The sequence below is a fragment of the Rattus rattus genome, chromosome 6 (genome assembly GCF_011064425.1).
Source record: "Rattus rattus isolate New Zealand chromosome 6, Rrattus_CSIRO_v1, whole genome shotgun sequence".
NCBI lineage: Eukaryota > Metazoa > Chordata > Mammalia > Rodentia > Muridae > Rattus > Rattus rattus.
Genome location: NC_046159.1, coordinates 86,170,841 through 86,315,019, shown reverse-complemented (window position 1 = coordinate 86,315,019; position 144,179 = coordinate 86,170,841). Strand labels below are relative to the sequence as shown.

Sequence of the window (144,179 nt, the reverse complement as noted above, 5' to 3'; positions counted from 1 at the left end):
CTCACCTTATCTCTTTTATTCATTAGCTGGCTAGCGGAAGAGGACCCAGAAGCCCTAGGTGACAACAGAGCCACAAGATGGAAAGAGCCTAGGTAATTGAGTGACTGCCTGGAGCAATTTGTCACAGTGTACCATGCTTCGTCTGGGCTCAATGGGAGGGGAATAGAACCTTTGCTGTATTAGAGGTTAGCCCTTTCGTGTTACAGGGTTGTGACATCAGCTGATCCAGACTGAAAGCTGAAGAGTCATTGTGCAGAGAGTAGAGCCAAGGGTGCCTACCACCTTCCCAAACGTTTTCCTCTGGCCTTCTAGAAGTGCAAATCAGACTAAATTCATACCCTGTGCACTGAACTATGACCCAGTTGGTTTCCTTTGAGTTCAAATTTCCTCTTAGTCTTCTAAATGGAATTGAGTACCATTTGCCTTAATATAAATGTGTCTACATAAAGTCACAACCCTCAAGTAAAACTGACGTTTAATCTAAGCCTTCGTATCCCCAAGTGAAATCTGTCTCTAAGCCAGGTGTGGCAGTGCATATGGTAAACCCTGCACTCTGAAGCCTGACAAAGAAGGATTATTGGAAGTCTGAAATGGGTTTGTTCTACCTAGCAAGAATCAGGTCTTTGGCACCTGTAATAAATGCTTGGGACGCTTGCCAGCTCTTAGGTTTGTGCAGATTTTACTTCACTTGCAATCTGTGGCTTCTGTTGCCTTTTCTCACTGTGAGGTACTTAAGAGGAGGTGGCAGGTGGCGTTAACGCTCTCTCCCCACTGACAGGGTAAGATAAATGTTCCTTTTCTTTCATCCCAGATGTTTATACCGAACGCAGTATATGGCTTTTCTATTGTACAAAAGCATAAGAAAAGTAAAATCTCTGTCTATGGTACAGCTCCCCAATCACGGTTAACATATAACTGTGTTTCCATCCAGTATGGCCCAGACATCATCACTCTATACCAGACAGCTCAAGGTTTCAGGACCCAAGCCCTTGTGCTTTGGGGGACCCCTATGAAGCCTTCATGTTCTCGACACCATCTTTATAGCAGCAAGGTGAAGTAGGGGTACACTGTGTGATGTGTCCAAGAGGGAAAGTCGAGCTGCCCATTAATACAAGCCCAGCAGCTTGCTTATCAAGCATCCTACCATTCACCCTAATGCCCACACATGCAGTCAGATGGTCTGGAGCTGATCGTAAGAGTGTTGGGGTGCTTAGCTGATATGTATCTGTAGAAACAAGATTGTAAAAATGTATCCTAGAGCTACTCAGCACAAACCATGCTGACCAACCATATGAGAACTGGCTCACGGGAGTTCCACAGACTGCTCCTAAACCCTCTAATCCAGTTGTCTTTGAGAGCCAACCCTTTGTTTGAGAGTCCTTCCCCCTTTCTTGGGTCCCTCTAAATTCTTAGAGTTTGAAAAGTCAGGCAGGAAAGGCATGAGCACTGCCACCATGAACTTAGCTGAAATCAATGAACCAGGAGCTGGTCTGAACCCAAGTTCAAATCCCAGGTCTGCCTTTTGTTAGCTGTGTGTGTTTAAGTGGGCTGACTACTTATTTCCTTCAAGTCTCAGTTTTCTTATTTATAAAGGGTAATAGCAATGAAATTCCTAAGAGTTTGTGGAGAATTGAGGAGACAGGCAGTCATTTCTCAGACTCGAGACTGCTTACATATTACTGCTGCCCACCAGCAATTCAAAATTTTATTATTGGACCACTGGTAAATATGTAAGATAATGCACATTAATTAGCTTGATCTAGCCTTTTCACAATGTACAAATATTCCAAAGTATCGTTGCATTCTCATAGGCTTATATACATTTTCCAATAAAAGGAGATTAGAGAACTGGGGAGTGTAGCTCAATGGTTGGGAGGACTCACTGTTCTTGGAGAGGCCTGGGTTTCTATTCCCAGCACCCATACAGCAGCTCATGATTATCTATAGCTCCCATTCCAGAGAATCTGACATCCTCGTCTGACCTCCATGGGCAACAACAAAAACATATGTGGTACATACATGCAGGCAAAACATCCATACACAAAATAAAATTAAAATAAAATAAAGAATGTATCCTAAAGAGTGACAAATTTACTTTGTAGGGAGGGAGCGTATTGGAGATTAAGTCCAGGGCTTTACGATGCTACCTACATAAGTTTTCTGCCATGGAGCCATGGCCCAGCCTCCCCTGGCCTTTATTTTCTTTTTTGTTTTTAAGATTTATTTAGTGTTACATGCGTTGGTGTTCTGCCTCATGTTTATGAGATTCTCTGAAACTGGAGTTTCAGACAGTTTTTAACTGCCATATAGATGCTGGAAATTTAACTCAGTTCCTCTGGAAAAGCAGCCAGTGCTCTTAACCACTGAGCCATCTCTCCTGCCCCTTCTTGGCCTTTTCAGGAAGCAGGTCAACAGAGACAGAGATTCCCCTCCCCCCTCATAAACAGGACACAGAGTTTCAGGTTCTCAGAGTCCTTCTGCCATAGAAGGCAGAGCTTAATATGCAAACATGCATACGTCAGACTCTGAAAACCAACTGGCTTGTTCATAGATTTTACAAAAGATGAGGTGGGAAGGTATGGCTGGAAGTTGTACATAGTTACCCACCAAAATGGAAGGACAGAGGTCAGGGGGAGTGGCACACTTCTGCATGACACTGCCCACTAACAGAGTCAGATTGATCCTATCAAATGATGAGCCCATAGCCTGGGCACTGCTGAGAGTCTAATAGACAAAAACAAAGCTTCCAATAGGCTCATGAGAGCTACTTCAGAGACTGACCCAGGACAGGACACTAGGCAGGGCTCCTCATGGTCAAGCAGCCTGTTCCACAGTGCCCATGACCGCAGCAGTCTTATATATGGAGAAACTGAGCTGAACACAAGCATATAAACAATGGAGCAGACATGCATTCATTTCTCCCTGGTCTTGGCTGTGGATGTGATGTGACCATCTGTCTCAAGCTCCTGCCACTGTGACATTATCTCAGTGACATACTGGAACTGAAACTGTGAGCTAAAGTAACCCCTCTCTCCCTGAAGTTGCTTTTTGTCTGCATATTTATTTTATCACAGCAACAGAAATGACACTAAATCTGCTCCCTATCTAATATCCAGTGACTAAAATGCCATTCCATCAGAGGAACCATACTTCTCTTCCATGAAACAATAAACGTCTGACAAAATTAGGGCCTTGCCCTGAAGGCTTATGTGGAGACAGTTTCCTAGTCACCAAGCGACACCTCTGAGTTACTTTCCTGTATTCACTAATGATGGCTTAGCTTGAGTACAGACACAGGAAGGCGAGGTTGGTGTGGAGGAGGGAGGGAGAGAAGACCCATCTCAGTCAGGGAGAAGCTTGGGAAGGAACACAGGATGGTGTGGTTGTCCCAGGGCTCCACCTGCCAGAATGTGGACCCCACCCCATCTCACCCCACCCTGTCTGAGTGGAGCAGGGAGAAGTGAACAGTTTTGTTTTCCTATTTTGCAGATGAGTAAACTGAGGTTCAGAAAAGCATATTCTGGAATTTTTAAAGAGGATGTCGTTACTTTAAAGCTGTAGTTATTGCTGTTGTTATAACAAGTCACCACAAGCTGGATAGAGTTATAGAGAAGATAAACCTAATTCTCACAATTCTGGAAGCTGGAAATAGAGTTTCAGTGTCTTCGAAAATGACTCCTTGAATGTCATTTCACACATGGCAGAAGGGCAAAAAGGGTCGGCTAGTGGACCCCCAATCTCTGTAAAGGTCACCAATGCCACTTATGTGTATGCATGCATTTATGTATATGTATATATTATATGTTTGAATGTATTTTTATGTATATGTATATATTATATGTGTGTATGTATTTATTTATATGTATATATTATTATATGTATGTATGTATATTTATATATTATTATATGTATACATGTGTGTATTTATATTTTGGCCACATGGGAATCAGACCCAGGACCCCATTCCATTGTTCAACCATTGAGCTGAGGCAGGTAAATATAAGGGTAGCTTAGCAACAACCTGAGGCTCTACATGGTTTGTGCTAGCCACACACCCAACAATACATCTGCCAGCCTGAGGTTCTCTACCTGCACAGAGCTGCAGGTTCACCTGCTAAGACAGTGCAACAGATTGCTCTTCTGTAACAACTTCTTGTTAACTCTCCTTTTGTGACCAAACACATCCTAAAACTAAGAGAAATCAATGGATCCACCCTGAACTGGTTTCTGTGCAGCAAGGCAAAAGCTTCTTTGACTAAACTTCCGGGGGAAATTCCCTGTTTACCATCTCACGCATGTGCATGGTCGGCTGTGCATATGATTAAATCAGACGCATCAAGAAAAAGGCACGTACAGTAAATAAAGGCTTACATAACCCAAGCTTGCTAATCCAAACAGAAAACCACCCACATCCCCCTCCCAGAAACCAAGTGCTCTCTTAATCCCATAAGACCTGAGGCCCCAAAGCAGTAGCCCACTGCTCTGAACACTGCCCCTCAGTAGCTTGCTGCTCCCTGCAGGGCATCTGCTCTGTTCTTGCAGTTTGTCTTTGAAGAGAACTTCTTGCTACTTTGTTATTTCTGTGCACCCCTTCAACTTTTAAAACAAGATTACCAAGAACCAGGAAATACCCAGTCCAGACAGCAATCCTGACACGGAGCTACAGCCTCCAATCATTCCCAAGTACTCCGTCCACGTGACTTCCAGTGACGATCCTCAACTCTCGCACTATTACTTCAGTGATTATTCAACCAAAGACTTTTGTGGAAATACCGCCATTCAAAGCCATAGCCGCTATGAGGTTAAACTCTGTACCAGGTCTGTCTGAGTTTGTAGCCATACTTGTTTCCTTTGTGTCTGCTCTCCTTAAGGGCAGAGAGGGATACTGGGATTCTCTGTGGCACACTTCTGTCATGGTGCCCATGGAAACAGAAATCAGAGAGGGATCTTCAAGCTGTGCCAGGCAGAATTCCAGAGTCGTGGAGTCTGGAGAGAGAATGCCGTCCTCCATTCACATAACCCACAGTTCCTCAATAAGCCAAGCATTTCCCCAGCCTCCCGGGTTTCTTCACAAGAACAACACCAACAAAGAGGCAGACCTCAAAGCAACTCCCCTCCTGCACCACAGCGGCTTTATCTACACCAAGAACTCAGCTTTCATCCGTTCCCGGGGCTGAGTTGTGTCCTTACGGAGATAGGCGAAAGTCTTAACTTCACTTAGCAGTCATTTGGAAAATGAAGTCATTTGGAGCTAGGATGAGCCTCTGATACAGCACTAGTATTCCTATTTAAAAACAAAAACAAAAACCAACCAAACAAAACCATGACAGGACAGAAAAGGATGAAGGCTACGAATCCCAGACACACTTGGACCTGCTGGGCACATCAGATGCGAGGGAACACAGTGCAAAGCTCAGAGTTTTCACCAAGAACTAGACTTGCTTCCTCCAATTTCCAGCCTCTAAAACTGTGAGGGAATAGGGTTTTGCTGCTCTAAGCCACTCTGCTCTTGTTTACTTCTTAGGACAGACTTTGACAACTACACTCACTTTGGCCAGAGCTGGACCCTAGACAAGAACTGTTTGCGACTATGGCTAGAAGTAGTGACTGGGCTGACCAAGAATTGGTTCTGGTTCTGGTACTGCCTGTTCCCTGCAGATATGATGGATGGGTTGTGGTTCTCTTCCCACAGGGCCAGGCTTGCAGAACTTCTTGACATCTGTGTTTCAGGGTGTCGCCAATGCCTGAGACTCCTGTCCTCTTCTATCCACGAGTTACAGTTTCTCTCAGTGTTCAACAGCTACCAGGTAGAGTAAACCATTAGAAAATTTACATGGCAAGAGAAAGAAGTATCCATGAGGAGTGGGAAACTGTTGCTAGGCAAGGGGAAGGTCAAAATGACCCAGGAAAATTCGGTGAGCACATGGGAAGACAACATCATGAATAACTAGCTGTCTTTGCTCAAGCTTGGCTCAGTTAAAAACAAAACTGGTTTTGCTTTTAAGGGAGAAAAAAAGAGACCTCTGATCTTCAAAGTGTCTGTAAAAACAAAGAGTTGGTGCCGTGTGCATGGTTCAGGTTGTGTTTTAATTTGCAGCAGGATTCTCTGGGCGTGCAAAGCCTGTGTTTACTGCAGACCTGGCAGGCACCTGGTGGGGGTGACTGAGTCAGCGGTTCTTCTGGACCCGCCTTCCCTGTCACTGTTGCTCCACTGACACCAATCTCGAATGAACTTTAGACAAAGAGCGTCTCCACACTACACCCACTTAGCGTGCTGGCGCGCAGCGTCTCTGTTGTCACGTTGTGGGCGCGTGGCGTCTCCGCTGTCACTTACTGTCTGTCCTCGAGTCTTTGGAGTGAACTGACTCTGACTTTTATCAGCCCTTCTGTCTTCTTGTCTGTCATCTTTGTGCCCTTCACACTGACTCTTTGTGTTTGCTGCTTTGCCCCTCCCCCACCTCCTGTCACTTCCTAGCCTCTGTTATTTACATTACATTAAATATGCTAATGAAGCAGATGAAGCACTTCCTTATTCAGCTTCGACTTCGCAGTTCCTGAAGCTGAGATCTGGCTTTGTTTTCTACAGGTTCTTCTTACACCCAGTTTTGCTGCTGTGGCAGAAAGCAGGAGCCCTCCAGATGGAAGTCCCCTCCCTCCCCACCCCCACCCCACCCCCTCTCCTCCTCTTTAATCTCTTAACCTCCTTTCCCTTTCTTAAGTATTTGCATAGTGAAGATAAAAACACTAAGTGACATTTACTATTTCAAATCATCTTTAAATGTATCATTCCCGGCCATTAGGCCTATTTACATTGTTACTATCAACTTTATCTGTCTCCAGGAATCTTTCATCATCCCAAGTGGAAACTCTTGGTTGGCTCCAACCCCAGTCCCTGACACCACGTTCTGTAGAGTACTGTTATTGGAAGGAACCTGAATTCAATGAAAATGCATCACACGGGCGGCGGCGGGGCTTGGTGGTGCACTCCTTTAATTCCAGCATTTGGGATGTAATGCACGCATATCTCTGAGGGTTCAAGGCCAGCCTGGTTCTGAGTTTCAGAACAGTCAGGGGTCGCATAGTCAGACTGTCTCAAAAACAAACAAACAAACAAACATAAGCTCCAAAGCAGCCACCAAAATGCTTTAAAAAAAAAAAACATAACTGATGTGCTAAGAAAAGAAAATGGAGTCACATATAATGTTCAGTTAAAAACCATGAGGTTAGAGAGATGGCTCAGTGGTTAGGAGCTTGTGCTTCTCTTCGAGAGGACCACCTGAGTTCTGTTCCCAGCATCTACATCTGGTGTTTCACAACTACCTGTAATTCCAGTTCCAGAGGCCTATTATGGCCTCCTGGATACCCAGGCACATCTGCCATACGCTCACACAGACACATCATAAATAAATCTAAAAAATCCACATTGGAAACTGGTGACAAAGCTCAGTGGGGAAAAGCGCTTTCCTCAGGGTCTGAAGTTTAAACTAGAGTTTAATCCCTGGGAACCATGTGGTGGAAGGAGAGAAAGGAATCCTGAAAGTTCTTCTCTGAGACACACACACACACACACACACACACAAATGCCACACACACGTACCCAGAGAGAGACAGAGACAGAAAGAGAGACAGAGATACAGAGACAGAGAAAGACTTTCTATAAATAATAAATAAATAAATGTAATTTTAAAACTTTTTAAACTGCAAGGCAGAAAAAGAGTGGAAGACACAAACAGAAGCAAAGAGAGCGATTGCCAGAAGACAGGAAACATACAGTGGATATCAGCCCAGCTGTGTCAATAATAATGTTATCTTTAAGTTACCATGCAAAGTAAGTGTTTAGTTTTGGACCCTGAAACAAGGGACCAAGATGCATATTTTACGTATGAAAACAGACGTGGCCTCCAGATTCTCCCAGCATCCCTCAGTCCCTACCTGGCTTACCCTGTATCCAATCTTAAACTTCCCAGCCCAGGGACTGGGTTGCCCTTCTCTCAGAGGCTTCTCCTTATATGATCCAGACATTTTGGTTGTTCTCTCTTCTCCCTCTCCTCCCCTTCCTCCTCCTCCTCCCTCTCCCTCTCCTCCTCCCTCTCCCTCTCCTCCTCCCTCTCCCTCTCCTCCTCCCTCTCCCTCTTCTCCTTCTCCTTCTCCCTATCCTCCTCCTCCCTCTCCCTCTCCTCCTCCCTCCCCTCTTCTCCTCCTCCTCCCTCTCCCTCTCCTCCTTCTCCTTCTCCTCCTCCTTCTCCTTTCTTCTCTCCCTCTCTTCCTCTCTCCTCTCCTCTCTCTGCTCACACTCTTTCTCTTTCTCTTCCTCCTCCCCACCCCTCTCCCTATGGTGACTCCCCTAGCCTCCATCCTTGGGGCCAGTGAACTTGCCCGAGAGCAGCTTCCCAATAACCTTGCCTTTAACATAATCTAATCTGGCTTGAATCGGCTCGTTTCAACAGCTGCGGAGAAATTACCTAACAGAATTGCTTATGGCATTTTCACACATCTGTGTAACTACACTTTATCCCCCACCCAACCCCTGCTCCCTACCAAGCCTTACTGGGCCCCTCCCTTCTGCTTCTCTGTCACAGATGATGATCATTTTAAATGGCAATGACCTGAATAAGCAAGTTAGACAGTGCTGCCAGAGACCCAACTATATGTTACACATAAGAGTGGAGAAAGATAAATCGTATTAACAATAATCAAACTTAGAGAATTCCCAGCAAGCTGCTCCTGATGATAGTGTGGTTAGTACACGTCTGTACTTAGAAGGCCTGGAGAGGACAACTGCAAATTAGAAGCTAGCCTGGGCTACACAACAAGTTCCAGGTGAGCCTGCATCAAAACAGTCCTTATCCAAGTAAAATGGCAGATTAGAAGCTGCATCTGAGCAAGCAGATTACAGAAATAAGCAAAAGGATTAGTTTGAAAATAATAATATAAAACTTCTTCCTCTAAGAGAAAGACAGGAATAAGCAGAGGTGGGAATTTCTCTTCAGAAGAGGTGGGCTACTGGAGTCCCCAGTGGAGATGCAGCTCCAGGTGACCAACATCAACTGTAGGCACCAGCACAATGCTTCCACCCACAGGCAGTGCTTTGAAGAGAGATCTGGGTTGTGGAAAAGCAACCAGGAACTGGACAGGCGTGCACAGATTGCAAACCGGAGCAGGTTGGTGCCAGAGTGAAGTAGCAGAAATGTGGCCAGAAAACCGGAAGCTGAGACCTGGAGATATTTACCAGAAAGACCCCCAGCACCACCAGCACCGTTGCCCATACTATTGCCAGGGGATGCTGTGGAACCCTGTGCAGGGGCCCGCGGGCCGCAGGGATGCTCAGGTGGGCAAGCCTTGCCGTCTCCCCAGAGTCTCCGTCACAGTGAGGTTTGAGTGTACAAAGACTGACCGTTTGTCAGATAGCGGAGACGAGATTGTAACTTGCAGGCAGGCGGTCCCAGATGAGGGAGTTTAGGCAGAAGTGGACATCAGCCAAAGGAATCCTCCTCTGGTAGGACATACTGACTGACCTAACTTGTGGGACTTGCTAAGCCTAGCACCCCTCTCTGTCCACAGACACCCCAGGAGACCCATGCAAACATCCTGGGGAGGAAGACGAGCGCTGAGGCTCAGTGCGTTCCAACCCTACGGCGTGTTTGAGTTTATCCTCTAGGCCCAGGAAGCAACCTTCAGCTGTGAGGTTGTTGAATCTTAGCTTGCCCTGGCCTCGCCGTCTCCTCCCTCTCTGGGTTGCAGTTTTGCTTCTCCACCCTCGATCCTCTGACATTCCTTCCCGTTTGTACTTTACCCTGAGTCCCTGTCTGTCCTCACTTCACTGTTTTGATACTGACACCTTTATCTCTAAAGAAACTGTGACGACTTTCTCCTCATCACGTACCCAGGTGCCAGGAACCTTATCAGGGACACAAGTGAAGTCATCAACACCAGTGCCACTGGCGAATGGCTGTCACCCACTCCACCCAACACACACACACACACACACACACACACACACACACACACACACACACAGTGGCATTATCCCAAGTGAAGGCAACTCTCCAGTGCCACTGGCGAATGGCTGTCACCCACCCCACCCAACACACACACACACACACACACACACACACACAGTGGCATTATCCCAAGTGAAGGCAACTCTCCAAAAGGACTCATAGATGAAACAGATAGAAAGAATAAAAACTAGGAAATATAAAATGGCAGGACACAGCCATTCCATAGATGCACCAAACACAAGGAAACCCAAAATCACGTGGTACGACCTCCGTGACACCTGCACAGGCTCAACACCCAACTATGGAAACCAAAGATGTCAAGAACCTGAACTGCCAGGAAGATTCAGAATCACGTCTCTCAGAAGAACTACTGGCCACATAGGTGATTCGGATAAGACGGGTGGAGTAAAGGGACAATTCAGGACCTAGAGAAGAGTGTTATGCTGTGGGTGAAACCATCTGTAGCATGAAGGATAAGTTCAAAATGGGGAAAAAAATTGAGCAAGGAAATGGAAATGCTGAGGAGACTGAACAGAAGCTCTGGAAAGGAAAGACGCAGTCAGTCAAACAAGAAACAGGGCAGAGTTAACACACGGGCACAAGAGTGAATGTCAAGAGGGAGGCCAGGGAGACACATCCACAAAGGAAAATGCATTGACCAAAATTCAGAAACTTCGAGATTCACTCAACTGACCAGGGCCATGAATTTATGGGTTAGAAGAAAGAGCTGAGCAAAGTCTAAAAGAGCTGGCACTCTATTCAGTGAAAGTTATAGTGGAAAATTTTTCCTACACACACACACACACACACACACACACACACACACACACACACACACACACACACACACACAATTTAAAGGATAGGATATAGTTGTGGGGCTCCCTGCAGGCATCATGGCAGTCAGGGAAATGAACTTGCAAAGAGGTGAGAATAAAAGCTCAATTCAGCCTGACCTAGTCAACCAGGTTGGATGTGATGCCAGGAGATTTATTGCCAGCATATTAAAACATAGTACAATATAGGGGGAAAAAAACCTTTCCTGGTGTAATACAATCCCCGGTGTACAAGGTGGCATAATTACATTGAAACTCAAAGTACATGTCATTTTTCCAAGAAGATAGGTTCTAGAAATAGGATACATGTACTATCTGAAGTGCTTAGGGAAGGATCTGTCATGGTCTCTGTCATAGAGATATAAGTAGAGGTCATTTGGGCTCTTAGCTATCTACAGTCCTGGTGGTGAGAACTTGGGGGAGCCTCTGGCTATATAGATAAAGTACAGGTCATTTAGATTGCTACCACCTCCGGATTGGTTGCAGGAACTTGATATGGCCCAGCCCAACAGATAATGCAGATCACCAGGCTGATAATCACCTCCAATTCCCAGACTTCTGGATGGAAAAACAGGTTATATGTCTCTTCCTTTGAAAGGACAAGCCTGAATGCTTAACATTCCTGGTTTCGTTGGTGACCTGTGGGCACAGGATCTTTGTGCTCCATATATGTGTGTGTATATATATATATATATATATATATATATATATATATATATGCGCTCCATGTATATATATGGTGTGAAACTGGGCTGTAACTCAGTGGTAGGGCACTTGCCTCTTAGCACTAGATGTGCAAGGCCCTTAGTCCAGTCCTTAATACCAAACAAACAAAACAGAAGAGGGTTTTTTAAATTTGATTTCAGGTACAAAAGACCTCATAGCAATAAATAGATAAATAAATACTTTTAAAAATGGACATAATTGAAACCCAGTGTGGTGGCCAGGAGAACAGGAATTTGAGAGTAGTCTGGGCAGTTCAAGGCCAGCCTGAGCTACACAGAAAGACCCAGTCTTAGAAAACCAAAAGCCGGGGATATAGCTCGGTGGCAGAGGACTGGCCTGGCATGTACTGAGGCTGTACTTTCGCCACCCAGCTCAACAAGTAAAGCAAAAAGGAAGCCTTAGATAATCTTCGCTGACACCCTCCCACACAGAGCAGCAGCAGCACTTGTCATCTGCCCTTTACTCAGTTCCTTCTGAGGTGACCAGAGCCCTTCCATGACACTGTCGACCATATCAGGAGGAATGCAGAAAGCACAGGGAAGACCCACGCAGCAGGCACACGCAGGTTCTGACATCACCTCTGCCGGACGCTTGCGTTGGGCAAACGGTTCTATGAGACTGAGCACCACCTTCCCCAGCACTGAAATACAGAAGATACCAACCTCCTTCCAGCGTTGCTGTGTAGTTTGGTGAGGCAGGGGGATCTACTTTGAGAAGTGCTGGGTGGTATAGGATTTACGTTATTGACCATGCCTGTGGAATTCGCTCCTTGTGGGCTTTCTTCTCACAGTCTGCTAAGGTCTGCTTTCTGTTACATGATCCATAACCTAAAGCAGCAAAGGAAATACTTTAACTCGTTTCCATTAAGTGTGGACTCCTCTCTTTCCACACACACACCTTACATCTATAGATGAAGAGTGGCTCATGCTGACAGGAACCTGGGTTTCCTTAGACACATGACGAAGAGATTGGGCTGTGGGTAAAGAAGAGGATGCTGGGCAGGGCGGCCACAGAGATGCACACATAGACAGAGAGCTAAAGTCCTGAGACTTTGGAATTGGAGTGCCAGAAAGATCAAAAGCAGCTCACAACCGAAAATGAGGAGATGCCTTCAGATGGCTGTCAGTCGAGCAGAGCTGACCAGTTGTTCCAAACCCACTCTTCCTTTCGTCCATGGTTGTATTATGTTTATCTGGATGCATGGCTGGAGAGATGGCTCAGTGGTGAAAAGCACAGACTGCTCTTCCAGAGGACCTAGGTTCAATTCCCAGCACCCGCGTGGTAGCTCACACCTGTCTGTAACTCACTTCCAAGGACCCAACACCTTCTTCACAAAGACATACACTTGACGATACGAACTTCATTCAGCACAAGGCACTCCATTTTGATGCTTTTCTTTGTGTGCTGGGACTGAATGTAGGAACTTAGTCTAGACCAATGGCCTCAATGTTCCTTGAGAGGGTAAGAGGGCAGGAAGCTGCAGAAAGAGGCCTCCCACGTCTAACATAGTCCCTCACATGTGGGCAGGAAGCCGCAAAAGGAAGAACAAAATATTTTCATTTGCCTGTATAAGATCTGGAAGCAGACTGCCCTGGCCGCATTTGCTTAACTCGATCAGAAGTTAAGTGTTACAAGAAAAGATTCTAGGAAACAGAATACTGCTTGATCCTCCCCTTGCTGGGCCAGGAGCTGAAATCCTATGACTAAACCGGCTTGAAGCACTCACTGTTCGTGGTTATGGGCCTTCTCAAGGCCTGTCTCCAGCAGGAGCTGGGACACTTTGACCAGCTGCTGGAGGTGCCAACGTGACCAGCAGCTTGTAAATGCCTCTTGTCTAGCTGTCTCGTTTCACCTCACCCTGAGTTTTTGCTACCTTATATTTAGAATTGCTTACAAAATAAATTTTGGCATTCTTATCAACTAAGCGTGAAATAAACTCTTCCTTTCCTCTCTCCTCTAAGGAGGGAAAGAAGAAATCCTGAAGAGCCTGAAGGGTGGGGTGGGGTGAGGCAGGGCAGGGCGAAGATCATTCTTGTCTCCAAGGAGATCTCAATCAGAAGCATTTGGTTCACTTGGCTATAGCAGGCGCTGAAGGAAGACAAGGAGAGGATGTCTGGATAACGCAAATGTTTAAACTCTGCAGTGTTTACTTGGGTGGATCCCATCTTCTTGTCTTTACATCTTTAGTGACCACAGCCAAGTCCTGAGGCTGAACTCTAGGTGGGCTGCTCAGAGTGAAGGGTATTGTTGTAAGAGCAGCTACCTGAACAGAATCAGTCTTTCCCCTTCTTTCCTTCATGTGGCCAGACACTGTAGCAACACGAGCCTAGCATTGGGAGTTTCTAAGATCCTTTCCTGTTACTTTCAAGATTGTGACAGTGGCTGGTCTGGGTGATGCCATCATCCCAGCCATTGGTTGTCATTGTCTCATGTGGGAGTTGGGTGGGACCCCACAGGTTTCCCCATGAATTGTCCCGATCAACTGACGCACCAGGCCTCAAGTCCGCTGAATCTCAGGGCTGTCCAGGACTCTACAGCTAAATGACATTCCCGTGAGTTTCCCAGGCAGCCAGAGGAACTTGACTTCTAACTGGCCTTGGGGTAGACAGCAGCAGCAAGTGATGGAGGATGGGCGCTCTCTTATCCAACCGCCTGATCTGGGATTCACTGACCCGGAGGCTGCACTCCAAACCAGAAAATGCAGGAATCTTTTTTGGGGAAGGGCTCAGCCTCCTTGGAGGCAAACAGGCCAGAGGGTCAGATTACAGCACATCCCCAGCCATAACTGCTCCTTTCCTCGGGGAAATATAGTGTAACACTCAATTACAATTCAGACTTTCTTTATGTCGAGCCCATGCATGTCCCATCAAAGGATGGAAGACCCAGGCTCTGCATTCGGAGGTTCAGGACAGAGGTAGGATGTGTATGGAACAGGACTCATCTCCTGATAATTTATAAGATGGAAACTGGCAACTTACTGCTAAATTCCAAACCCAGGACCAGCAGTAGAGATGCCTATTTAACATATCAAAGCAGACCTGGCCACCAGGTCCTCTCAGCACCCCTCAGTCCCTACCTGTTTCAGGGTATGGCTAGCAGACAATACCCTCTACCCAGAAGTGTCCAGCTCAGGGGCTGGGCTGCCCTTCCCGAAGAGACTCTTCCCTATACAATCCAGACAGTTTGGTTACCTATCCTTTGTACCTTCGGCCTCCTGGCTGCTGTATTTAGTTCCCTTCTTTCTCTTTCCCTTCCTTCTCCCCACATGACTCAGGGTCAGGACCACTCTGGGCTCTCCCAGATGTCCCTGCCTCTGGCTGTGCTCTCCTCTTCCACCATACCCAGGAGCAGTTATCCTTCCTTTCCCTTTTTATTTTATTTTATTCTTTTTTTCATTCACCTGGGATTTTGAAACTTAAAACCTACCACCCTGATTGGTTGTTACCATTGTGGGGCACTTTACAGTATAACTGTGTTGTAAAAAAGAAAACCGAAACCAACCGGTCTAAAGCTGGAGGTGAGATTGCTGGCGGACAGAAGGTTTAGCTAGCACACGTAAGACCCTGAGTTTGATCCTCAGAACTGCAAGAATATATATAATGTATATGTGCTCTGCTCTATACACATTTTATGTACATATGTGCATACGCATACACACATACACACATACACACACACCACACCACACAGCACACATACAGTTTTAAAAGACAAATAAGCAATCTCAGTGATTGAAATACTCACTATTTCTTATGGTTTGTAAAACAAAAGCTGTATTTACTTCTTATAGGGGAGACGTCAAACTGGCCCTTAAAGGGAGGGCATTATATTTTTCTGCTGTAAATTTTCATCATCTGTATCTTACATGTGCATATACACATTTGCCTATGTGTATCTCTATTAGACACACGCCAACTCCGACATAACTAAAAATGTGTGTGCCTGTGTGAAAATATATCATACAAATCATAAAGCAGTCACGCAAGGCTTTGAATGAGCCACCCAGCGTACAACTGAGTTTCCGAGACTTTGTTTTATTTTCAACTGAATTAATATCATCCTTTGTAACAGAAAGTTTTTAGGGCTTCCTGGTATCGCACCAGAGAAAGGTGTGTGTGGGTTAGGGGAGGTGGTGGTATGTGTGGCGTGTGTGTATGTGTGTGTGGTGTGTGTGGAGGTGTTTGTGTGTGTGTGTGTTTGTGTGTATGCTGTGTGTTGTGTGTGTGTTGTGTGTGTATATGTGTGTGTGTATGTATGTATGTATGTGTGTGTATGCTGTGTGTTGTGTTGTGTGTGTATATGTGTGTGTATGTATGTATGTATGTGTGTGTATGCTGTGTGGTGTGTGTGTGTGTGTATATGTGTGTGTGTATGGTGTGTGTGTGATGGTGTGTGTGTGTGTGTGTGTGTGTGTGTGTGTGTGTGTGGTGTTTGTGTGTGTGTGTATGTGTGTGTGTATGTATATGTGTGTGTGATGTGTGTGTGTGGTTTTTTTTGGTTTGTTTTTTGTATGTTTTGTGTGTTTTGAGTATATGTGTGTGTGGAGGTGTTTGTGTGTGTGTGTGTATGCTGTGTGTTGTGTTGTGTGTGTATATGTGTGTGTGTGTATGTATGTTTGTGTGGTAGGGGTGTTTATGTGTGTGTGTGTGGTGGGGGTGTTTGTGTGTGTGTAGGCTGTGGTGTGTGTGTGTGTGTATGTATATGTGTGTGTGATGGGTGTGTGTGTGTATGTATATGTGTGTGTGATGGTGTGTGTGTGTGTGTGTGTGTGTGTGTGTGTGTGTGTGTGTGTGTGGTGTGTAAGATTTTGGCAGAGTAGATTTTAGAGAGTAGAGGTCTCTTGAAGGTGACTTGTCTCTCCCAGGGAAGAAAGGAACAGAAACAGGAAAGGCCACCCACTGCCCCTCCTTATACTGAGCTGGAAGCCTCTCTCTTGAAGTAAGAATCTATCTACATCTCTTCTCCTGGCTACTGGTGCTACACAGTTCCTCTTCTCAGCAGCTTGGCAGTGAGCTTCCTGAGATTAGTAAGACTCCTTCATGTCTGACACCACAGATCCTGTCCTCCAGTCAGAGGAGCTCAGTAGGTGTCATGTGAGGCTGTGAACGATGCGCCCTCTTCCTTTTCCTGGAACGGTGTTTACAGAGTTTTCCGCCACTGCTAACAGAAAGCCCTAATGGTGTCCTGCATAGGGAGTGTCTTTATTGCCACTGCAGTAGGAAGCTATGTAGTTGGAGTGACATTTGTTACAGACAACAGGACTGGCTTTAGAAACTTGGGTGTTGGGGAGATGGCTCCATGGGTCAAGGCTGATAACATAAGCAGGAGGACCTGAGTTTGGGTCCCCAGTATCCATGTAAAAACGAGATGCAGAGATGCTTTGCAAACCATCACTGAAAGGGGTGGCAGGTCCCAGGGGCTTGCAGGCTAACCTGACTAGCCAAATTGGCAGACTCTAGGTTCAAGGAGAGACACACTCTTGAATAATGTAGAAAGAAGAGAGGAAAGACATCTGACGTCCTGTGGGACATACACACACACACACACACACACACACACACGCACACACACTGGGGGGCGTGGTATGAATTACACCTATAACTCCCTAGTGATAAAGGACTCTAGAGGCAGGCAGCCAGCCCAGGGTGGGAAGGGAATCGCCCTGGGGCTTGGGTTTCTTCTACATTTTCTACTCTGCCCTAAGTGGTTTCTGTTACCAAAGCCACTTATGACCCCCAATGGCTCCTGGAGCTCTCGGATCATATCTGATCCCATCATCAGGAAGGAAGAAGGGGTGAAGGAAGGCCAGAGTTGCACACACCACCTCTACTGACCCCATTGGCAACTTGCTGTGAAAGCCAGGCAAACGTAGGTTTTACTCTTGGTACCTCGTTCCAGCTAATGAGTAGGGGTTCTGTTTCTGTAGGAGGAAGATGGGAGAGAGGGAGGGACATTCAGCAGCTTCCACTGAGATCAAACAGGTCCCGTGCTATGGCTCTGCAAGGAACTATGGCCATCCTTGTAGCCACTAGGAAGGTGCTGATGGTGACAGCCCTGCCCAACAGAAGAGACACTTTAGTTGATCTTTGATCATTTCCAGCACAGTCCCCACTGCTGCCACCAGAATAGGTTTGGTCACTACACCGTCTGTGGGAGCTGGGCCACAAACCACAGGTCAGCAGCTCTCTTGTGACAGTGACTTTTCATGTCCTCCAGCTCCTGCTGAGCACAGCGTGCCGCTCATCAGAGCTGAGGATCCATAGGCAGTCTGACAAAGGAAAGAACCAATTCAGACTACACTCCCCTCACCCTAGGAGACCACTGGTTGCTACTGTTTGGGGAGCAGGGGTGGTCTTTTTTGTTTTTAAACATCACCATTGGATGGGCATGTCATGAGATCTGAGACTGGCAACTTTAGAACAAGGCTTTAGGGAGCGTCCCCTCTTCATGAAGTGACAAGGACCACGAGCGATGAGATCTATCAACAGCTGTCATTTAACACGGTTGTAGGTGCCAGCCATTGTGTGATTCCCAGCAACTGAGACAGCTGGCAATGGGCCTGAATTCCAGGCCTTCCCCTAGAGCACGTCCCTCCTATGCTCCAGCAGTGCTGGACTGTTGACAGCAGAAGACAGTGAACACGGTGTTGTGTAATGCCCGCAGCTGTATCAGGAAAAGTGTTGCAACATCTGCCTAGGTCTTCAGACTGAACGTATGCTCGCTACCATGCTCTGGGAATATTGCACAAAATCCTTTTAGAGACCTATATGGTAAAACAAACAAACAAAACACTGAGGACTTCAGTCCAAGACCACCAGCAACATACCAGCCACACGATCATATGACCTCAGAACCAGACCCTGCAACCCAAGCTAGACTTCAAATGACCATATCCCCAGCTGACAACTGTGAGCTAAGACAGGAGCCAGACCTAGCTAAGTCTCCCCTAAGTTCCTGATTCCCACACTCTGTGAGATAGTTCATGCCCATTGTTTTTAAGCCACTTTATTTGGGAATAACTATAATGCTGATAGAATTATCCCATTTTATTGACAAGACAACTGAGGCTTAGAAAAGTTAATATTTCCAGTAACAGAATAGCTGGAAGAAGTCAAACTGGGACACTGATTTTGTTTGTTTGCTTGTTTGTTTTCTGGTGTTTTGAAACAGGGTTTCTCTGTGTGGCCCTGGCTATCCTGAAACTTGCTCTGTAGACCAGGCTGGCCTTAGAGATCCTCCTGCCTCAGCATTCCAAGTGCTGGGATTACAGGATTGTGTCACCATCCCCTGGCTTGGGATGCTGTCTTAGGGTTTATTTTTAAAGACTTAGAATTATTTATTTATTATATATAAGTACACTGTAACTGTCTTCAGACACACCAGAAGAAGGCATCAGATCCCATTACAGATGGTTGTGAGCCACCATGTGGTTGCTGGGATTTGAATTCAGGACCTTTGGAAGAGCAGTCAGTGCTCTTAACCACTGAGCCATCTCTCCAGATCATGTCTTAGGGTTTCTTTTTTTTTTTTTTGGTTCTTTTTTTCGGAGCTGGGGACCGAACCCAGGGCCTTGCGCTTCCTAGGCAAGCGCTCTACCACTGAGCTAAATCCCCAACCCAATGTCTTAGGGTTTCTATTGCTGCAACAAAGCACCATGACCAGAAAGCAAGTTGGGGAGGAAAGGGTTTACTTGGCTTACACTTCCCACATCCCTCTGTTCATCACTGAATGAAGTCAGGACAGGAACTCAAACAGGGTAGGAACCAGGAAGCAGGAACTGATGGCAGAGGCCATGGAGGAGTGTTGCTTACTGGTTGACTCCCATGACTTGCTCAGTCTGTTTTCTTAAAGAGCCCAGGACACCAGCCTGCCTTGAAACTCTTCAAAACAAAGTCATCGTCAATCCTGTAAGGCACACAAAGCGTGTAGACGGTGTAGCAGCACCTGCTGAGGGGGGTTGTGCGAGCCGGCCCTGGACTCAGATGGGCGTGCCTGTCATCTGCAGAGAATTCTTAAACTTTTGATTCTAAGACAGAAAGTGGATCTGCTTTCCAAACTACGTCTCTGACAAAATAGTCCACCCCTAAAGGTAGTTGCTTCTTAAAATTCTCAATGATGGCTGTTTCGTGGAGTATCTCCTCCATTATACTGACAAATACCAGGAATGGGTTACGTCTTGTTGAGTCATTGGCCCCCAAACATCCCAGGCTGTTTCCAAGGCTGCTGGCTGCTCTCCTCTGAAATGATGACAAGACTGTCTGCTGAGGTAACACTCAATATATCTCACCAAGCACATGGAAACCGAGCAGGTGCTCGCCTGGGGCTTCATCTCTATTGGCCGACATTCACATCACTAGCATGCTCTCTGCATGCTACAGAGGAGAAAGATATTCATCTATCTGGCTACAGACTCTACAGCCTACAATGGTGACCTGCCTGCCAGATATGCAAAAGTGGCACACGCCTTACAGGAGTAACCAACTGCCTGCTGACTGGATCTATGGCTTACTTCATGAGATGGAATCTCTATACCTGACAACTCTTAGGCTGTCAAGAATCTGAAACTGGATAGGCCATGAGCCTGGGGCAGAGGAGGGGTGGGGATGGGGAGGGGTGGGGATGGTGGTAGGGAGACACACAAGTACTGTTCTGTTAAAGGAACATAGCAATAAAATGTCCCTAATGACATTCTGCTACACCCATAGCAGTAGCTGGAGCTAACGCAGAGACTCACCACTGGACAATGTGCATAGAGTGAGAGACTTCGAAACACTCAGTCCTAAACGAGATGTCTTCATTAAACTGTCTCCTCAGGACTGTGTGGAAGAGGAGGCCAAGCAATGGAAGGGGCCAGAGGTGATGGGTCATTCCTAGAAACAGTGTCTTCCAGACACAACAGGGCTTACACAGACATGTGAACTCATAAGACTGTGGCAGCCTGCACAGGGCCTACGCAAGTTGAAGCCAGACGGAGTCCTAGATTCAAGAGCAGGAAGAGGACATGGGCTCTTACCCCCAACCAAGAATTTATCTGCAATTAACGGCAGCCTACAAAAGAAAAATTAATTTGCTTCAGTGCAGCGTCACTGGGTATATTAATCATACTTCAGAGAAGGCCCGTGCCCAGGAGTAGTTGACAAAGCCAGAGTAACTCAATACATTTCTGTGTGCCTTTTGCCTCAGATTGCTTAGTTTGAGCGTTTTTTGTTTGTTTATCTTGTTTTTTTGTTTGTGTATTTTGTTTTCTGTATATGTGTGTTTTGTGGAGTTTTGGTAAGTGTCTTGTGTGTGTGTGTGTGTGTGAGGGTGTGTGTGTGTGTGTGTGTGTGTGTGTGTGAGGGTGTGTGTGTGTGTGTGTGTGTGTGTGTGTGTGTGTGGGTGTGTGTGTGTGTGTGTGTGTGTGTGTGTGTGTGTGTGTGTGTGTGTGTGTGTGAGTGTGTGTGTGTGTGTGTGTGTGAGTGTGTGTGTGTGTGTGAGTGTGTGTGTTTGTGTGTGTGTGTGTGTGTGTGTGTGTGTGTGTGTGTGTGTGTGTGTGTGTGTGTGTGTGTATGTGTATGTGAGTGTGTGTGTATGTGTGTGTGTGTGTGTGTGTGTGTGTGTGTGTGTGTGTGTGTGTGTGTGTGTGTGTGTGTGTGTGTGTGTGTGTGTGTGTGTGTGTGTGTGTGTGTGTGTGTGTGTGTGTGTGTGTGTGTGTGTGTGTGTGTGTGTGAGTGTGTGTGTGTGTGTGTGTGTGTGTGTGTGTGTGTGTGTGTTTCAGATTGTTTTCTTGAGGGAGAACTTGCAGTCACAGTGAAGTGAGATGTTCCGCTTGATCGCACCCTCCCAGCCATGACAGAAAGTGATGGAGCCAAGTGCCCATAGAACAAAACCTAAGAACATGAACCAAAAGAAAGCCTCCCTCCTTCCCCCGGCTGTGAGCAGAATACCCCAGGCATTTTGTCACAGCAGCGAAAAGCTGGCTGACTCGTTATCACAGCACCCTGGAGACTCTGAGTTGCTTTATTAAACACCTCGTTTGATTTTCGAGACAGAGTGTCACCCCACAGTCTAAGCTGGTCTTGCGCTCACAACATTACTCCAGCCTCCCAAGTGCTAGGATTACAGACAAGGGCCGTCACGGCTGGCTGGCTCGGCGCTAAACATATTCTGCCAGGTTAAGAGCACGGGTGAGACTCAGAGCGGGTGTCAGGTGGGTGTCTTCGGCAAGTGCCTGAGGGTTTTTAGTTCACACTTCTCCACCCACGGAATGAGAAAACCTGAAGGCAGCTCAGAGGGGAGGTAAGGGAAGAGCCACCTCAGGGAAGCTGGCCTTCAGAGCATTACCAATGCTCTCCTTCCCCACCCATTTTGGTTGTGTGTGTGTTTGTGGCCATGGCAGTGCGTGGGTTATTGGCTGTGGGGATACAGGCCTTCGTGAAACAGCAACAGGAAGCAGCTCACGACCTGTGGTGGCTTGAATCAGAGTGGCCCTCACTGAATCACACATTTGAACGCTTACTCATCGGGAGTGGCGCTATTAGGAGGTGTAGCCTTGTTAGAATAGTTGTGGCCTTGTTGGAGGAAGTGGGCTTTGGGGTTTCAAATGCTCAAGGAAGTCCTAGTCTCTCTCTCTCTCTCTCTCTCTCTCTCTCTCTCTCTCTCTCTCTCTCTCTCTCTCTCTCTTCCTGCTACCTGTGGATTCAGATGTGGAACTCTCAGCCACCTCTCCAGCACCATGCCGGCCTGCGTACTGCCAGGCTTCCCTCCAAGTTGATAATAAATAAAATCTGCGAATGTAAGCCAGCCCTGATTAAATAAGAGTTGCTGTGGTTATGGTATCCCTGCTCAGCAATAGTACGTTGAACAAAAACAGGGCACAAAAATTACTGAGCCAGAGGCAGAGCTGCGGGGCTCTAGAGCTGACTTTTTGTAGCCTGAGCTGGCTTAGTTTGTTATAGAGACATTCAAAAGCAGTGACGGTATGACCTCCTGCTCCAGGGGGTGGTGGGCACTGCTGGGAAAGTGTTCTCTGCTCTCCAGGCTCCTAGAGGGGACCAGATAGAGGCATATGAGATAGCAGGTGGCTACAGTGTTCTGGGTCCCGTTGGAGAGTCTGTAGCCTATGCCCACGGAGCTTATGCACCACTCCACCTTGAGGCTCTGGGAGACAGGGACACCCTGCTCCTTGTTTCTCCTGAGGAGAGTTTCACTTCTTGACAATATGAACTCTGCTGGCATTTCCCCCACTCCTGGTATGAATTGTCCTTGAAACTAAAGAACAGAAGCATTGCTGTCTCTGCCCAGCCAAGATCTCAGGAAGCAGGAAGCAAACCTTTGATGTTCCCACCACCCTTGGCCTTGAGGGGAAGGAAGCTGGCCAAGTCCATACCACCCATGGAGTGAGAGGTTCCTCTCAGCAGCTCCACTCCACCCATGTCACCACCAAGTAAAACCAAGTATCACCTTTATCACTAATAAATGATATTTTTGGCACCATCTGCCTGATCTTCTAACTTACTTCTCCTTATGTTTGAAGTTTGTTTAGGACAGAAGAAATGTATCTTTTTAGTCGCCCAGGGAGCTGAAGTCTTAGACATCTATCATTCATTAAATGGACTACAGTTCCTTGGGTAAGAGCTGGGGATGCCAACACCCTTCTCCTCCTGTGACATACTCAATCTTCAACACTGATTCAAGTGAATGAATTTGTAATTCTTCTGAGGGGTGGGGGTTGGGTGGGCTGTCAGAAACCAGGAAATACGATAAACGATTTTATCCAGGCTTGGAAAACTGAGACAGAATCTGACTCAGCTTTCTTACCTGCAAAACATGAAGTTACCATTGCTTCCCTCAGAGGGCCCTTGGGAGCATCATATCACACATGCAAATGCAGACACACCTTAATAATTATAAACTGCTCTACAAATTATTATACGATGATGTTTCCATCACAGATATCCATCATTAGCAAATGAATGCATCTCTATGTGGATGAATTATTTTAATCTTTTTTTCAATATAAAGCTGAACTCCCCATCATTATCGTCCACTGTCCCCAATTCAGTCACCATGTCACTTGTCTCTCCTTAACACATGCACAACACAGAAACCCACTTGCATTTGGGGTCTTCTTAAAAATTACATTTTTTTTTTTTTCAGAGAGAGTGATAGGAAAACAGACCTCATTGCTTATGTGAGTTTTCTTGTTAGGGTTTTTCAGGCTGCCAACGTCTATATGCAAGCATCCTATTTAGGAAGCAAATAGATTCTGAGGCCTTGTAAATGTCGTTCTTCTCCCCTTTTGTATGGAGAGGGAGCCAATAGAAAACATAGCGGCAATCCGATTTCTCTTGTAACAAGGCAGTGAAGCACTTTTGATTGGTATGTGTGTTTAAATAATCATGAAGGTGCTGACTCCTTCCTCCGCTTGGTCCAATTAAGTGCTGTTTTCACTGCAAAGAATACTTAAATCATACCTCAATCTTCCCCGTGTCAAAAGCCTGTCTGGAGGATGGGTTCTCTTTATCCAAGAAGAAACGGCACACTTGTTTTTCTGCCTATAGATGACACTGCTTCAGAGAAAGGCTTCTGACTTTGAGTAGCAATCTTTTTTTATCCCTAGCATGTGGGTGAATGCGTTTCTTCTAGAGACTGGAGAGACCCGTGCCAGGTGAGGCAAGGATCAGTATGGGCAGATGCTGTCAGCAAACAGAGAGTCTGAGGGGAAGGAAAGCAGGCATTAAGGCTACGAAGCTATCGGCAGCTTGGGGACGATAGGAGGGCCCTGGAAATAAGTCACCGGCAGACAGTTTCATGATTTCAAAACGGCAATTGCCCTGTGTGGAAGTCATCCATGGCCACAGCCATATGCTTGTGTTTCCTCTGTGTCAGGTGAAAAGGGCTTTGGAGTAGAGCCACAGTCCAGACGCCCAGGTGTCATGGGCAAGGACATTCAGCCAGCATTAAGTGCCTACACCGAGGAGAGCTCCAGACCCAGAAAAAGGATAACCAGTGAGCATGCCAGTATTTTCTGGGTGCTCCATTTGCAGGAGTCCCTGGGGGCAAAGCTACAGGCAATAAAGCTGCCTGCTTTCTGGAGCCTGTGCCCATCGGAGCAGGCAAGCGCTTTAAGTGGTTGGTATACAGCATGATCTGTTATAAAGTGACGACGAAGAGAAAACTTGGAGAACATTGGAGGGCATGCTGTGTGCTAAAACTTCCTGGGGAGATAGAGCAAATGCATCGACTTACCACAGACAGGGAACCCAAGATACTGCTCAGTTTAACTCAGTGAAACAAGAGTTTTATTGGGGTTACTTACTGGTATATGAGGGAGGGTTACTTGCTGGTATATGGGGGAGGATTACAGGAGCAGAATGATTCAAAAACAGCTACGTCACCAAGGCCTACACCAGCCCAGGTGACAACTCACAAACCTGGCAACCACAGTGCACAGCTTGCTGGCAGCTCAACAGGTTGGGGAATGTCTTTGTCAGGTGCTTTGGTTGTCTAAGTCTTTTCCAGAAGCTTGGCTGGTTTCTGCTTCTTCCAGTCAATTGGTCTGGTCTGAGAGTCTTCTTTGACTCTCTGCTCTTCTGAGAGAGACTCCTAGCTTTTATTGCTTACCCTTTGCAAGGAGGGGCATAAAGAATCTGGTCTGTTTCAGGAACTTCCTGAAGCTATTTTGAGTTGTTTACCTTCCTGCTTAAGGAGTTTCCCTACAGAATGGAGTGTTTCAGGTGTCAGCACATCCAGGCCATGCCATTTAGCTATGCCACCATGCAATGCCAGGGCCTGAACCTAGGGCTTTCTGCATGCCAGCAAGCTCTCTGTTACTACAATGCATACCCGGACTCCAATATGAACCTTTAGATAGGGAGTTAGACAGACAGTATTGCTGATGCCAAGAAGTGCATGCTGACAGGTGCCTGATATAACTGTCTCCTGAGAGGCTGTGCCAGAACATGACAAATATAGAGGTGAATGCTAGCAGCAAACCATTGAACTGAGAATGGGGTCCCCATTGGAGGAATTAGAGAAAGTATTGGAGAAGCTGAAGGGGTATGCAACCCCATAAGAGCATCAATACCAACCAACCAGATCTCCCAGGGACTAAGCCACCGTCCAAAGAGTACACATGGACAGACCCATGGCTCCAGCTGCATATGTAGCAGAGGATGGCCTTGTTGGGCACCAAAGGGAGGAGAAGCCCTTGGTCCTGCCAAGGTTAGAGCCCCTGTGTAGGGGAATTTCATGGTGGGAGGTGGGAGGTGGGGAAGGGTGGGTGGAAAATTACATTTGAAATGTAATTAAAAATATACAATTAAAAAAACTAAGGTGGTAGTAGCAGTTTTGCTGAGAAGATAGCATCAAATACTAAAGAGGAAGGAAGGAAGGAAGTGATGGTGCCAACATACAAAGAACAGTGCAGGTAGAGGAAACAAGTACGCCCAAAGAACAGACAGGAAGCTAGGCATGGTGACACACATTAGTAATCCCAGCACTTCGGGGGCTAAAGCAGGATCTTGAGGTAGGACCTGTCTTGGAAAACAAAGGGAAAGAAAGTTAACAAGGGAAGAAGGAAAGAAGGGAGGGAGGGAAGGAAGCAGGTGGAGGGGGGAGGAAGGTGTCGTGGTCATGTTGGTGAGTGAAGCAGACAGGAGCCATGGATAGCAGCAGGTAAAGATTGGCTTTTAGCTAGCTACGGTAGTGAACACTGGGGGCAGGAGCTATACATCGATGTTCTGATGTCTTGGGCTAAGGAATGCTTCTGGTTGCTGTTTTGCAAATGGACATGAACAGCCCAATAAGATGGCTCAGCAGGCTAAGGGGCTTGTGGCACAGGCCCAGTGACCTGAGTTTGAAGCCTATTATGTGTATAAAGGCAGAAGGAGAGAACAGACTACACAAAGTTGTCCTCTGGCCTACACACCACTCACACACAATTATATATGTGTATAGGTATATGGATATACACACACACATACACACACATGTATATATACATGCATACACATATACACACATGTATATACTTGCATATGTATATATACATGCATATGCCTATGCACATATACACATACACATATATACACGTATTATACACAATGTGTATATATGATATATATGTACATACATATACAGATACACATATATATGATAGTTAAAATCACACTAAAGGTCAGGGGGAGAGATGGAGGAATGGGAGACCAGGACAGAACAGGGAAGGGATCTGAGTGGAAGGTGGTGCAGCTTGGGGGTGTGGCAGTGTGAGAACAGGTCGGGCTCTGCGTGTATTTTGGTTACTGAGTCACACTGCACATTGACATGGTTGTTAAACCACCCAAAGCCTGGTGGGTACAGCTGTTTTCTCCACATAGGAATGGACCCTAGGAATCCGGGAATGGCCATGTAAGACTGAGCAGAGCTGAGCGCTTACAAAGATTCACCTTTAGGCCCAGGGCAACATAGCAGAGGGCAACACATTTCTTAGCTTTCGGGTTTTGTTCTGTTTCATTCAACATTATACCTACATGCCATTCTTTCTCAGAATTTTGTTAGAAGATTTCAATTAACATAATGAGAACCGATGAGAGACGCAGAATACTAGAGTAAAAATAAAAGGGAAACCACGTAAACAGTTAAATGTGTAGAAATGCACACAAAACAGATTATCGCAGTATTTCAGTAGCACCCCTAATGAAAAGAAAACTGTATCTGGAGGTAAATTTGAACAGGAATTCTAAGAAAACATAGTCAAGATTTTGAAATCCCTCGTAAGTTATCAGTTAGTAATGCAATCAATCACGGCCTTTTAAGTTTTAGGTAGAGCATGGATACTACTTACTGGGACCTAATCATAGGGCACTGTTATATCGGAAGTAATGTCTCCTCATGGGCCCCATCCTAGTCTTACGGCCTCTTCCCTCTTTCACGTTCACACAGACTCACACATATAAAAACGTGGAAGCCAGGATTTGCATTGAAGAGAGAACTGTCTGTATTTTTTGGCCTGGCCTTGGTTGCCTAACCTAATAAAGTATTTTCCAGTTCCATCCACTTTTCTATAAATTGTATGATTTCATTTCTCTTTACAGATGAATAGAACTATTGTATACATGTCTTCATTATCCAGTCATCCAGTGATGGACAACTTGACTGTTTCCTTTTCCTGGCTACTGGAAAGACAGCAGCAAAAGCCATGACGAGGAAGTGCCTCTGTAGCAGCATATACAATCCGTCATGTACAATCCGTCATGTACAATCCGTCATTACAATCCATCATGTACAATCCGTCATTACAATCCGTCATTACAATCCGTCATGTACAATCCATCATGTACAATCCGTCATGTACAATCCGTCATGTACAATCCGTCATTACAATCCGTCATGTACAATCCATCATGTACAATCCGTCATTACAATCCGTCATTACAATTGGTCACGTACAATCGGTCACATACAATCCGTCGGGTATATGCCTGGGAGTGGCATCCGATGCCCAGGGACTTTCTGAGGAAACCAAACACTGATATCCGTACTGGCAACATCAGTGTGAACTCCCACACTGATGAGTGAATGAGTGTTCCTTTTTCCCACACCCTCTCCAGCAGAGTGGCGTGTCTTTAAGACTGCATGACAAGTAGAGCCCACAAACAGAAGGACAGTGCCGTAGGGACCGTAGCTGAAGACCTATGCTCTTTTCATAATCCGTGCAGTGACTCTGCTTTCTTGTCAGCTTGTCTGTATCTGGAATGACTAATAGACAAGTGCTAGGCAGTCTGTCTGGTAAGGAATTCTCTTGGTCAAATTATCTGAAGTGTCAAGAGCCACCCTAATGTGGGCTGCACCTTCTGGTGGCAGCTGGTGACAGCCTTCTCTCTCTGACAGGTTCATCAACAGTGTTCTGGCCACTACTGCATTCCTTTGCCGCTGTGACAACCTAGCTTTGAGCTTCTAATGTGGATCAAAGACCTGCTTTCCAGGGACCTGCTAGACCTTCAGCTCCAGATTGGGTCTGCTGAGACATCGAGTCCTGGAGACTGGACAACTGTGGGATTCTGGGCCTCTCCACGGTGAGACAGTCATTGTTGGGCTACTTAGACTATCTCATGTAAGCTGAGTCAATACATAGTCTTTCAATCAATATTCATTCTATCCATTCTGCTCCTCCAAGGAAGCCTGACTAGTACTAATTGCATCTCTAGCAGCTAATTCAAGAAGCAAAGTGGCCGAGTGAATTGGATTCTCATTCTTCTCTCATGAGAGAAAGATGAGGTATCCAGGACGAAGAAAGCCGCCATCTTTGGCTTGGTGGCTCTGACCCTCTGTGTATAACACAGGAGGCGTTGTGCTGCTCACATCGATTGGCTCCTCCCTTGGTATCTTATCACGGCGTGTGGGCCGGAGGTAAGCATCAGCCATATTTACCAACTGCCTCCTGCGTGCCAGCTCTCTCGTTTTACGTCATTCACCCTGTGTCTGTACAGCCTTTTAATGAAGCCCAAAGTGGTTCTTTACAAAGGTGACACTGTTGTCAGTGCTCGGGATTGAATGATGCTCTCTGCCCAGTGGCAGCCTAGGTCTCACAGCAAGGGCATGTTTCTCTCAGCCAGACTGACTGTTCAAAACAGACTCTGTTACTGGATTGCGTTCTTTTCCGTTGGTTGGAGGGCTTTGGGTTTTTTGTTTGATTTTAACATTGGTCTCACTATGTGGTCCAGGCAGACACTAAGCTTTCAATCATCTTGTCTTCTCCTGTAGAATGTTGCATTTGCAGGAGTTGGTGTGCCACCATGCCTGAGTCTGACACTGAATTATGTCACACGGAATATGGGTTTACTTAGATTTATATCCTTACGATTGCCCCGTTTAAACTGTGCAGCTGACATTGGACTTCCTGTTCAGAGAGAAGATGAACAAAGCTTCCTGTGAGAAGATACTATCGACAATTGTCTAAATGTATCCCTTTCAAAATATACAGACAGCGGAGGCATGCTAATTAAATGGCATCCCTATTTATGGATATTAAAACAAAAAAAAAGAGAAAAATACACAGAATCATAATTGTTTGCAAGAACTAAAGTCAGGTGTGGAATTTCTGAGAGCCCAAAGTCAGCCTAAAACACAGGGTAAGTCTCACATGGACCAATCCCCCAAAGAAATGATAATTAATATTATTATATTACTTTTACAGAATTATTAAAAACAAGAACGTTTGATAAGGAGCCACTGCTAGATATCATTCTCTGTCGTCCACAGTGAACAGAACCTTGGGAATGAACTTGCTTACTAACAGCTAAAGAAAAGCCATTTATTATTATTATATAGGGCTTGGTGCACACCCCACAATGAGAACAGAAGGAGGTGCAGGGGTTGGGAGCTCTGTGTCCGAGATTAATAATGAAGACCCGAAGCCAAGGCTTCTTTATCTTTCTGCCATCCAAGAAGTCAGATGATACAAACCGAAGACCCACTGCTGCAGGGACCTGGGCATCTAGTCAAATTCCTCACACTTAAAGACTTCTACAGGTGCCTACAAGTAGAGCAGAGCATCATTAACAGTGTCAGGGTTGGGCCTTTCTCATGACGTGTGTCTCAGGCCGGTCTAGTTCCTCAATCTCTGCTCCATCCTTACCCTGCACTTCTTGTAGGCAGGACAATTGTGTGGGTCTTAGGTTTTGTGGCTGGGTTGCTGTCCCAGTCCCCTCCATTGAACTTTTCTGTTATAGGCAATGGCCATTTCATGTTCCATATCCCCCATTGCTAGGAGTCTTAGCTATGGTCAACCCTCATAGATTCCTCATCCCAGAGATGCCACCCTTTCAGGAGTCCAGTCCTCTCCCCTCCCTGTCCTCCTCCCGCTTGAACCCTCTTGCTTTCCTCTCTACCCTATCCCCTACTCAGAGCCCTCCCTCCATGCACCACACCCTCCCCATGTCTGTTTTATTTCCCCTTCTCAGTGGAATTCAACCACTCCCCCCTGGGCCCTCAGCGCTATTTGTCTTCTTCCTCTGTGAACTGTAGAATCTTACACTTTATGGCCAACGTCCACGTCCAAGTGTCCTTTGAGAGGTTTCACCCAACAACGGATGGAAACAGATACAGAAACCCACAGCCAAACATTTGGCAGAGCCTGGGGAAGATGAGGAGGAAGGAGTGAAGGAGTCAGAGAGGTCAAGGACACCACGAAAAAACCTACAGAATCAAATAACCTGGGCCCATAGGGGCTCGCAGAGACTGAATCACCAAACAGAGCATGCATGGGATGGACCTAGGCCGTCTGCATGTGTGTAACGGTGTAGAGCTCAGTCTTCAACAGCAGGAGAAGGGGCTGTCTCTGATTCTGTTGCCTGCCTTTGGATGCCTTTCCCCTAACTGGGCCTTGGCTAGCCACTATAGGAGAAGATGTGCCTAGTCCTACTACAACTGGATATGCCAAGGCAGGTTGATATCCCCGGGAGACTTCCCCTTTTCTGAACAGGAAGTAAGTACAGGAGGATGGAGGTGGGAAGTTGGGGTGAGAGGGAGGAATTGGGAAGGGAGCTTCTATCAGATAAATTAATTAATAAAAAATGAAAAAAAATTAAACAGGATCACATAAAGCCATTTTCACCCAACTGTGTTACACACAGTATAACAGTATATACTTTGATCATTCACTCATACTATACTACTCTCTTTCACTATGGTGTGTGTGTGCGTGTGTGTGTGTGTGTGTGTACATTGTGTATGTGTACGCATGCACATGCTTTAATGTGTTTATAGGTCAGAGGTCAATATCAAGCATTTTCTTCATCTTATTTTTGAGACAGATTCTCCTTGAGCTTGAAGCACATCGCTGTGGCTAGACTGGCTAGTCAGTAGCTCCTGGGGATCTTCCTGTCTTCCTTTCTTGCAGTGCTGGGGTTTTACACACACACACACACACACACACACACATCTGTCACTTATACACATCTAGATGTGTATAAGAGACAGCTCTCAGCTAAATCCCCAGCTCACATGACATTTTTACTCCGGTGCTGGCTATCGAACTTGCCATCTTGCACAGCAACCACATTACCCCCTGAGCCTCCTTCCCAGCCTCCACATGGGTTCTTTGTCTCTCCTGCATTACCACTACTCCCGCCACACATAGATTAATGATAATGCTTTAATAAGGAAAGAACCTAAGAGTTTCCTTAGGGGACCTGTGCTAATGAAGGTCCTCAAAGCTTTGCGAATCCTCTAGGGACACAGTGGACAACTGCGGTTGTGGAAGGCTGAGTCTGAAACAATGATGCTATGGGAGAAAAATGGCCTGAAGCATCTGAGGTAGCTGAAGGTCCAACGTGGGAGTGGGTCTGGAAGAGGCTGGGTGATGGCTTGAGTTCATCCCAAAGAAGATTACAATAATTTTTTTTTCCCTTGAGCTCAAAATTTCTCCCTCATGGCTTTCAGTACATGGGTCTTTAGAAGTGGCTCTGAATGTAAGAAGATTGCTTCCCAGTGAGCCCCCCCTCCACATTGCCATGGAAACAGCGCTGTGCTCATGTGTCAGGTGTGAGCATGCACATGCTAGCACAGCATGCTAATATATTCTCAAGGAAGCGTCTCTATGCCTTCTCCTTCTGGTGGCTCTTTATACTTCCAAAAATTATACATTTGAATTTTTAAAAACTGCTCATTCCCATCCTACGACTGTTATCAATAATCTCTCTTTTATTTTGACCTTAGAAGTTTCTGACTGGGAATTTTTCTTCAGCGTAGTCCTCCTAGATGTGAATTCGTCTGTTGTTGCTCCCTTCTGTGATTCCAATTTTTCTTCTGTCCTTTAAGTGAGCAGGCTGGAGATCTCATTACCTACTGCTCAGTTTTAAAAGGAACAGGGGCTAGAGGTGTTAGCTCGGTGGTAGGGTATACACTGGCGTGCGTGAGGCCTCGGATTCTACACAGCACTGCCAAAGTAAACAAACAAACAAACAGATCCTATCTTAGATTCTATTTGATTTCTTTGGTAGGCACAAGGATGTAGCTTGTATACTTCATGCCCTTAAATATTCTTAATCTCAAATACTGTTTTAAACTGGAAAAGATGGCAATTTCTTGGGAGAGTGTTGATGAACACAAGGTTCTATGTAAACTGGAGGAGAAGCTAAAGGAAACTCATTTCAACAAGCAATTCTTGGACACCTACTATCTGGCTGCACATTACCTTGAGAGCTGATTCTGTACCTGGAGAAGGTTGTGATTGCTGACAAAGTGCTTCAGAGCCTGAGTCAGGAAGCGGGCTTAGGAGTTCATGCCCACCAGTTGTAAGCCTTTCCTTCCCTTGAATTGGAGTATAGATGCTAGCCTTTAAAACATGAACAACTTGGACTGGATGTTCTCCTTGGGTCCTTTCAGTTCCACGATGGCTGCAGTCCTGTTTCACCACCAGGTTCAGCAGAAGTAGATGGTGGGATTGGGTAACCTTAGTTAAGTACCGCCATCCAGGAAGTGACTCAGCCACATCACCGGTGTGTGGTTTGTCACCCTGGCAGAATCCTCACCTCTGTGTCATCAGTCTGTATCAAATACCTTGACACCCCAGGTCCACACCGTGCCCAGAGCTGCCTTCTTTACATTTGTCCTTTGTCACTCTTAGGCTGAGACCAGTCAACTTGACATGTTCACAGACGCCAAGTTTCCCAGGGGCTGTGTCTGCCATGCTCAAGACAACACACTGCTTAGCTGGACTGGCCTTGATGTTTCTGACGTTCTTGACTCAGTGTCCCCTACTAGTAGCTGTGTACTACCACACTCAGCTTTCAAGGCAACGTTCTCGAATTGTGAAGTTACATATTTGGAGTTACCAACCGGCCTACCTGTTTCCTACCACTCTACCTTTCCTTTGCTTTCCTTCTGCCTCAAGGGCAATTCCTAGACCTCACCAGCTCAGGGCTGGCTCCGCCTTGGCTGATGGCTTGTGCTGCTGCTACTGCAGACCTCGTGGACAGATATTGTCCTTATCGGAGTCCTTCCCCTGAGCCCTCTGCTACTTGCTGTCTTTCGCATCTTACCGGAAAGCACAACCTCTTGTGGTTGTCTGCTGTCCATCTCCATCTCCCCCAGGAGATCACAAATTCCATGGAGACATCATGCCCCAGTGCTCAGCATGTGTTTGTGTGTGTGTGTGTGTGTGTGTGTGTGTGTGAATTACTATTAAACTAATAGACGAAAGCACTGTTCTAGACTAAACACCAGAGTGAGAACTGCACCCCACCCCTTGACTCTCTGATGGTACAGAGACTTTCAATTTATTGTGTCATGTTTTATGTTTTGAGACTGCTCCTCCCATGTAGCTCACGCTGGCCTTATATTCAAGGCAGTCCTCCTGTCTCAAGTGCTGGGATTGCAGGTGTGCATCACTTTGTCCAAGCAAACCTTGTCTTTCCCAGGTACTTACAATACTCCCGTGACTTTATATTTTACTTTTAAAGCTGGCATATGAATAGACGGGTTTCATTTGTTGATTTTCACACATGCATATTATTGTACTTTGTTCTCACTCATTCCCTCCCTCGTTTCCGTCTTGCATTCCCCTCCCCACTTCCCTGTCGCTGGTCCCTTCCCTCCCCCCACATTGTTCTCCCTCCTGCTCTTATGTTACATGTGTTCCATTACCCTCTCTTTCCTCCTCCAGGCCCTATGATCATTCTCTCACCCCACAGTCTTCTCTTTTCAACACACACAGACACACACATAGAGATAAACACACAGAGAGAGACACAATAGACACAGACTCACGTAGACACAGACACACACACAACACACACAGAGACAAACTCACACAGACACAACTTACAGAGTCACATAGATGGACACACACACACACACACACACAGTACACATTATGAAGAAAATGCGGTATTTGTCTTTCCGAATCTTCCTTATTTCACCCAGTGTTGTGATCTTCAGATCCATCAAAGTGGCAATGATTCCCTTTCCTTTGTGGGCGGAGACTTCCATTGTGTATACATACCACACTTTCTTTATCCATTGTTCTGTAGATGGGCATGTAGTTTGTCTCTGTTTCCTGGCTTTTGGGAACAGTGCTGCAATAAACATGGATGCACAAAGTATGTCTGTGGCGTGCTGACTCAGAGTGCTCTGGGTGCACACCGAGGAAGGGTATAGCCGAGTCACATAGCAGTCCCATTTTAGTTATATGTCACGTTTGAGGGACAGATGTCAGCAGCAGAAAACATTGGCATTTTAAATGTCTAATTTGACCTACAATTGGTGCCAGCAGTAGGTCCTTGACTCACTGTGACTCTTTCTTTACATGAACTCCAGTCATTTTACTGTGCACATTGGTGACAGTAGACCTTAGACAATGAAGCCCAACTGCACAAATTTCAGGTTGAGATAGTAAAATTTATGCTTACTCCCATCTTGTAATGGGAGAATTTTCTGTTTCATCTTTGGCGGAGTAAAAACCAAATTCAGTTTTGTTTTTTGTTTTTGCCAGTGTCATGCTCCATTTCCCATTCCATGACACAAATACTACAGGATTTGTGGTTTATTATGAAAAACAGTCTATTTATCTCGCTGCTCCAGACATGGGGAAGTCCAAGAACATGGTGACAGTCTCTGGTCAGTATGTGATGAGGGCCTTGTGATGCATTATAACAAGGTGTCACATGGTGAGTCGGATCTAGCCACCAGCAAGCTCTCCCATAACAACGTCACTCCTGAGATTACCCTGTAAGGATCTTTGAATGAATCCATCACTTGTGAAGGCAGAGACCTCCTGATCCCGTTGATCCTAAAGACCCCACCTTCTAACTATCACCAAGAGAGTTTAAAACCATATCCAAACCACAGCTGTGGGACAAGTCACTCTGCCGCTGTGGGCCTCAGTTTCTCTCTCTGCAGACAGATTTATTATCTTTGTTTATTTCTTAGTAGACACTATAATTTAACTTGTTGACATCAGTAACACCCAAGTCTCTCACATAGACAAAAAAAAAAAGAATATAAGAGTATGTGTCAGACAATTAATTAATGGAACCGTAATTTCTTGGGTCTTATGATATTTATTATTTTTAGCTAACATTTCTTATATTTTCTAATTTCATATTTATAGCTTTTACAAAAACCATTCCAATGTGAGCTTTTAAAAAAATAATTGACTTAAAGGTGACATATTTTTGGAAACATGATAGAGGTATTAAACAGTCTTGCTGTCTGGATTGATGCTGGGAGGTTTTGAGTGCCCCCACCTGCTCTGTTTGTCTTTCCGGGTGGGTACACAGGAGCTGAGCAGGTTACCCTCAAGTGTTTGAATATTAGACCCAACCTTAAAATACACTTTCTCTCCTGAATTCACCACTATGCCAAAGTACTACTATGCCTTAGCTTTATCTATTGCGAAATGGAAACTGAACCAGGCTCTGTATGTCTTGAGGAATTTGGCAAAAGATGTTGAAACTTGTGACTGTCATTATGCCAGTTCATACCTACCTGACCTCTGCTCACCATAGGTTTGCAACACTTCTCTGGGGCCCCAGGAAGGTGTCTAGAACAAGGCACTAACTAACTCGTGTTCTGTGCCTAGTTACTTCTGAAGCAAATACTATGTTGCTGTAATTTCCAACCCCAATAAGCCATATGAAAAACACACAATCCAGTTATTAAAATTATAAGTTGCATGCCTAGACTGGACAGATCTAACACTATACTAACTCATTCCCTGGCTCTAAGACCCATGGCCACTACTTGCGGTTTCTCCTGGCCATGGTTCTGGTCCATTGTGGTCTCATCCTCCTCTTTCTCCATCCTCTCTCCTTCCCCTTTGATCCTCTTCTGCCTCCATACCTTCCCCCAATCTCAAACCTCCAGTCCCATCCCCCCCTCCATTGCCTAATCACAGGCTCTAACCTTTATTGACCAGTTAAAATGGGGAGAAGGTTCCCATGAGATCACCTGAGTGCATGATTGACCACTCTTGAGGAAGCAGAATTAACATCAGGGTACAGACAGCACCAGATTAACCCACAACGCTACCCTATTTGGAGGCCAATGAAGACACTCAAGATAAATATGTCAAGGATGTTTCTGTGTAAATGTACCTATTGCTGTTGGCTGTCTTTTCTCATATTATTTTTGGTGTTAAATTTTTGACATCTGTACAATGTAGTCATGTATAAAATTCTAAATTCTGCTTGGTAACAGTGAGCCACAGGACAGCCTGAAGTTTCCAGGTCTTCTGTGACCGCTTTTGTCAGTCAATGATTAACTGACTTTGGTTAGCAGAGATAACACAAAGCTTTGGAAATTTACCTGGCTTTTGGCAGTAGGATTGATTGAGGGCATACACCCTGTATGCATTCGTAAATATATGCGGTTTCCATATCCACGGCTGCACTAAGTCCTCTTAAGAGCTATATGATATTGGAAAGCCTACGGCTACTTAAAATAACAGAAGGCAGACACTCAAAGAGCAGAAGTCAGCAGATCAGATCCCTAGGGGTCAAATCCATGTCTGGATTTGAACTAAGCCCAAAGCTCATGGTCTTCTAACAGTATTAAACCAGTCCTCAAAACAAATTGCAAAGCATGAATTTCAATGTAGGGTACACTTTCTGCTGTCAGTAAGAAGCCATTTTGGAGTAGCATTTTATTATTTGTTTTTTAAGATAGGACCTTGCTGTGTAGTCTGGGTTTGCTTTGAATTTGTGATCTTCCTGTCTCAGCCTCCTGAATGCTAGGGTTATAGGTACGTGTCCATGCCAAGTGGGAGCTGGCTTCTCCTGATATAGCAAAGAGACTCCAGAAGACTTCAGAGCATGGGATTTGCTGTAGGGGAGTCCCAAGCTGAGTGGGCTTGGACCCAAGGCCATCTGCTGAGTTTGTAGAGTCGAAGGGATACTACTAACTAAGCAACAAGTCACATCATGCCCCCAAGATCCTTTGTGTCATCTATTATGGAGTCTTTTGCCATCTACAGGAATCACCAATATTGATTAGATGAGAAAGACAGAAACAAATGAATTGTTTGTCCTTCAGGTTCTTTACCTAGCAAGTGACCTGGTGTGCAGTGATATGTAGGCCAGTGTTTCCTCCGAGATGTCATAGCTGCTCTTTCTGAGACTAATTTCTACTGTGAAGGTAACCAAAAAAAAGTCAATACCAGAATGTTCAAGACTTACATATTAAGACATCAAATCAGGGGCTAGAGAGAGATGGCCTAGGGCTATCACTTATTGCTCTTGCAGAGAACCTGGGGTTCAGTTCCCAGAACCCACATGATGACTCATAGCCATTCATAACTACAGTTTCAAGGAATCTGATGGCTTCATTGGCACGAGCATATAATACATGTGGTCTACATTCATACCTGCAGGCAGAACCCTCATACACACACACACACACACACACACACACACACACACACACGCACACGCACACACACACACACACACTAAATAAAGAAGTCTTAAAAAAGAAATCAGTTCAATAGAAGACCATGACTTTGTGCAGTATAATGAAAAACTTTTAGGTTTCTTGTTTGCAGACTTCAGTCAAAACAACCAAACAAACACTGTAGTAGTCTGGGTCAGAGGTTCCAAAGTCAATGTTATAACAAATGACCAGAGATAGTTGTGCAGGCAAAGGATCCATGGCATGTACACTGGGAAAGAGTGCTCTCATACTTGTTACACGCAACTCCTAGCCAGGTAAACCCTTTCCCTTTATTATATTTTTTTTCCAGATGACAGAGGTAAGAGAGCTTTTTGACTCTGTATGCTAAGAAGGAACTGCACAGCCTCCAAACAACCATTCCTTTTCACAGATGTTTTAATACAAAATGGTCCAGAGAGAAAAATCTTCAGGCATGGAGGGTTCTGGACAGAGCCAAGGAAAGGGTGATAATCAAAGAATCCTAAGGACCTCTTTCCCTCTGGTCCTGATGCTCTTTCAAATGCCCTCTAATTACAAGGAATATGCTGTATTTTGTCAACGTGCAAGTCCTGAATCTCAATGCAGCTGTTTCCAGATGGTTCTGGTTTTATCAACTCTACAAGGCAGGAGATCTTTCAAATGCTACCTGGAAATGGCTCCATTCTGGCTGTCAGCCACACTCTAAGGGAAAACACCGTGCATGGGCAGAGTTGTCTATGGCCGCCTATGGACAGGGAGAGACTCTGGCTGATTAGTCATTGCTAAATACCCTGAACATCATCATTCCTGGCATAGCCAGAGCCACCTGGGTGAATTGGCCATTGAAAAATGTGGAGTTCAAAAGGTCCAAGTGTGCCTTGGGGATGGAGAGCTGAAGCCGAGGTGAGGTAGAAGCAGGAAGAACAGGCTCACAGCTAAACATATTTTTTTGTGATGTCGTCAGTGGGTTAGGGGAAATCCAACTAAGTCTCTGTAGGAGAATCATATCTGAAGGATGGTTTGTGGCCCCTGAACCCTGAGCTGGAATAGTCGTGTGTTCTCAGCAATGACCATCCAGTGGTCGATTACTAATGTCTGCCAACTGCTTAGGAATGGGTGTGTGTGGCACACCTGTTTCAGTCCCACGCTTGTTGACATGAGACTATATTTTAAACTCCGAGCACTTACTTCTTTTTTCCTTTTAAAAATACAGCCAGCCTTCACCTTCTTCCTCATGAACACACACAGCTGTCTGCATGCTCCTCAGGCAAAAGACTTACAATAGTTCAGGCAAAATCTTTCTAGGGCATCTAGGATAATGAGCAGTAAAATCCACTTAACATATGCCTCTAAAAAACTATAAATGGAAATCCCCACAAATTAGCTTTCTCTTTTTCCTTTGCAACAGATGTTCAACACATCAGGCTCTCCCAGGCCTCAGAACCAACTGCTACTCTCGGATCCCCCAGAGTGGATCATGGCCGAGGCAGAATCCATGACATCTGCTACTCAGTTTCTCACAGAAGGCACAGTTGGTGGATATGGCGTTTGACTGCATAACCACCAGCACTTTTTGTCACAACCAAGTCCCTAGAAACACTTGCACCTTGATGGTGTTGATGCACGGGAAGCTATGCTGTACTGGGTGAAACATGGCACCAAGAGGCCATTCACCTGCTCCTTTACTGTTCCACTGCCTGGCTCTTTGTCATTTCTATAAAATAAATATTTTCCTTAAATATTAAAAGGTCTTGTGATCGGGGTTGGGGATTTAGCTCAGTGGTAGAGCGCTTGCCTAGGGAAGTTCCATGACTTCCCTGGGTTTCCCCTTCTCAAAAAAAAAAAAAAAAAAAAAAAACAAAAGGTCTTGTGATCAGAGACCTTCCATCTTTGCGTGTTCGGGCTTCTTTGATGAAGTTCCCTAGATGGAGTGACTTCAACAACAGGGATTTTCTTCTCATAGTTCTGGAAGCTCGAAGTACCTGCTGGCGTGTTCCAGAGAAGGCCATCTCCCTGGTCTGAAATCAGTCACCTTGCTGTGTCCTCATGGTGGAGGAATTACTGCTCCTTCCTCACCTTAACAAAGACACTAGTCCCATCAAAAGCCCTGCCCCATGACCTCATCTAAATTGACCTACTGCCCAGAGGCCCACCTCCAAATAGCCTCACACTGAGGTCATAGCATCAGAATAAACATTCCATAGCATCCTATCTATAAGGTGTGCTCTTTGAGACATCGTCTTGCCATGTATCTCAAACTGGTCTCTAACTCGAAGTCCTCCTGTCTGGACCACCCAAGATCTGGGTCTGAGCCATCATGCTTGCAGTCCAACTCTCTTCAGTTTGACGTGCCATTTCATCTATGTTCGTGCTTGGAGGAGGCTGCTTGTGGTATTGGAAGAGCCTTAAAAAACCTTAAGATTTAAAATGGACATAGTGCACATACTGGCAATCTTAGCAGTTTGGGGCAGAGGCAGGAGGACCTTAAGTGTGATGTCAGTCTGGGTTGTTGACACCATGGGGAAGCTTGGGACACATATGGATTTCAATTCAAGATTCTCCTATTTAGGAGCAGCATGGCCTTGGGCTAGTCCTTTGATCTCTCTAAGCCTCAGATTTGTCACTTCTAAAGAATGAGTACTAATCATCCCTTCTTTATGACACTCACCGAGCAAGAGATCCCATGAGAATGCATGCAAAGTAATTCGGGAATCTGTCTCATTGCTTATTAATAGCACATGACAAGGGCATGGCACTAAGAAAGAGTCCTTCCTTCCCTCATTTGCTGACTTTGTTAACAATTATAGAAATGGCTACCCAGCAGCCAACACTTGACTATATTACACCGTGAAGGAGGTGCTATCGGCAGCGGGAGCAGTAGCATCAACCCTAAGTTATAACTGAGGAAGCAGAGTCACACAACGATTATGTGACTTGCCCAGAATCACAAAGCAGGTCACCATCAGGGGCAGGAGTTGAACATCTGCAGTACGGTAAGTACATACCTGCAGAGTCGATATGTTGAACCATTGGGTTATATGGTTAAGACCTTGGATGGTAGGAATGGGTGGTCCCACTAACTGACTAGGATTCTCCCCACATCTGAGCTCCATGATTTAATGTCCTTGATTTAAAGTCTACAGTTGTGCTGCATATTAAAAGCATGGTGCTACAGGATAGGTGGTGTATACAGGAACTCTAGAAATCAGTGGAGGAACCTTTGAGGCCTGGATTATACAAAGAGACTGGCCTCCCTCATCCCACAAGAACCAGAGGCCAATAGTTACTCTCTACTTGTACTCAATACTGTCAAAAGTGAACCTAATGCTATCTCAGGTCTCTTCTTCCTCCATCATTCAGTCATCTAGTTCAGTTCAGACACTGAAGACCGGACTAGACTTGTCAACTGCATGGCCAAGTGTTGCAAAGGGCCTCCTTGTCAAGACTGGGAGATGCTGGTTCCTAGTGTATCTAATAGTTACCTGGCTACTAAGCCAACTAAGCAGAGACTTCAGTGGCCAAACATGAACAAGAATGAATGTTTTGGAGCATATTTTTTAAAGGGCAATAATTAAGCGACAAATAACAATACTGACAAACCTAGGGACGGATGAGCATTTAACTTCCGTAGTTATTACTTTGTAGTCAGCTTGTTGTATCCATGGATTTTGCATACGTGGGCCAACCAAACGTAGATAAAAGATATTTAAAATGTTTGAAAATTACATAGAAATGTTTAAATTATATTTGCATTGAGGGAAGGAAGGGAGAGAGAAAGTCTGTGCACATTACAGTAAACCAGTGAAGGTCAGAGGTCAACTAGCAGGAGTTGGCTCTCTCTTTCACCATGTGGGTCCCAGAAATGACACTCAGCCCTTCAGATTTGGTGAGGAGCTCCTTTGCACACTGAGCTATCTGGCCAGTCCCCAGATGTGTTTGGGTTTGTTTGTTTGTTTGTTTCTTTAAATTGTATCTGTGTTGAACGTGCACAAATTTATTTTCTTTTCACTGTTCCCTAAACAAGACGGTTTAACAATGATCTACACAGCATTTGCATTGTCCCAAGAATCTTAAATAATCTAGGTGATTTAAAGCGTCAGAGGAGATTAGAGTTGTAGCTCAGTGGTGGAGGCCTTTCTTTCCTTATGTGAGGTCTTGGGTTCAATGTCTAGCGGTACAAAGAATAAATACACAGAAAGAAAATGTGAACAGGCAGCGTGAGCTGTATCCAAATAGCATGCAATGTGTTACTTCAGTTACATATAAAGTAATAACAAACTTTGGAGACACACATTGGTTGAAGGAATCAGGTTTTAGTCAAAGATAGCCCTGAAGAATATAGAAGGGCTACTTGGGTGGGATGTTCATGGCACAAAATGATAGGAGATAGAGTAGGAGAAAAGCTTAGAGATGGACAGGCCTTCACCATGGGGACTATTTCTTCTTCTGTGGGAACGTCACCACTGAAGTGGACTCTGACCTCCTGCAGCTGGTTAATTTAAACCCAATGTATGACCTCTCCACACTAACGTGGCTTAGGAAGGACTGATAAGCAAGGGCAGAGGAGGCAACGGGCAGTTCAAAAGTGCCCAACAGCAACTTTATAAAAGGCAACTACACTTGGGTTTTGGAATCTGAAGGCGATCCCAGTACCAACTCCCCAAGGGACAACGTGATATAATTTTAGATGTCCATGCTTCAGCCAAAAATCATAAAGCATTTAAAGAAAAAACAAAAGGCTGGGAAAGTGGTTTAGCTTGCAAAGTACTTGCCTTACAAGCAAAAGGACCTTAGTTTGTTTGAATCCCCATATCCACAGGAAAACCAACAGAATCAAACCTTATTACAACAGTGTGTATGTAAGGCCAGAGCTGGGAAGGTAGAGAATGGCATCATCAGCCAGCCTAGCCAACCAAGGAGCTGCAGATTGAGTGAGAGTCTCTGTCTCAAAACATAAGGTGAAGAGAAACTGAACAACTAAGGAAGGCACATGATGTAGACGTTTAACCTCCATAAATGCATACACACAGGAAGGAAGAGAAGGGGGTGAGAGAGGGAGGGAGGAAGGGAGGGAGGGAAAGAACTATGACAGAGGAGATGACAGTCAACAAGAAAGAACTGTTGAAGAAATCAAGAACATAGGTGTTCTTCATGTACACCAATAATATGTGACTACGGAGATGGCTTAGTCAGGCTGATATACATCTTAAAACATATCAGCTGGGGGGTTGGGGATTTAGCTCAGTGGTAGAGTGCTTGCCTAGAAAGCGCAAAGCCCTGGATTCGATCCCCAGCTCTGAAAAAAAGAAAAAAGAAAACATATCAGCTGGGACTGGCAGTGCAGGACCATAGCCCCAGCCACTCAAGAAACTGAGGAAGGAGGATCACAAGGTCAAGGATGGCTTGATCTGCTTCAGAGAAAGTTCAAGATAAGCCTAGGCAGTTTAAGTGAAACTCAAAATGGGGCTGGTGCTATAGCTCAGTGGTACAGCATTTGCCTAGCCAGGCTTGCACAGTTTCAGGGTTAGGTTATACCTCAAAGAGGTTGTAGGGCCTCAGGTCCTGGCTTTTTTGCAGTCTGCACAAAGGTGCCCTTTCAGTTTCTCAGGAATAAATAGTAGCCTTTCAAAGCACTTTAAGACTTTGTAGTGTTTTAAGTGTTCGGTCAGCCTGCTGTTTGGTGACTGCTATGTCGTATTTCAAGGCATCCTTAAGTTAAACACTGCTTCCAAATATTTCCAACGAATCCCCCCAGAGAAAAGGAGTTCTTACTGGGTGACCTCAAAACCAAGTGAAATAAAACTGTCTCTCAATTGGAGTGTTCAAAGAGCTTCCAGAAAGGTTGACTGGAGTGAGACTTTGAAAGTCTTCTCATCACTGAGCTGAACGTTATGGCCTTCTACAGCTACCAGAGATCTGGGGAAGCTGGATTATGGGAACAAGACCAATACGGTTACTGCTCTTAGTGGTGAGTGAGCGATGCCATCAGTGGAGACAGACACATTCATGCCTTTCCGCAGTGTCAGAACTCATTGACTGGCACTAGACTCATAAGCTACATCGGCTTTACTTCATGGAATACTTCGGGCTTCACGTTCAGTCTTGACTTTGACAGTTCCAACTTCTTTATCAATTCTAGTTTTACTGATACCTATAATACTCAAATTACACATACCTTCACACAATTATATATAGGTTACAGGAAGGATATTGGCGTTAAAGAGTCAATGCAAAAGGGCAATATAGAGAGACTCAACACAACTTGGAGAGGCAATTTTATTTGGATCACAGGATAAAATCTATCACTGAGGAGAAGCCAAGGCAAGAGCTTAGTACAGGTTTTTGAAGTATGATTCCTTATGATTCTTTGCCTTTCCTTGGTGTCTGTTATAATGTCTCCCCTTTTCATCTTTTTTGGATCTTCTCTCTGTGTCTTTTCATTAATTTGAATAAGAGTTTGTCTATCTTGTTGTTATTCTCAAAGAACCAACTCTTTGTTTCGTTGATTCTTTTGTTCTATTCCACTGATTTCAGCCCTGAGTTTGATTACTTCTTTTTGGGTGTTATTTCTTCTTGTTGTTCGAGAGCTATCAGATATACCTTTAAATTGCTATTAAGAGATATCTCTTAAGTGCAATTATTCATGGATTCTGAGTATGTATGAGGCACACACACACACAGAGTACTGTGAACTTGCCTCTTAGAACTGCCTTTATTGTGTCTCCCAGGCTTGCATATGTTGTGTTTTCATTTTCATTCAATCTAAAAACATTAAATTAAATTTCCTTCTTGATTTATGTCTTAACCCATTTTTCATTCTGTAATGAGTTGTTCAGTTTCCAGAAGTTTATAAGGTTTCTTTTGTTTCTGTTTTTGCTTATATCTAGCTTTAATCTATGGTGGTCTGATAGATGCAGGGTGCTACTTCAGTTTTCTTCTATCTGTTGAGATATGCTTTGTGTCCAAGTATGTGGTCAATTTTGGAAAAAGTTTCCTGAGCTGCCGAGAAGAAAGCACATTCTTTGGTGTTTAGATGAAATATTCAGATAACTCCTAAGTCTACTTGATTCATGGTGTCATTTAACTTTAGCATTTTTCTGTTTAGTTTTGTCTGTATGACTTGTCTATTGGTGAGAATGACTTATGGATTCTATTCCAACATGTCTGATTATTCCAAAATAGCCTTATGATATGAAGAGTTTAAGAATCTAGTACTTATTCAGCCCACAAGGCTAGACTTCCAGCTGGTCTTAAGTGTATGTCAGAAGTTCACTGGCTCTAATACCAGTGAACAAATGCAGTTAAGAATGAGAGCAAGAAGGCAAAGAAAATGCACTTCATTCTTCTATGTCCTTTATATAGGTTCCCACAAGATGGAGTGATCCAGATTTAAAAAATCAAATTACATATAAAAGTAGACTCATTAGATAACACCTAACTTCTCAATAGAGACCCTGAAAACCAGAATGGCCTGGATGGATGGTCTACAAAATCTAAGAGATCACAGACGCCAGCCCAGACTATTATACCCAGCAAAACTATCCATTGCAATTGCCAGAGAAAGAAAAGCATCCCGTGATAAAACTAAATTTAAAGTGGATCTTCTTGCCTCAGAAGATCCACATTTAGCATCCTAATCCATCCCACCAGCAAAACTATCCATTGTCCCAAATGCCACCGCCATGCCATCCCTGAGGAAGAGAGAAAGAAAAGCATCGGTAAGCACCGCCAAGCACCCAGGAGGTCGGAATGCTGGAGGCACCACCACAGGAAAACTTGACAAATATCATCCAGGTTAAAGTTGGCATGAGGCATTACCACTTCAGATTTTGCCCAACTGTCAACCTGGATAAATTATGGATCGAGCACACGGGTCAATGCAGCAAAAAACATCCGATCAATCCATCCCAAATTCTTCAGCAGAAGAGCTGAAGAGAAGATAAAGGTGTTGGAGGTGCCTGTGTTCTGGTGGCTTAAAGCCACTAAAGAGGTTAATTAAATGCAAACATTTTCCATGTGGTCTGAAAAAAAAAAAAAAAAGAAAAAGAAAAATTTCTCATATGTGTACCTAGTCTCTTAGGTTTTAGTTAATTTCAGATGAAGTCAAGTTGACCACCAAAAATAACAACCACACCCACTATCATGGTGTAAGGATGAGTATTCAATTGTTTGCAATAGTGATGTTTCTTTTAAGAACTTTGTTGTCCTGTGCTTGGTGTATAAAAGTTTAGACTTGCAATATCCTCTTGGTGGATTTTTCCTTTGATTAGTATGTAATCTCCTTCCATACCTTTTTTGGTCATTTTTACTTTGAAGTCTATTGCCACTTGGATCCATTTGCTTGAAATGTTTTTTTCTATCCTTGCACCCTGAGGTGTTTTCTATCCTTGAGGATGACCTGTGTTTCTTGGATGCAGCAGTGTTGTGGTTTGCCCTGGAGTTATCTGTATTTTGATGCTAATTCCACTGCCCCAAGGACTGCTGCCTAATCACATGCTCAGGACTCAGGTGACTTCACCAGAGCCTTCTCCCCATTGAATTTGTAAAATACAGGTGAGGGGCAGGTACGGGATAGAAGGAGGCCTGTCATTTGATGAAAGGAAGGATGGGCTGGAATGAAGTTTGAAGGAAGAGGAGGAGACTGGAACGGAAAGGAGGAAGAGACAGGAGGGAGAGGAAGAGAAGCTGTGGCAGGACAATATGGCAGGTGATGTAAGATCCCACACTCCCTTTACAGGTTGTTATGAATGTTTTTAAGGGGTGGATGTGTATTGGGCTTTGTATGTTTAGGTGGGCAGTTATATCTTATTTAATTGGGCCAAAGATTATTGTGTTGTGTGTTCTTTCATGTAACGATTTAAGTGTAGGAAAGTGTGCGGCAGCTAGAGAGTATGGGCCACCACGGAATTGGCATGTGTGCTTCTGGAATGGAAACCTGCCTTGGGAACTAGATAGGTAGAGAGATTGCTGCCAGGCTCAGAGAGAGGCCTTTGGCAGTGTGATAGGGGATGGAACAGAGCGAGTGAGACGCTTTGCTGACTGAGATTAAGATATCCAGCAGGTATCTTGAGGCACCTAGGGGGATAAAAGACAATCTACCTTTTTTATTTTTTATATTTTTACAACACAGCAGAAAGATTGATTTTCTAATAAGTCTAAATTTCTTTATTGAGAGTTATCAACAAACAGGAGTTGTGTTTAATGATTCTTGTTATTTTGCTGTTATGGTGTGTACATTGCCCCACTTTTGACTTAATGGTCTGGGATTATTTGTTCCTTACATTTTTGGGGACGTGGTTGGCCTCTTTTGACTGAAGTATTCCTACAAGTACCCTCTGAAAAGCTGTATTGGTAGATAGCTATTTTTTGAATTTGGTTTTTATCATGGGATGGTTTTCTTTCTCTGGAAACCATGATTGACAGTTTTGCTAGGTATAGTAGTATGGGCTAGTATCTATGATCTCTTAGAATTTGTATAACACCCATCCAGCCCATTCTGGCTTTCAAGGTCTCCATTGAGAAGTCAGGTGTTATTCTAATGAGACTACTTTTATATATTACTTGCTCTTTTTCTCCTTACAGCAATTAATATTCTTTCTGTGCTCTGTATATTTAGTGTCTTGATTATTATGTGTAATGGGAAATTCTTTCCTGGATCTCTCTATTCGGCGTTCTGCATGCTTCTTGTACCTTAGTAGGCACCTCCTTTAGGTTGGGAAAATTTTCTTCTATGATTTTGTTAAAACATATTTCTTGTGCTGCTGACCTGGGTTTCTTCTCCTTCCTCAATCCCTATTTATAGATTTGGTCTTTTCAAGGTATCCATATTTCCTGGCTATTTTGTGCCTGTATTTTTTTAGATTTAACAATTTTTAGTTGAGGTGTCTGTCTCTTCTGCTTTGTGTTCAACACCTGGGATTCTTTCTTTCATGTTTTGTAATTTGTTGGTGAGGCTTACCTCTGAGGATTTTTGCTTGACATCCTAAATTTTTCACTTCCAGTTTAATTTCACTTTGGGGTTTCTTTAGTGATTTTATTTTTTGTTAAATTTCCCTTTATGTCTTGAATTGTTTTCATTATTTTAGTCAACTGTTTATGTTTTCAGTTTTCATTAAGAGATTTATTTATATTCTCTTTCAGGTCCTTGAATATATTCAAAATTTGTATTTTGAAGTCCTTGTCTTGCATTACTAGGGTTACTGGGCTCTGGTGGAGGAAAATTTTCTTGGCTGCTCAGTTTGTGTTTTTGCTTTGGGGTCTTGGTATCTGGATGATTGAGGTATTTGTATGTGTTGGTATCTCGTCTTGCCTTTGCTGGGTTGGTCCTAGTTTCTGGTTGCTTTTGCTCTCTTAGGCTCTTAGGCAGCAAATACGACAACTGTGAGTTCCTGGTAGAGAGTACTTCTACATGTCAGTGGGTGGCAGAGAGGAATAAAGATGGGCTAGGGGAAAAAAGAGTGTTAAGGGCTATGAGAAAGAGCTAGGGAGATACAGTCTACATCAAGAGGCAGGGTCCCTTGGTAGTAGAGATATAGTTGCAGGAGGGGGTTTCTGAAAATAGGCTGCAGTAGGATAAAAAAATATTTCTGGAAAGACAAGAATGGCAGGGCTATAGTATTCCTGTGTCTGTACCAAGGTGGAGTCTCAAGTGAATGGAGTTGGAGTGGGAGAAAAGGTACCTGCAACAGGTGAGACTGGGGAGGTTTTAATGGCGAACAGGAAGGCTAAGGAAGATCACCTACCTGACTCCCAGCCTAATGTGGTCACTGGGATTCCCTGATTAAAAAGGTGTTTCTGAGTATTGCCACAAGCTAATACAAAGGAATGGAGATGAGCTACAAGGGAAGACTGAGAGGGTCTATAGGAAAGGCACAAGCTGGGTCTGTACCAAGAGGCAGAATCTCCAGAGTATGAAATCTTTTTTTCCCCATGACAGGTTCTTACTATGTAGTCCTGGCTTTCTTGGAATTTACTCTGTAGACCAGACTAACCTCAAACTCATGGAGAGCCACCTACCTCTGCCTCCTGAGTGTTGGGATTAAACGTGTGTGCCACTATGCCTGACTGTATAAAAGTCTTTTAGTTGATGTTTTAGAATTTATAACAGCTATCGTCATAAGACATACAACTTCCAACACTCGTGTGCAAAAAGCATTATATATTTATAGTGGTTTGAATGAGAATGATCTCCATAGGTTCATATGTTTGAATACTGGGTTTCGAGCTGCTAGAACTGTTTAGGAAGGATGATCCTGTTGCAGGAAGTATGTCACTATAGACCAGCTTGCTTTGATATTTAAAGACTCATGCCATTTCAACAAGTCCTTTCTACTTCCTGTCTGTGGATCAAACTGTGTGCTCTCAGCTTCTGCTCAGCATCCTGCCTGCCTGCCTGCCATGGTGGCGGGCTCCTATCCCTCTGGAACTGGAAGCCCCAAATAAGCTCTTCCTTCTAGAAGATGCTTTTATGGTGCTTTATTGCAGCAGCAGACAAGTGACTACTACAATACTCAAGTGTCTTAACTGGACCACTGTCAGGTTATATGGGAAAGCAAGTCAAGGTATCCAGACTTAGGGCTTGAAAACGCTCTGTATAATCTCTTCACACTGGCTCAGCAATCAAGACTCTGAGAAGTGCTCCAAGTTCAGCTCTCGAAGCTGTAAGAGTGAGACCAGGTGACCTGGGGTAGGTTCTGCTGCCTTTCCTTTCATTTTCTAACTGCATGTTCACAGAAGACCAAAGCAAACAGGATGAGCAAAGTGACACGGGGAGCCTTGCATTCCCGTTAGGCTTTGGAAACTCCCTTCCCTGCCTGTCACTGGGACCTCTGAAAAGATGATCCTAATTGCCTTGTTCCCATGCTCTAGGCTGCTTTACCTCTCCAATTTGGGGAGAGAAGAGTCTTTTCTTTCCAAGTGACAGATGGTCTCCCCAGCCTGGTTTTGCTGCTTGCCCACATCCATCACTCTGTACCCTTTGGCTACTTTTGACAGCTTGAATGAATGAACTGATCTTCATCCCTGAAATGTCCTATGCTATTGCCTTCTGGGATATACTCACTCTTACTTATCTTCCTACAATGCTGACTGCACCCAGACCTTCCCTGACCCCTCCCACGAGCTACTTGCCACTTTGAGACGTCCTCCTTGGCTTCCGGGTGTTCTGTCTTTTCCAGTGGTGATTTCTGCACCATCCCTAGCAGCTTGCTGGCCTCAGCTGTGTCTCTGATCCCCACTTGTCAGCTGCACGCCCCTCGTTCTGACCTCCCAATTCTGAGTTTCACACTTTGGGTAAGAACTGCCTACTCATGACAGCATGGGTATTTAGCATCATCTATAACCAAACACGCCCCACAAGAGTCACTTCTCTTCTTTCTTTCCAAGTCTTCATATTACCCTCAGCCTGGAGATCATTGTTAGTTATCTGTGGTGGTTTGAATGATAATGGCCCCACAGGTTCATATGGTTGAATGCTTGGTCTCAACTTGGTGGAACTGTTTTGGAAGTATTAACAGATGTGGAGGAGTGCATTCTCTCTCTCTCTCTCTCTCTCTCTCTCTCTCTCTCTCTCTCTCTCTCTCTCTCTCTCTGCCTTGTGCTTATGGATCAGATGTGAGCTCTCAGCTACTGATCCAGAGCTATGTTTGCCTACCTGCTGCCAGGTCATGGATTCACCTCTGAAACTGTAAGACCCCTGCTCCATATACTCATTTTTCTTAGTGAAAATTTGTTCGCTCACATTTGTCATAGTGTTTCTTTACAGAAATAGAAAAGAAACTGTCTTGGTTAGGGTTTTACTGCTGTGAACAGACACCATGACCAAGGCAACTCTTATAAGGGCAACATTTAATTGGGGCTGGCTTACAAGTTCAGAGGGTCAGTCCATTATCATTAAGGTGGGAGAGCATGACAGGGTCTGGGCAGGCATGGTGCAGGAGGAGAACAGAGTTCAACATCTTCATCTGAAGGCTGCTAGCAGAATCTGACTTCCAGGCAGCAAGGATGAGGGTCTTAAAGCCCAAACCCACAGTAACACACCTATTCCAAAAAGGCTACACCTATTCCAACAGTGTCATTCCCTGAGCCGAGCATAGACAAACCATCACAGTAACTGAGAAACTCTTTCTCTTCAGTCTGCCTCCATGTCCAATCTATCCTACCTCCACCCTAACTCTTTTTGTACCTACTTCCTCTCCATTACTTGCCTTCTTAGCTACCTCTGGGACTCTGGGCATCCCCACCTCCTTTCTAACAGAAATGTTGCCAGAATCCCCTTCATAATAGATAGATCTGTTCAGGGTCTGCACTTAGGAGTTTCCAAAACTTAAGGTCCCTTCTGGCCTTAGAATGTTGTGTTTCCTTCTAAATGATTTATTCTGGCATGCATAACAATTCATTCTCCAAAGTGGCCCATGTAAGGATAAATTATGTGGTAGCCCTGGTTGCTTTCATTAACTCGACACAAACCTAGACATATCTGCGGAAGAGACACTTCAAATAAGAAAATCCCCCCATTAAGTTGCTTGTAGCCAAGTCTATGAGGGTATTTTCTTAATTAGCAAATGATGTGGGAGGGTCCAGCCCACTGTGGGCAGTGCTACCCTGGGGAAGGTGGTCCTACATGACAAAAAGAAACCAGGCAGAGCAGGCCATGAGGAGCAAGTCCTAAGCAGCATTCTTCTATAGGTTCTGCTTTAGTTCTGGCTTCCGGGTTCCTGCCCTGACTTCCCTCAGAGATGGAGTGTGATCTGAGAGTTGAGAGGTAAAATAAAATTTTCTTACCCAAATTACTTTTGGTCATGGTCTTTATCACAACCATAGAAATCTAGGACAGTAGTCATCTTCTCATGGCTGTCAGGGTAAAAGCCAGATTTACTTGTCGTATGGCCTCTGCCATCTGCTATCCCATCCTCCTGGTAATCCATGTTGTCCTCTCATCCTGAAGGCTTTCTGCCATTTTCCACATCTCAAATCCATATTCTTCCTTGCTAAGCCAAATGGTCTCTTTTCTATGGAACCACATATCCTATCTGCTGCCCTCCCCTTCTGGGAAGATGAGCCCCTCCCCCGCTCCCCCCCCCACTTGTAGCAATTTCTCTAGATCTCTCTCACATCTCCCAGTGTGACTGTGGCACAACACCTGGCACACTGTGTGTCCTAAAAATGTCTTTTAAAGGGGGGCTTTGACAAAGGAAGTCGAGAGTATTTTCAGCTGGCTCTGATTAGAATGAAAAACTTTTACCTTTCATGTGGGATCTGCTCTAGAAAAATCTAACATGTCAGAGCCAAATCTTTCTTCTTCATCTATGGACTAATGAAGAGAAAAATGGCTACTGCCCAGACCTGCCCTTGTGAACTCAACGGAGTAATAAAAACAAGCCGTGCTGTTGAAATGGAGTGCTGAATCAAGAGTGGTGTACACGTTCTCTGCTCAGTCATCCATCTTCACAGCCCAGGGCCTATGTGGAGCGAAGGAAACCGAAGATTCTGGGATCTGACAGATGGCTAAATACAGCTGTTGCTTGCTCCCTGCCTTCCCTTGCTCCTCTCGGATGTGTCAGTGGCATGCTGGGAAAGCCTGGGTGACGGCAAACATCGCCATATCATAAGTACTGAGTGCAGCGCTGTCCACCCTGGGAATCCCAAGGCAGCCTGACACCCATTCTGCTTGAGGAGGCAAGGCAGGTCGTTTGGAGGATACTGTCTGGGTGGCAGGGTAAAGGATGAAGAGGCGCTCTTCAACCTGTCCAGGGTGATGCTGAGCTGTTAGTGCGAAGGAAGAGTTCTATGTTCATTAAGTTTGATAGAGTCATGGTTGTGCAAACCTGTAGTCACTGCATGCAGGAGGTTGAGAGAAGAGGATCATAAACTAGAGACTGGCTTGGGCTACAAAGTGAGACCCATAGTAAAAACTCAAAGAGCTTCGAGCCGTACAGCATTATAGAGTTCACCTCTTGAGTATGGAGGGCTGGGGTAGCTCATTGGTGAAATGTTTGCCGAACATGGTCAAAACCCTGTGCTCAATCCCAGCAAACCCTCCCACCCACAGCTGTCATGAATCTGATGATTTTCGAATGCTTGCAGGATCTAACGTACACTAGGAGAAATATGCTAGGTCTCAGAATACATATTGTTTATAAAACAATATCCTCAACAAATGGAAAGCACTTTAAAACTGTCTAGTATTTCAAAAACTATTCTTTTTATTAATATACTCATATGCATACGTATACATATACATATATAGAGAGACTTATATAGTGTGTATACTGATCACACATGACTTGATGGTTTTCCTGACTTATTAATGGGATAGAACCTTGAGTTTGAAAGAATTTGACCTCTGTCCTTTGATATCTTTTTTTTCCTTAAGGAAACAGTGACCCAGAATAATGAGATGACTTTGCCTAGAAAAGCAAGGAGACATTTAAGTTCTAGCTTAAGGGAGGGGCACTTGAGAGAGTGAATCCTTATGTCAGGACTGGTGGTTTATGTGTATAACCACAATAGTTGTCAAGCTGAGGCAGGCGAATTGCCACAAGAATGAGGCCAGCTTAGGTTTCATAGCAAGACCCTGTTTCAAAACACAGACTCCATTGATCATTGGATATCTTAGGACTTGCCTTCTGCAGAAATCCCTTTGTTTAGGAAGATGGTGAATCAGTAAGAGAGGAACCTAGGTCCTTTCTAGCTCCACCAAGGTACCCCAAATGTTTGGCTAATTCCGAGTAGGAATTCTCAGCGAAGCTTGGCTTGGGCATGGATAATGGCACCCTTGGGGAGGAAAGCGCCTGTTAGAACTGCATAGGGTCTTGGCCTGATACATGTATCTCCGAGCTGTTCTGTCAAGCAGCTCTCCTTTTGGGACCCACAGTTGCAGTTGACAAGTTGCATGGGGCACTGGCTGATGGGCAGCAGCAATGTAACACAGCAAATGAGCAAAGGCAGGGAGTGTCTGGATTTCATAAATCAGTATAAATTAAAGACAGTTTAGAAATCAATATCAGACTGTCAATTTTTCCTCATCCCATCCATGTAAGGAAATATTTGAAAAAGGAGGAGGAGGAAGAGGTAGTGGTGGTGGTGGTGGCGGGGATCATGAAAACAGAAAAGATGTCGTCATCTTGGATGATCGATAATTTCAAACATTGACTACATCTCGCACTTTATATATCACAGCTACCATACTGTCCTCATTTCCCCATGAACACTTCACTACAGATGTGCTGGTGTGCAAATCAGGCCCTGGAATTACTGCTCAGATAGATATAAACTTCTTCCCGAGGCTATTCACCCTCAAATGAGGAAATCTGAATGTTTTCTGCTTCACTCAACATGAAGGATAATTGTTTTAGGTCATTAAAAAAAACTCATTAAGTGGTTTGGAAAATTATACACAAGCCATTAGCCAGATTACAGTGAATATGAAAAGCAAGGCGGCTCCCATTATCTGGTTTATCAAGCTAGTGCCCTTGTCTGCTAATCACTACCACTCTAGAGTTGGTCACTGAGGGCAGAGAAGACTCGCTTCCATTTTCTCTTCTGCAGGTAGTCACTGAAGGCATTGACCTGGCTTCCCCAAATCCTTTAACCCTCAAAAGCATTCATGTGTCAAGTTACATGCATTGTATGCATGGTAGGCCCTTGTGCTTTTATTTAGTTAGTTTTGAGATAGGGTGTGTGTGTGTATGTATGTGTGTGTCTGTGTTTGTGTGTGTCTGTGTCTGTATGTGTCTGTGTCTGTATGTCTGTGTGTCTGTGTCTGTGCATGTCTGTGTGTCTGTGTGTGTGTGTGTCTGTGTATGTGTGTGTCTGTGTGTGTGTCTGTGTGTATGTCTGTGTGTGCGTGTGCGTGTGCGTGTGTGTGGTGTGTGTGTGTGTGTGTGTGTATGTCTGTGTGTGTGTGTGTCTGTGTGTGTGTGTCTGTGTGTGTGTGTGTGTGTGTGTGTGTGTGTGTGTGTGTGTGTGTGTGTGTGTGTGCCTGTTGTCAGTGCTGATCTTGATTTCCTGCGATCAAGCCCTCCTTTTCTCTTAGCCCTGCTGGTAGCTGGGATCCCAGGAGGATTCTACCACATCCAGCTTATATTTTGTTTTGCAAGGTCTCTATCTAAGTTTCTCTGTGAACTCCAAAAGACACTCCTGCCACTGAAATGCAGGAGCTATTATCAGAAGGAAATACACTGGCATTTAATACGGTCTAAAGTGGAATCCTAATTGTAGCTGTCATCCTCATAGCCACTATTGGTCCTACCAATCGTTATTTGGGGGTCTTGGGCTTGAAGAAACAGGAAGCTCCATTTGTTACGATATATTTGAGAAGCCAGATTTGTTGAAAGACTATCTTTTACCAAAAAGATTCCAGATGTTATCTAAAGCCTCCTTGGAATCTCAGTGCATCACCGTCACAGTTTATTGCCAACCATAAGAAATTGAAATCATCATTTTGAAACCTTCCCAGCTGCCGTTTACACAGATCAAGTCTGATGTTGCATCCTAAAAGGTTTTCAGGCTTGTCCCTTTTGCTAGCTTTACAGAAGTAAGCAATTTCTGGAAATGTTTGTACCTCTCTCCTCCTGTATTCCTCACGGTCAAACCTGATTCAGGCTGGCTGAGGAGCTGCCATACCCAGCAAGTGTGAGGGTCTGAGTGCCATGGAAATGCTAGGAGGGCCCAGGGGCCTATCTTTAATTCCTGTCTTGAAGACTGAGACAGGGCCTTCTAAGAACACCATAGGGAGGTGTGGGATGATGTCACAGGCGAGGCAGGTACAAGATAGGAGGCCTGTCATTGGACGAGAAGGAAGGATGGGCGGGAGAAAAGTTTGAAGGAAGAGGAGGAGACTGGAATGGAAAGGAGGAGAGACAGGAGGGAGAGGGAGAGAATCAGTGGCAGGACAATATGGCGGGTGATTCCGCTCTGTGTATATTTCCAGGTTGTTATTAATGTTCTTAAAGGATGTATGGTACTGGGTTTCGTATGATTAGGTGGGCAATTATATTTTATCAATTGGGCCAAAGGTTATTGTGTTGTATGTTCTTTCATGTAGCGATTTAAGTGTAAGAAAGTGTGGTGGCTGGTCTGGGATGCCACAGAATTGGGATGTGTGTTTCTGGCATGGAAACCTGCCTTGGGAACTAGATAGGTAGAGAGATTGCTGCCAGGCTCAGAGAGAGGCCTTCGGCAGTGTGATATGGGATGGAGCAGAGCGGATGAGAGGCTTTGTTGACTGAGACTTAAAATATCTTGGGGCACTGTGGTGCAGGACCTAGTGGGGATAAAAGACAATCATACTTTTATATTTTTTTATATTTTTACAACAGGAAGGTGCCAAGTGAGACTAGCTACATTAGTGACTTCCCCCACCTCAATGAATAAGGTGGGAGAATGATCGAAAATGATCCTGACATTATTTGGGGCCTCCATATATACACACACTCACATGTACCAACCTAAGTGTTCCCACACTTATGCAAACACACGCACACTCACACGCACATGCACAGAAGTGCCTCACTGCTTTACGGCATCCTTTCGGTTTTGGTTTACCCTGTAAGTCTGCATTTTTTTTAAGTGTCACATTTTATTTTCCCTTCTGTTTGATTTACTCAAGGCTTCTGATGCTTATGTGCTATAACATGTTCTAAATTCGTGGAGGAAAACGACACTTCCTTGTAAAATCTGATTGAATTATTTCATGAGCTGGAGGACTGTCTGTTTTGAGGGGGCAGCCGTAGGAAGCTTTAACATGAGCCTTCTAAAGAACTGAGGGTCTGTTCACTTGCACTTCGTCAACCCATTCTGCTTCTGAGGGTGCTATGAGGATGTGAGCATCCCATCAATCCTGGGGAGTCTCCCAATTCTGTTACCACCATTGTAGAGCCATATCCTGTTTCAAAATCTTTGATGAAAATACATAATATTTTTCACTCTAAGCATTTTAAGCGTGTAGTTCAGGGGCATTAAGTATATTTACCTGACATGTAATACTGCATCTTTTTGTTTTTTTAATTCTTGGGTCACTGTAACAGTCTTTAAAATGCAGCTTGGGAACTGGTGGTACAGCTCAGTGGCACGGCACCTGCTTGGCATGGACAAAATGCCTGGTTTGACCCCCCCAACATCCAAACCAAAATAGACCAGAACAAGAATCCCCTTTGCCTTCTGACCTAGTGCCAGTAAGGAGAGAAACAGAAGTCTTTGCTGCCTTCTGACTGTTGGCCAGAGGAAAAGCAAAGGTACACTCTTTGTCAGCTCTGGCCTTCAGACTTCTTAAAGTCAGACCCAGCAAAGGTCTCGGGCAAGGAAGCACTAGTACAGGCTAGATAGGATCTGTCTTTGTATTTATTTCAGCTCAGAACAGCACAGCCCAAACAACTGTTTTAGAATGTATAGAAATCATACATGTTCTTAAAAGTCTCATTGCCATTAGAGGCCTAGCCCCCCAAAGCACACACTCACAAAAGTTTATTTAGAAGTAAAATCTTTAGCTTTAAAATATTCAGGAGAAATGATTTCTACGTAGGTTCCAGTGGATGGGCCTACCCCCATGCAATACTGACAGCACTAAGTGTGTTCAGTGGGTTAAACTCACACACACACACACACACACACACACACACACACACACACACACACAAGAACTTGGGAGGGAAGTGTCAGGTATGGAAAGAGTTGGAGAGGAGAGAGTTGGGGATGGATTTGATCAAAAAACACATTCATGTATAAGATTCTCAAATTCTTAAGTTTTAAATTTAAAGTAATGAGGAGCCACACCTTTCACAGGGCCAACCCTGGCATGGACGGACACTAAGACCGGAAAGTGTGCCGTGCCTCAGCCGAAGCAGGGGGTCGGTCGGCCAGTCCACAGCCACAGCATCCCTGGTCCCATGGGAGGCGCCAGGAAGGGAGTCGGAGGATACCAGGGAGGATGCGGACAGTTTCTCCTCAAGCCCTTGGCAGTGCTACTCTGTAGCACTAGATGTCAGTGTGGACTTTTCCAGCCGCCTCGTTTTCACCTTCCAATGTAGCAGACAGCAGCTTAGGGCCTTTCTTTAACACGGGGCTGTCTTCAGAACCGGCATTTCAGCAAGCATTTTGTCTATTTTAATATTTCCGTCTTCCAGCATCTTCAAAAACCTCAAACAGCTCTAAGTTAAAGGCTGCTCTTTTAAATACAACTTGCTAAGCTCCGTGTTCGTGTTCGTCAGGAAGGCTGCCTGCAAGGACGCCCAAGGCAAGCAATGGAAAGTTCCGCTCGGGGGTCTTAAAAGTAGCGCTGTCAGTCAGAAACCTGCAGGCCCAGCCTCAGGAAGCCACAGTGTCCTCCCCTGCCAACATTGTTCTCAAAGAGGGGGCAGGAAGCTGTGGTAAAGTATTTATGATTACATGAGGTACGGTGGCCTTGTTTAATAGTTTTGGGTTTTTGGCTGTCTTTTTTTTTTTTTTTTTTTTTTTTTGAGATAGTAATCAGGAGATTTCTGCATCCTTGAGGAAAAGTCACTGTGCTGTTATCACTGACACAGGAGTTATCTGGGACTGGGTAGCTTAGACCAGCACAAATTCATAGCTTCTGAAGGTCACTGAGCTCAAATCAAGGTTCAGACAAAGAGCTATTTCCTGCTAGAGCCTCCTGAAGATCCTCTCCAGGCTTTTTTGGCTTGCCCCTCACCCCTACTCCTCTGCCTCCAAAACCAACACTGATCAATCCAGTCTCCCCTCACCCCTGAGGAGGGAGTAGAACCTCTAGGGTACATTCTCAATTACCCCCCACCCAATTTTTTTTTTAATGTTTTTATTTTGAAGCACTAGTTCACGACTGGCCCAGACAGGCCCTGAATTTGTAATCTTCTTGCTTCAGCCTCTGTGGCAGCTCAGGTTACAGATCTGGGCTACCAAGCTTGGCTCTAGCTAGCCTTTCTTAGTGTCACTTTAGCCTGTCTCTCCTGTTTGCCTCTTTTGCTTATGAAGAACTGAGCCACCTGCCAAGGCCATCTTGCCACTAACCCTGGGTTACCCCACTAACCCTGCTGCCCCTGGTGACCCCTACTTTCAGGATGACTGGGTGAGTACAAGCATGAACAGCACTGAGAAGAATTAACCCCAGCGCTGGGGGAGACAGGCTCAAAGACAACCAAAAGGCTGGATGTGACACAGTAGGAGAGTGTCGGTTTAGGATGCCCTGGTTTCAGCCCTCAACACGACAAACAAAACCAAACACCCAGTTTGATCCTTTGCCTTGCGGCAAACGAAAGGTTGATTTCCTTTTGGCTGCACAGAGCTGAGTTTAGTTCCTCTTCCCAAGCAGCCTGTCCCTTCATGTTTACACCCGGTACCGAAAGCGCTGTCCAGAGAGTTTGTGTACCGTCTTTGCTTCTCCCTTCTTTCAGACGGCCTGTCACTAGCCTTCAGGGCTCTCTACTCCTCTTGTCCCCATGCCTACATCTGATCCTAAGGGGTGTTCCTCTCTCCCGTTAATCCATTCTCCAAAATGCTGCTGGAGATAAGCTATCCTTTCAAAAATCCAAATACGACCGACATCGCTAGGGCTGCCGAGGAGAGCAGTTCTCCTTCGTGTTCTGGATCTTCGCCCAGCAGGCCAAGGCAGCTGGACTCTGTCCCAGCCCACTCTTCAGCTGGTTCTCAGACGTCCTCGTCTCCTCCTCTTCATTCCAGCTAGTGAAATGCTCGCAGTTACTCAGATGCTCAAAGCTCTCCTTCGCCTTCAGGCTCCTACGGTTTAGGAGACCTGCAGATGCCTAAGGCCACTGTCTCAAGATTTGGGGGGCACTTGTGGAACTGCATCTTTGTTCTTCACTCAACTTCCATCCTGTGGCTCCAGGGTGCAGTTACGCTGTACTTGAGCCATCCAGGCACGGTGGCTACAGGCCGTACAGTTTTGTGGGTCCTTGATGGACTTTGTGCATCTAGTGCAAACTAAGACATTACACACGGGACGCTAATGTTTGCTTATGAATGAAGATATCTTCCACAGGGGTCCAGATGTCTCTTAATGTTTCTGTGTATCAGGGATGACCCTGCCCCAGGCTATGTTCCAAAACCCGTTGGTTCAGATCTGGATCTCTAGAGTTCAGCCAAAGACCAGCTAGCCCCTGGGAAACAGAGGGTGTGGTAGCCTGACCAGTAGCTCTTACCACCCAGTTTGCTTTCTCATTCTTGGCAAGAGTTAGTCCTGCATTGCTGACCTTACTCTTTTGCCCACCTGCCCTAATGTGGGGCAAAGATCATTCAGGAACCACTGCAAGGGAGTTGGCCACTTGAAGCATAGACTACTTTGACAGAAAAAGATAGAGGGTAACAAACTTGGCATGGTAATAACAGTTAGCTAAACCAGGGCCAACCCAAGGCCTGCATTAATTACTACTCCCTGCCATTATGAGCCACAACAGGCCCTGCCTGAAGACTGCCTCAGAGCTCTGGGGAAGCGCACACTGAGGGGAGTTAGAGTGATTGGAGACTAGAGCCCCTGTGCTTGGGAGGTTTACACAACCTAGGCCTAAAATATAGAGCTTGGCTCTATTGAGGCTTTGGGCTACCCTTGAGGAGGAGGTGGTACTGGGAAATGTTTTATACTACGTTTTAATCATTCATGTATTACCATAGGGATCCGTGAAAGTAGGAGGCTGGGCGGTTGGAGGAGAACACATGCATTATGTAGCAGAGAGCTATTTTTTCCTCTAAGTTCCTTTTCACTTCTATAGGCTGGGAAATCCCCTTGGTACTGGGCCCATGATACTCTCTCCACCATGTTTTATACGTTTGCAACAGTATGGCCCCAGTAAAGTCTTTTATAACACTGTGGAATGTAGGAATGAGAGCAAAGTGTCATAGGTTATGTTTGTTTGGTGTTAAGGCGTTTGTGCGTGTCTGGGGAGTGAGTGTATGTGTGTTCATGGATATTTTCAGGTGTCTACGCATGCATGCGGAGACCAGAGAGCAATTTTGGTTGTTATTCACTAGAAACTCTCCACATTATTATTATTACCACTATTATTATTGTTATTATTACAGTTATCTTCTTTTTTTTTTTTTTTTTCTGAGACAGGGTCTCTCTGTGTAGCCCTGTCTGTCCTGGAACTCACTCTGAAGTACCAGCTGCTTGGCTGGCCTAGAACTCAGAGATCTGCCTGCCTCTGCCTCCCATGTGCCCACCAGCTCTTTTTTTTTCCTCTTCTTTTCTTTGAGTCAGAGTCTCTTCACTGAGTCCTGGAGCTTAGCTTACTGATTAGGGTAGGATGGCTCAGTGAGCTCCAGGAATCCTCCTATGTCCATCTCCCTGGAGACAGGATTACAAGCCATACTTCCATGCCTGTTTTTTCTCATGGTCCTGGAGTCTGAATGCTGGTTGGCATTTTTTGTGTGGTAAACACTTTATAGACCAAGCTGTCTCCTCAGCCCAGGATGCTGGTTTTTTTTTGTTTTTTTTTTAATTAAAATATTGTTTACAAGCCAAAGTGAACTGAGAGTGAAATATAATACATTTAATCTCTTACTAATAACTTTAAACTAGTTTGATAAGCAAAAATCAAGTTATTTTTATTAGCAGGTGCTGACATTCTGCCTTAGCTGTTTGAGAAATGAAAGTCATTCCAAAATCTATGTGAAACATAACATAGGGCTTTGCTAACCAGCTGGTTAACGTGAAGCATTTTTGTGACACACTGAAGCCTGTTTATAGCACCAAAGACTGTTCAAAGTGTTAGCTACCTTATAAAATAAAGTTGTTTTTTTAAAATTATTTTCAAATAACCTCTGGCTTTTCTATATATGTTTTACCAGTCAAGCCATATGGTGATGTACGTACTAGTAATGATTACTAAGCAGTCACAAATAATACCTGAAGGCTGAACAATGTACTTCTGTTGTACGAAATAGTGAAGTCAAGTCCACTAAATTTTAGCACACTTGAAACTGTATAGTATCACAGCATGCTACAGAAAATAGGCATATTATTATCCCATGATAGGTAGGACAACGGATTTCCAAGTATTTTCAAATAGACAGTGGATCCTCTGAGACTCTCAGCTTCTCTGAGACTGGCTTTATGGTCACATACACTTTATACGTTATAAGAAACAGGTTTAGCTAAGGCAAAGGGCTTGGCTTGTCCCCAAACACAAAGCAGCACTGAATAGAATCAAGGTCTAACCCCGGTTTGACCATACTACTCTGGTGTGTACTTACAATCTTGTCCTGATTGGCTTCCCATTAAAGACCCAATGGAGGTACCAGAGGAAGAACACTTTATAAAGGAACACTTAAGAACAAGTTTCTTACGTGTGAAGAACTGGTGGGGTGTGACGAAGCTACAGATTGTAAGTGAAGTCCCAGCCACCTGGCAATGAAACACAGTCTTCAGGAGGGTCACTATCTGGAGAGAGGAGAGAAGGCCCAGAGAAGCAGACCAAGGAAAGAACAGAGAAGAGTCCCCTCTAAACCACTGCTGTCAAAGAGTAGTAATGCAAGTGATGAGTGGCTGTCAAGGATCCGTTTAGGGCCAGACAGGTGGCTCAAGCAAGTAAAGGCACTAATCACCCAGAACCCACATGGTAGAAGGAAAGAACTCCTGCGAGTCGTCCTCTGACACCACACGAAGGCCACAGCATGATGTAGTCACATACATAGGTAACACAAATAAATATGTAAAAAACATTTTTTTTAAAAAAAAGAGTAATTTTGGTGTGACAGGAAAACATGAATGTATGCATTCACTGAAAAGCTGCTATACTGCCATAGACTGTTGAACGTCTAATGAGTACCATGACTATGAGGCCATTGTCACATAGCACTGTCTTCAGCTCTGGGAACGGGGTGACTGGTAACATGTGCAGGGAAAAGACATTAACCACATGATGTAATACAAGACATTTTATATAAAAGCTCAGAGTAGTTATATATCATGTGCTATGCATATATAAAAACGTATATATGTAAAACTACATTTCTTCTTTTTCTTCTCTTCTTTTCCTCCTCCTCCTCCTTCTCTTCTTCTTCCTGCTTCCTCTTTTTCTTCTCTTCCTCCTCCCTCCCTCTTCTCCTTATTGGGGCTTCTTTCTTTCTTTCTTTCTTTCTTTCTTTCTTTCTTTCTTCCTTTCTCTCTTTCTTTCTTTCTCTTTCTTTATTTTTTATTTTTGGTGTTTCTTAGCTGATTTTGAATTCTAAGGTTCAAGTGATCCTCGTGGTTCAGTCTCTCCAGAAGCCGAGAACTACTACAGGAAGCCTGTTCATAAGGCCTCATTTCTCCTAATTAAAAGACCTAACTTGTGGCTGAAGCGGATGGCTCGGCAGTTAAGAACACCTGCTGCTCTTGCAGAGGAACTGGGTTTGATTCCCAGCATACCCCGGTGACATTTAATCATAACTACAGTTCCAACGGATTTAATACCTTCTTTTGATCTTTGATCTCCCCAGGCACACGTGGGGAACTTACATGCAGGCAAAACATTTACACACTTACACACACACACACACACACACACACACACACACACACACACACACATACCCTCCATTCCCTTATCTTTTGAAAGAATGTCTAAAATCACTACATAAATGACTCACCGCAAATACAAAAGGGAAAAACCGTGACAATGCATTTCTGCAGTTTGTACAAACAAACTTGCACATAGATAATGCTTCCAGTACCCTCCAAATGGGAGGGTCAGAACCTGCTAGTCCAAGCACCATATACACGAAGGTGGTTAGAATTCCATTTAGAAAAACCACAAGATTTTAAAGCAGCTATTGCTCTGCAGATATAATCCAAACATTCTGGGCAATGACGCTAAAGTCCAAAAAGGTAAAGTAATTTAGGTCTGCATAATTTGGTTTGGTGTTGGGCCTGAAGGCTGGGTCTCAGGCAGAAGTCTCTGCACCTGAGTTTTTGCTCTACCCTTGAAGGTCAAGCGGGATTATCATTCATTCTTCCAATTTTGTGCTCTTCTTTTCCCCCAGGATAATTCTAAGTTGGCTTCAGCTTTCCCGTGTTTTGTTGTCCTTTGCTCTGGTATTGTTTTTTGTTTGCTTTAAATCGTCTTCATTGCTGAGATTGTGGGGTTTTTTTGTTTGTTTGTTTGTTTGCTTGCCTAACCAGTGTAAACAGTACCAACGAAGGTCATATCTACCCACCCAAAAGCTCCAGTCACAGGGAACAGCCACGAACGCCCCAGCCAGGAAAAGGTGCACTTGCTTTTCTCTAGCGTCCACAGGCCACGTGCGGGAGGAGGGGCCGCCTTCTGATTGGTGGCCGGAGTCTCGCCTAGGGGGCGGAGCCACCTGTCTGTCCATCACCACATACTGGGCGGGGCCTGGGCGGGCAGGCCTGGTTGTAGGGCAGAGTCAGGACAGCGGGACCCAATCTCTGCGCTTTGCCTCTACTCGGCCACCGCTCCTCCAGTGCCGACCGCGAGGCGACGGTTGCCGGGGCACGCGCCGCCCGTTCCTCTTTCCCGTTGCGAGCGGCTGGCGCGCAGGGAGGCGGCCCCCAATCCGGCCGGGCGCCTCCCACTTTCCGAGCCGCCGGGGAGCCGGAGGATGGCGGCGGTGGCAGCGGCCGCCCGGGAGGAGGCGGTGCGGAGGCCGCGGAGCGCGGTAGCAAGCGGTAGCGGCCCGTCGCGGCGGCCCGGCAGCGACCGCGTCCGTACGGCTACCTGAGCACCAGCCGCGAGCTGTGTCCTGCCTCGCTCGCTCGTTCGCTCGCTCGCGGCCCGGGGCGGCGCGGACATGGGCGCCAAGCAGAGCGGCCCCGCCGCCAACGGCCGCACCCGCGCCTACTCGGGCTCGGACCTGCCCTCCGGGACCAGCGGCGGCGGCGGGGCGGACGGCGCTCGGGCGGCTCGGTTCGCGGCCCCTGTCCCCGGCGCGCAGCAGCCCAGCGCCTCGGCCAGCACGGCGGCGGCTGCTGCTGCTGCGGCGGCGGCAGCGGCAGCAGCGGCGGCAGCAGCGGCCTCGGCCCGGCAGCGCCCGCAGCCGCTCGCTCGGTGGGGCGGTGGGCAGCGCGGCGAGCGGCCGCGCGGCACAGTCGGCCTTCAGCATTCCCAGCAGTGGCGGCGGCAGCGGTGGCCCGTACGGCTCACAGGACTCGGTGCACAGCAGCCCAGAGGACGGTGTCGGCGCTAGGGACCGGGACCGGCCAGCGGGCGGGGGCCCTGGCGGGCCGCGTCTGGTGATCGGCTCGCTCCCGGCCCACCTCTCCCCGCACTTGTTTGGAGGTACGGCCCCCTGCCCTGGCAGCGGCTCCCCAGCTGGGGAAGCGCACCCCCAACCTCCCCTTGCAACGCGGTGAATGGAGCAAGTATTGTTTTAAAACAAACTGACGAAACAGCCTCGTGGTTGTAGCTTTTAGTACCAGGAAGTCAGGGGAGATCAGTAGCTGAGTGCAGTTCTGCCCTGGAGCTGAAGGGCGAGCAATTTTAAAGGCCCAAAGCCAGAAGGGACTCACGTGGATGTTTGAGTGAAAAAAGGAAGTTATCTCTCCGTTGGATCGACTCCTAACAAAACTGCGATCCTTGCGTCTCTGTAAATAACCCTACCTACTTAACTGGATACTTGTTTTCTGGGTGTATGTGTTAATGCAAAGTGTTGCTTCATCCCCAGGAAACTGCTACTTTTACAGTTGTGGCTAATGTCACTGCTGCTTTGAAGCAGATTGTGGAAAAGTTCAAGAACAGTTATTTAAAGAGATAATCTTTATAGTGATCACAACTCTACCTACAGAGGCAGTAATTGGACTAGGTCTTGCGAAGAGTGGTGTTGACTAGAATTAAGGGACAATTTAGAGGTCAGTGATGAGCTTTTATGTTTGAAACTGGAGAAAGGGTGCAATTGATCGTGAAAATGTGAACTCCGCCGCACATTGCCACCTCCTTTTGTTATGTGTCTGGTATTATACATTCATACTTAAAGCACAGAATGATGTAAACATCATCCCTTCAATTTTTAAGACCCTTTTATTTCATGTGTTTGAAAACTCTTAAGAAATTGGTTAAGCAGAGTCTTTACTGATTTGTGTACTAAAGCAATCAGAATCTAGTGTTAGTTCGTGAGAATGTGATGTTTAGTTTCTACCATCTTAGATAGTGATATTTTGCACGATTGGTACGAAAGTACTTAGCTTTTAGCCACCTTATTATTTTTGAAGTGGCTTTGTTTGTTTTATATGTGAGGTTCTGGGACTCTTAAGTTACTGACCTTGTACGGCAAGCTCTTTACCACTAAGCCTAACACCTAGTCCGGCACTCAAATAACTTACCTTATGGTAAGTGTTGCCGTGTCAATAATTACAGCAATGTTTTGAAGGGTGAAGCATCTTTAAAAAAAAAAATACTGTTTTTGAGAAAAAGAATATGTCCTTACTGTGATTTGAGGGTCTAGTTTCCTAAGAATTGTAGAGTACATATGAACCAGAAAGGGGACTAGGAAAAGTATTTTGAAGTTAATATTTTATGTACTGAATACTACTTTTATTCAGTTTTTCTCAGGACTGACGATTCTCTTGACAAGAGTCATCAGTATGTACGTTTTTATTTTGTGCCAAGCCTTGGAATGCAAGTTCTTTCTTTTCTTTTTCTTTTTTCTTTTTTTTTTTTTTTGTTTAAGCTAATTCTTAGATTTGCTTACCTAGTTGGTAGTTCTTTAGGAGTCTTGTGTTAGGAAGATAGGTTTGGTAGCAAGATAGTGACACTGGGGGTGGGGGAGCTTTGCTCCTCCAGATCTCTGCTGAGGTTGAGTTTTAAAGTCATCAGTTGTGTGGAATGGTTTCACCTTTTTCCTCCAGTTCATTAGGAACTATTATAGACTTCTATCATTTAAGAAAAATAATCACTCGTTTGTGTGAGAAAGTTCGGTTGACAAAGGCCTGAAGGGGATCAAACATGACCTTACTTGAGAAGGGGTCAAAATAGTGGTGACCTGAAATACTTGTTGATGCAAACAGTGAAAGCCATCCTTAGTGGCTTTTCTTAATGAGGCTTGTATGTGTATGTCAGTGGGTGGGGTCATGAGAAAAACTCATCGGAGCATGTTTCTAATCATTCCAAGATGGAGGGAGTTAGATGTGCTGCTGTCTTCAGTCATTAGACCTGATTCTTTACATTAACTTCATTTTATTATGTTTTATACCAGTACATTTATTCAGTTACAGTTAAAGGTTTAGAGTATGCAGTGTTTATTGAGTTATGAATCGTTAGGGCATACCTAATGGACTCCAACTGAAAAATTGAGAGAAAGGATATTTCTAAGTTAAGGGAACGCACTTATTGTAACTGTATAAAGCATCAATGTGTGTGTTGTTTCTTAACCAGAAAGTATGCTACAGAATACCCCAGAGTACCGGTCTTTGTGGATGCTTACTGCTATGTGTTGAAAGAGAGGACCTAAACCGCCCCTCTTCAAACGCTCTACTCTTAGGAGTGTAGCCAGTAGATCGGAAGCTTCTCTATCGCAATGAGTTGCCAAATAGAGTGAGGTTTTTGTGATGATTGTTGCCATTTGCGCTCTTTGGGGTGTGTTTTGGCTGCACACATTCTTTTTTCTCTCTAGAGAATTCAATGACTGGAAGGGAGGTGAGTGGCCAGACATTTCAGCTCTGTAGGCATTGAGTTCTCGTGGAGATTAGGATATAGTTAGAATCTGTGTGGAGTTTTTAGAGGAAGCAGGGGCTGGCTTGTTTTCATTTACTTTAACCTAGACTGGTGAGGTGAATACCTTATGTAGAGGGAACACAGGTCCTCTCTCTCGATACTGATAACCGTCTGGTCCCAGATTGGTCTCTAAGAGCATCCTTGACATTTGGAAGCCTTGATATCTTAAAGAGGATTTGCGTGACTTTATTTTATGCCTAGATTTTTCCACTACATTGCTGATGTTCATGAAAGCTGTTAATAGGAATGCTAAAATGGTCTTTTCTGATGTAGCTGTCAGAGGAGTGAATTAGACAGTTAAAATACCCCAAATGAGTGGAGATTATTTGTAGAGAAGTCCTGTGGGCTTCAGTAATGTCTGTGTGGTAGTGAGGTAGTAAAATGAATTACTTGAAGACACTGACTGAACCAGCAGTTCCTTGCTTGCTTGTGGCTGCTTAATTGTCATGAGCTTATCTGGGTGTGGCTTGCCTGTGAGTAGTTCAGCAGCCTGTAATCCAGGCGTCTCCTGTTCCTTACATTGAAAAAAACTGAGCCATCATTTAAAACTGAGTGCGTTAAATAAGACCTGTGTTCCTAGGAAGATTTATATAATTAATTTCCAGCACAAATGTGGTTTTATGGAGTTGTTCTCAGTCATTACTTACAATAGATACTGAAATATTTGAATTTGAGAGATGGTAGGTAGTTAATGTGCTCTTCATTCTTGGATTTTCCTCTTATACAGTTTTTCTTGGGGAGGGGCAGAAATTGCTTGCTTGTGTGAAGGGGAAGCCATGTTGGTAACAACCACTTCTGCTGTCCCTGCCAAAGGACCTATATGGTTAATATTTCTCACTTGTACACTCCGACTATCTTTGAGGACCACAGGTGATATCCTATGTTGCTTGCTGAAGTATGGCTTCTGTCCTGCTTTAAAAATTGTTTGGAAGTAACCTTGAGGTTGGAGGAATGGACTGGGTTGCACAGGGTGGCCCTTTGAGAGCTGCAAGACTTGGCTGGTGGGAGAGCTGTCTGTTGTATGCTCACACAGGAAAGCCTGCTGGACTCCCTTCTGCTTGGTTACTTTGCTTGGTGACCAGTAAGTAGGATCTTATTGCTGTCTGTCCACCTATCTCTTACTCATCTTGTGCATTTTTTTGTGCAAAATTGTCCTAATGTTCTACTTATCACTCTCACTGGCTATACATACAATCTGGGGTGTGGGCAAATGGACTGAGAGAAAGGTTCATGAACTGCTTTATGTAACAAAGACATTTTTGGATTTACTTTCTTATATAAATAGTCCTAAGCATTTTTTAATGCAAGTTTGTTTAAATTTTGTGAGTTCTGAACCATTTCTAAACGTAGGTTCTAAACATTAACATGTTTAGAAATTGGAGAAACCATGGTACATTTTTGTGAATAAAAGGTTCAGAGAAAAACTTCTGTGTTGTAAGAGTACTTGGATTTTTTTTTTGTTTGTTTGTTTTTATGTTGCTTTTTAGTACAGTATTAGAAACACATCTAGTTGATGCAGTACATGTTCATTAGCGTCTGTAGGTCAGGAGTCCGGGCACAGCGTAGTGGGCCAGGGTGTTGGTGTGGGCCCTGGGACTGTTGCTTGCTCTCACCTGAGGAAGATTCCCTCAGGTGAATTAGCATACTTTATTTTCTTGTGGTGGTTAGGTTCACAGCACCTAACTCTTCTCCCCCTCCTAATTCTTAGTGGAGTCATTGTAGAATAATGGATTTTGTCGTGGCGGTTCCCTCCCTCTCTTTCTCCCTTTCTCCCTCTTTACCTTTTTCTCCATCTCCTTTTTTGTTTTGTTTGTTTGTTTATTTGTTTGGTATTTTGAGACAGGGTTTCTCTTTGACTGTGACGTTGTCATGCATTTATGTTGTTTACTTTGGTCCTATTCACTCTGCCATCAACTTCTTTTGTTTCCTGTCTCCTTCATCCTCCCAATAGTTCTCCTTTTAGTTTCATCCTCTTAAAATCTGGATTTCAAAAACATGAAGTATTTGTGTTGAGTCTGGCTTATTTCATTTAACAATAACTCCATTTCTGTCTGTTTTCCTGAAAATGATGTGTCACTTTAAAAGATTTTATTTCATGTACGAGTATTTTGATTGTTCGTATGTCTTCACATGTTTGTGCCTGCTGCACAAATTCATAAGATGCCAGATCCCCTGAAATTCAAATTTGTGAGCCTGAAGTTTGGAGCTATGGTGTGGATGTTTGGAACTGAACGACCTCTTTAAGAGGAACAAGTGCGCTCTCTCGCTCTCTCTCTCGCTCTCTCTCTCTCTCTTAAATTGAATTTATATGAGTATGATGTTGCTGTCTTCAGACGCACCAGAAGAGGGCATCAGATCCATCAACCATTACACATGGTTGTGAGCCACCATATGGTTGCTGGGATTTGAACTCAGACCTCTGGAAGAGCAGTCAGTGCTCTTAACCGCTCAGCCATCTCTCTAGCCTGGAACAAGTGCTCTTAACCCTGAATTGTATCTTCAGCCCCTTAACTGCATTCTTTATGGCTGAGTAGAACCCCACTGTCAGTGCATATGTCATAGTTTACTCATTTATGAAGGAGACCTAGTCTGGTCCTATAACTTAGAACAGTGTCACTGTGAACGTAGAGGTGCAGATATCCCTGTGATATGCTGACTTGGATTTGTTTAGGTATGTTCTATTTCTAGTTTTCTGAGGAGCTTTTCACTGATTTCCATCATGGCTTGCTAGCGTCAGCCCTAGCAGAGGGGGCCATATCTGTTCCATCTCAGGCCCAGTCCATCCCCTTTACCGCCTTTCACTGCTTAGTGCATTTAGGCCTGGGCTCTACTCAGGAGGGAAAGGTTTAAACACTATGAAGTGGGAATTAAAAGTGGTCATTCTAAAATCTGGTTATCACATTGTTAGGTTGATCAGCTTAGAAATAACTTAATTTAAGTGAGCCCTACTTTTAGTCTACTTTCTAAAAGTGTGATCATTTATGTGGCAAGGGTAATAAGTGACCCTGACTCTTAGTCCTTTAAGAGGTGCGTGAGGTGTCAGTACAAACCGAGGCTGCCCTGGCCTGGTTGCCTCGAAGCTGAGAAGGCTGGCTGGAGATTACTGTGGTACTATGTAACAACTTCTGGAATAGGACTTTAGGCAAAATGCTTGAGTGTGAATTGCGGTGGTGGGGAGAATGATTGTTTGAACTGTTTTTGAAGGATTTTAGAATTCTTGATAGACTGTGTAAGTCTACAGACGTTTTGTGGAGTCCATCTGCATTGTCCAGTCGGGGATGGACTAGCATAGTAAGGTAAGAAGAGAGAACTGGACTTGTGGTTGGAGTGTGGGAAGGGACAGTTGTGGAATAGAGGCGAGTCTGTGTTTCTCTTTATTAGAGTTGACCTGATGACATTCCAGCAGACATTAAGAGGAGCAAGCCCGAGACTGGGATAGAAATTAGAAAGGCCCTGTGGTGTGGCTGTGTCAATGATGACTACAGCTGAGGTAGGAAGAGGTGGCAGGATTCATGTATGGTTTTAAAGGTAGAGCCAAGAAAGACTCAAGGTTTTGGTTTTGGTTTCAGTTTTTGATTGTTTTATTAACATCCTGCTAAACCAAATTTTACATTTCTTCTGTTCTTGGAAATTATTAGAGAGATGGAATTATTAAAACCCAAGATCTACATATGACCAAGGTATATGATTTTTGTTCCAGGGGTGTAACCTAAAGCAAGGTATTTTTTTAAGGAATATGTGAATGTTTATTTTCCCTTCGTGAAATATCCCTGGATGATATGAGATGTTTTGTATAAGTGCAGAATAATAAGCACACCTTGAGTATGTTTTTCAAAAACAATGAAGTTATGAAATATATCTGAAGCTAAGAAAATAATTCAAGTTTCAAATATATTCAGTCAATAATTGTAACTTGAATAACTAAGATTAATCTGACCGGTTCATTAATTTATCTTATTTGCATATATGTAAACAGGGTGAGGCATAAATACAATATATATTATATATAAGTATATATATGTATTGGGTTATTACATGTGATTTATTCCTAAATGTCAGATTTTGTGTTGAACAATATGTTGCATTTTTATTGATTTTTGTTTCACTAGCTTTATTCTTTATTGCTTTCTTTTTCATTTTAGAGTTACATTTGTTTTGTAGCTGCTTTATTTTTTATTTGTTCTCTAATGTTAAAAACACTATTAGGCTTTAATTACCTCTCAGTACATCCAATCCTTTTCCATATCGTCTGGATGCTTCATGGTTTCATTGTCACACACTCAGTTGTCTTTAAGAGGAGTCATTTGTTGACCCACAGTACAGTTGGCACTTTGTGCCTGGAAACTCTTTCATGGTGTGGCTTAGCGTTTGTAGTTGGCAGCTCTGGTGTCGTTTTGCCACTTTGTGTTAACAGAAGCAACTCGCATCGTGGTCAGAAAATGTTAAGAGTGTGTAAATGGGGGCTGGAGAGAGGAGAGCACACTGTGGTTAAGAGCACTTGCTGATCATGCAGAGGGTCTCGGTTTAGGTCCCTGTACGCACATGGCAGCTCAGAACTGCCTGTAATGCCAATATAAAATAAATGTATAAATCCTGTAAAAATAAATAAATACACTTTAATCCCAGCATTCAGAAGGTAGAGGCAGGTGGATCTCTGTGAGTTAGAGGTTAGTCTGGTCTACAAAGCCAGAACTGTTACACAGAGGAGAAATCCTGCCTCAAAAGAAAAAAAAAAAGAAAAAAAGGAAACCTAGCTCAAAATAGCATTAACTAGGAAAAAGCAAATCTGTTTGTGATGGATCCCAGTCCACCTTCTTATCTAACTGCTTGTGCTTCAAGTTTTTTTCAGTGTGTGTGTGTGTGTGTGTGTGTGTGTGTGTGTATGGGGGGCATGTAGGCATGTACATGCATTGTGTGGAGGTCAGAGTTCAATGTTGGATGACTTTTCTATTGCTTTTCAACTATATTGTGGGGTTATGCCTGCATGGCAGGGTGAAGTGGAAACATAAGGGGTCTTTGGAAAGTCAGTTGTGTTGGGTGGTGTTTTGCCGGGGCAAACACGTGAAGGAACATTTCACTGAAGCAGACACAGGGGAAAGGATGCTCTGCTAAAAGCAAGCACATGAAAGACAAGTTACAAGGATCCTTTGCTAACAACACTAAGGTATTAGTCCGCCTTACATTGTCTAGTTGAGCTCTGTTGTTAGTCAGGACTCCTTAGGGAAAAATGCACCCAAAAGACTTCTGGTGGTGTGCCTTGGATTTTTCCTGCTTCTGCAGACTTGGGCTGATTGGCAGAGTGATGTCAGCTGAGACAAATGCAAAAGCAAGACACATGCTGAGGCAAGACCCATGGAGGACATGTGGTATTTGGAGGGCATATAAAAAGGACTCAGCGGACACTGATGGAGGCTGAGCCAGGCTTGCTTACAGAGCTAGCTGTGCAATGCTTGTTGGTCTCAAGTCTTTGCTTCACTGAGAGAGAAGCACAGCTGAGATCTTCTCCATCCTCCTGATCCCTCCTGCTGACTCCTGCTGAGGCTGAGGCCTGGCTGTCTCTGCTAGGTAGTGCCACCACTGCTGATTTGTGTTTGCTGTCCTGACTCTACTGAACTGGACTGCTGGTGTATCCATGGAGTGTTTGTGAGTGATCGAGCTGCCGCTGCTGACCTGGGAACTGAACTGCCGATTTCTAGCCAACACAGAAGGAGGTTGCTCCAAAGAACCTTTCTAAACAGGCCCACTTCCCCCGGATCCTTCTTTCCCACTACCTCTGGTGGGTGGTGGGCTAAAAGGGAAGTTAAAGCATTTTAAGAGCCACCATTAAAAATAGATTTTGAAAAAAATTAAAGTTACAACAGGGATAATATGCATGTTTGAGTATGCATGCACGTGGAAGCCAGAGGTTGACACTGGGTGTCTGTCACTGTTCACCGTTAGTTGAACATGGAGCTAGCTTTCTGTTTCTGATAGACTAACTGGCCAGCACTGCAGAATCTGCCTATCTCCGTCCTGTCAGCCCTGGGGTAACAAGTATACCTCACTGTTCTGTGTGCTAGAGATCTGACCTCAGCAGCTAGCTGATTCTAAGCAAGCACTACCCGCTGAGACATCTTCCCAGCTCTCCACCTTACTTTTTAAGACAGTTTCTTGCTGAACCTGGAGCTCACCTGGAGCTGGCTATGGCTAGACGGGCTACCAGTGAGCTCCAAGGATGCAGGGCATTCAGACTCAGGTTCTCTTGCTTGTGCAACAGCCACTATGTTGACTGACCCATGTGTCTAGTCTCTGCTTTTTATGTTTTTAACATTTCTTCATAATTCTCTTCAGACTATCGAGTTATGCTTCATAGCACATTTGCTGTGCCAGGGTTGTAGTAAAAACTTTGCAAATATTGATTGCTTCTTAAGATGTACTTGAAGGCTACATTATGACATTTTAAAACAGGATTACTGGTTACTAAAACTATTGTCATATTTAAATCACATAAAAATGTGTTCTAGAAAAAAGCAGTGTGCTGTTGATGTAAAATCTGTTGCCTTGGCTTATTGAACAAAGAAAGGCGACCTTATTTGAGCTCTGTTGATGAGATGGTCATAGAGATGCCTTAGAGGGAAAGTGAAATACAGTGTGCTTAGAGCGTGGCTTTTGTTTTTGTTTTTTTAAACATTTTTATTGTGAGATACAGAATCCTGTTTTTTTTTGAGACTCCTGATACTGTGCTTAAAGTGTGTTCTGTGTATGCATGCATGTATGATGCTAGTATGTGCCCTTTCCCCTCCTGGTTATTCAGTTACTAGTTGCTTTTACTTTTTGTTCAGCTTTTTGGGTTTTTGGGGGGCATTTTCCTTAAATATTTGGTGGTTTTGACTGGTCATGTAAACACTAAATTGAAGCACTTGTAAGCTAATCGGAAGCTTTCTATACATATAATCATCTGAGCATTTTGGAATGTCGAATTGTGTTTTCCTGTGCTTGGTAATATTTTCCAGAAATGGCATTTATTCCATGTAAGAAGTCATCGTCAACATGCCCCCTGCAAAGACTGCATGGAAGCCAGCCTCATACTTGTAACTAAGCTCTTGCTTGGGCCTCCTGAGTGCTGGGATCACAGTGAAGAGAGAGGTTTATTTTATGTATGTTTGTATCTGGGTCTGGGTAAATGTAAATGGATGGTGGTGTGTATGTGTGTGCAGGAGGGTGTTCTAGGCCTAGGAGTTGTGATGCCTGCTTTTTACATGGCTCATGGGATCCACACAGGGACCTCATGATCTGAATAGGTGGTGCTCTTGACTTCAGAGCTCTCTGTCCAGCTCTGAAAAACGTGTTTTGCTTTTTTAAGACTTTTAATTTTATGCGTGCGAATGGTTGCCCTGCATGTATGAAAGTACACCGCAATGCCTGGGGCCTGCTGAAGCCAGGAGAGGGCGTCATACCCCTTGGAACTGGAGTTGTGAGAGACTGTGGCTTGCCTTTTGGGTGCTGGGAACCAAACCCCAGAGTCTCTACAAGATTATTAAATGCTCTTGCCACTAAGCCATCTCTCTTAACATAACTTTTTATTCCCGTGTTACAGGAGCATAGGGAGAAAGATCTTTTTAAAAAGTGCGCTTTGCTCAGATTGAGTATCAAACAGTGTATCTCTGCCTTTGACTGTTCTGTCGCCTCATGGTCCAGAGAGGTCCTCTCTGGAAATCTCTAGTAAATAGAACTGGATTTCCTAGCCATTCAGAGTCAGCAGAGCTGGGCGGGCGGCTTGCAGCTCCTTGCCTAGTGTGGAGGGGATGCTGCCCTGTGGACAGACCTCCACTCTAAAAAGGCCGAGACTGCTGTAATTAGGTCGTGCTTCTGCTTTCCTGATTTCACCTGAAAATTACCACTCATTTACATGCTTTCCAAAGACTAAGTACTACTTTCTCATTGTGTCATTAGATTAATTTTGTACATTGTGTATATTTTATTTTGGGAGCTGGTGAGATGGAGTCATTGATAAAGAGTACTTGCTGCCAAACCTGACAACCTGAGTTTGGTCCCCAGAACACACAGAGCGGAAAGAGAGAGCCGTCAGAACGCGCTCTTTACCCACTCTGCCCCCAAATCATAAGCCAGCCCCAATCAAATGCTTTCTTTTATAAGAGTTGCTGTGCTCATGGTGTCTCCTCACAGCAATACAGTCTTTAATTGGCAAGAATGTTGTCATACAGTTTTGAAATCCTCTTTTTCTGTTTAATGTGTTTAGGGGATTTTTCTGGGAGAGACCATATAAACCCAACTCTTGTTTTTAGTTGTATGTGTACATTTCTTTGATTCATATGCACTGTAGCTCCTTAAATCCTCCCTATTATTGGGCCTTTAGGAAGTTCTAGTTTCTGTGGCTGTTACAGATTAAGTAGGACCTTGCATATGCTAGTTAAGCTGAGCTCCCATCTCCTTCCAGTGCTGTATTAAGTATCATTGAATAATATGTCTCTGCACATGCACAAACTCTTCTAGTATGGATACTCTTTTGACAACGGTAGGTATAATATAGTGTGGCCCTAATCACCTAAGGTTGTTGTTAGACTTGGGTAGGACACCATAAGAAAGCAAGCTGCATGCATGTGCAAGCCATGCTTCAGGGCTTCCCAGGCAACCACTTCTCAGGCTTTTGGTTATTTCCCAGTACTGGCATTGAGTCCAAGGCTTCCTGTCTGCCAAGCAAGTGCTCTAACACTGGCTGTAACACCAGCTCTCTTTACTATTTGAGATAAAATCTCATTAAGTAGCCTGCCTCAAGCTTGTGATGATCCAGTTCTAGCTTCCAGAACAGTTGGGATAACAGGCCTGAGCTGCCGCACCAAACTTCTCAGGTTTGGTAATTCAGCACTGACTGCACAGCTCAGGAGAACTCCGCCATTGTTATTGCAGCTTTATTGTGAAAATTAGAGCAGGGCCAGCAAAATGGAGCCCTCCTTCCCTAAGATCAAGATCCCTAGGAGCTAGAAAGGAGAGCTGGCACTCTTCCCTGGGGCTGTGGCTCCCATAGAATACCTGCTGTGCGCCTGCACGGGAGAGCTCCTCTAAGCCTTGCTCAAGCCATATCACTTTTTTGGATTTCATTATGTGACATGATTAATTGGAAATTTGCCAGTCTACTTACTGACTCTAACCTTCATCGCCCTCCCTTGAGCTTGGGGCTGACTCAGAGCCCCATTCTCCAATCACAAGGAGTCCTTTCTAAGCTTCCATTCTGAATGTCATAAAGTCAGGTGTGGTCCAATCACTTTGGAAACAAAAAAAAAAGAAGAAGCTCTGCCAGAACCTTGGGATTTTAAAAAGAAAAACCCAGACAAGTTCTTTATTATACAACAGTTACCAAGAAACAAGATTTTCTAAATAGTTCTAAATAGAATGCACGATTTAATTTTCATTAGACACCAGTCGTCCGTAAGGCATACTAATCTATTCTGTGCCATGCTGTTAGATATTTTTCCTGTTTTGGTGGTAAACCTTTCGCTTGTGTTTCTTGAGTACTGGTGAGAATAGTCATCCACATGTGCTTGTTGTCAGCCATGTTTGTCAGGTGTTTGAACAGTGCCTGTTCAACAACTGTCTCAGTTCTTAACATAAACTTATATTGCACTGTGATTTGCTGTCTAATGTAAATACATAGTGGGCTTTTTTGTGTGTATACATATTTCAAATATGGCTTCTCGTACACTGGGTTATAAAATAAGGTTTTATTAATGAGGGTCACTGTATTGATCTTTAATAGACACGGGGTGATGAATTTAAATTAAAATGGTATTTATAAATTTGTTCCTATAATTGAAGAAAGAAAAGATGTTTACCTTTTCCCTCTCTTCTCTTCCTTGTTCCTTAGACCGGGGTCTCACTAAGTAGCAAATGTCCTTGGCTAGCATGGAGCTTGTATGTAGACCAGGCTGGCCTTGACGTCATAGGGGTATGTCTGTATGGCTGTTTTTGGTTTGGGGTTTTAGGTTTTTTTTTAAACTATATAAGTTATATAATGTTAATTTCATAAATTAAATTTCCTAATATATGGAGCTCTGTATGTCTTATTCTTTTGAACATTTTTGTTTAAGAGTAAGGAGAAGTTGAAGATCAAGAAGACACTATTTGTGGTAGTATATGAGAGGCTATTACTAGCCTATGGATAGCATTTCTATAAATAGCTATGTAGTATTGTGTCCTTGTATAGAAATATGTAGTGGAAGAGTTAATTCTTACCAATAAGATTGATACTTGGGGGCTGGAGAGGCGGGTCAGAGGTTAAGAGTGGGCACTTTCTTGCAGAGGACCTACATATAGTCCCAGCACGTCCGTCAGGTACTTAAACTGCCTCTGGCCCCAGCCCTGGCATCTCCCTCCACAGGCTACTGCGCTCGCTCACACATAGCCACAGAGAGTGGAAATGTTAAAAATGTAAAATATCAATTTCTAATGGATTTCCTACAAATTAAAAGTATTTTTTGGCTTAAAACTGAGAAATATATACTGAGAGAGCTTCAGTAACATTAGTGGCATCTTGTTTCTCCTTACGGGTATTGTTTTCCATCTGTGATCCTTCAGTTACAAAGCCTACAGATATATTCCCAGTTACATCTCCAAGTAACACTTTGCACAAGGAAGGTGATGTAATCTCCCATTTTATAAAAGAGAAAAACTAAGGCTCTGCAGTATTCAGATTTTGAATGACTGGATCAATCCAGTGTTGGTTTCTTTCTTTTTCCCCCTGTTTCACCGAGTGTTAGTTTCTTATTGGTGCTGTAACAAATCTCAAATGTGGTAGCTTTAAACCACACACATTCCTGATCTAACAATGCTTGTGGGCAGAACTCTGCAGTAAGTCTCTGAGTGGGCTCAAATCAAGATATTGGCAGAGTGCTGCTAGAGACCTCTGGGGCAGTCTCTTCTTGCTTTCTCTGGCTTCTAGAAGCTGCTTGCACTTCTTTCCTCATGGCCCTGAGTCCATTCCTAACAGCTACCCACATCAGGCCAATTGCTTTTCACACCGCCATTTCTCTAGTTTAGACTCTTCCACATTTAAAGGACCATTGTAATTGCCTTGGCTGTGCCCAGACAATCTTTCAGATCAGTTGGTTAGGCTAACTCCACATGCAGCCTTAATTTTTCTCTGCCAAGTAACCTAACACATTTCCAGGACTCGGGGTTAGACATGGCCAGGGGTCCAATCTGCCCACCTTGAATTGTAACCCTTGAATGTCCTTGCTATGTCCTGTGCTGGTTTTTTTTTTTTTTTAAAGATTTATTCATTTATTATTTATAAGTACACTGTAGCTGTCTTCAGACACACCAGAAGAGGGCATCGGATCTCTTTACAGATGGTTGTGAGCCACCATGTGGTTGCTGGGAATTGAACTCAGGACCTCTGGAAGAGCAGTAGGGCGCTCTTAACCGCTGAACCATCTCTCCAGCCCCCTGTGCTGGGTTTTTGATGTAGCATAGAGAAAGAAAATGGTTTACTTTTTAAAAACATAATTTGAGTAAATTTTAATGTTTATCAGCTATTATAGCTAAAGCCTTTTATATAAAATTTGAGATAGCTAAATAACGTTTTTTTGTTTTTGTTTTTGTTTTTGTTTTTAGGTTTTTCTCTGAAACAGCATAGATGGGTGGATTTTGAAACATTGGGGGAAAATGTATATTCTGATTTCAGCCTGAGCAATCCAAAGCAGAGTTGTCTTCTTTTTGTTCCTATTAAATAAAATGCTTAGTTTGTATCTGTTTATTACATAGTTTTCCTAGGATACTTAGTGACCATGTTGAACTTCATGGTTAAATAGTAAATAGTCCATGAAAATGAGATACATAATGTTTTGTGCTTTACATTGACTTTTTTTTTTTTATAGAATAGGTGTATTTCATCAGATTTAAAAAGGGAGTTATAGCCCTAACTTCACAATTGACTGAAGTTTCTTTTTGACTTTTTTTTTTTTTTTACACGTTTGTGTATTTGAGTGTGAAAGAGTGCAGAAACACCTGTGCCACTCTATGGGCGTCAGAGGACAGACAGACAGCCTGGCATGTTGGCCCTTGGCTCCACCTTGTTTCATGGTCTCTTGTTCGCTACTGTGTGCAGCAGGCTTCCTCATACCTGCCTCGGTGTGCTGTGGGAGCACTGGGACATGGGGTCTGGAGATCGGAAGAGTCCTCCCTTACCTGGTGCACGCATCCTCCCTAGGGAGCGAGCAGTCTCTCTAGCCCTTGTCCGTCGTCTTTTGAGGTGGGGGCTGGGAGATAATCTGATGATTTAGTGCGATTCTTCTTGGAATCTTTTTTGAAGATTTATTTATTTATTTTCTTTTTCTTTTCCTGAGCTGAGGACCAAACCCAGGGCCTTGCGCTTGCTAGGCAAGTGCTCTACCACTGAGCTAAATCCCCAACCCCGAAGATTTATTTTCTAAATGCTAGCAGAAAGAAATCTGTATTTGTAGAACTTGATGATTGTCAGGCCTTTTTTATAAACTTTATTTTAAAACTATTTCAGTGTTTTCTTCCTGAATGTTTTCTAATTTTATTGCGTGTGCTGAGCTCTGTGTATACACGGATACTAAATGTAGGATTGGACCGTTTTAACCAGTGCATATGTCATGAACATGTCATTAACACAGGAGGAAGTATTTTTCCTGTCCTTCTGAGAGTCTGCTCAGTGCTCTCTGTTGCTGTTACTACTATAACTAGCTTTGTTGTTGGATTTCATATAAATGAAGCTATACCACATGTTCTCACTGAATTTGGCTAAATGTAAAGAAGGAAGAGTTAGAATGGAGAGACACTGGAAAGGACCATGCAGTCCTCTCCCCCTACATTGAAACATTGTACTGTAATCTGTGAAAATGCCCAGTGTGTTTACCTGATGACAGACATTTAGACTTACGTGTGCACATATCTCTAGTAAGAGAATAATCAAAAGTTCATATTTAATTTGTTTCCACTTAATCCATTCTTAGTTTTCAGTTATTGGTTAATTTAGGATTTCATTAAACTTTTAGATAATTCACTGCAACAGTGGGGTATGGTGGTTGGTTCACTTTCAGATTGTAAATCATCACATGTGCAAAATTAAGGGAATTTTATTTGTAGGACCATGTTTCAAAGTGTAGGAGAAACTACTTGTTCAAGGAATATAGAAGCAACATGAGAACATTTGCATGTTAGGTGTTTATGGTTGTAGTTTGATCTGAGTAGTTTTGAAAGTCAGGTAAGTAGGCAATGGCAGATTTGTAGTCGTGTGTGTGTGTGTGTGTGTGTGTGTGTGTGTGTGTGTGTGTGTGTAGAAGCCAAGGAAATATAAATGAGTCAAATATAGTGTTTTATGTTCCGTTTAGCTGATTTGAAACAAAGACTGGAATTAAAGGAGATTTCAGCTTTATATAAGAAGAACCAGAAAAGGCAGTTCTTAGAGCCCTTGAAGGTCGGAACTGGTGAATGGGCCAGAGCAGGAGGTTGGAGGGTGGAAAAGATGCTTTGGAAAGGCTAAAAAGTAAAAAGAGTCTTGGCTAAAGGGAGTCTAGGTCATGGTCATTTGCTCGCACTTTTGTTTGCTTTGAGACAGTCCTGCCCTGTAGCTCTGCCTGGCCTGGAACTCAACGTGTAGGCCATGCCAGCCTTAGACTCAGCGCAGTCCTGTGTCTGTTTCCTAAATGTGCTACCACATGCTACTTGGATTTGCTTTTGACATATTACCCTCTAAATATAACTCCATTCTCGTTTCTGGAGGTTTCCATATCCCTTTTAAAGAAATTCTTGTTGATGTTTTCAGTGTTGTAATGACCCAGTGCAGTGAAAATGCTGCTGGAGCAGTTCCACAAAGGTGGTGGGATGCACATTGTATGTCTGCTGGAAAAGTGCTTTGTAGGTAGTACACCAGAAGAGGAGGGAGGGCTCCCGACAAGTTGTTGGGAGCGAGAGGGTGTTTCACCTGCTTTTCCATGAGAGCAAAGCTACTTCTGTCACTTTCTTTCCTGGGTGTGAAGAAAACAGTTTTTGTTGTTGAGAGTTGGGAACCGTAGAACAGTGGTTCTCATCCTGTAGGTCATGACCCCTTTGAGGTCAAACAACCCTTTCACGGGGGATGCATATCCTCCATATCAGAAATTTACATTACTATTCATAACAGTAGCAAAATTACAGTTATGAAGTGGTAGTGAAAATAATTTTATGGCTGGGGATCACCACTAAATGATGAACTCTGTTAAAAGGACACAACATTAGGACAGTTGAGGACCATGCCCTAGAGGAATTAAGAAAACTGACAGGTGTTCTCTACAGACATTTGTGATCTGTTAGAGCAAGTTGTGCTCTCTGTCTCTCTGTTCTCCTGCTGTAGCTATTGGTCTGACAGACGATTGTGAGCCACCCAGTGTGGGTGCTGGGAACTGAGCACAAATGCTCCTAACTGCTGAGCAGTGTTTTTAAAAACTGCGTTGATACTCCGTGGTAAGGAAATTAGACACATTTCACAACTTTTTACTAATGATCTGTTGTTCATGTACTCTAATATACTGGTGGCTATCATCTCTAAAGGACTTCTAGATAGGAAGGACAATTGTTAAATTTACTTGTATTGCAAAATGAATTTTCTAATATAGGAAAGAGTACAGCATATCTCTGTGTCTGTCCATCTGTCCATCCGTCCATCTGTCTGTCTGTCTGTCTATCTAAATAGAAATGAATTTTCATTTACCATTAACTGCTAAGAAATCGACCATTTGTGGTTTTGCTAACATTCCTTTGGTGTGTCTCCTGTGCTACTGTGGTAAGCATAGTTTTCCTAAAGTTTATAGTTTTTTGCTTATGGACACATCCCAGCACAGACAGCAGACAGGAGGCTTTAAATGCCATGTCCCTGTTATCTTTAAGTAGCTTGGCTGTTTTCATATTGATATGCTGCACTGAATGAATATGCTATGGTTGCTGAAATGAATATGCTATGGTTGCTAGTGTTTTGCCTGTAAACCATACCGTGGGAACATTTGGAGATGTGGTTTTGGATGTGTACATGTGCTCTCTGGCAGTGGTTTTCACACTTTTTCAAATACTCAAAGTAATTTTCAATGCTGCCTTTTTGGGCTGGGCTTGTAGGTGAGTGATACAACACTGCCTTAGCCTGCCCGATGTTCTGCCTTCAGTCCCCAGCCTTGAATCGAAACCACACAGCCCTACGCTTTGCATTGTTTACATTTCATGTTTTGTCATGGTTGAGCATTTCAATAGGTATAACCTCAGGTCTATTATAAATACTAATCTTTTAAAAACACCCTTTTAAGGGGGCAGAGAGATGGCTTAGCGGTTAAGAGCACTAGATGCTCTTCCTGAAGATCCAGGTTTAATTCTCAGCACCCACATGGCATTCACAATTATCTGTCACTCCAGTTCCAGGGGATCTGACATTTTATATGCAGGCAGAACACCAATACACATAATAAAATAAAAGCAAAGAAATAATTAGAAAATGTTTTTAAAATACTTTTCTAAATATGTCCAGATATAAATAAAATTTTATATATGATTTTATGTATTTTAAATTTTATTAGAATATTTAATTAATCAGGCTCTACATAGTAAAACATTAATTGCTATTTAATAATATACAGGTAATTAAAAGGAAAATTGTTCAAAATTTAATATATACTTAGCATAAATAGGATTTTATTGTGAATGCATTTTTGTTTCCCCAATTCTGGGGATAGAGTCCAAGGCCTCATGCATGCGTTTCTTAATGCTACAGGCTAAGGGATGTAGTGATGGGGTGAGTTTATTCTTTTTTCTTAATTTTTTTATTTTTCATTTATATGAGTACACTGTAGCTGTCTTCAGACACACCCGAAGAGGGCATCGGATCCCATTATAGATGGTGTGAGCCATCATGTGGCTGCTGGGAATTGAACTCAGGCACTCTGGAAGAACAGTGAGTACTCTTAACTGCTGAGCCCTCTCTCCAGCCTGATGGGATGATTTGATTAAAGAAAATGTGAGAGTGTCCAGTACTTCTTTGGTGTTTGGTGCTTTTGTTGCTGTTTTATTCTGTTTGTCACTTCTGTCTTGTGTATTAAAACAATTGTAATGAATGAAAGATATGGCTTTCTTTATAAAGTAGGAGAAGAGCAAATGAGACGGGAACGGGATGGGACCTGGATCACTTCCATACTCTGAAATCCATGTGAGGAGGAGACAACTGTGAGATTGTATGCTTCTTAGTTACTAACTTGGAAGAGCTTTAGGTCCTTTCAACTGCAGTCCTCCTTCCCTTTATGGGAACAGTGTATCCATTTAAAAGGCTACTATCGGTGAATAGTTACCCAGTCATTCCACTCTCTCGGTTTTTTTTTCTTTTGTCAAATTTCCTAATCTCTATGGTATTCTAATTTGCTTTTTGTTACTGTGATAAAAGAAGTGAAAACAACTTGGAAAGAAAGGGGTTTATTAGATTATACTTTCAGGTTACAATTCAACCTTGAAGGAAATCAGGGTGGGACCTCAGGGCAGGAGCTTAAAGCACCTGAGAGGAGGAGTACTTAGCAGCCAGCTTTCCTTGGCTCTTGTAGTCCGATTTCTTAGCTCAGGATCACTTACCCAGAGGTGGCACTATCTGCAGCAGGCTTTGCTCACTGACTCCAATTCATGTCTGCTCCATAGACATGCTTACAAGCCAGTTCAATCAGGGCAGTCCCCAATTGAAACTCCCTCAGGTTAGTTAGCGCTGGCTATGACAGATTGACAGTTAAAGTTAACTAGGAGAGGTAGGAATATGCTGCTTCCTGTTTGTATTTGTTCTTTCACTTTTCTTCCTCTTCATTTCTCTCTCAAAACATGGCGTCACTATGTAGCCCAGCTGGCTTTGAACCTGTGGTCCTCCTGCTCAGCTTTTTGAGTCCTGTGTTTGTACATGCTTGCTGTCATAGCTGGTTGACTGCTTAGAATTTCTTTTTCCACGATTCCGTGTTCCTTCTCTTTATGTCGTTTGTACTTTTCTGCTGGATTGTTAATATTTTGCTTTGTGATTCACAGGGTTTCTAAATGGATTCTGTTGGTTTTCTGTTACATAAATTCCAAATATCTCTTGAGTTTAATGCTTTTTTTCCCTCTTATAAGGAAAATACACATAAAGTTTGAGAAAGACAGTATCATTAAAAACCCTTATCACACACATTTGATGTTCATGAATCTGTTATCTGATCCACCTCCACCCGAAGCAAGTCCCAGCCATGTCATTCCCAATGTGGACATAGTCATTTATTAGTGTTAGCTGTCTTTCCCTGGTCTTTAGAGGTCTCCTTTCTCTTTAGTCTGAAAGGGCTCTTAGTGACTAAAATGTAAGCATGGCAGTTTGCCTTTCATGCTCAGACTTCACTGTTTCTGGGGCTCATTTTTGTACAAGATGCAAGGTAGGGTACAGTCTTTCTAAAAATGTCTGCATTTTTATACCCAATTGTCTTAATACCATTTATCAGTCATCTGTATTGAAACTGTTTAAGTAAAATAAATTGTCTTCTTTTTCTGTAACTTGGGACACTTGGAACATGATGTCAGTGTTCTGGCACAGTGTCTCTGAATCCATGCAATCCCATCATCACCTGCCATATGGGAATATTACCACCACCTCCCCACCCCCACACCTGCAGAAAACATCATTGAGGAACCTGGGATAGCTGCAGTCTGTTGTAATAGAACCTCACATGTGGTTTTGTATGATATAATGGGAGATAGAATGTCAGTGTAATGGCTCCATGTTAGGCCTCAAGAAATTATAAATCCCTTTTCAAAACTGCAGGTACCTGTTGTAATTCTACATTCCCATGGTTTTCTACTCCTTCTCTACCTAGAATTTGCTGGATGATGCTGGAGGCTATGGAAAGGAATCTTACCTAGGTTATGGTAACATGAAGGCAAAGCCCTTTACAGGCATCATTCTAGCAGCAGCAATATTTTTGGGTATTGAATTAATTTCTATCAGAAGGATAGGTCAAAGTACCTAGTCCACTATATTTCTGGGATAGCTTTTTCTGTTGACTTGAATATATTTTTCTAGCTTTCTGTTTAGTAAAGAATAGGTGTTGATAGCAACAACACTATCAACCTATGTGTTGTGCTTTTTGAACATTTATATAATAAAACTTAGTTGAAATCTTTTAAGAGGTTGAGGAACAATTACTTGTTGACTCCTCAAGCCCAGACATGGTTTCCTCTGTATATCTTCCTGCATTCTTTAGACCAGGCTGGGAATCAAGAGCTGCCTCTAGAATGCAAGTAAAAAGAAGCATGTGCTGCCATTGCCAGGCTATGACTTACTTTCTTGCATACTCAAAAAGTAACAGGAGGATAAGGGAAATATGCAAAAGGCAGGCTTCCACTGTAAAGTCTCCAGAGATCTGCATTACAAAGGAGCCACCACCCTAGTACAGCTTTTTATGTGGGTGCTGGAGGTCAGACCTCTGGCTTCCTGCTGTGTGGCCTTGTGCAGCAAGGTCCTTATCCACGGAGAAGCCAGCCCAGCCTTCATTCTTTGATCCTTGTGCATCCTCCTCCCCAAGTGCTGGGATTACTGGTGTGCACACTGTCCCATTTGTGTTTCAAATAAAAAAATAAACACAAATATATAACGTGAATGCTATTTCATAATTGTATATAAATAAGCCCACTGTATTTTGCACAGCCTTTTCAGCTTGACACATTTGACCTGTCACGAGGTCAGGTGCGGTTTCCTTTAAACTGTGTCATGCCAGCACTTTAAACATTTGGGACTTTGGATTACTTTGGTTTGCTTTCTGAGGCAGGGTCTTTTAACCAATTACGAGATAAAAGGGATTGGCCTTGAACTCCTGATTCCCCAGCTTCTGCTTCCTGAGTGCTAGGATTTCGGGCATATGGCACTGCACCTGACACACTTTGGATTTTGGGGTAGTGGTGCTCATCTGTATCTGTTCTTGGGGTTATCATCACTGTCGTAGTAACTGTTTGGTGGGAATGCTGTATAAGGATGTGCTACTGTGCTTGCCTGTCTCTTTGTGACTGTATAGAGTGTATACAAATTTGGCAACTTGTAATCACATGCATTAGGGCAGCTGGTAAGTATCTACCAGAATGCTGCTTGGTATAGCATCTTGCTTTTAGATACACTTACCTACCATCCTAGCAAATGTGCTCAGGCAGCTAATGAGAATCATATTTAATTAACTATTTAATTTTCTTCAAATGCTTCAAAAGATACTTTAAAATTAGAGAGGATACACCTTGTTTTATTTATTTATTTTTTTTTTTTTGCTAATTTGTTCTTATAGTTTTATGTACTCTGATTGGAAATTAGGGCTTTGAGCACAACTGGCAAATGCTTAACCACTGAGCTGTCTGTATTTTGGTCTTTTGAGACAGTGTCTCACTCTGAAATTGAAATGTTCCTGCCTGCCACGATTTCCTGAGCACTGGAATTAGGAGCGTGTACTACTACAGTGTGAAATGGCAGTGCTGGAGATTGAGTACATTGCAAGTAGACTGACATGCTAGCTAAGCTTTCTGCGCTAGCTACAAGTCCGTAGTCTTTAAAACATTCGTTATTTAAAAGCGTCTTTGAAAAATCTTTTTATATACCAAATAGCCACCCCTACAAGAAAGAATATACTTTTAAAAAATAATGGACATGTTGTATGTGTGCTTTAAGTCATTTGAACTTTGTAAGCATTTAATCTCAATAATAACAATGATGATAATAATAACAATAAAAACAAGTTAGATGGATAGAGAGGCATTTAGCAAAATGTTTTTGGCTTGAAGTAAAATCTTTTTAAATGAAAGCTGACATTCTAACTATCAAATTTGTAAATTCTCTATCAACAATTTACATTGTGCCAGGTGTGAAAGGTGGCAATGTAAGAGACATAGCGCAAAGTCATGGAAGTTCCTGATGCAGCCTTCTGTGGCAAGAGATAGAGACAAAGGAGTGGATTAGGTATCGTGACCTTTCAGTGTTTTTCAGGAAGATGGTTAGTTATCAAGCATACCAGTAAATAGTAAAGCTATTTATTTTGCTCAGGAAAATGTTGAACTGTTGAATTTCAGCTGTGTGGATCCCATTGTGGACATCATTGACTTTGCTGAGAGAAGTGACTAGAGAGAAGTGAGGCAGCAGGATGCTGCTGGGTTCCCTTGATTACTGTGACTGCACACACCGTGTCGGGACAGCTGTTGGCATTCCGTAGTTGCCTTCCCACATCTGTTCTCTGGCATAGCGTAGTAAGCTGTATTTCCAAGCGAGTAAAGTAGGACCGAGAAGCAAAGGGGCATGGCATGCCCAGCTGCTTCTCGGGCTTGCAGCAAAGTGGACGGCTGTCCTTCCTGTTCTTTTGCTGTATTACTCTGGGTGCCTACAGTTGGTGCTCCTAAGCTGCCGCTTCTTATCCATAGTATTGATTGGGTTTTCCCTCTTTTTTTTTTTTCTTCTACTCTGCTACCCCTAGTCCTTCTGGAACCAGTAGTATAATGGTAAGTATTTAAATAAGACCTACAAAGTTTTTGACCCAGTGGAGATCTTTTTTGCCCTCACTCATCTTGGCAGAAACTTTGTAGATTGCAGCTGCTCTCTGGTTTTGCAGGTTTTGTTGTTGCCGTGTTTGCGTGTAGTCTGATAAAACTTCTGTTTTGAGGCACGCCTGTCCTTGCATGTTGTGTCAGAAGGCATCGTTTGAGTTTCATAGTATGTTCTTCTTGCAGCTTGCATTACCTCCCCCTTTTCTTTTTTGTGTGTTTTGTTTGGGGGCTCAGTCAGGGAGGGGAGGGAAAGACTGCACTGTGTCCTCACTACTGCATTTCTGCTGCAGGGCTGGGAATCTCAGTCTCTGCTGAGTGGGCGACACACAAAGCACAGTAGCCAGTGCCTTTGAGCCTTAGAGCTTATGGTGTCTGCTCACCATACTTTTACTTTGTTTTGTTTTTCCAGACAGGGTTTCTCTGTGTAGCCCTGGCAGTCCTGGACTTCCTCTGTAGATCAGGCTGGCCTTGAACTCAGAGATCTGCCTGCCTCTGCCTCCAAAGTTCTGGGACGAAAGCTGTGCACTACCTCTCCTGGAGACTAATGATACTTTTAAAAAGTCATTTTCTGCCAAATTTTATGTTGCATGATAGTTCATTCAAATGTGAAGACTACTGTCTACGCTGAGAAGTATGTTTTAAAGGCACACATGGTTTTAGAGTTTATCACTCTATAGTATGCAGTTTGTTACGTAGTTACCTCCAGACTCTGCTGTCATGAAATCTACATTTACAACCAGGTCAGATTCTTTATTTAAATTTAGATTATGAAAAACTGAGTGCCAGGCTGGACTAGAATACTAAACTTTTAAGTAGTGATCTTTGGGAAAGAACTTTGATAGAATTCTGTCATCAAATCAAATATATGATTTTTATACATTTGTGAAATAAACTTAAGCAAAGTTAGTAAAAGAATATAGTTATACACCAAATACCCAACTGTCACTGTGTACCTAGACGTGGTCTCTTGTGCCATTTAACTATAAAGCTCCCTTTTATCTTAGAGTAACTGTAAGCCTTGCTTCATAGTAATTATTTCCTTGCCTTTGTGTTTCATTATTGGTGCATTTTAAATAACATTTTGCCACCTTGATGTAAATGCAGTTAATAACACTCCTGTTTTGGATTTTGCTTCTTTCCCTTCACTATTACATTTATAAAGCTTGTTTATAAGGTTCATTTGTATTGAGTTTAGCTGTCATAGAGTCTGTAGTATTCCCTTTTATGAATACACCAGAATTTATTTTCTAGGGAAAATTAAAAAACAAAACAAAACAGTAATGAGTGCTAAGGAAATAAACATGGCCCAGTAAAATACTAGATAAGATTGCCTATCATGAGAGGCTTTTTGCAATTTCTTTTCCATGTTGTTTCCATGTTTGTTTTAAAACAACCACTTCTGGACATGGAAGTTAATCTGACAGTGTTCTGGAGTGGTAAAAATACCAGATTTTATTCAATCATTTCATAATTGGGCATTTGTTTCTATTGTGCTACTAAGAAAACGATTGCTGGGTCATTAGTTTGTTAGCATGTATTGTGCATTCATGCCCATACTTCTTTAGGACGCTATTTCTCAAAGTATTTTGAACATTTTAGAAATGCAGAATCATCCTGAGTTCGGTCCCCAGCCCCGAAAAAAAGAAAAAAAAATAAATGCAGAATCATTGACTGCCCCCCACCCAACCAGCCTCCCCCTGGAGATAGATCCAGGAAACTGAAGTTAGGCTCTCAAGATGAATTAATTCTCCACCAGGTGAGACTTGGGGAACTGCCACCCCGGATACCTACCTGGGACTGGCTCTCTGAGCCACAGCTGTGTGCACTTGCAGCTGTGTTACTGCAGATTGGAAGTTTAACTTTTCCTTGGGGGTTGTATGTATCACGTTTTATTTAGCATTGGGGGTTGGCTTCTGTACCTGTATAGCCTGTAATGGAAACGTATTTTAAACTTTGAATTTTGTAAGGAGAACTTGAATAGTTTCTGAGTTCATTTTTAACAACAGTAGAGTTTTGATTTTTCACAATTATTGAAAGAACTGACAAATTTACTTAGAATTTTCTAGATATTTTATTAGAGAAGTTTTGAGTACATTGAACAAATGTACTCATGTCATGCACATTCTATAGCCATTGTGTATTCTTACATCTGCTTCATGGCTTTCCTTTGAATTTTAGCCAATTTTCTGGTATGATGTCATTTCACCTCCTGTACTCAAACATGAATAGCTAAAATATGAGCCATTTTCATGATGTAAACATGATGTCTTACATACTAAGGGTTTTTTTAGCTTGAGTTAGCATAACAATATGTTAACATAGAAATTCCAAAATGATGGTGCAGTTTCTATTTCAATAGAGCCTGGAGGTTTTGAGTTAAATTATTCTTTAAAAAAATTTAACTAATTATTGTTAGCCACACGATCAGACTATTTTCTCTTTCCCCAAAAAAGTGAGAAATCTATGCTTCTTGAAATAATTACTTAAATAATGTTATTAAATTTGCCACCATGATATAAAGGAATTTTATTTTCATTTTTGACCCCCCCCATGATTCTTGTAAGACTAAGAAAGGGTTTCCGATCTTCTGCAGCTTATCACTTAGTTATCAACTCCGTATGTGGTTGTTTTGTTAGCAAGTACAGTAGAGAGTTAAATGGCACTCCGTTCTGAGGAACACATCCTGGAAAGCCCAGACAGATGCCCCTCAGACCTGCTGCTGGCTTGCGTTTGAACTGTTTAATGTCTGTGTGTAGCGAACCCAAGCAATGTAGTTAGGGATTTGTTTTTGTATACCATGCTGGTCATCGGATTAAAAAAGAGAGAGAGAGAAGGATTTTTTACAGTAGTTAGGAAGGCAAAAAATTAGTAATATGCTATGTCATTAAGCAGTTCAGATTGGTACTTAGTAATTGTCTTGAAATTAAATACTAAGTTGTGTTGGTTATGAAGTTGAATATGATAGTATGTAAATATGTTTAAATATGTTGGGCTGGAGAGATGGCTCAGCAGTTAAGAGTATTGGTTGTGGGGTTGGGGATTTAGCACAGTGGTGAGAGGGCTTTCCTAGGAAGGGCAAGGCCCTGGGTTCGGTCCCCAGCCCCGGAAAAAAAAAAAAAAAAAAAAAAAAAGAGTATTGGTTGTTCGTCCTGAGGATCCAGGTTCAATTCTCAGCACCCACATAGCAGCTCACAAGTATTTGTCCCTCCAGTCCAGGGGACCTAATACCCTCAAAGACACATAGGCATGCAAAATACCAATGTATGTAATTTAAAAATAAAATCATTTAAAAATATAAATGTAATTAGGGTTGAAGGAGTAAATGGACAAAGGAAGTCTTTGTACAATGAATAGTATGTGTGCCATGCAGGGGATGGGTGAGGGGAGCGGTCTCGGCAGCAGAGATCTCTCGGGGTATTTCAGGAGACAGCAGATACCTGTACTGGTACTCCAGGGGGTAGCAGAGTCCTATAGTAATACTCCGATGGATAATTGTGGCTAAGTTTAGGGTGGTGGTGGCTGTCAAGAGAAATGGTTAAATTTGACATACCTAAGAGGGCAAATCTACCATTGTGGAGAGGTGCTTGAGCATAGACAGTACCATGGGAGGCACTGTACCCCAGACTTGACTGCACCCTTGTCCTCAGCCTTGCTGAGACTCACAGTCACTGTAACTCATAGTCATCCTGTAAGCAACCTTTTTTGAAGAGATTTTCCTATTTCCCCTTTTGGAAACAGGAATTCTGTGCAGCTAATAATTTGTACAAGGATACAGATTTTCAGGAGAGTGCTGCATAACAACTGTTTTAGACTGTCTCCTCTCTCTCTGATAAGTGAGCCATAGAAAAGAAATAAATGAAAGAGTAAACTACCAGTGTCTACTGAAATGTCAGCTTCCTATACTTTCAGTGTGTCACATTATTCTTTACTCAGCCATTTGCAAGTGTAAAAGTTCGCTGTACAAAAACAAGTTGTTACCCCAAGTGCAATTCCCTTACAAGAAACCTTGAGGGAGATAGAGTAAGGAGACTGAGATGCTAATTCCCTTCATCCCTAAGGGTCATATGTCCTTAAAGTTATGGTATATTTTATTCTTCTATTTGAGTTTGGGGACCCAAGAGGCAAAATACATAAACAAACAAGAAACAACTAGCCAGTACAGTATAGTGGGGTAAATTCCCAGAAGAGCAGTCTCTCTAGGAAGGTAATTAACACATACCATTAGGTTCCAGAGGTTAGTCCTCATGGGAGAGAAAGCTAGCAGGTTTTGTCAGACTTAAGTGCATGTGTGTTAGGAAGTAGAGTTGGGCATCACTGGTAATGGTGGTAAACCCTCTAAGAGTATACTGTCAAGTTTCCCATGTTCCCATTTTGATAGAAACAGCTATATTTTTAAGATGAGCTGGGGAAGATTCGTACTGCAGACATTTACCAGGAGATTGTTTGACTCATTATGTTGCTTTTTCAAGACCTCACATTCCTGTAGGTGAGTGGAATGTGAAGTCATTTAATTCATGGCTTACCTGCAACTTGAGTATAAGCCACCAGCTATTGATCACCAAATAGTTAACATTTCATGAAGAAAGTACAAGACTTGGAATTTTTCTGTATAGTCCTACAGTGTCTACCATCCCCCACCTCCTCCAGTAGGAGAGTATCTAGAAATATAAATTGTACAACTTTTGTTGCTTTTGATTCAGGCTGTATCTTGATGGTGGGCAGCATGGTAAAATCTCCATCTTGGAGAAAATGCATGATGAACACTACACCATTTAAAATGTCAGTCATCTGTTTAGAGCTGCTTTGTTAATGAGAGATTACATTAAAAAGAGTCTGTGCATTGTCTTCCAGTCTGAGCAAGGTGGACGGGTATTCTGGAGAGAGAGCCCGCTTGTTCATTCAGTCATACGGAACCCCCTGCTTTGGCATAGCTTCATGAAGGAAATGGACATTTTGCTGTGAAACAAGTTATGCTTTAAGATCATTGTCTTCTTTTGTAGAATTACTTAATATTTTGTTTTTGAAGTCTTAAAGGCATTTGGTAGGTTTAAATAAGGCTGTAATTGCCCCTGTGGTTCTTAATAAATTTTAAATCTATTGAATTTATTACCTGGTCACACTGTGTTAAAAGCAATAGTTTTTTACATTTTAAGAGACTTAAATTTGAGATGCTTTCAGCAGAATCCTCAGCAGATGTCTACTTGATAGGCTCGGACACTTAGGGGGAGTTTGCCAGACAGACACTAAAGTAACAGATGCAAACAGGGTCCAGGGGCCTGTGCTCAGCTTGTTTCTGGATTTGCTGTTAGCCTTTGGTCACATATTTTCTGAAACTGAAAAGTATTGGTAATATTTATATTAAGAAGCAAATTTTTCTGGGACATTGGGCTTGAAAGAGGAGAGCGTTAGCCATGGCTGGTACAGATTGAGAGTGTGTGGTTTGAAGCCAAAAAGTAGAGATAATGATGGCAGTGGTTAGCAGTCTGTGTTGTGATTACACTAATCCCATATGTGTTCTGACTTTCTGTCTTGGCCTGTGACCTCTTTTGTACATGCTCCTGTTGCCTGAGTCCTGTAACAAAAATTGGGTACTTTCTACAGAAGAGGAGAGTGCTTAGTCCAGTTTGGAGGGCTGCCTATCCAAGACTCTGAAGCCCCTCTGTTTGCCTCTGATGAAGGTCTCATGATGGTTGTACCACCATGGGAGGAGCCTGTATCAACATCCCTGGGCAAGGCTGGAGCCTAGAGGGAGTCAAGGACTAACTTGCAGTCCTTTGAGAATTACAGACATACTAGGCCCACCCCTTAGAATGTCTACTACCTCTCAACACAGCCAAGCTCAGGACAGGTCTCCAGAACATAAACCGCTGCAGTGGGTGGGAACACTCAAAGCATTTCCTGAATTGTTTTGTTTGTTTGTTTTCCTTATTGACCATTCTGTCCCTGCCTCACTGCCCTTCATTACTCACGCAGGACCATTTGGAGGCATTGATCTTTGTTTCCTACTGGGGTTCTTTCCCAAAAATATTTGCATTGCCTCCTGCAGTTTGATTTGATTCCCATGGAGCCGGTCTGTCCCCAGCCCATTTTTGATTTTTTTTCAACCATTCCACCTCACCTTTGTTTTTGTCCCCCTTTTCTGTTGTCTGCTTGATGAGAGCAGTTGTATTTTACTGGACATTTTTCTGTAAGATACATTAACTCACTCACAGATTGGAAAAAGAACTCCCACTCTGTTCATTTTCTGCGTTGGTCAAGGCAGCTGTTACTTTCTAATCAGCTGTGCTTTTCAGTATCAGTTTTTCTCTCTACAAAGTACAATGACAGGGAAGAGCGTCTGTAATTTTATAGTCATTCCAGCCTCCAGATTTCTAGACTTCATGCACACAGACACACACAAGTGGCGGGAGGGGTCACAAATAGGACCATCTTGACAGTGAAAAAGCCACACTATTGGCTGAGAACGGCTCAGTGACTTTGGAAGTGAGGGTGAGGAAAGTGAGAGTGTTGTTTGTTAAAGTATGACTTGTAGATAAGCAAAGGGTAGAATTCTTACTGCAGTGTTTTTTCCTCCTCTGTAAAGGAGATTGCATGCTCCTGTAGGACCATTTCCATCCTCATAACCTTGAGCATGAAGTAGGAGTGGTTTACAGTAGCTAACTTCTTAGGGCAGCACTGAAGATGTTAGAGCACAGGAGAAAGCTGGAGAATGTCTGCTCCTGTGCCATGGCTCTGTTCTCAGGAAGGAGGAAGCTCTGGGGTTTGATTGTTGCTTAAAAACAGAAACTTATAAAGACTGGAGAATATATTTTTTAGAAAAGTGATTGTAAGACATTTAGTGAATCCTTCCAGTATCCTTTAGTCTAAACAAGCAATTCTTTGGATGACCTTTCACTCAGATATTTGAATGCTTACTGTGTGTCAAAAAATAGTATTAATGACTTTTGGACTATGCAAAATAGGTCACCTAACTTTGCTTCATTCTTTTCCTGTTTCCATTATCTTCAAAAGTAATAATTTTATAAAGACTACCTGAAAAAAAATGAACAGAGACTTATCAGATACAGGCAGACGATAGAAAACATTGACTTTCCTTAATGGGCTTAAAACTCGGACCCACAAGAAATACATTTTCCAAGAATCTCTGTGTGCAGTGTTCTCTGTTGACATGAGTTATGTATGCTCCTTCACGGCTGCTTTGGATGACTCATTAGAGAACCTTGTCTTCAGAGGAGAAAGCCCTTGCTGATGAAGGTTACAGTGCAGAATTAGCAGCCTTGATTTGGAATGTACTTTGCTCCATTGTTCAGTCTGCTCTTCCCTGTTCTGGTGTTTCATTTCAGGGTTCAGTGCTGGAGATGTCATTTGCTGTTTTCTCTATTGACCTCTTGAGCTGAAGTTATTTTTGTTAGAAAATCAGGGTAGTTTAGAAAGAGAATAGGTGATCTGTGTCTTGTCCTGGGAGGTTATTTATCTTGTATTTCTGGGAGAATTTTTTCTTAGCGGCTAATCCTACACATGCCTACCATTTAATAGGTCTCCCTAGCAGCTGAAATGACTGTCTTCTCAGGTTAGGCTTGAGAACTTTAGCTATGCATTATAAAACTTGTTTGCTGACAGAAAGTGATATCGATTTTGCTTCGTATTGGTATGTTTGAAACAGTTTTCCCTTTTAAATTTGAAATGTTTGATCTGTTTAGGAGTTGACTGCTTGCGATTGTGACTACCCATAGTTAGAGTTCTTTGTTCTCTTAAATTTGCTGCTATTACCTCTGTAGAATTGAAGCCAAGGTGATTGAGGAATTCAGTGTTGTCTGTAAGTCTAGGCGGAAGAGGATTAGGGATAGAATATATACACCGGATATGTAAGGATGGGTACCTTCTGCCTCACAGAAGGTGTCACACTGTATAGAAGCAGTGATGTTACAGAGAGTGAATATTCAGGATGTTGGGTTCATGGGGTGTGCAAATAATGAGTAAAGGACTACCAAAGTCAGAAATAAACCAAAGTAAACTTTATTCACTGTGGGGGAGGAAGGGCAAAGGGGGATGCTTCTAACTAGTCATGGTCGGGGTCAGGCTTGGAACTGACACAACAGCCAGTCTTTTTTTGAAGCATAAACCCACAGGCAAGATGTTTAGGGGATAACACAGAAGAAATTTGTAAATTGAGGATTATTAAGCCCGGGGTATGTTGGATAGCAGGGTAGTAGTGCAGGCTCAAGGCTATTCTAAAGCTGCCTTCTTCTTTCAACCCTCCTGCGGCTCTTGCAGGACCAGTGGTTTTACCACAACTGTAAAGCATAGGTCTGGAGGGCACGCTTGCAGTAAGATGGGTTTGACAGACCAATGCCTGGGATTACTCTGGGCTCTTTGTGTGCCCCCTCTGAGTTATAACTGAATCAAATCCTTGATTTGTCAGTTTTCTCAAGGTCTGAGTCATTGGCCAATAAGTTTTACTGCCAAAATGTGGGCCTGGACAAACCAGAGGAGGGTGTTTATGGGCAGGACCCACACAAGTCAGGGCAAGGAGTAGAGAGAACAATGGTTCTGTCATTGCTGAGACTGGAGTAGTGATCCAGGGGACCATGAGAAGAGGGGCTGGAATTAACTAGCAAATGGGGGTAGGAATAGTGAGGCTAAGAACAGGAGGACCAACGAAATGTTAACAGGTCTTCAGGGTGCTGAGAGGCTTTCAATCTGATGTTGGGTCATCTGGTCTTCCATTAGGAACAGGCTTAATATGAGAGTGGCAAATCCAAGTCTTGATCTTTTCAGCATGGGCCCAGGGGGATTTCCTTTTTGACTTAGCATTTAAAATGCCTGTTAGGTGGGACAATGAACTCATATCCTCTTCTGTAACTACTGCTAGCTGACATTAGGACAGTTGTCATTGAGGACCAGGAAGGCTGAAATGATAGACCAAGGCTGGGCAATGGGGCATTTATCAGAAGCATCTGATTGGTTGATCCAATCCTAGCTGGAAGACAGGGAGCAGTCACATCGGTTTTCATTTCAGCCAGTCCAGAGCTCAGCCAGGTGAAGTCTGCTGGGACAGATACAGACTAGGGACAGAAATCAAAATTGTCTAGTGATTGGATAAGGTAAGGAATCCCAAGACCAAGGAGGAAATCCCATTTCCAAGAACAGGTGGGTATACTCATCTGGAGTCTGTTTGATTTGTGGCAGGTGGCTCCAAGTCTTAATAACTTTGATTCCCTGAAGTTTTTGTGAATTATAGTTTACAAAAGGATGTACTTTAGTAGAAAACGCAGTTAACAGATATCTGTTAAGCAACAGAAGTAGACTCTGCCATTGGGACCTAGTAAAACCTACTAGGCTTGGGTTAAAAGGCATGGAACATTCTTTTCTCAGTCAGAGGGCTGGATACACAGATTGAACAGAGATGTTTTTAGCATAAGAAGCACCTTTGAGTCTACATTTAGGAGACAACCAAAGGAAATTTAAAGTCTTGAGCTTGTGACTGAATTGTAAGCAGCCAGTGTTCTACTAGTTTATGAGAATTCCAGTGGTCAGTGTTAAAATTCTGAACTTTGAAATCTTAGTATAGTATCATGGGGGTGGGGTATGAAACACCCTCCCTTTTATATACCTCTACAAGTTGCAGTTCTATACCTTATAATACCTTCTTAGACTCTTCAATTTTTATAACTTGTGTTTTCCAACCTTAAAACACCTTTTTAGACTCTCCAACATTAATAACCTGAATTTACAAACCTTAAAACATCTTCCACCTGAAATAATTTTCCTATCTAAGTTTTTCTCACACCCTCTAACTAGATTTCATCACTTGCATTTCCAACCTCAGTGACTTTCCCAGACTTTGAAACACTGTTTTAGAAGCTTTCATGTCCTCAAGACCTTACAGAAACCTTTCCTATCCAGTACTTCACCAGGAGACACAGGTGGTTGCCTTTTTAAATAAGAGACCTAGTAGTCAGTCAGTCAGTCGGTGTCTCTGTGTCTATCTGTCTCACTCACTCACTAACGAATTGACTAGAAAACTAACACAGTGATGGATTGCCTTGAAGGAGCTAGTTGTCTGTGGACTAGCTGCTAAGCTACAGGCAGCTTAGCTGGCAATGTAATCAGGGTCTTGAGAAGGATAAATTATACTGTAAATGGCCTATGTGTCATTTAAAATGACAGAATTAACCATTACCTAGACAGTCACCCCATTAAATTCCTGTGATGTCAATGGCTTTGTTGGGGACACAGGTTCCAGGGCAGGGTCAGTCTTTAGCTACCAGGCCTCACAAATCTGAGAGGCCTTTCTATGGAGGAAGAACTTGGGAGAGATCACCTCATCTTGCCTTAAGCAACATGTGGCAATCAATTCTCCAGTGCTCTCTGTTTGTTCACAGTTTAAACCAGGTCCTGGCAACAGGCAAAGCATTGGCCAGCATTACGCCCAGTAGCCTACCACAATCCAGGTGGTGGTGCCCTTTGTCATTGTGTCCTTCTCTTCTTGAGGACCTTGGGGGAACCACTCTTAGGATTTGGGAGTCTCTGTCACAGTAAATTTGAACTTATTAAATGCCATATTCAGCAAATTTCTGACAGGTTTGAGGGCTAGAACATAACGAGAATATATGAATTAAACACTTGGTTTGTTCTTAGTGGTCTGTTTTAAATGTACTTTACAAACATAAAGCAGGAGACTAAACAAAATTTAATATTGTAATTACCTGCATCAGATCACAAATAATGAGGGAAGGACCACCACAGTCAGAAATAAGTCAAAAACAACTTTACGTACCAGTTAGGGTCATGGTTAGGCCCAGGAGCTGACACAGTGACCTTGAAAGGGCACAAGCAGACTCCATTTGAAACAGATGTTTAGGGGATATTAAAGAAGGAATTCATATGAGGGCTAGTTCTGGAGCTCAGGGTGTGGCAGATAGCAGGATGTTGGTACCAGCTCAAGGCTATTCTAAGGCAGTGGTCTTATCTCGGCCTTTATGGCACCCATGCAGGTCAGGTGATTTTACTGCCACTGAGAAGACTTGGTTGAAGGCATGCATGCAGGAAGATGGGGATGGCAGACCAATGCCTGAATTACTCTGGGCTCTTTACAGGCCAGTGGAGATGTTTGGGGTTTAAGATCTTGAGAGATTAGATAATAAAACTTGATCTGAACATGGAAGATGGAAATAGGTTTTTAACAAATATCAGACCACAAAGTATATTTATTTGAGCAAAACCAGAGGTGACTTAGTTCTCTTGGAGGAAAAGAATGAAATAGATAGTTTCACTAATTTTGTATTTAGATGATGGGAAATGATATGAAAAGCCGAGTACAGAGACAGCGTGTGTGTGTCTGTGTGTCTGTGTGTGTCTGTGCGTGTCTGTGCATGTCTGTGCGTGTCTGTGCGTGTGCGCGCGTGTGCGCGAGGGCCTGCATGTACAGTAATGATCGTGCACGATAGGAGCCAAGAAGCAGCAAGCCAAAAGCAGCGCTGAATTCTGCTACTTTGGATTTCTTTCCAGTTAGACCTGTATTTATCCTCTTTATGTTTTCCATTACTGAAGGTAGGAGAGGACAGCTGCTGTATTGGAGGTCTGTATGGCCTGGTATAGCCAATGGAGATTGCTTTGTAGAAGTCTTGTAAACACATTTGTCTATCATTAATTTGTTCTGTTTTTATATTCAGTCATATATACTTAGAGTAAGCCTATCTATTATTTCCTCCTAGAAATTATTAGCCAATTAAAACATTAAAGGTTAAAATACAAGAACCTGTAAGCCTGGATCAGTGCCATCCACACACAGCCAGCCTAATGTTGAACCTGAGCTGCCCTTTTTTCCTGCTGCATGGATTCTGGTTTGGAGAAGATAGCTTCCCCTCCATTGCCTGGGTGAGCTAGGACCTCCTATGGTTAATCTCCTTGCTTCTGTTGCTTTTGCATAACTTACTGCCTGTGTGGTATTATAATGCACTGATGTGTAAATCTCACAGGGGACTGGACTGATAAAGGGCTTGCCTTATTTTGCTGGAGGCAAGGGCCTGGAAACTTACCTTCCCTCCATTCTGCGATAGGTTCTGACTGACCTGGCTGTAAGGGTGCTTTTGCCCATGCTTTGGGAGAGGGACATCTCTCCCTGACCTGTCCTGTTGAAATATTCACAAGGCTAAGGCTGAGCATCAGTCTTTTTTCACTTGTCATTGGTTGGTTTCTAGGAGAAGAGCAGCCACTGTTGTTGGCTGAATACTGTGCTTTAGGCACTTCCTTTGGCTTCTCTTTAATCCTTATCAGGATGCCAAAGTGTACCTACCATTATCAACATTTTCATCTTTGTACGGACAGGTCAGTTCTCAAACCAGCGACCTGAGGGGCCTACTTAACATATCAAACAGGACCTGGCCTCCGGGTTCTCCCAGCCTACAGTCCCTATTACAGGGTATGGCTGGCTTACAATGGCCGCTACCCTCAACTCTTTACCCTGGCCTGTGCAGCCCAAGGGCTGGGCAGATCTTCCCCCAGGACCCTTCCTTATATAATCCAAACATTCTGGTTGCCCTCCCTCTTTGTACCTCTGGCCTCCTGGATGCTGCGCCTGGTTCCCCTACTTCTCCTTTACCCTACTCCTCTCCTCACATGGCTCTGGATTCTCTCTGTCTGCCTCTGGCTGTGCTCACCCTTTTATCTGCAGTAAACTTTCTCTCCTATATCTAGGAGCAGTCATGTCCTTTCCTTTTAATATTTTCATTCTTCTAGTGCCAAAACCTAGGTTCGAACCAGAGACCTTTAGTATATATAAACACTTTTGGGCTTCAAAATTAGGTTATAAGTATGTAGTAAACTCTCCTTGCTCTGCTGTGATATTTGAAGTATTATTGAAGTCCAGGAAAAACACAGAAGTGAGTATGATTAAATTTACTATGGAGAAGGAATACTTTAGTAAAGATTACTATAGAAAGACAACACTTTATGAAGCTTTTGGTGACAGCCTTAATTTACAGTTGTTTACGGTAGAAGATTGAGGAGAGCCCTTTGGAAGGGAGATGTACAGAGACACTAGGAAGCATAGTTACATGCACACTTTTAACCATCACTTGCTTGTTCAGTCTTGGATTTTTGTCTTTATCTGTTGGGTCCTGAGTCTTTGAATATTTGAAGATACATATTTATTTTTTTTTTATTCTCAGGTTTTCCTTCTAAAGAGTTCTGTAAATGCTTCCACACTGTATTTCAGTTAATAACTCTATTAGTCTGTGAATAATTTTGATACCTCCCTCTGATAGGTTATTTCTGTGCTGTGAAATGAGCCAATTCAAGCCAGATTAGAATACATTAAAGGCGAGTTTATTCGTAAGCTGCTCTGGAGGCCAGTTCACTGGCCCCAGGCCATGGGGGTTGGGGAGAAAGACAGAAAGGGTTCATGCTGGGGTGGGGTGGGGGTGGGGAGGGTTGAAGGGAGCGTGAGCACTAAAACTAAAATGTCTGGATTATACTAGGGAAGAGCCTCTGGGGAAAGGGTGAAAGTTCAGGGTTGGGGCAGGGTATATCAGGTAGGAACTGAGGGATGCTGGGAGAACCTGGAGGTTTGCTTTGATATGTGAAATATATACCTAAATCCCTTGTCTGGGGGTTCAAAACCAAACACCCTCCTTTCACTTAGCATTTCCAGCTTCATAGTTTGTTGTAAGCAATATGGCTTTTCATCTTATCGGTGTTCTTTGCTCCTTTGATTTAGAGGACTTCATGCTCTGGAAGCTTCTTGAAAATAGTCATAGGAGATACAGGTTTTGGTGCCTTGCCTATCTGAAACAAAAGCTGTATGTTTCAATCAAATGGAAGTATGGAATACTTTAATAAGTCTTAAGTGAAGTGCCCTTTTAGAATTTTGAAGTTATTGTTTGACTTGTCTTCTAGCTTCCAGCTTTGTTGAAAAGCCATTCAGATTCTGAAAAGTGGTTAAACCCACCACTACCAAACCCCAAAAGGCCTGTGTTGTGTTTTCTATAAAGACTAGGATGTGTTCTGTAGATTGAGGTAGGGTGAGGTGGGAGGGCGCCTCTGCTGGCCCATGCTGAGGCACCCCTTCCCTCTGAGGTACCAGCCATAGGAAGAATATAGTATAGAATGGAGTTTATTTGGGGGTATGGGAAGGAAAGTTGAGAAGGGAGTAGAGGCAGAGAAAGAGAGAAGACCCGAGAAGGACATGGGGGGGTGGGGGTGGGGCAGGGGAAGAAAGGGATGAAAGAGAGAAGGGGGCAGAGAGAGCTAGGAGGGGCCAAGCAGTTCTGTTACAGCAAGTCAGGCCTACCTGGCTGTTGCCAGGTAACTGCTGGGCAGAAAGAACATGAAGGAATGTTAACATCTGGATTTTACGTGCTTTACTTGAGTGTCTTTTGAACATTCTAGTTTTACTTTAGTTTTCTGTGTTTTGTTTTTCATTTCCTTTTTTAAATCTCTATTGCCTCTTTTCTCCACAGTAATATACTTTGGCACATTGCTATCTGTTTTATTTTTTACAGTTTTTCATTCTGTATACTGATTAACTACAGTTCAGAAAAATATGCTAGATTTCCTCTTTTTTCAGTTCTGTGGTTCTATTTTAATTGGATGGTAGAGCACCTGCACTGATCTTATTTTATTATCTGCCTTCCTTGACTTTTGGTCCTACTTCCTGGGAGACAGAAGAGACTGTGTCAAGTTGTGGTGAAGGACTATTGAGGCCAATCCTAGCTATAACCGTGTTCTTAGCCTGTTTGCTTTTATCTTTAAGGTGTCAAGACTGAATTCAAAGCATGCAGGGGTAAACTCTTATATTCAAAATATCTAGATGATCTTCTCATACATTGTAAATGTTAATTATTATTAATTGAGAGTATTATCTTAAGAGCCATCTTTCCATGTGAATATTTTTAAATATATTTATTTATTTCATGTATATGACTACACTGTCGCTGTCTTCAGACATACCAGAAGAGGGCATCCGATCCCCATTACAGATGGTTGTGAGCCACCTTGTGGTTGCTGGGAATTAAACGCAGGACTTCTGGAAGAGTTCTTAACCACTGAGCCATCTCTCCAGCCCTCTATGTGAATTTTTAAGTTCTATATGACCTTTGATTTGTGTGTGTGTGTGTGTGTGTGTAGATCAGAGGGCAACTCTGGAATCTGTTCTTTCCTTAGACCTTTGCCTGAGTTCAGAGGATTCAACACAGATCCTCTCTCTGGCTGCCTGCCTGTCAAGGGCCTTACCTGCTGAGTCATTTTACCAACATTAATACCTTCCATTTCTCTATCACTATTTTCTAGCCTCTCTTATTTCATGGATGCAGTGTCATCCTAAATTATAACTGGACAATTGAGAACATTTGGACAAATGCCTTTAACATATAAGATAGAAACAAAGAAAGTAATGAGTAACAACTCCTGTAAATCAGAGTTGTGAAGTCTTTAGGGGTAGAGGTTAGAATTTCAGTTGTTCAAGTTTCCTTTTGTTTTCCGGATTGATGTTTGTATTATTTTGAGGTCCCTTGCATGTTAAAGGCTTTTTCCCAACTTCTCATAATTATATTCAAATTATGTTTCACAGGAGTATTCATAGGTATATCTTGCCAAGGAGTATTCATAGTATGTCATGCCAAGGAATGCTTGGTGCTGTTTAGAAATTTTGCTCATTTTAAAAATAACAGTATTGGTGCTTATTTGTATAGGAAAGAGTTCTTTGTACAGTAAGATACTACACATTTGTTTTTGATAGATGATGCAAATATTCTTTGTCAGTGTCTTTTGGATTTGCTTCTAGTGTGTTTCTTTATTTTGCATTATGCATAATAGGTCCCTCTAAAAAACCCTGGTTGATGGTTTTATGGGAAGACAGAACCCTTGGTGCTTGGTGTTTTTCTCTTTCTTTCTTTTAAAGACAGGGTCTCACTGTGTAGCTCTGGAGCTAGCTGTGTAGGCCAGACGGGCCTCAAACTCAGAGCTCTGCTGCCTCTGTGTTTTGAGCGCTGGATTAAAGGTGTGGTTACCATGCTGGCATTGGGGTTTTTGTTGTTGTTATAGCTTTTTTCCCCAGTGTGTGGTTTTTCTTCATTCCTAGTCTCTTCTCTTTCTGCTGTGCCAGTTTGGTCTTCTTTTGCTCTGACAAACACTGCGACCAAAAGCACCTTGGGAGGAAAGTTTATTTCAGCTCACAGGTTACAGTCCATCACTGAAGGAAGCCAAAGCAGGATCTTGACATGGAAACCTTGGAAATGCTGCTTCTGGGCTTGCTCAGTCACCTTTCTCCCACTTGCCCAGTGAGGCAGCACCCACAGTGGTCTGGACCTTCCTGCATCAGTGAGCAGTTAGGAAAATGACTGACAGCCATGGCACAGGCCAGCCTGATCTGAGCATTTCTTCACTTGAGGTTCCTTCTTGTAAGTCACTCTAGGTTGACAGGTGAAGCTAACTGTGCCATTCACTGCCTGGTAGAAGAAATTCTGACTTTCTTTGGTTGTTCTTCTATAGTAGGTCTCTTATTCTCCTGCTCTAGTATCAGTTTCTAATGTCCACTTTAAAATTGTGGAACATACATTCTGGGCTTACTGGCTGCTCTACCTACCCAGATTGTGAACCATTATTTCCCCAAGGAGCTCTTTCTTGTATAGGACTGACTCATAGAAACTGCTGGTTTTCAAATGTTTGGTGTTGTATGCCATGAATTGGGAGTCTGAATACCTGTATTTAGTCCCTGTGGCCACACACTGTAGCCTCATGCATCGTTGTTAGGGAAGTCCTGGGCACCCTTGTTATCCATCTTGGTCTTTGAGAATTATGAAGTGAGACTTGGCTACCTTAACGGCATTTGAGAGTCTGTTTCAGCAAATCCTATCAACTCCTTATATTTTCTCACTCTTGCTGCTGACTTATCTCAAGCTCTTTATTTCTCCTTTTTGACGTTTTATTTGCTTTTTAGTTTAATGAGTTGAGAAGTGGAGAGAATCAAGTACAGCCAGTGCTCTTACCTGCCGAGCCATCTTTCCAGCCCCAAGAGAAAACCTTTTTAAAGTATGTATTTCAGTTAGGGAAACAGAATTCCTGAATGAGAAGCACAAGAACTCTTTTCCCTGGCGATCGATAGATATATATAGATATATATAGATATATACACACACACATACCTACCTGCCACTGTGGTGCCAATCACACTATATATATATATAGTGTGTGTATATATATTACATATTACTGTATATGACTATGATTCTAGTCTAAGCCATGAGGATGCCCATGACTTGATCTTAACAACTGAGAAAAGACAGTTCCTATAGGAGCCTTCACATCCTAGAAGTAGGTGTAAAATGTCTCTCTCATGACTGGTTATAGATCTCTAAGAGTACTTTTGGTTCTGTCTGCACATTGGTTCCAGATCCTCCAGGAGGCCCTCTTTCCTGTCTGAGCTGCGATGAACATTCCAGACTGACCTTTTGATAGCCGTGCTTGTGTTTTTTACTTCTAGCCAGAGGAGTCTTACATCAGGAGAAACTGATCACACTGGGCCCTTCATTTTTTTTATTTCAGATTTTTCCTAGCCAAAGTAAATTGCATATCTGAGATCAAAGGTTTCCAGATTCTCTGGCTCAACCTTAAAACTATGAGGGTGGAAAGAATAGTGAGATAGTAAGATATGAGATTACTGCGTACGTAGGGATAGGTAGGTAGCATTCTTCCGTTTAGTGTGCTAGTTTGATTTTTAACCGAGCACTTCAGGTAAATAGTAGTCCACACTGAGTGTTGTAGGAAAGAACCTAGCATTTAAGTATCAAAATTGACTGAAAGTGCCTCCCTTGATTTGTCGCTATTTTCAGTTTGCATTAGGACTTAGTGCAGTGTGGTAGAAAGGCCACTTACTAGTCATTTCTACACTATTGTAATGACATGTCCAAGTGTGATCAACTTTGCAGGGCTGCTTTAGCTCACATTTCTGGAGGCTCATGAACTTGGCACTGACAGTGTCCTCATGGTGATTGGCACCACAGTGGCAGGTATACATAAGGAGGTGACGCATTATTTTGCCAGACAAGAAGCCAGGGAGCCATTAAAGGTTCAGGCTGAGACTTGCACAACAATTTGCTCTTGGGAAAATTGCTCTAGAGTGTTGTTGTAAAAATATAAAAAAATAAAAACCGTCTTTTACCCGCTCTAGGTCCGGTACCACAGTGCCCCAAGATATCTGCTAGATATCTTAAGTCTCAGTCAGCAAAGCCTCTCACCCACTTTGCTCCATCCCATATCACACTGCCGAAGGCCTCTCTCTGAACCTGGCAGCAATCTCTCTACCTATCTAGTTCCCAAGGCAGGTTTCCATGCCAGAAACACACATCCCAATTCAGCAGTAGCCCAGGGTCTCTAGCCTGCTGCACACTTTCTTATACTTAAATCACTACATGAAAGACCACACAACACAATAACCTTTGATCCACCTCTTCCTTCAAACTTCTCTCCCACCCATCCTTCCTTCTCGTCCAGTGACAGGCCTCATTCTATCTTGTACCTGCCTTATCTGTGACATCATCCCACACTAGAGTGCCATGGAAACTCCTTAAAATTTTTGGAGCACATGTCCTCAGTGATCCAACATCAGCATACTAGAACCCCATTTTAAAAGGCTGTGTATCAGACAAGTTGGTGATGAATTGAACATAGGAACTCTTGAAGTGCAAACACAAAGCATCTTTAGGTGTAGCAACTGATAATGTAGACATCAAGACTTGTAGATGATAGACCTCCTTTGCTCTTCTTAATGCCTTTGTATTCTTTATCAGATATGTGTTTAAAATATTGGCTGGGTAGAATATTTGCTAAGGTATTTCTTAGTTTTCTGTTGATGTGAAGAGTCACCATGACTAAGACAACATAGAAGAAAGAATTTACCTGAGGCGTACAGTTTCAGAGGATGAGTCCATTGCCCAGGGTGGGGAGCACGACAGTGGCAGGCAGGCATGGTACTGAAGCAGTAGCCAAGAGCTTACGTGCTGAGGCAACAACCTCAAGGCAGATAGCTAGCTAGCTGGGAATGACCTAGGCTTTTGAAACCTCAAATTTGGGGTTGGGGATTTAGCTCAGTGGTAGAGCGCTTACCTAGCAACCGCAAGGCCCTGGGTTCGGTCCCCAGCTCCGGGGGGTGGGGTGGGGAAGAAACCTCAAATTCCATCCCCCAGTGACACAATAAGTCTCCAGTAAGACCATGCCTCCTAATCTTTCTCAAACAGTTCCATTAGCTGGGACCAAGCATTCAAACAAGAATGTGTGGAAAATATTCTCATTCAAACCAACACCAGCACTGTGTAGCTGTAAAGAATGTAAATGCTAGTGTATCAAATTGGGAAAGATAATTTTCACAAGATGCTTGACATAGAAACCTATTCTAACATGAAATCGTGTGTGTGTGTGTGTGTGTGTGTGTGTGTGTGTAAGAGAGGGGAGGGAGGGAAGGGGGAGAGAGAGAGAGAGAGAGGTGTTTTAAAATGAGAATAATCTAAGTAATAGAAATAGATAAGGGAATTATGGTGAAGCGTACTTTTCTCATTTAAATTGATTTAAGTCATATTGACTCTAGTCACTTTTTTTTTCCAAAATTGAGTTGTATGTAAACATTGTAATGCATTATTATTATTAGTCTAATATTGAAATTGTAAATGATTTTGGTCCAACATGCCTTTAAAAAATATAGCTTCATATTCAGATTAGTTAAATAACCTGCGTTTTCTTTATGTTTTAGGATTTAAGTGCCCGGTATGCTCAAAATTTGTACCCTCAGATGAAATGGATTTGCATCTTGTGATGTGTTTAACAAAGCCAAGAATAACGTATAATGGTAAGTTTACTGCCTTAAGATACATTTCATTACCATAAATAATGAGAATTTTATGTTTGAAGCAAAAATTAAATGGCAAGGTACTCATAAATTCTCATCTTGAGGTAACTTTATATGTGTAAAATATAATCTATTAGGTTATATCTGTTGATAAGTGAAAATAAATATATTTTCTAAGACATCTAATGGCGAAAGTGGCATTGTCTTGTATTTTTTTTTAACCCTTAATAATCTGACTTAATGACAAGGAATTATCAGAACTCTTCTACATAACAGGACACATCAGATGTCCCAGAAAATTCCACTGGTACATAGGAGAGAGACTGAAAAGGGACAAATGATGTTACCATAGCAATCGATGGAGCCACGTGATGGGGGTGGGTGCACACCTTTAATCCCAGCCCTGGGGAAGCAGAGGCAGCAGAGTCTGAGCCTGAGGCCATCCTAGGTAGTTCGGGGATGGCCAAGACTTCCTCACTTCCTGACTCTAGATTGTTGGATTACACTTTGAGACCTGTGCTGACTAAAGTCTTTCAGGTTAGGCCTAAAAAGAAGTAATGTTTGTGATCACTGTGTTCATGAAAAAAAATGTGTTTAAGAACATATAATATGTGAGGGACTGAAGAGGTATCTTAATGGTCAAGAACATTGTTGCTCTTCCACAGGGCCTTTTCCAGCACCCAGATGATGACGCACAACTCTATGTTACTTCAGTTCCAAGGGACCACTTGTGGCTTCTGGGCACTACATACATGTGGTGCACAAACAAACATTCGTGCGTTCGTATATACATACATACATACATACATACATACATACATACATACATACATACATACACACACACATACATACATACACACACACGCAAAGCACCTGTGTGTATAAAAGTAAATAATTGTTAAACAAATCTATAGTAAATGAGACATTGTTAAGAGTAGGGACGAAGTATTTTCACAAATATAGTAGATAGACAGCTAATGGGAGAAAATAAATTCAGGAAAACGGAGACTGAAACTTTACTGTCACTGTGTACCTGTCCCTGTCAACTTGCAGATAAATTTCATTCTTGCAATAACTGGCAGTTGCTTTGGTCTGGTATGTTGGACTGGGTTATTCTACCGTGACCCTAGTCATACAATCTTCAGTGTCATCACATAACAAGTGGAATAAATTTGGCAACTAAAAACCAAATAGTTCCCTCTTGGCTAATAAGAAAAATAGTTGGATTTTATGCTGTTTGTTGTAAGTTTAGCATAGCTGGAACTGAAGCCAGCCTGGGCTATTTATGTATTAAGATCCTGGGGTTTTGTTGTTTTATTTATTTTTTTAATTTTATTAATATTTATTAAAAATTTTTGAGACAGGGTTTCTCTGTAGAGCTGGCTATCCTGGAACTTGCTCTGTAGACCAGGCTGGCCTTGAATTCACAGAGGTCTGCCTGCTTCCACCTCCTATATTCTAAGATTAAAGGTGTGAGCCACTACTGTAGATGAGGAACTTAGCTACACTAATACCATTACAAAAAGGAAAAGACATTCAAGATTAAAAAGATGTCTAAATGTAAAAGTTAGTTTGAAATAAAGCGAGTGGCAAAAGTCCTAGTAACTAGCTAAGTTTAGCAGCTGTCTTTTGTGTCCTTATATCTAAGACACTACGCTAAGTGCCAAGATCCAGTGACTAGGACAAGTAGAACTTATGGCCTCCCAAGAGTAATGAGATGAATACATTCCTCAGATAACTGCCGGGTGCTTTAGGAAGAGTCTCCTCAACATCCTGTCACAGTTTTAGTCTCACTGGTGACTGAACATTCCTGCCATTCAGTTACCAGTGTGTAAGTAGAAATAGTTTCTAGCAATTACTTTGAATATCAAACGTGATGTTTAGATCCTGACTTTTTGCCTTGTAAAATTGTCTTCTTTACATAATCTAGTTGAAAATCAGTCATTTAAGATTTCCATTCAAGCTCAGAATTTGAAGCTAAAAGTAGATAGGTTTGTTTCCATTCTTACTCTATTGTTCTGTCATGTTTACTATGAATATCCTTAAAATAACTTGTGTTTTGCAGCTACATTTTATTACATTGAAAAGCATAATATAGTTGTATATAATCTCAGTATTCTGTGATTTTAATTTTTGCATATTCAGAACATAATATATGTGGTTTTTATTTCCTGATTTAACTGTTTGAGTTGTTCAACTTGTCTACTAGATTGTTTCAAAGTATAACTAAATGCAGTGGGCTCTTGCTGGTTGAGTGCTAAGCGAGAGAGTACAGTGGAAGATAAGAATGGAGAGAGGATTATAACTTGCAGCAAGTAAGGAGAATACTAGGTCATTCTCAAAGTAGTGCTCTTGTAAGGTGGGGTCTTCTGCACAGACTGTCTAGTATGATAAAGAACAAAGTTTGCTGTAGATTGCCTAAAAGAATGAGTCAAAGTGACTCTCTGACCTTAATAGACTTCCAAATTTCCCTGTAGAGTTTTAACTGAAACAAAAAGAAACCCAAAACAAAGCAATTTGAAAGACATGTTAGAAGTCTTTAAAAAACAGCAGCCTTGAGTTTGCTCCTAATGCCAATTCTATTTGGCCATTGTGACAACAAAACCACACAGGCAGGCAGGCAGGCAGGCAGGCAGGCAGGCAGGCAGGCTCACACTCTCTACTGTGTTTGGAAACAAAGTTAAAGCCATTCTGAAAACTAGGCCTGGGTCGGTCTATAAACATTTACATCAAGAAGCAAAGTTTTAATAAACTGTTATGTCGTTTTAATTTAAAACTAGTTTGTGGGCTGTGATGATGAAGAAAGGATCTTTGACTAGGGGTTAAGGAAATGTGTGACACATTCATAACATGCCTCCCTGTTGTAGGCATGGGGAATTCTAACTGCTTTAAAGGCAAAGGCCCAGAACACCACTTACCACAAAGTTTAGAACAGGTGAGTCAGAGACTCTTGAGGCTGAATCTTTTTGTCACATGACTCTTTATAGTTTCATGTTTGAATTCCTAAATGTTGACACCACTTCAGCTGGCTTCGTGTGAATCATATTAATGCTTAAACAAGAATTGTCTTCCAGTATACTTAATAGTTGTATCCTGTGCAGACTTCCAGAAGTAGCTTGGTCTGAAATTTTGAAATTTATTTGTGAAGTTTATATTAACTATCTACAAAAATCCACAACATAGTCAGGCTTATTTTCAGACAGCTGTATTTATAGAGGAACTCTGGGAGAGGATGAGCTGCAGACATGTGAGTGTGAGCTGAGACAGCGTGAGAAGCATCCCACAGAGATACTCCACATGCTCCTATCGAGGAACCTGCTTTGGCAGCATTTGTTGGATTCAAAGAAAACGGTCCTTGGTGTCTAGGTTTACTCCTGCTCTTGGGCTTAGGAATGCCAGTTCCCCATACTAGTGTTGCTGGCTTTGTCAGTTTCTCAGCATCTGTGACCAAAAAAACCAAAACAAAACAGTAACAGCAGCAACAACAACAACAACAAAAGCCAGCTTGACAGGAGATTAGTTTTGACCTGTGCTTTCAGGTCCTGATGCTTTGGCCTCTGGAAGGCAGGACTGACAGAAGAGACAGATTCTTGTTTCCCGATGGCCAGGAAGCAGAGTAAAAGAGAGGGTGTGGCGGTGACTCTGTCACACCCTTGAAGGGTGTGCCCAACAATGACCCCTAACCTGCCACAGCACCACAGTGTGGGCAGTAAGCATCGCACACAACTGGAGGACAGAATGGGTCTAATACTGACTCTAGCCAGTCTGGGTTTTGGGGCCATGTGTCATCTACAAGTGAGTTGTCACCAAGCACTTCTCTGGTTTTATTTCTTGGCTTACTGAATCACTCATAAGCTTACTGTAGGATATCCTTGACACTGTGTGTGGGGCCTGGTGCTTTTTCTGAATTAGCATTAACCTGCCAAATGGATTCTGCCTTTGAACTTGAGTAATGTGTATGTTATTTTCTTCTCTTTTAAACAAAAGGCAGCTTAATTTATTTAAGTTGTTTTTTTTTTTTTTTTTTTGGAAACAGAATTTGTAACCCAGCCTGGCCTCAAACTTAGCAGATCTCTTGCTTTAGCCTCCCCAAGTGCTGGGATTCCTGGGATCTCTCTCTCTCTCTCTCTCTCTCTCTCTCTCTCTCTCTCTCTCTCTCTCTCTCTCTCTCTCGTTGTTAGATTGTGTTGGTAGATTTTTCAAATGGCCTAATTAAATTGTATTGAGTTCTTATGTTGCTGGATTTTTACATCTTAATCATGGGGTATTTAAAACCATTGTTACTGAGGTTACACAAAAGCAAAGATTATGAATTGGAAACTCTTCCTTTGCTCTGAAATTGTCTTATTTAGAAAGTTCTGGTGTCTCCATCAGCTACAGAAGTACTGTGAAACCATCTATTCTTTTAAAGATAGATTACTGACAGTTCCATCAGTGAAGTTCTTAGTGCCCTTTGAATGCTTTCTGGAAATTTTGTTTGAAAATAACCCTTTTCTATAACTGAGTGGTATAATGACCCCTCAGGGATGGGCAGGAGAAGCAGGACTTCAGGCCAACCTGGGCTACATGAGACCCTCTTTCAACCACCCAAAATAATAAGTAATAATATTTTCCTAAATTTTATATTTCATTATTATAACATTTTACATGATTTTTCTTCTTTATATTTTTTCATTGTAATGTGTGTTTTTGTATGTGTGTTTTAGACAAGCTGAAGTATTGATATTAATGCTAAGTACCAAATAGCTTATTTCTTTTCATTTTCTGTACTTTAATAACATTTTTTACCAAGTTAATGTGCTTTCCTCCTTTTACTAATTTCAGAGATAAACTTGGTAGATGATAGTAGAACGTCGTTTGGATTTTAATGTTGCAGAGTGATGTCTGCACCACTCTGTTTCAAAATTTGTTGATATATTTGTAGTTAAGTACATCACTGCTTTCTGTAAATAATGCTTATAAGCTACTGTACCTAGTTTTAGCTATCAACATGACACAAACCTAGGAAGTCACCTGGGAAGAGGGAATCTGGACTGAAGACATGGCTTGTTCAAATAGATCTGGGGCCTGGCCTTGTCTCTGGGGTATTTATTTTCTCAATTGCTAATTGACAGAGTGAGCCTGGCCTGAATTGAAAAGATGGTTGAGCCATTAAAGTATCTAAGTGCTCTCGCAGAGAGCCCGCTTTGGTTCCCAGCACCCACACAATAGCTCACAGCCTCTGCAACTTCCCTCCAGTGCCCTCTTCTGACCTCCTCAGGCACCAGGCACACACATGCTCCTCAGACAAACATGCAGGCAAAATGCTCATATACATAAAACACATTTTTCCAAAAGTAGCTGACCATGAGCCTATGAACAAGCCAGCAAGCATCGTCGTTCCTCCATAGTCTGTACTTTGATTCTTGCTTGATTTTTGAGCTCCTCCCTGCAAGTGTACCTACATGTATAATCCAAACAAACACTTGTACCCCAGTTTCTCTTAGTCAGTGTTTATCATAGCAACAGAAGCAAACTAGAACATACGCGATGCATGTTTTCTGTGAATTAAAGAAAATCTTCAGTGTTGTCTTAGTGTTGTCTATCTGTCTGAGATAGGTGCTCACTGTAAACCCTGGACCACCCTGACTGGCTTGGAGCTTGCTAGGTAGACCACATGAGGCTAAGACTCTGTTCAGCCTGCCTCTGTCTCACAGGGAATAAAGGCACGTGCCACCACATCTGGCTGCTTCAGCAGTTCACTAACACACACATTGAGTTGGTTGAATTATGGAATATTCAGTGTCCTTGCTAGGAATTGTTTGGTCTACATAAGTCTGATGGAGAAATTTTTATAAAATCCTCCACTATAACTGGTTTTACCAATTCTTCTTGGATTTAAAGTCTCTTAAGTTGTGTTGGTGGCATTAGCCTTGTAGAAAATGTTCTGGTTTTAGATATTTTATATGTGTATACATGTTTATATATGTACAGGTATTTGTACATATGTATGCTTGTATAGAGATTAAAGATTGATGTTATCTTCTATTACTTGCTCTCCATCTTGTTTTTTGAGAACAGGGTCTTATTGAACCTGCGAATCATCAGGTCCACTAGCCTAGCTGAACAGAGCTCCAACCTGCCTGTCTCTGCCTCACCAGCTCGTGGGTTACAGATGCATGTCCCCAGGCCCTGCTGTGACATGGGCACTGGCAGCCCAAACTCAGGTCCTTATGCCTGCACACAAGTACTTGACCCACCGAGCCCCCTCGCAGCCTTTGGCTTTATGTATTGCACAGCTCTGTTATTTGCCCAAACATCTGTTTAATTTATTTGAGCATTGGTCTTTGGACTAGAACTTTTTAAGAACAGGTCTCCTGTAGCCAAAGCTGTACTTGAATCCACTGTGCAGCCAGACCTGGACTTGATCGACTGCCCCAGCATCCACTGCTGAACTGCTAAGGTTGTTACTTCCCATACCAGTTAACCTGCTGCAGTTGTGTGAACTCTGGTATAGTATATAAACCTCTGATTTGGGGTAAGAATCAAAGGATTTTGTTACTCATAAAATAACAACAGCCTGAATAAAAAGCCCTTTGTTGGTCCTGAAATCTTGATTCCCACATCAGTGAGCAGCTGCAATGAAGAGGAGCTCAAGGAACCTGTGCCTTTTGCTAGCTCTAAATCTTCTGCTCTGCTCTACAGATGTCCTTGAAAAGATTCCTCACCGGCACAGAAAAACCAGTGTAAGACCCAGGGAGAGTGGCCTTCCAAGTGTGGTTTCTTTGTTGCCTTGGCCTTCGGTCTTTGTTTTTACTTCTCTTAGAATTAACTTTTATTTTGACTAGATTGTTTTCATGGTTACAATGCAGAGACAGAAAGTGCCCAGTGAAAGTTCCCTCTCATCTTAGCAAGCTCACGGTTCTTTCCATAGGTAGCTTGCATTTCTTGCACTCTTTCCAGTAGAGAAAGGGTACGTGTGTATGTACACATAGCTGAGAATACTTCTTTGGGACTAATATCTTGTAGTCATGCCTATGCTCTGCCAAGGTTGTGTGTATTTTTGTTTTCCTGATAGTGGACATACATTGTAGCCTTAGAGGACTAGAGTTCATTTCTGGGTTTGGTTTCTCTTCCCTTGTTGCTTTTGTTAGTAATTGATCATCTCTGCATAACCTGCCCCATGCCAGGTGTAGAACTAGTCAGGTACTATTTATGTCTCACCACTGCTTTATGAGGTAGCTGCCACCCCCAAATGTTCCTAAATTAACTGGAAACTTAGAATCAGACCTGAAGCTAAGTTATACACATGATGCTGTATGATTTTTATAGGTTTGGGGTTGGGTTTTCGTTTGTTTCTGTATTCAAATTGTTTGACTCTTTTATTGCCATTATGAGCCTACCTTTAACATTGTAACTTCATGCATTGTTCTGATTTTTAAAGTACATAGTAATAAATAAAGCTTGAAAATCATGTAGAAATGATAGCATTTTTGGCTTTTTAGTAATTGATTCTTTCCCTCTCTGTAGTGATTCAAAATGAATGAGCCTGAATATTAATTAAAAGCATAGTTTATTACTTTTTAAAAATGTATTCAACAGTTTTAAGTTTGTTGGAGGGTAGAGTGCCGTGTAGGACAATATTTGATTTAGGTATAGCAAATTGTGATGTTTGTTTTCTTTCTGTGAACATGAGAGAAGTGGGGAATGGATTGAAAGTCTGCAAGCTTAGGAAGTAATTCTGTGTGTACTGATTCCTTAGGCGACTTGTATGGCTATTTGCAGCCTATGAGGAACTTTCCTTTTTAGTATTTGGTTTTTTGAGTTTGCTTTTAGGTCACCTTGGGAATGGAAATGTGCTTTGGAAGCCGACTTTTCTTCCCTTCTGTTGCAATTTTCCCGTTCCAGATTCAAGTCCATTTCATTTTGGTCACATTTTCTTGAAGGAAATGCCAAGTGTGTATTTCTAAAATATTTCCAGGCATATGATTTTTAAATTACTAAGAACTCTGTTTTCCTTTTGTTTGCTCTTGAGACCTATGGACTACATTACGTGCAGGCCAAGCCGGCTTCCCACTGGCACTCCTCCTGCATGCCTAAGATTTTAGCTGTGAGCCATCCTTCAGAGCTAGAGTTGATCTGATTTTTATATTGTTGCTAACATTACAGTTGAACGGCAGCTGCATGGTTAATAGAATCGATTCTCTGTTGTATTTATACACAAAAAACATAGGCATTGAGGCTGAGAGTCCTGTAATTCCAAGGTGAGCCAGAACGTGATTGTGAGAGATGGAAACCAACTCCAGCAGGGGTTGCAGTTTGAGCAGACGAACAATGGTTCACCATATTTGTATTGATACATTCATTTAACCTCAAAATCAGCTTCAGTCTATTGAATATCACGAGCTGTGCTAACAGTATATGAATAGAACAACCCCTGTGTATCTGAAATGTCAAATATTAGCATTAACTCCTTTACTCTAATTCAGATATCTGAAATATCAGTAAGAGCCCACTCTCCACTATTCAAGTAATTGCTTTCTACTAATGTTGTGATTTTTTTTTAATTTTTGATTTTTCTAGGGATTATTTCACATTTCAGCTGCTTTTGTTTTCTTCTGCTATCATTGAGGGTTCAAGAAAAAGTAAATCCTCAGGTAAAACGCCTGACCTGTGATGGTGCGCGGCCTCTCATTGGCTGGGAAGATGAACCTTTCTCCTGTTGGATGCTTTCTGAAAGGGACTGTGGTGATTAGACTTATGCATGGAGCCCTGGCTGCCTCTGACACTCGGCCTTTGTTGTTCTGGCTTTGGGAGACTTTGGCTGTCTGCTTTTCTTCATGTTGTCTTGAGCCACAGTAACTACATGGATATGTGCTTGGACTTGCTAAACATTTTAATTTTGCATAGTTGGCTGCTTGAATTGTAAGTAATCTCTTTGGACAATGCAAACTTAAAGAGCTTGAGAAGCTATAAGTGAAATATCAATTTACAGAAATTTATAATTAGTTTATAAATATATGCTCATCAGCTATTACATATTTTGAGGTTTGATATTTTCAACTAAAGTTGAAAATTCAAGAGCTGATTGCAGTTGGCTTGTGGCCACTGTAGCTAGCACAGATGATACTGTTTCTTTTCTGACTGAATATGTTATTGGCCAGGGTTGCTTAAACCTGTTCAAGCAGTGGGCTGCTCTCTGCTCTCTGCCTTATAATGTATTACTAACTCCCAGCAGCGGAGGGTGGCCAGTCTCAAGGCTTTTCCCCCAGGAGCTGGAGAGATGATTCAGTGGTTAAGAGTATACGACTCTTGCAGAAGAACCCAGTTCAATGTCTAGCACCCACTTGGGGCACCTCACAACTGCCTATGGCTACAGGCAGATCAGAGGACCCCACGCCTCTGACCCGAGAGTACTAGCACACAGTGTTCTTAAGAATTAAACTTTTAAAAAAAGTATGTTCTCCAAATACATGGTTCCCTCCAGCTTGAGAATTTCACACATTTAAGGTTGTCTGAAACTGTTCATTTGCATCAATATTTATGCTATTTAATGAGAAAGTTTTAAAAAATGGAATGAAGTTATTTCTTAACAAAATTCATGAAGTAGGCAAAGTCCTACTTAATTAAACAATCTAAATCCAAGTTGTGGTCCCAAAACACAACTAATTTAGTGTTTCTGATCAGTTCCTTTACTTCCTCAAGCCTTTTTGCTCACGTGTAAATGTGGATAACAGTCGTTATTGTGTAAGATTAACATCAAATACAAGTATGTCCAAAAGAATGCAATAAAGTGCTTACTTGTATTTATTGCCGTAGTGAATGAAGCCACAGTGTGTGCAGTGTTGGGCAAATCATCTGCATGTCATTGTTCGTAGTCTGCCCATAGCAATGGTGGATACGGTTGGAAGTGTCTCACATTCCCCGGCAACATGGATGTCTTTGAACAACTGGAATAGCAGAATGAGGAATAAAAGAAATAGGATAATATAGTTGGCTTTTTCTTTTTGAAGAAGTTAATAAAGTATTTCCTACTAATAAAACAAATTTCTGGTAACTTACAAAATATTTTACATAATCCTTTAAAATCTCAACTACAGTATTTTTAGTACATTCCCTGTGTTAATATTGTAGACAAGTAATAGGATGTTTCAAAGGTTGACGTAGTCAGATTACTAGCAAAATGGAAATCTGTATTAAGTTTTCAGTTTTCAACTTTTCGGAGTTCTTGTTTGTTTGGTTTTTGAGACAGGATCTCATATGTAGTCTAGGTTGTCCTCACTGCGTAGACCAGGTTAGCCTCAAACTTACCGAGAGGGGATACTCCTGCCTCTGCCTCCCAAGTGCTGGAGTAGAGGTATATGCCACCATGCCAGCTCATAAATCTTTAAAGTTTTGTGAGTGGTCTCTTCCCCAGCTCCATTTCTCACTGTGTACCTTAACTTCATAAAATACCTTCCTCCTATCTCAGCCTCCTGGGTATAGGTAGGACTGAGCTGCCATGCCTAGCTCGATCTCAAGTCTCCTGCACTCCTGCTCTTACTGCTCCTTCTGTACCCTCCACCCTGGACCAGTCTCCTTTCTTAGGCAGATACCAAGACACTCGGGTATCTCTTACTACGTTGAGATGGAATGCACCCCCAAAATGATTTTGGCTACCCACCTCTTGTTAAATGTCATTGTTTCAATTTTTTTCCATAGATGTACATTAAAGATAATACACGGAGTAATGAAGACACCAGAGAGGTAGACTGGTGTTCATGCCAACTACTCCAGATGTTAGATCTGCGATGAACACTTTGAAAAAGCACAGTTCAGTTTTCACCTTGCACAGTGATTTTTTTTCTTTTAAACTGTAAAAAATGTTTTTGTGTGGATTTAATGAGAGGACTTTGAATTTTGAAAAACTAAGCATGTTTTTTGAGACCGTGATATGAAGTTTTAAGAATGAGCTGGTTCTAACTTAGTTGTACACCAGATACTATTTGAGCATTGGGTACCTGGAGTAGTAACTGTGGCTCTTACTTCTGGACAAACAAGAATTCTACAGGAAACTCTTTGCAGCAGTTTGATCCTTTGCTTTGAGGTGTTTGTGTGGGGGTGTACTTGTCTTGATACTGAAAATATAGTTGTCATTGTCGTGTAGCTAAAAGGAATTAAAAATCGGAATAACTGCCTTAACTGAAGTGTCTGAGGTTCACACTCGCCCTGTCAAGGTTAAAACACTAGATAGAATTCTTAAAGTACAATTCTTATTCTTAGATTTTTTAAATATAATTTTATAGATTGGATTTGCCTTTGTTGTACAAATTCTATGGGTAGGGTATAATTTAGAAATTCATTTAATAAAAATTTTAAATATTTTAGCTTTAATAAGTACTAAAATTGTCACAGCAAATTCTTTTTTAAGGCATGGTAATAAAGGCATGACGCCTGGTTATAGGTCAATATAGACGTGTTAGAGAGAAGTCTGGTGTTTCCCTTTAAGCGATGCATTTGGTTCTTCTGTTGTGTTTCATGTTGAACCTGTTAGGTGGACCTATGGAAATGGTCAATGCCATTTGTTCTCAGATGCTCATCTCTCTCATCTTTGTCTTCAGGATGAGTGAGATTGAGAACTAGTGTCTCCTGAACTCTGAATGCATTCTCAGTCAGCTAGAGGAGACTGCTGTGTTTTAAGACAAGCGCGAGCTGCACTTTTGTTTGCTTTTGTTTCTTTTGCGACAGGGTCACTCTGTAACTAAGGATAACCTTGAACTTGCAGTCCTCCTACCTGAAGCTTCCCCTGTGCTGGGATTATGTGTCGTAATTTATGGAGGTGTTTTTCTACCTTGGGGAATGTAGAATCAGTGGTGCTTTTCACAATCATGTATGGGGCTGCATAGAAAGTAGCGCTTCAGTTTTGAGGTTTATAAGAAAAGTTATTCACACCTTTATTAGGCTTAAATTGGTTTTACCTTTGCAGGTAAATCTGCATGGCAGTATACAGTGTATTTTTTAAAACAGAAATCTTCATTAAGTGGTTTTCTCTATTTTGCAGTGCTGGGGATAAAGCCCACCATCTTGTGCTCTTCCTGCTGTCTGTCTGTTTAGTGCTTCAACTGTAAACTGGGTCCTTAGATGAATGGCCAAACACTAAGACTTGAGGGGAGATGAAGAGAGGGGGAGGTAGAGACAGAACAGAACTCCAGTGTACGAACAAAACAGGAAGGGATGGCTTCGGTCCAGCCACAGGTGATGATAGCGGTCCCTCTGGTCAACAGAAAAAGAATGCAGTCCAGGAATTTGAGGAGTATGCTGTAACACGCGTTCTTTTCTCTGTTAGCTGCTGATCATGATATGTTAGCTTATGAGTGCGGCTACCTTTTTATTCATGGAAGTTGTTCATTACAAGGCTTCTGTTCTCCATCTGCTGCATCAGAGTGAGTCATTGAGGGGAGCCACATAATCTAAAGTTTTAATCCATGCCCAGCAGTGATGGCGTGCTTAAGGTTTTCAGCATTTTTAAACACAAAGGATATGTAACTAGCATGCCAGTTCAACCAGGGTCTCTTTAAACACGGATATAGAACACTAAGCTAGGAGTGGGGTGTACTTTTATTCCCTCTACCCAGGAGGCAGAGGCAGAGGCAAAGAGGCAGAGAGGCAGAGAGGCAGAGGCAGAGGCAGAGGAGGATCTCTGAACATTTCAGGCCAGCCTGGTGTACATAGTGACTCTGGGCCAGCCATGGATACATAGTAAGACCCTGTCTCAAAAATAAAAAAATACAAACAACAGTAACATGATTTAAGTTACAATTTCTGATTTTTTTTTAAAGAAACATCTGATTTGTAGTAAGAGGTTTTCCTTTATGTTTTAAACATCATGAAGTTTTTATGGTACCTTCAGCGCTGTCTGGAAGCCACATAGATCACTGTCTGGGGTTGGCATGCCATTGTTGATGGGAAAGATTAAGAAGAGCTTCTTTTTTGTGTGCCTAATCTCCAAAATGCTGGAGTTCTTAAACAATAACATTTATATCCTTCTGCATCTTTTTTTTTTCCCCTTTGAAATAAGCAGCTTTCTTAGCAGTTTCCTGTAGGGGGTGGTTTCTTTTTGTCTTAGTTTAAAAAAAACAAAAAAACAAAAACAAAAACAAAAAACTTACTGTGGTGTTTTATATTCGTGCCTTCTTTACCATAGTACACTAAAAACTAATATTGATCCATAGGGAAAAGAATATGAATTTCAAATTAAAATAACTGAGTTGTTGGCTTTGGATCAGAATCTGTGCAAGCTAAGAACTCTGGTAGTGTGTCCGTGTTTACTCTTATGCCTCTGAAATGGGAATGTAAGACGTCCGGAAGCAGCCGTGGTGAGCACTTGAGTCGCTGTCAGTGGTCCTTCTGAGTACAGGTGCTAAGGTGTATGCAGTTGTGCAGGTGTAGTGTGTCATTCATTGATGGCTTTAGTTTTGTCTTTGTGTTTCATTTGATGGCCAGTCCTGCTGTACTAATCTCCTTCTCTTTTCACAGAGGATGTGCTGAGTAAAGATGCGGGGGAATGTGCAATATGCCTTGAAGAATTGCAGCAGGGAGACACCATAGCACGACTGCCTTGCCTGTGTATATATCATAAAGGGTGAGTTCAGCGGTACTTTAATTTGATATCAAAGCAAATTGATTATTCTCTTGGTTCAAGCATTGTAGTTAGAGCTAAAAGGTTTATTCTTCATGCAATCTCTTCTGCTCAACTTAGGATAATAACACTCTACCTTCCTTCTCTCCCTTGCTCAGATCAAATTTGAACATGCATCTGTTGTACCTAAATGGCTGCCATTTTTAAACCACTTAGTATTGCCTCAAGTGTTTTTCAGCTTGGTCAGCAGGTGTCTGTGCAGCAGCCACTTCCATTGACAACTGGGACATTTAGACAGTAGGACTGTCTCCAGGTTTGTATTTCAACCAGATGGCAAGCTGAGACTCCGCAGATTTGGAATTCTTGCACATTGACCCCAAAGCCCACTGGTTTTTTTATACATTCTTCTTGCTTTAGAATAACAGAGACCAGTTTTAGTTTAAAAAACAAAACCAGGTGTGTCAGTGCTGGGCTTGTTTAACCCCAGCACTCAAGAGGATGAGGCAGGTGACTCTCTGTGAGTTCTGTTGAGGCCAGCCTGGTCTGCATGCTGAGTTCCAGGCTTAGCAGTGAGACCCTGTTGCAAAAACAACCACTATTTAAGGTAATCACAAAAAGAATAGAAATTTAGGGCCTGGAGAGTTGGCTCAGGGATTGAGAGCACATCTTGGTCAGTTTAATTCCTAGCACCCATGTCAAGGAGCTCACAACCACCTGCAACTCCAGCTTGGGGGAGGCCGTAGGCGAAGGACCCAACAACCCTGGCCTCAGAGGGCACTGGTTCACATGCACACACCTACACACATACACATAATTGAAAGGAATGATAGAATATAGTTAAATTTTAAAAAAGGAATAGGAAGTTTTAGCATTGGAATCAAGGAGAATAAGGTGGAATTTTACTTAAAAGTGGGGGCTATTGCAACATGGAGAAGGCAGAGGGAACAATACAAAATGGGGACACAAAAATACGTCCAAAGCAAACAGTCATTCTATCTGTAAGACTGAACTGCAGGTAGTGAAGTGTTCGAGTGTGATACTGATAAGCAGCCTACCTTAAAGGCACGATGAGTACAGAATTAAGGGTAGAGAACTGCATCTAGGCAGTCAGTAACTGAACTCACACCACACAGCGTAAGCCACTCCAGGAAGCACTACTTAGACCAGAGTTACCATGTAATGGTAAACTCAGGAATGCTTCTTGATTATCTGTCTATCTTGATATAAACTATCTCGATTATTTAAAAAATTTCCTGACTAAAAAATAAATGAGTCAAGATACAAAGAATGTTAAGCAGTTACAGCTTGCCAAGTTTTGACTTTATTTTTGCAGGTAGAATCTAGCTGTATAGCATAGCATAGCTTCAAAATGTCCTTGTAGCCCAGACTTCTCTCGCAACTGTGTCCTCCCTCGACCTCCTGAGAGCAAGTGATTTGGGGTGTGTGTTACTGTGTCTGGCTTCCAACTTTCAGCGTCTGTTTTCACTTGTCAGTACTGAAGAGAGAACTCAGGTCTTACACTCATGCTGAGCTGTTCTTCACCACTAAGCTGCATCCCCAGCCCCGTGATTCAGTCTGATGAATGTATATGTTTGTATGTTTATCCAACAGTTATTGAAACATAAGGTATCAAAGATTAATATACATGTAAGTCATATTGGGTATAGAAAAACTCAGGATTATAAAAATAATATTTATACCCAAATTAATCTATATAATTAATGCTGCCCCAATCAAATCTTAGTTTCTTGCAACTGGACACAGTGTTTCTAAAAATATATATGGACTAAAAGTGAAGGGCCAAAAATAAAAAAAGCAGTGAGCATACTCCTGAAGAATGATCCTGTTGGTACATGACTTAAGACATGAAGAAATAGAAGGACAGAACTGAGTCCATGCACACATGAACCTGCATGAGGGGACCACAGAATAAGACTGAGGGACATGTGAGCCGAAATCAGGACTATCAGTCCTTCCACTAATTAACTCACTGTGTGATCTTAGATGGGCTTTGATTTCCTTGTCTGAATGTTTAAGGTAAGGATAATAGGGTAAACTTATCTAGTTATGAGGATTTAAGTGTGGGTTAAAATTTGGGAAATGCTAGCACTAATAAAACCTAAGTAAATGAAAAAACTAGAGGTACTGTTACAGTGTAGTAGACAGAGTAAGCTTCTGGTAATGGGGGGGGGGGGACCAATTAGTTATAGATACAAAAAAGCAATTGAAACCCTATTTTTAAGTTTAATAAAAATTCTAGGTTGTCCCAGGCAACCAGCTAATAAGAGGCCCCACACACTTATACAGCAGAGGACTGCCTGGTCTGGCCTCTGCGAGAAGATGCACCTGACCCTCAAGAGACTTGAGGCCCCAGGGAGTAGTGAAGGGGGGTGGGGGGGTGTTGGGGTTGGGGTAGAAATCTTGGCTAGCGTACAGACAAACCACACCAGGCCAACATGGTTCCACATGGAAAGGTTTAATGTGAGGAAGAGACAAGGGAGAGAGAGATGAGAGAGAAGTGTAGGGGAGTAAGAAGGGGAGGAGGAGAAGGAGGAAGAGGAGGAGGAGGGGGAGGGAAGGGGGAGGGGGAATAAGGAAGAAGGGACAAAAGGGGAAGAGGGGAAGGGCAAGGGAGAACAAGAGCAAGAGAGTGAGGAGGGGGCAAGCAGCCCCTTTTATAGTGTCAGGCAGACCCGACTGTTGCCAGGTAACGGGGGGGTGGAGCTTAGACAGAATGCTAACGGGAAGGGTTGGGGGGGGTGAGAAATATGATGAAGAACTGTCAGAGGCAGACCGGGAGTTGGATAACAACTGGACTGTAAAAAAAAGATTAAAGATAATTTTAAAAAAAATTAAAAGTTTAGTGAAGAGGAAATAGAAAAAAATTCTAGGTTGTCTCTGCAATACATGTGAAATTCAAAATCTAAGGAAGTAGAGAAAAAAATGAGGATTTTTTTTTTAACCTTTTCATAAGAACTTTCTTTTTGTTTAAGCTAGATCCTCCTTCTCCATCTCCCCAAAATAAGCTTAAGACGTGCTCAGAGATGGCGCAGCAGCTAAGAAACTGGCTTCAGTTTCCAGCACTCACATGGTAGCTCTTAGCCTCCTGTAATCCTGGTTATAGAGGCTCGAACTAACATCCAGGAGCTCATATACATATGTGGTCCACCTACTCTGTCAGAGTTAAGAGATAAACTTAGAAGATTGATAAAATTGTTACAAATTGTAGCATATTTGCATTTGAGGTAGAAATAGTAGAAATGGCTCTGAGCTTGACAACATTTTATGTTTGAAATAGAACAGCAGTTCTTCAGTCAGATGCTGCAGCAGATAACATGTGTAGTTGGCAGATAGAGACACGATGATATAGTAACATGGAAATACTCTGTCCATGTGATACTTTGTCCAGCATAAGTGTTACTGTGTAACGGCTGCAGGTGAGAACAGGCCATTCAGGACTGCAGTGTGGAAGGGCACTCATCCCCACGGCCCTGCTCAGAGTTCCATCAGGCTCTGTGATTCTAAAGAGCTCTGTCACAGTTCTGAGTTCTAGGTGATGGCTTTAGTCTTCATGGCCTATCAGTCTGGATTCTTCCTTCACTATGTGTGATATTAAACTCATCAATATTCCAAAACTACAGTATTTATTAGAAATCAACATGTTTTTGTTCTGGTAACAAAATATGTTATGGTTTTCCTTTATCTGATATTAACCATCAAACCTTGTTACTTTTAGTTTATGATTTGGTGGAAAAGTTTTTATTAAAAAGCATGCATAGTGCCAGGCATAGTGCTCTCTACCTGTACTCCTAGTATTTAGGAGATTGAAGCAGAAAGAACTCCTAATTTGTGATCAGCATAGAATATAACAATACCTGCTTTACTTCAGAATCCCTGACCCCACACCAGACAGAAAGACAGACAGACAGACACACAAGCACACGCACACGCACACGCACATGCACACACACACACACACACACACACACACACACACTGAGATGCCTCAATAATAGTAGCCTTTTGGAAATCTGTAAGAAGACCAAAGGAGGTGGGGGCGTTGAGATAGTTCAGTGGGCAAACGTACTTTCCCCAAGCCTGAGTTTGATCCTCAGGATCTTCATTCAAGTAGATGGAGAGAACTTGTTCCTGTAGGCTGTGGTCACCACATGGTCACCAAAGCACACACAAGCTCCCCCTACAATAAATAAGTAAATTATAATAAAATATTTTTGAAAGTAAAAAATTGTTAGCAATCAATTTAGAAAAGAGGATCAGTATAGTTGGTGGTGGGCATCTGTAATTGCTAAGTACATGTTACAAGCTGGTCCTTCTACTCTCAAGTCTGTTCTGCAGAACAAGTCTAGAGAAAGCTGCTACTGCCCATTATTGGAGGGGAAAGGAATAAGACAGCTAAACCCGAATGTGAGCCAGCACCGAGAAAGCCTCACTATGACTTTACAAAGCCAATTCAAACTATAATTAATGAGAGAATTAATTTATATTTTTTGTTTGACCTTTCAGAGACTGACTATAGATAACTGAGAATTTCTATAGTAAAATAATAGATAAATTGTGATATACTCTTTGTCATTATTTATTTTGAAACAGGATCTCACACAAGCTTTCTAGGCTAGCCTTAAAGCTGTCATCCTCCTATCTCAGCAGCCAAACAGCTGGGATTATTTGGCATCAAGACCATGTGCTATTATTATATAATTATATAATGAAATACAAATTTAAAAGCATTTATGAAGAAGGCAAATGAGGTATAATATTTATGGTAGCACTAATTTAAAGTTTTAAATATGGGGTAACACTATATATTCAGAAATACTGAATACTGAATTCCTGGTGGAGCAGCTAGGAGAAAGGATGTGTCACAGTCTAAACAACCAGTGAGGTAGTTTACAATAGAAACTGTGGATTGATATCAGTTTACATGAGGTTGGTTCTGAAGTTACTTACTGCCCAGATTACATGGCCATAAAGTAAGAACCCATTGAAAACCACATGAGTTGTAACCACAGCTGTAGCATTTTGTTTTAAGATGTAGGTGGGAGATATTTCACAGTTCAGTGGTACACACCAGACTGAAAACACATTGTAATCACATTGGTATGATATTTAGAGTAAATACTGTGGTGGTATCGGTTGCTAAAGCATTTGGAAGTATTGACTTCCTTTACCTTTTATTTCTGGTGCTGTCACCTGTAGAGCCACCCTGTTGGTGTATAGGAATGGTGTCTCCTCAGTTACCACTGCAGGGTTAGCTCACTGGGCTTTATGAGCAGAAATTCACATGTGCCCCCAGTGAGAACACTGAGCAGTTTGAATCCTGTTTTAGTGACTTACAAGCTGCTGGTTACTTGTTCTTGGAAGACATTGATTGTCTGTTTGCACAGCTCTGTGACTTTGAACTTTGTACAGTGAGAGGAATGTGTTCCGTCTCCGCTGACAGTGGAGCAGCCATTGCACACATCACTATTGTGAGCACTCGAAATGGGGCTGAGAAACGGGATTCTGTTGTTAATTAATGACTCTAGACGACTACTGCTTTGGGCAGTGCAGGTCTATATTAGGGATAATTATGGGCTGTGAAGGCAACTCAGTAAAGTGCTTGACTTGCAAGGATGGGGTCTTTGGGTTTAATCCTTGGAACCCACAAAAAAGAGCGAGTGTGGTGACCAGCACTTATAACCTCAGTGCTTGGGGTGGGAGGGGGCGGATCCCTGGAACTCACTGCTCTGCTGGCCTCACTACCTCAATTAGTGAATTCCAGGCTAGTGAGAGGCCCTGTTGAATAAATGCCCTCCAAGGTTGTGCCTGGCTTCCACATGTATGCACACATGTATATACATGTATGCACAACATACACAAATCCAAAGAAAGAGGAATCTTATACATGATTTCCAGTAAGCTGGTGTGTGCTCTATAAATGGTATCTTCTTCTGTGTATCTATGGATTTCAGAGCAGGGTAGAATAAAAGGTTCAGTAATTATATAGAAATGTGGACTTTTTAAAAATGATACGCAATATTGTCAAGAACAAAAAATTTAAATCCATTTTTATTATACTGGTAGACAACCTGAGCCGACCTGTATGTAACTGTTTTGAAAAGGAAATATTTTTCCAGCTCTGACTTGATTTTTAAATACTGATGAAATGATAGTTCTCTAAGGGAATAGTTTTTCCTTTTTAAAGTTGAAAGTACTTCATTGCATAATTGTGAAGATTTCCCCCTTAATAATGTAGAATAACTGAAGTGTAATTAACATCTTTCTTTTAAGTGTAATCAGTAAAAATACCAATTTTTTCTCACCTCCAATGACAGTAAAGTCAAGTAGTAGGTATTTTTATTCTGTTAGGATGTAAGTATACATGGGATTTACACTTTGCTAATTTTGTTCTTTTCTAGCTGCATAGATGAATGGTTTGAAGTAAATAGATCTTGTCCAGAGCACCCTTCGGATTAAGCACACCAGATTCCTGTGTTATGGGTAATTGTCCCTTTTTTGTTTTAATTGATTTATAAAATGTTATTTTGGATTACTGTTTTCATCTTCAATTTTTTTGAACTTTTTTATTGCGTATGTGTGTGTGGGCATGTACATGTGTTTTCTAGATATTTTGTAAGACTACTGTATAATAACTCATATTTAAAGATACACTATGGAGTCTTAAGAGTCTTGCCCAGTGTTAGAATGCACACTTAACTATCCCAGTCCTGGGCTTAATTCCTAATACCCAGAACTACTCCCAAAAGAACAGCAGAAAAGAAAGGCCAGCGGTTATTCTGGCTTCTCCAGTGTGGTTAGGCATGAGTGACTAGCATACTCTTGGTACTTTACACCACATTCGTTTATGTAATTCAAGTTTAATGCTGGAGGGACGCAGACAGACAGTGAGGTATATATCATGACCACATTGTCTAGGAAGAATTCTTGAAGGGTCAGAGTAGTTAAGTCCCATGATTTTACAAAGTATCCAATTAATGGCATATGCACAACTTTTTGTATGTCATTTACATCTGAGTCATGTGCTTTAAGGAAAGAGGAGCAAGGGTATGTCATGAAAGACCTGAGTTCAGATCTGAACCCATGTACAAAGCACTGGGCCAGTGTACACACTGAAGTCCTAATGCTGAGGTAGGCGGATCCCTGGAGCTTACTGACAGCTAATCTAGCCTAGTTGGCAACCTCCAGATTTAGTAAGAGACTAACAAAAATAAGGTAGAGAGTGATCAAGGAAGACCCAAGTTGTCAACTTCTGGCTCCCACACATGAGCACATGCACACATACATTCTCACACATGAAAGAGAAGAAGAAAAGCCAGGCACTCCTCAAGTCCCGGCTTGCAAAGAGAATTCACTCTACATGCATGAGCACCGTTCCAGTTGTTTTCTGGACATTGAGTACTGTGGGCTGGTATTGTAAATTGTCTTCTGCCTGTGACTCGCCTGGTGTTAAAGTGACCCTGCGAGCACTACTGCCCCTGTCACACAATGAACATGTTAGAGTGCATGGGAAGTTGACTTGTGGTGGGCACGGAGTCTATTGGTGCTAATTTGAGCCTAGGTGTTCTGATGCTGACGATAGTTTAGCAATTTTGAGATGCTTAGGTCGCAGCTCCTTCCAAAGCTGCATCATTGACAGCAGTCTCCTTCCCATCCTTAATACACTGCAAGATGTTTGTATCGCTAACAAGCCAAAATACTACTTTGTAATACAGTTTTGTTCTGCCGACATAGTTTATTAGTGCTTAATAAATTAAAGATAAACCCATGACTATCTCTTTTTTCATATCCCATAAGGTAATTTAAAGAAGGTATCAGGGCAGTGGAGCCCTGCACTGCAGCCAGAAGCAGAGGGCCACACTGTGACTGCAACTGGAGGGCGGCAGTGTTGTTCTGAGGTCCTGTCGCTGCCATCCTCACACTTCTCAATTTGATCATTTCTTGCTCTTTAGGCTAGGACGGTGCTACTGGCTGGTTTTGTGTCAATTTGACACAGCTGGGGTCAACAGACAGGAACTTTAATTGAAAAAATGCCTTCAGAAGGTCAAGCTGAATATACTAAGCCTATAGGGCATTTTCTTAGTTAGCGATTGATCTGAGAGGGTCCAGCTCACTGTGATGAGGCCGTCCTTATTCTGGTGCTCCTGGTTTCATAAGAAAGCAGGCTGAGCAAGCCAGTAAGTCGTACCCCTCTATGGTCTCTGCATCAGTTCCTGCCCTGACTTCTTTTGATGATGAACAGTGATATGGAAGTATAAGTCAAATAAATAAACTATTTTTTTCCCCAAATTGCTTTTGGTCATGGTATTTCATCACAGCAGTGATAACCCTAAGAGAGTGGGTTTAGGTGATGTCACCAAGACTGAAAGCCTGGACCCGAATAGTAGGAGAGAACCAGTTCTCCTCTCTTGTTCTCTGACTTCCACACACGTGCCCTGCCTCCACAGACAATACATAAATAATGTAACTAGCAGCTCTTGCTTTTTAGCCTAGAAGTCTAGGCACTGAAGTGATGTATTTGAGAAACCTGGTTTCAGCACCGATGAGGATAATTAAGGTTAACACATTGAGACGTGAGGACCGCAACAGGTCCATGTGAGCAGAGGCACTGGGAACCTGGAGCACGAGAAGACCAGCGCCTGGGAACCTAGCAGGATCCTAAGTAAAGATGGGATAGTAAGATTTCTCTAGCTCAGAGCAGTGGGTATGTGAAGTTGTCCTGGGGCACGTGTTCATCTGTGGTTTTACTTCACTGTTAGAAAGGTAGACATTCTATTTGTTTGCTGATGTTGGAAGTCTTTTACCTGCCAGCAGTTATGCTGAGGTACATCCGCAGCCCTGATAAAGAGTTTGGTGGGTGTTTCGGAGCTTGAACCTAAAGCTTTACATGAGCTGGCCATGTGGCTCCAAGCCACTGAGCTGAGTCCCCAGCCTGGGAAAAAAAAATGTTTTCTGGATGAGGGGGATGCTTTGAAATGCTGCTGAATGTTGCCCTGTGTCTGGGTCAATACAGTTATGGAAAATTACTGAAGCATTTTAAGAGATATACTGAAAACCAGGGCTAATAAAATAAGAGTTTGCTGGGCAAGGGGGCAGAAGTTTCAGGTCAGCCTGAGCTATATTAAAAGGGAGGTATTTTTAACTTTGTATTTAATATACTAAAATACATCCCTAAACTTTTAACCTTCGGATGAATGTTCTCCTTTTAGTCTACTAGCGCAGGGAAGGTAGCCTAACACAGTACCTTAAATGGCTGATGAACAAAATCACAGTTCTATACAGAGGCAAGTAGATCAAGGTGCCAGAAGACAGCGGCTTTGATGACTGCTCCTAGGGTATCCTGGGATGGCAGAAAAGTGTCTAGTGGCCCTGAGAGACCCTGATGCTGCTGTGTTAGAGATTAATAAACACTGAGATTGCAGCCAAACCTAGGATCTTCGTTTATGGTCCCAACACTAAAACTTTTGTTGGTGTCACAGAAAGCTTATGGGATTTTTGGGACATACCCTATTTCATAGCCACCAGCATCTTTCTGTTAACCTCAGACAGCATCTCTGTGTTCTTAACATCTTAGTTCGTTCCTGTTAGAGGCCCTGCACGTGCCACCTGAGCTTTGAAATGACTTACCGGGGTTAGGTTGCTCTTTCTACTCAAGTGCGTGCAGAAATCTAAACCAACAGAGGCTGCGTCCGAAAGCTTGAAGGAAGTTTTTAAAGTAGTGAGACCCCACATTATGTTTACGGCGTTAGAATTTAATTACCAACTCAACATAGAGACTTGAAGATGCATAGTGTTGATGAATTACGAAGTTGCTTACCGTTTTGATTTGGGGAGATGATTTTAAGTTTGAGAGGGTGTCTATGTGTACTTAGTTCTTAACATTTGTTGTGGAGAAGGTTGACTTAAGTTTTTGCTGATATTTTTTTAGACTGTTAAGCTCTCACTGATCAGTCTGTTTCTTGCTTTGTTCTCCAGAATCGTTTTATAAATTTCTGAGGCAGTAAAAGGGGAGGTATGAAAGGCTACAGTGATAAAAGCAATGCTCATGAGATAGTGGATATTGTATTTCTATTTGCATTACTATTATTGACCATGACTTAGAATAATTTATTTTTATACAGGTTTTCTTGACTTTTCAAGATGCTTGAGAAATCTAGAAGATTTGAAGATCTGTCTCTGGAAGAAAATGAGAACTGCAGGCTTATTCAGCCAGAATCTGAGTTCTGGGACACTTGGGTAGTCCAGAGAAGGACAGGAATTACAGAACTCAGCGTACCAAACTTGCATAAAAGGGACACACAGGGATTTTGAAAATGCTGCACATCCTGTACTAGTCACTGCATAGATGACACTGATAAACATTTTGTATTCAGACGCCAAAGTTAACTCATTTCAAAGTTGATTTACTTTTTATTAAGTTCTGTAGAGCTGCTGTTTTAGTGTATTTGGTTTTGGTTTGTTTGTTTTGTTTTTTTTTTTGTTTTTTTTTTCTTATTATTTCTTTTTTTTTTTTTTTTAAGTTTGGGGGACTTTTATTTTCCCTAACATAATGTTTCTGCATTCACCTATTCTTATCTTGAAAACCACACAGTTTCTTTCTTACAAACTCTTCAATGTGAAACCAAGAAATGTAATCAAAGCAGTATAATATTCTGTGAATGGAGAGTATAATTGAAGTTCTTCCACACACACCCCTCTCCCCCGCACCCCTGCCCCCTCCCTGTCCCCCATGTGTGGAAAAGTAGGTTTCTGGGTTGGAGAGCTAAAATATGTTAGTAGTTTGAATTAAAGGTTTAATATTATAAAAATGCCATCCAAAGAGTAAATCAAGTTACATAATTACATTTAGTTAATTAAATGTAGAACTGTCTACTGAACTGCAGTTTCTGAAATACATTGTTTCTTCTAAAAGGAAACTGCAGTAGCTTGTTAGCAGTGACCATCTTGCAGCTATGCAACTTTGAGAAGTCCATATTTGATGGTCCCTCCTCGGGGGCCCAGCGACTCTGTCCTACCAGGTGTCCTTGTTCTTTCCTGTAATTACTTCATTGTGCTTTGCATCTCCGGGCAGGCTCCCTATGTTTGGGTAAAATGTTTAGCAAGTTGTAAACGTCATACCTTATGAAAAGGGTGAAATAAACACTTCTGCAGTGGGACTTGGAGTAATTTGAGGGACATTTTATATACTTTTAAAAATCAGAATTTAATTGGGATGCCAGATTTCTAGCAACTTGCATCTTTAGTTTTCCAGATAATCTGGAAGTTAGCATTTGATAAATGATTTTTTAAGCAAATATAAAGATTTTGTTAATTTATAATTTATTAATGTGTTGTTACTGTAATTGAACATGTTATGGATACTTTTAAATTCAGTCTTTGTAGAAAGAACTGTATTAAGCAAAATTATGTGAATAAATATTCCCCCAAAATACATCTGATGGTTAAGAATACTGGAAGAGAGCTATCAGGGCTGCAACAGTGACTGTCTTTTTAAATAATTATCAAAATATCAAGCAGTAGATCCATGTTTAGTCTCTAGGGAGAGCATTGCTTCCCTGATCTAGTCAAGGCTGAGCAGGCCTGCTCTCCTGCTGAGCTGCCCTGGCTGTGGAAGGGTGAGAGTCTCCAGTGCTGCTTTTGTGCTCGGACTTGTCCCTGTTGCTTCTGCCACTTCCTGTGCCCAAGGGCAAGCTGCTGCCGTGGTGGGCTTGGGGTGGGGTTGTCCTGCTAGTGGAAGCTCTTGCCTGCTTTCCTCTGGCTGTAGTCTAGATAGCCCTCTGCAGTCCACTGTTAGGGTCAGTGGTCTGATCCTGTGGGACAGCTGCCAGCACAGCGCTGTAGGTGTTCTTTAGGAAGGTTACTCTTCCTTCAAGGGAAATCGTCTTTCCTTAAAGGTTTGTTTTGCTTTTTTTTTTTTTTTCTGTTAATATGAACTCTGAATCCATTTTACTTCATCTTTGAGTTTGTGAGCTTTCCTCTCCCCTGGTTTCCCCCAGGGAAGAGCTCTTCAAATGTGAAAAACCACTCTGCCCTCTACTACCCGTGTGTTGTCTGGAGAAGAGCGACTTCTGCAGTCTGCTCTTCCTTGAGTGCAGCTGTGCAATTAATGTTTAGACTCCCTGCAAGATGCCCTGCCCCGTGCTAAGCTCACCTTCTTGGAGTCAGCCTCAGTTCACCCTTCCTTCACACTGTCCTCCAGCGTCTTCGTGGCTCCCATGCTCTGGCTGCCTCCTCGCTCCTGTGTGTGAGAGAGCTCAGTGCTGTCCCGGCAAGGACATGGACACTGGCTGTGCTGAGGTCTGTGCAGTGGTTGCTGAAATCCACTCAGACAGCCTACTTTGGTTTTGGTTTTGTTTGGTCATATTTTATAAAATTGACATTTTTACTTTTAAATTTTGTCTGCAGTGATTTCCTAAAAAGAATAATTTAGAAATTGAAGAGAAAAAGAGAAGCTCAGATGTTCCAGTTTCTGTTCACAGTTACTATTCTGGGAATGTTCTCTAAGTGATAATTTATATAATATTGCTTATACTATTTATCAGTCTGTATGCAGACACTGAGTAGCATCCATCATAAAGTTACAGATTATTTAGCTGAAACTACTGAATATAGAGACAAAGTAAAATTGAAAGCCTCAGTTATGAGTTACCCGGCGGGTCAGAGCCTTCCATAATCTTTGTAAATACCCTTCAGTCAGGTCCACTCTGTCCATAGTGAGTTTACTGCCAATGTTAATCCTATTTTGATCGTTGTTTTATTCCCGCTTTGCCAGGATATTTAAGACAAAGCACTGTTTTCTTTGTAAAATGATTTTCTTTCTTTGGCTCCTCTCTAGAGAAATATTTCAACCATAGTTACAAATCAGACTGTAAGATTGTTTTAAGAAGAAATGTTTATGATTAAGATATGAGCAGTGGTCTCTACTTGGCTTGTGTACATGACAGTAGAAGTGACACTGCAAAAGTCCTGGTGACAGTTGGAGTTTATAGGTTTGGGCTTTCCAGTGCAAGTCTCTGCACTCGTAAATTTTACATGGTTGTTCTAGTTTTCACTTAGATACTGGACTGCAGTCCAGAATAACCAAGGACCATCTTTAGCGTATTTTCAGTGTTCACAGCAAAGATATTTCCACCTGACTGAGTTGCCAGAAATGGCAGAATCTTTTCCAGAGTGTATTTCATACTATGTTTCTAAGTATGGGTATGGTGAGGTTTCAGAGCACTCATTTCCTACTGGACATGGTGACTCATGCCAACACTCAGGAACCTGAGGCAGGGGGATTGCCACAAGGTCCAGGCTGGCCTGGGCAACATAGTGAGTTCTAGGCTAGACTGTCTCAAAAAAAAAAAAAAAAAAAAAGGAAAAAAGTAATCATTTTAATATGTTACAGCAAGACATAGTCCTTTTGGTAAGGGTTGTGGGTTTAGTGTAAATAGTGCCATCTTTTTCTGTAGTGACTTAGGAGAAGTAGGGGGGTTCTCCAGCAGGAGACTAAGGTGAGCCGTGTGAAACTCTACAATTCAGAATGGGTGGGTCTGCCATCTGACTGGCAGCTGCACTGTACTGACCGCATGCTCCACATAGCTTTCTCATCCCAGAGAAGGTTCCACCTAAGCCAGACCAAAGTGTTTGGTTTACAGCATACAGAGTGGCCCTGAGGCAAAGGCACCATGTGCTGCTTGCACGTCTCTTGTGTGCTTAGCAATTTTTCTGTGGTTTTGGTCTACCCTGGGGTAAACTCCACACTCACTGACAGTGAGAGATGAGACACGGAGGGTCCCTTGTTATTCAGCATACAGAGATTTTAACTTGACTTTAAAATTGTAGCATGTCAGTCCTTTGGAGCCCATTCTCCTATCGTTCCTAGAGTGTTTAACTTCTGATATTTTCTTAGCTATGTGATATAACTAGTTACCTTACCTCTTTTACCCTACTCTTTCTCCATCCCACAACTTGTACTGAGTATGAATGGCTGTTGCTTGGAGTACTCCTGAAATCATTGATAAAATTGTTGGTGATAAATGTACCCAACCAGTACTTTATACTATATTCTGTAAATGCACTTAAGCTAGGAAATAGACTTTAAAAAAAAATATCAGAGTTCTGTTTTAAATGGGAATATCTGATTTCCTAAGTCTGTTGACTTTCTGTGAGAAATAAGACCTTGGACACCAGAAATGTTAATGCTTACTTTCAGTTTAACATACACCATCACTGTCCTCACAAGGTTGTTTTCAGATATTCAAACTATTCTTAATTTCTGAGCAGTGCGCGCGTGCGTGCGTGCGTGTGTATGTGTGTGTGTGCGTACGTGTGTGCGCGTGTGCATGTGTAGAGAAGCAGAGAGCAGTGTGGCATGAACTAACATCTCTATATACAAAAATGACAAATGTGATACTGGAGCACTTACTAATGTGCATTTCTTAGCTCTGACCCTGGGCCCTGAGAATCTCAAGATTGGATATTAGAAGTAACAGTTCTCTTCTCAATCACTGTCTGCCCATGCCTGCCTTTTCTGGTTTAGTATGTTGGAGTTGGCATATGCCTGTCATCTATGTGGGAAACTTAACTGCTTGCACATTGTTAGCAGTAACTGTGGTGACAGAACTGTTTCCTTTTATTAGTCAAGCTCGTGCACGTCTGATATCCTGCACCTGAGATGTTGAGGCAGAAGCAGGGGATCATGGGTTTGAAACCAGCTTGAGCTGCACAGTGATTTTGAGACAAGCCTGAACTACAACGTGAGAGCTTGTCTCATGGTTGTAGTCACGTTAGAGTGTTGGATGTGTGCTGTCTGGTTAGGAGACTCTGGTCTAAGAAACAACAGGAACCTTGGACTCGATGGCACTAAGTAACAAGTCATTGTGTTGCTTTGCAGGTGACTTGTTATATCAGTTTCTTTGCTTGAAAAATCACAATATTTACCTCTTGATTTATTCATGTTTTCTACAACTCTTCTATAATACCTCTTAATTTCCTCTATTAGAAAGTATTTTGTTCTTGTTAAACAAGGCCCTAAAAGCATTGATCATAAGAAATGAGAAAATGTATTAGGAACAGCTTGTATTAGTGTGTTCTGAACAGAAACGGAACAATTCCATCATTGATATTTTAATAAATAAAATTTCCAAATGATCTCATTAAGCTCTCATGTTCTTTAGAAGTAGATAATAAGAATGTTCTTAAGAGAAGCTGTCCTTCTAGCTTTTATCTTTTAGTTAACTGTGTAACAATAAAACAAATATTGAATGCTGAAAAGTTGCCACACTTTAATTGAGGCTATCACCTCTTTACTTTTTTTATACCCATAATGATAAAGCTAGTTCCAAAATTGTGACAATTTCTTACTAGTTTATGGTATTGGAGAAAAAGGGTTTCGTAGTTCCTTGACTGTAAGTAAAGATAAACTTTGAAATACCTCATGTAAACCTGTTAGTGTTGTCATTGAAATGTGTCCGGGGCAATAAGTACTGGACCGTACAGGTGTGGGTCACCCTTCTTAGACTGTCTGCTCTGTAACTTGCCTTTATTTTTGGAAGCAGTTTTCAAGATGTAAACACGACTGGGTTCTGTAGAAAAGTGATAAGAAACTGAGCTCTTGCATCTCTGGCTGTAGATTTTATTCTCCGTGCCTTGTATGAGGTAAGATGATGTGTATATAGGCAAAGCCAGATATGTGGTCACAGAAATGTTATATATTAGACAAAAACATTTGCCCGTTTACATGCTTTTTATCAATGTTTACCATAAAAGCATGATGATGATAACATCTGAGAACTGATGTGCTAACAGAAGCCATAGAGTGACAGCATCTGGCCTCTGTTCCCATCCTCACCATTTAGTGAAAGTGCTGTTCAAGCAACTTTACATTGAGCAGTATTTGATTTCGTGCTGTCTTGGAACCAGAAACACGGTAATGAAAGACAGCAGGCTTCTAGGATAAAACTACTAAGTAACCAGTGTACACTAGAGAATGAGATGCTCTAGCAGGTATCTTCTACATGGCGTAGACTCAGGAAGGATGAGACTTCATGGCAGTAGAGAAAGTGGGTAAAGGGATGTGTGCAGTAGACAAAGTGAGAAAGTTGGCCTTCACTGTCTAGAGACAAGCAAACAGCAGATCATGCTGTGTGTGTATATCTGTGATAAGAGGACTTTAAAGGACAATCTTGTTTTCATTTCTGATTGGGGAAGGTGAGACCAGACAGAAAGGCCTGTTAAGTAATCTATAGTAGTAAAGAGAAATCTAACGTAAAGAAATCTCAAATAAAAAGGTGAGGGCAGGAGTAGAGAGGGATCAGGACAACTCATTATACTTTTTATGTATTTTGAAAGGTTGACTCTACCTGGGAAAATCTGATTATGCCAGGAGTATTCCTACGGAACTTTGAAGATGAGTTGACTTGGGGAGTTGGGGCAGGTCAGAATAGAGTGTAGAGGACAAAACCAGACAGGAATCAGAGGCAGTTGCTTCAGGGTCACAGTGCCTCAGGGTACAGTACAGACACTGTCAGCACTAACTGGGTAGTGGGAGAGAGTTACTCTAGCCTGGCTAAGTTGGCCCTCTCTCTCTCGAGGGCCCATTGCCTTAGTTCCTGCTGCTTTGACCCTTACTTAATAAGTGCCAACATGCATCCTAAAACACTCTTGAAGGTTTTGTCTTGTGTTCACTTCCCGTACCCTTTCTGTTGTGCCTGACTTCAAATTTTGACAACAAAACTAAAGGTACTACTTGACTTGGGCTCTTGATCACATATATGAGCATCTGTGGTCCTGATGATGATTGCTGTTAAGCATAGGTTGGGTCTGCTCTGTAGAAGGACCAGAAGGCTACAGGTTGCTGCTCCATGATCTTTGCTGTTGAGCAAAGGACAGAAAGGAAGGACTGGTAAAAGCTTTTTCTGAGGAGAGCAACCTCAGGGTAGCTGCATGGGTCAAGAAGGTCCACAGTCTTCTATCAGTGCATCCATGGCAATCCCACAGCAAGTTTTCTTCAGAGGACAGGAAGCATCACATCACAGGCCCATGGAAACAGTAGAAACTTAACCCTGAAATTATCCCTAGATCTCAGGGTGCCCTAAGTTTATATATTCCACACAAAATGCTTTAAAACTTTTTTTTTGATACTTAATGCTAATATAAAACTTAAAATTCTGTCAAATAGTGCTTTACTTCTCTGGTAATATTTTCTGTGAGCTCTTGATTTCACTATTTTCTGGGATTCAAATAGAATTCAGACAAAAATACCTTTCCAAAATGTAAATTTGAGTTTTTAGTATTTCTAATTTACTTGGTCCTTTAGGAACTGAGTGACCAGGACATTAACTGAACACTGGCTGCGGAGTGTTGGCCATGAAGTATAAAACTACTTCAGGAAAGTGCCGAAGACCATCCATGTCAGGAGCCGTTGGTAGCTCCTTTGCCTGGCGTGTACCGTGTTAGGCCAGGTGTAGTGGTAGACACCTTCAGTGTCAACATTGTAGGGGCAGATCTCTCGAGTTTGAGATGAGCCTAGTCCACATAGCCAATTCCAGCCCCCATCCCACTCCACCCCCACCCCCTGGAAAAAAAGTCTTAGTGCTAAGGCTAATACCAACTACATCCTCTACATCAAAGGTGGCAAGTAGCATATAATCCATCTATTGTTAGAAGACAAAAGCTACAGAGCTCCCTAGACTGTTCAGATCCATCTTGCCGTAATTAATTTGATGGTCCCCCACTGATAGATTACTAACTTGTTTCCCTCTTTGGAATTTGGGACTGGGCCTGTTTTCAGTGGTCAGCAGTTAAGTCACTTGGTCATTGTCCTTGAAAGCACAGGTTTAGGCAGCTCTACCTCAGGAATCTTGAATATATCTCTTCGTGCCTAGATACTTCTCAAGTCTTCTGAAGACTGACCACATTTGAGTTGATTTGGTTCAACATCTGCCCGTGAGCAGCTCCCGTCCTGTCTTGGAACTAGATGGAAATAGTGTCAGCTTTTCCAGCAAACAGAACCGGAGAAACCATAAGAAAATTCTGGTTCTCAGGTGCATGCAGACAACTCTGGCCTTCGCTGTGGCTGCAGCTTTTGGAGGTCATGGGCAGGCAGGCTTTGGTTAGCTGTTCTGCACACAGGAGCTAAAGGGCTTATGAAGTCTGATCAACCAGAGTTGTTCATGAGCCTGTTGTAGACATATTACCTGTCTCAGGTTCTGCCTGCATTTTCCTGATCGGCTGATGGTAGTTGACTTTCAACTCTGTCCGTGCTTTACGGCTTATCCACAAAATACTCATTTGCATAGTGATAGACTCAACGGTCACGGGGCAGGGCAGTCTAGAGGTGGTGAGGGCTAAGCATTGTTGAAGCCGCTACCCAGCTTGCCTGGGGGCAGTCCTGTGTGCTCCAGTGTGATGCAGAATGGAGTTGTGTCAAGTTGAACTGTGCCCTGGGAAGAGGATTAGGCTGTTGTGCCTTTTGATTCCTATGAGTCATTTCTCGAAACTTGGAAAAGTGTTAGACCAACTCAGGAGGCACAGAGGCAGCTTTTTAAAACCTGTTAAGACCTCAGCTACCCCCATGGACTCCTGACTAATCACGGGTGTCCGTACTCAGGAATGGGCCCAAGAGACCTCAGCCTGTGCAGCCAGGATCTTCACATCTCTCCTGCTCTTCTTCCTTTTGGTCATACCTCTCATGCCACGTGATGAGAAAACTGCTCTTGGAGATGTTGTAAATTCTTACCCTCTTTGGTTAACTGACTAGCCAAGGCCCTGACTTTGATTTTGCACAGCCAAGCTTAGATTCCTCAGAGCCTGTTTTGCCTCCAGAGCATGACACTCAGACAAACCAAGTCATTTTGCTTTCAGGCTTTTGTTGTCTTCACGTTTAATAAACTCAGCTTTAATTTCCTCAGGACTGAAACGGATATCCAATGACTCCAGAGTATCAGCTGCCAAAAGCAACCAGAACACAAGCAGTTATCAGGAATGAGGACCAGGGTAGTAAAATTAGTATCCGTAGCTGGCCTACTAGCACGACATCCATAATCCCAGCACTTAGGAATAGAACAGGGGGATCAGTAGTTTTAAGGTCATCCCTTTTACATAGCCAGAGGCCAGCTTGGGCTACACCAGACCATGACCCCCAGAAAATATTCCTGCGAGATGGAGTAGCTGCCCCAGTATGCCTTAGTCCTAGATGAGCCTTCAGTTCTCATCCGGAAGAGGAGTGTGTAAGGCTGTGTTGATAAGGGAGTTGATATTCACCTTAACAAAAAGATTGGGAATAACATAACAGGCATAAGAAAAATGGAGCAAGGTCACACATGCCTATTATTCTAATACTTGGAAATCTAAGGATGGTTGCTGTGAGTTCGAGACTAACCTCTGTTCTGTAGTAAATGCCTGGCCAGCTAAAGACATGACAAGACTGTCTCAGCAACAAAGCTTTGAAACACTGTCCTCAGGTTCTAAAGGGGGTGAGGAATGGTTGTTGCAGGGGACAGTGTGAGCCATGCGGGTGCAGGTGCATGTGCAGGTGCAGAGGAGCGAGGCAGGCTGAGTGGCCCTGTTTCCTCTTCAAGCACAGTGATGTGTCCTAATGAAGCTACCCATGGGAAACCACACCTAAGGAATTGGACGGAAGTGGCACATGTTGGCTCATCTCCACAACTAAAATAGAGAACATTTCCATCATCCAAGTCGCCTCAGGTCCCTTGAGTAGGGACCATCCATCAATCGTCACTAAGCCACTGCTGTCTGCTGTGTATTAGACGAAATCAGTCAGTATGGTTTTTATTTGGGTGTGATTTCACTCAGCATGCTGTGAAAAGCATCTGTGTTGTTACTTGAGTCAGTTTTCTTCAGAGAGTAGTATTCTGTTACATGAATATATCCTATTGGTGTGGGCATCAGCTGTTTTTAGTTTGGGATATTATGAATAAGATGCTTATGAACATTTATATACAATGTTGTGCGAACATATAACTTCACTTCTCTTCAATAAATACTGGTGGTTAAAAATTGCTGAGTTGTGTGGTACTTAATGTCATAAGATGCTGGCAGATTGTGGTAAAATGACTGTTGTATTTCACTTCCCACCAGCACCATAGCTCGTTAGTACATGTCTGTAATCCAACATTCAAGAGGTGAAGGCTAGTAGATCAGGAGTTGAGGGCCGGCTTTTGCCACATACTAGGAGTTCAGGGCCAGCCTCAGTTACATACTAGGTTTGAGGCCTACAATGCATGAGCCCCCCACCCCCCAAAAAATATCTCTCCATCTACTCTTTCCCAGTCTGAAGATCCTCTGGCCATTATGTTTTCTGTAGCTCTGCTGATCAGTTTAGCCCATGTCAGCAGACACCTATATATATCTTAAATGTCACCCATGTTAGTACAGATTAGCCATTCTTGTTTTAGTGAATAGTTTAATGTGTGTGGTTATGCCACATTTTATCTGTCCACTAGTTGGAAGAAATTGCCATTTCTACTTTTGTGGATGGCTGTCTTGTAGAACGCCGCTCTGAACATCTGCTCTCAAGTCTTTGTGTGGATTGGCTTGCAGTAGGTACAGGAGTGGAATTGCTGGGTGATGCATACAGTTCTCTTCCTCAGGTGGTCTTGTTGTCCAGACCTTTGATTCCTGGCTCTGCTGTTCCCTGTTCCAACAGTCAGTCTCTTGTCCTTGGGCTGGCGAGCACATTGGTTTCTCCTGATTTTGTGCCCTTTATATTAGCAGTTTCCAACCTGACTAACACAAGTTTTCCCCTCAGTTTACTCCCAGCCTGTTTGGTCCTCTCAGCTGGCTCTATCCTGGTAGGACTATGTTGCTTGAGCACCTGCTCTGTTTTGAGCTTTTCATCAGTTTCCAAGGCTTGTCAGTGCTTGGGGGTGGGATGAGAGTTGGTAAACCTGTGTGGTCATTGGGCTGTTCAGTTTTAGTTGGCTCATCTGTCTTAGTTGGATGGAGTGTACAAGTCTTTTATTTGGTGATTTATAAAATACTAGTCTATGGTTTGTAGTGAGTTTGGTCTAACGTTGCTTGTATTATGTTAATTTGGGTCCCCAGAATTGCATGAGAATCCACATGTCCTCACGTAAAACACTGAGGGACCCTGCCCCCAGTTTGGTTTGGTAAATAAATTTGCTGGTACCTAATGGCTGGGCAGGGCAGACAGAGGTGGGACTTATAGGATTCCCAGGCAAAGGACCGAGGAAGGAGGAGGAAAGAGGGAGAGCTGCCATTTGGGGAGAAGACGGAAGAGAGGAAACACCATGCCTGAGAAGGTGGGGGCAGAGAACATAGCCGCCATGTAGGAGCCAGGGGAGAGCAGACCCAGGAGGGCTGCCCAGCTGGGTCCAGGGCAGCAAAGAGAATATAGATTTTAGTAAGTAATAACTTGGGAATGCCAGAGGGAGGGGAATTAGCCACATGGAGGGTAGGAAGTGGCTCAACCATTGAGCTGCTTAAGGCATATCAAAATATAAATGATGTGTGCGGGTAGTGAGGAATGAGCTGCCAACAGAGACGGGATCCATTTGAGTAATAAGTGAGTACAGCTACAATGGCTAGTGTTGTGGGGTACTCACCAGAGAAGACTGCTGGAGCATGGGTTTAAGCCAATAGAAAGTATTAGCCAGCTACACTGGCTATTCAGGATCTTAATGGAGCACTGAGCCTTTCATGGGGTGAACTTTTACACACAAAAACTGTGAACTGGGCTGACATCAGTTAACAAGAACAGTTTTACAGAAGGTAAAAAGCAGGGTTAGTACATTTTGAGACTTTCCCACAACCATATGGACTTGGATGGATTAAGCCTTTGTTTTAGTTTCAACAGGTGGTGCAGTCTACATGCTGTGTTTTGCAGCTGGAATGCCATTTCCATCATGGAGTCAATTGTGCTAAGGTCGAGGGACCCACAAGGGTCTGAGGCTCAGTTACAGCTAGCCTCAATGGAATTTCATATCTTAATGCCATCAATTTATTAGTGTGTTCTTTTCCTAACTACCTGCTTTTTGTCCTAAGAAATTATTGCCTAATACAAAACCACAGGGTTTTGTTTTTGTTTTTTTTGTTTTTTTGTTTTTTTTTTTTTTTTTTTGGAGCTGGGGACCGAACCCAGGGCCTTGCGCTTGCAAAGCAAGCGCTCTACCACTAAGCTAAATCCCCAAGCCTTGTTTTGTTTTTTTGTTTGTTTTGGGTTTTTTTGGGGGGGGGGGAGTCGTTCTTTTTCTTCTGTAGCTCTTATATTTAGGTCTATGATGCAGTCGGAATCCATTATTTACATGTGGCAGTAAGGGTGTAGGTTTGTGTTTCTCTGTATGACGCTCCAGCTTGTTCCAGATAATCTGTTATGATGAATGTATTTTCTATGGAACGAATTTGACATCTTCACTGAAGATCAGTTTTCTCTTTTCGTCTTGTTGTCCCCTATGGTCTGCTGTGTCCATGCTAATTGATCACTGTTCAGTTATGCTGACTCTAAAGCCATCACCTTCAGTTGCTAGACATAGAATTATGCATTATGTTTTCTGTTTGCTTTGTTTTCTTCTAGTTCTTCGGAGTTTCTAACAGCTC

General features: G+C 42.8%; 1 protein-coding gene across 1 annotated transcript; it reads left to right on the top strand.

The window, feature by feature from the left end:
- The first annotated feature begins 64,064 nt into the window (after window positions 1–64,064).
- Znrf2 (zinc and ring finger 2) lies at window positions 64,065–141,622 on the top strand. The gene is given in 6 exon segments (XM_032906455.1): window positions 64,065–64,921; window positions 64,923–65,181; window positions 107,903–107,998; window positions 121,496–121,601; window positions 128,018–128,099; window positions 131,738–141,622. Coding segments are annotated over 5 exon segments (747 nt in total). The 5' UTR covers window positions 64,065–64,693; the 3' UTR covers window positions 128,076–128,099; window positions 131,738–141,622.
- Window positions 141,623–144,179: the final 2,557 nt, after the last annotated feature.